The 144,179-nt window shown below is 36.7% G+C and overlaps 1 protein-coding gene and 2 long non-coding RNA genes across 4 annotated transcripts; 2 read left to right on the forward strand and 1 right to left on the reverse strand.

Moving 5' to 3' along the window:
• Positions 1-16,810: 16,810 nt before the first annotated feature.
• On the reverse strand, positions 16,811-21,189 carry LOC308222185. Its single transcript, XR_013957088.1, has 3 exons — positions 21,066-21,189; positions 19,769-19,853; positions 16,811-18,884 (listed from the first exon to the last, which is right to left on the reverse strand). It is a non-coding gene; the product is annotated as an uncharacterized lncRNA (long non-coding RNA).
• Positions 21,190-21,365: 176 nt separating this feature from the next.
• MDFIC (MyoD family inhibitor domain containing) lies at positions 21,366-73,742 on the forward strand. 2 transcript variants are annotated; one of them, XM_080632261.1, is made up of 6 exons: positions 21,438-21,489; positions 21,831-21,948; positions 23,545-23,700; positions 33,999-34,130; positions 57,135-57,410; positions 70,100-73,742. In XM_080632261.1, the coding sequence occupies exons 3-6, from the start codon at positions 23,610-23,612 to the stop codon at positions 70,345-70,347; spliced, it is 747 nt and encodes a 248-aa protein (XP_080488387.1). In that variant the 5' UTR covers positions 21,438-21,489; positions 21,831-21,948; positions 23,545-23,609; the 3' UTR covers positions 70,348-73,742. The 2 variants fall into 2 exon arrangements, with proteins under 2 accessions (XP_080488386.1, XP_080488387.1); XM_080632260.1 differs by lacking the exon at positions 21,831-21,948 and having other exon boundaries at positions 21,366-21,489.
• Positions 73,743-96,905: 23,163 nt separating this feature from the next.
• Positions 96,906-101,317, forward strand: LOC308229919. Its single transcript, XR_013958485.1, has 4 exons — positions 96,906-97,241; positions 99,083-99,224; positions 99,868-99,928; positions 101,061-101,317. It is a non-coding gene; the product is annotated as an uncharacterized lncRNA (long non-coding RNA).
• The last annotated feature ends 42,862 nt before the right edge of the window (positions 101,318-144,179 follow it).

The raw sequence follows: 144,179 nt of genomic DNA on the forward strand, positions 1-144,179 counted from the left end.
AGGACACACAGATACATATGAAGTTCAGGTAGATAGCCTTTCATCTGGCATTCCTTAATATGTGAATGTCTGAAACACTGGCAATTCAACTTTAATGTTCTTTGAACATATTTTAAATAGGCGCAATATAAATGATATTCCCTTCAATTGGCACTTCTCCTGGGACTTGCATGCCTTAGAGCATTTTTAATAACTTACAGACAATATATTTTTACCTTTATAAAAGTACCAGGATGTTTTGTGACTCTTTTTTCCAAAAAGCAGCTCCAGCAGGCTGAGAGTAGAAAGAAAGACTACACTGACCATGGCATTGTTCCTAGGTAATCTGTCAGACAGGGTAAAGACAGTGGGACAACTCATAATATACACATATACGTAGAATAAATGAAAATATCAGTCTGGCTCAAAGTGAGACTCATGTTACTTGGCATGAGATCACTCTGAATCGTTTCAGAACACTTCGGACAAAACAGAGTCAGTTTGTGAACACTGGTGGGAGTGACAAAATTGGCCTTAACATTAACATTGGGAGGTTACTATCAGAACATGGCTGGTAACTTGAAGAGTTGCATCAGGCCTGTATATAAATGTTTTCTCATCTGTTTATCTGGTGTTTTGATAAGTAGCTGAGCACTGCCTTAACAAAAGGGTCCTGGAAGTAGTGCTATGCTGACTCCTCAATTCACATCTTCTCAATATCTATTGCATCCTAAATTTAGAAAGGAATTTTTTTTTTTGTAGTTTATATTTTTTTTTCAGTGGTGGTGGGTGTTGTTTTTATTGATCCTTGTTACTATTTTTTCTTATTTCAATTGAATCACTTGTGGCATTAAGGGTGAGTAAAAGTCTGAGGGTGTTTTTTTTGGCAGCATAGCACAGCACCCATTATAATTAGGTAAAATAAAACAGGGTAGTAACAATAAGTAAATGATTTCATAGTCTTTTTTTTCTTATTGAGTAGATAGTTTTTGAGACTTAGTATTTTAGAAGTTCATTGTGATAATGTAAACAGGAATACAGTATAATACTTATACGTAGGATTAAAAAACAGAAGATGTATAAGAAAAGGAATGCTATGTGAATGGCAAAGAGAAATAAGAGAAACTAAAAGAAAAATGCTTTAGAAGCCTGCAAATTTATTTTACTACAATTTTGTGAAAAGTGTGGATTTTTGTGGGATTAGGTATTTTACAATTGAGATAGAAAGTAAGAGCCTAAATATTTGACAATTAACTTTATTGATTGTATATATTTTTAAGTTTGAAGTGAACTTTTCCTCTTGGAAGTGTTCAACTACAGTAATTCCTAGAAAGAAGTTAGGAAAGAACTTAATGCTCAACTGTACCAGTAAGTTTACATTTTCCATGTTATATGTTTCTTTCTTTTTGTATTAGGTTTGCTGGAGCCCTTCTCCCCCACCCCCTCAGATTAGTTTATTTCTGTTTTTAAAAGAGACTTTAGCAGACAAGACGAAACCAGTTAAGATTCAGTCTCTGTGAAAGCGGTTTCATTCAGTAAGAAGTTATCTTTTAGCTTGCATTTTTGTACTTATGCCAGGAAGGAAGAGGATGTGGTGTTAGGCTTTGAAGATTATTGCTTTCATTTTGTCTGCTCCATGCAATGTTTTGCAGCTATCTTGAGAAATCATATACAAAATAAAATTGGTTTAGCGTTTACTCTGGGTATTATTTTTACATCTAAGAGTGTCTAACAGGCACTCCTCCTGTACCAATGGATTTTTTTCCCCCAGTCTTAAGCTTTAACGTTTCTGGAAGATGCTCTCCAGGTAAGTATTCAGGCCCTGCTTCTGCAATTACACCCACATAGGTGAAATCATGTCAAGGCCCATTCACTTCAAATGACTTGCGAGTTCTTAATGTTTTCAGGTAGATGTTCAAAGCCATTGCTCTGCTGCTGTTGTATGTGTCCGAGTCCCTGTCTATAAAGTACTTGACATATATTTCTGGATATTACAGCCACAGTCCTGGTGGTGTCAAACAGGCCAATGGTTAAAAAACTGAAAATTTCACAAATTCATCCTCTTGCCTCTTACATCTAATCATGTGAAATCACTGAATTGTACTTACCATATAATTCTTTGCATGAAAGAGACCGAAAACAGGTTGCTTTTGTTCCATGTTGCTCTAACCACGGTGCCATGGGGAATGCTCTCCAAAGACCTGAGAGACTAAAGAGTTTAAATCCTCAGACATGGGATCTGAGTGTGGGTCTCCTGCAGGTGGATGCTTTAGTTGGGTCTACCGTGTTACATATACTCACTAACTTACTACTTTCGGCTCTTTGATGTAGTCATGTGTTAAGCACCTAAAACCTGAAGACTGCATACATCTGAGAACCTCAGCAAGGGAAAGAGTCAATCAGTGTCCAGCCAGAAGATGGGTGGCTCCCTGCCTGGGAGAGCTGGTAGATATCTTTATTCACATTTCCTACTTTCAGTCATTTCCCTGCTTTTGGTGGATATTATTCTCACAAACCTTTCTTAGGCAGCTTCAAGGTATTAAGAACCCATGTGTCTGTTGCAGGGTTACAGATTCCAGCAGGGTAATTAGGTTCAACATTGCAACAATTTACTTTGATGCCCATTACATGGCCATAGCCTTGTTAGTTTATCTCTGAAGACTGGAGAATGGAATACAGGGGTAATTATCAAGAATGGTAGAAAAGACAGCCCCAACAAATAATGCCAGGAAAATTAGGAGGTCTCAAAATAAGGAATTGACCTTATTGACTGTATAAATAATGACAAACAGGGGGACAAAGGTTGTGCTTTTATTTTGAGAAATGAGACAAAGGACCTGACAATACCCACAGATAAATAGAAGCGTAACATCCACAGCAACCCCAACTGTCAGAGGTCATTCTGGAGTCACGTTTTACAAGTCACAGGCTTCTAAGCTTTCTTTGGTAATATTTCAGCAAATAAAACAAAACTGAACTTCCAAGATTTCTCACTAACCATAGCAGCTATTCATCATTCTAAACCTCTACTGGCATTTTCAGAGCTTTTCTGTCACAGTCACTGGAGTAGCAGGAAATTCCTGTATGGAGCTTGTCTTTTCACCCAGCAGTTCCAATTACTTCGGTCCTTGACTGCCGTTTTGACAGCATCACTTCTGAGCTATCCAGCAGCGTGATAAAAATTAGGAAACAACAAAAACAATGCGTGGCTTTTGAATAGGCTATTTCTTAAAAACTGCTTGAATATGTTTCAGTTAATTACCATGCTCCGTGATCATAAATGAGAGTGGATTTCACCATTTGTATTTCTTTCATCTGTAGTCAAGCGTTTCTTCTCCAAGACCTGTCACAATAAGTGATACAGTTTCCCTGTGTCTTCGTTATAAGGCAGAGTTGGGTTTTTAACTATTATTGGAATTATCCTATACTTTATAATGAGTATAAATGGTATTTAAAAAATAACCAAGTATTGCAGATATTGGTTGCTGTGTTCATAGACAATACTCTTGTATTTTAAGTGTGAACGACTTCATGTACATGTATAAAACTCTTTTTAATGTATTAAAAATCAGAAATTGAAAATAAAATAGTTTTCATCAGAAAATACTGTTATTGTTTCACCACACCTTGCCATTAGTTAATACTCGGTGTTTTCAGTATAATCATAGTCTTGGTATTTGAAACAATTCTTTGGGAACAGTTTATACAATAATAAAATTTATTAACGTACTTGTGTCCACTGGGCTTGTAAAGACCAATTTCCAGCAGAGTCTGAATAAAACAATGACAGTTCTGCTGAATTCTGTGAAGCCTTACGACTGAGTTTCCCTTTGTTAAAAATCAAAATGTGTCAGAAATCTACTGACTCAGAATAAAATCGCAGGTTACAATTTCACCCTTGGGCTTAATCAAACATGTGGTGTAATCTCAAATTTATTGTGTACTTTTGCTTTAAGCTTTGCTGACATTTCAATGCCATCAGCTGTAGAAATGTCGAAAAATGTGATTGTCTTTTCCTGCATTTGGATATGGTGCCACAGTTCACCTTGGCTTTAACAAGTTTCATGATACTGTCCATTTTTTTAAGCTGATAGAGGCCATTTTAAAGATCATATTTGTGCATATAAAGAACCTCATATCACTGAGGTTATTATCATGAAAAATACTATACTACTTTTCACATGCTTCCATATCGTTGATTTTAAAGTCCACAATTCTTGAGTACCATATTTATAAATGCAAAGTTTATGCAATGGAATATGATAAATATATAAATAATTTACTGGCTATTCCTTCCCTTTCAGATATTTAATTGTTACATTTTAGACCCCAAAGCATGGCGGTTTTTTTATCTTAATCAAACAAAGAAATAAATCTGTACAAAACGTATGCATTCAGTGTCATATTGTGGATTTGCTTTGTTTTTCAAGCAGATAAAAGCTTTCAAGTGATGAGGACACATGCATTAGGCCCATACATGTGTACATTGGTTTAGCGTATATGCATATAAAAAGACATAAAATCATAGAATCATAGAATAGTTAGGGTTGGAAAGGACCTTAAGATCATCCAGTTCCAACCCCCCTGCCATGGGCTAAAACCACACTAAACCATGCCACCCAAGGCCTCATCCAACCTGGCCTTGAACACCGCCAAGGATGGAGCATTCACAACCTCCCTGGGCAACCCATTCCAGTGCCTCACCACCCTCACAGTAAAGAATTTCTTCCTTATATCCAATCTAAACTTCCCCTGTTTAAGTTTGAACCCATTACCCCTTGTCCTGTCACTACAGTCCCTGATGAATAGTCCATCCCCGGCATCCTTGTAGGCCCCCTTCAGATACTGGAAGACTGCTATGAGGTCTCCACGCAGCCTTCTCTTTTCATCAACCAACACCCCCAAGTCCTTCTAAGGCAGAAGTTTTAAATCTTATTTGCTTTTTGTATTAGTTATCTTCATCTGCATTTTGAATTAACTTTGAGTTTTCTGTTATTAATTTCTTGGGTTTTTTTAGGCATCTCAATTTTGTGAAGAAACCTTAATGGTGCTTTGAAGAATGCCATCTTGCATTTGAAACAGAAATACAAAAGCAATTCTTACCCAGCAACCCCCTTTCTTCAAGTACTTCATATACATTTGAAAAGAATGCTTACACACACTGGTGAAGTAGTGTGTAAACATATTATAACTGTATTTTTAAAACATGAAAGGTGAGACATGGGGGCACTACATGGTTAGGTCCACAGATCTAGGTGTCTAACTGCATCTCTATGTTGAAGGCCCTCTCAGCTCACGTGTGGAGGCTGAGGCAATAGCAGCTCTCAGAAGTATGGCAAACCCTGCTAATCCCAGCTGCCACTGGAACAGGTTACACAGGGATGGCAACTCCTTACATTGGTGGTGTCTCTCAAGACTCTTTGTCATGAAACCACCCACTCACCTGCCATCTAATCAGAGTGGTGTTTATGCTCTTTTTAACAGGATTTTATACCAGGTAACTTACCTAGGCACCTGTTTTCAAGTATGTCCAGATATGCTCGTCTCCGTACTGTTGACCTAGAGGACACCCATCTGCTGCAATATTGCAAATGGAGAAAGCGTTCAAGCACAGTGTTACTATAGAACTGATGCAAAATTTGCTTAAGCTTGCACAGGATCTAATGCCATGACTGAGAAAATGCAGCTGTCAGAAAGCCAGTGCTAAAACTTCAAAGCTATGTTTTCTTCATCTTTTGTTTCTAATGCCCTTTAGGAAATAAAATTCTTTATTTTCTCTCTGTTACTATGAAGTCCATATGAAATGCTACTTATTCAGTGCTGTGTGAACATCAGTGATTACCTTTTAACATAAGTGCAACTCAAAAGATTATTACACTCTGATTAGTCCTTGTTATTATTGTTTGTTTCTAGGTTCCTGTTTTTCTGTAGACACTCATCTGCTGCCTACAGAGAATGCTGGATAGCATGCAAAACAGAAATGAGCTTTAAGTGACATTCACACCTCCTAATATGAGCTATTTGCAATTATTTTCTAATCTTACAAGAGAAGCATTAACAGCTGATTGAGACTACACATGCTGCAGGTAACAGACACAAGGATAAGTCCTGGAGAGCCAGTGTTGCAGGTCTGGCTGGGATCCTCCAAATTGTAAGCCAGATATTAAATATCCTCCCTGACTGGCTAAATTCTGAACTGCTTTTTGGTAGTACACCTAAATGCTATAACAAATAAATGACTTTGTAGCAGTGACTACTGAATGCTATCACCTTATCCAACTTCTGTGTTCAAATTCCACCTTACTTATTAAGCAAATAAAATTTAACACACTGTGAGGTACTGATCATACTGTACTTATATTTCTTTAAGCAAATCTTCCTTTTCTTATATATCCCTATAAACAGAAATAACAAGTGCTTAATTCTGCTTCATGTTTTATTTGGTATAGTTTTCTTTGTAGACAAGTTTATTTAAGTTATTTAGATATGCAAATATACCTCAATTTTCATGCTATGGATGGAGCACAGGACATTACTACCATAGACTCAAAGTATAGTGACATTTTGATTTTGAGGTGTTCATTGCAAACATATGTTATTCCTATTAATAGTTTTTGTTGTGCTAAGATTTTTAAGACCATTCACATTTGAGGAAGCAGGGATTTCTAAGCCCTCCTTTGTTTTAAGGAGCCCACTAGCCCCACAAATTAGAATTCAGTGATGAAGTGGAGCATGATATATGGGTTACACCTATGTAGCCAAGCTGATCATCCCGTGTTTTGCTTGAGGGTCAAACTGATTAGCAACTCTGCATATAATAAGCTCCAACCTCAGCTAAAAGCACTTTTGGCTGAGAAACCCAGGTGTGAACGAGAGAGAAGTTTATGCAAGTCCTAACACCTGACCTGCTGTCAGGACATGGAAGCGGTCTGTACTAGCTCTGGCTGAGGGCCACAGAGTCCATGAGACCCCTTCCTTTCTGCCCTGATGTGTTCTGTGAGGAGTGACAGAGCAAGGAGCTTACAGCCAATAGACACAACCAGGTACTTTTTCCTGGACAATGTGTTAGCAGCATTGTAACTGCTCTTTGAACTTCCATGACTGAGATCTGTTTCCCAGCACATTTCATATTTCATATGGCATGCAAATGAATTAATCTTCAGAGTGTTCCTATGCAGTAGGTAAATGTTGCTGTTAAATAAAAATACCCCAACCACCCAACCTGTCAGAAGACAGGAGCCAGGCGGTGACAGGAAGGCTTCTGAAATTACCCTGCGGCTGGGCTCAGGATTCAGGAATTCTTTTCATTCCTGGTATTGGGTTGAGGTCATCTCACTCTTTGATGTAGCCTAGAAAATGAAATGAGCTATTAAAATCTGGCTACATTTCCTCACTAAATTAGAAACATTTACAAGTCCAGCATTGCACGTAAAACATAGATAGCACTTCTCATGATAAAGCCATAACCATTTGTATATTTTGTGTTATGTGGTCTCTCTATTTGGCTTGTGGTTTACTTCATTACATAATTGTTATATTTACTTAAAGGTCAGCCAAAGTAAAATTATATTTTGTTGGAGGTCAGATGTAAACAAATGTTTGATCTTGCCTTGCCATTTTTCTTAGGGTTTCTGCAGAGCTGCGTTACAGTGTGCCAGTACTCATAAAAGGAGATATATTTTAGAAGCTGTATTGTATTATTCATAAATGTTTCAAGGTACCTGAAAACCTAGGTTAAGAGCTATCATATCAGGAAGCTAAAAAGGTAGCTATTTTACACTCATTGAGTTCTGCACAATACAACCATGTTCATGAGCAACTGGACACATTAATATTTATCTACAATGCCATCTTTCATCACTGCTTCCCCATCCTAGCTTGAAACTAATCAACTAAACTAAGAAAAGAAAGCAAGGAATTCTTGCAAACCTTGCTCTATATCTAAAATCTAACCCCCAAATATAAATTATTGAATACTTTGTTTTAAGAACTTAAGCATTTGTTCACTGTATTTTTACTTTAAACAGATGCTGTAGATAGAGATGTAGTCTTTTTGCATTTACATAGTGCTGGTTTTATTAACAATATCCACATGAGAAAAGGTTACAAAGATGATCCTTGTAAGAAGGTGAATCAGATAGCATATATTGTAATATAGAGTACTTTTTGCTGTAGTTGACTGACACGTTTAGAAAAGCTGATACTTTGATGAGAAGATCAACTGCACAATATTCTCCCAGAATCTTCTCCAGAGTCTCAATGCAAACTAACATAAGCATGCAACGTATGTGTCAGGAGAAATAAACACACATTAAGCCAGACATTCATTTTCCTCAAAATAAGCTCTGAAAGCATATGCAACAAAATACTGGGAAAAGGTAGAAATGCCAACTTTACAGCAACAGTCACATTTCAGATAAAGAAAAGCTTTTGTATGAAGTTGTATCCACAGTCCCTGGCATAAAATATTAATAGTTCTAGCTATACCACTTTATAACTGAGGAGGAAGTGTTCCTAGGGGAGAATAATTTGATTAAGAAACCCCTGCTGTTCAACAAGTATATAGTATTTGTAATTAAAAATGTTTATCTGTTGGCTAATATATAGGAACATTGGTGATGTATGTTTGATGATTTTATTCAAGTGTGTGTACACATCTTAATATAAAGAAGCCTCATATAAAATTGCAAAGGGCTACTGTTGAGCTCATATACCAAGGCATTAAATAATCTTATTTTTAATAACTTGATTAACCTAAAATGCTCTTCCTGTTTTTCATGTGAGGAGAACTCTAGTTAATGTTGCATTCTTTGCTCTCTTTTCTTAAATTAGCCTGGGAGGAACTAATAGCATTGTACTTCTCCTCTCTGTATGCTGGAGGTCAGGGATTTTTATTTCGTGCAGGGTTCCTCTGCTCTATTCTGCCTTATCCCCCCTCTACAACATCCAGCAGAGGTGGCAGAGCTGCTTTTGACAATGTGAACCTTGCTACCTTCAATGTGAAAAGGGAGCTGGTTGTGGTCAGATGTGGGCAGCAAGTTGTGATTTAGAAAATAGTTCCCAACTAATGGATAAAGTATTTTTAAACATGCTGGAATGGTTCTACAGCCAAGCTGTTATACATGAATAGGTCTTTTGTTATGAGCCTTGATTTCTTCCCTCCTTCCTCCCTTTCTCCATCACCCTCCCTCCCCCCTTTGTCAGGATGAGTCAATATCCTTCTAATTGGGTGTCCTTTCTGGACTTTTTTTCCAGGTTTTAGGCATTAAGAAGGTTCAACTCCTTAAACACATAGCCCTGGTGCCCAGGAACCATTTTTTTCTTTTACAGATTTATTGCTTCAAGAGGTATTCATTTCAGAAGTCTCAACAGTATTGTTATGGGGTTTTTTACTGCACACAGAAAATTTAAAAGGATCTCAGTTGTACTTCAATGAAATGGCATTATCATCCCAAGAATGAACAAGCTGATTTGTTATGTCCTTAACAAGAAGCCAGTCAACTTCTAAACAGTATTGTGGGATTGTTCTGAAACCGTGGCCCAGTATGCTTTCAGAGATAACTACCCTGCTGTCTCAGTGGTAGCTCTTATTTTGTCATCACATCCTTTCTGGCTGCCTGGGGAAAGCAAAAGTGGGTAAAGACATCTCTGGCAATAATACCATATGCAAGATAGGCCAAACTTGAACACTGATAGCTGGGCAAGACTGAAAATCTGGTATTGGTGCCTCCTAATGGAGCCTTCTGACATGGTCCTATGGTAGACAATTGATAGGTGTATTTGCTGATTTTCCAAATTCTTGTCCTGAGACTATTAACAAATAATCACTGCTTGGAATTCATGGGTAGCTGCCATCCCAGCATCTCAGGTGAATATAAACTTCTTGGGAAGCAAACACTGACATTCTTCTTTCACATATAATGAAAAGAAGCATGCAAAGATGAAGCGTTTTGCCTGTAGACACAGGGAAAGTTTGTGGCAGATTTTAGAAGACAGTTGAGGTTTCCTGCATTAAAAAAAAAAAAAAGGCAATGGTAGATGCAGAAGAAACTGTGGTCAAAGAAACGCAGCTTCGGCTTGAAATTTAGATGCACTGAGACCGTATTCAGTTTGAGGCTAGAGCGAGAGTGAGATTAGACATTTCTTTGTGAAGAACAAACTGTAATGATTGAACTGTATAAAGCATTTATATGTGGGGATGGTCTCTTGTATGAACAAAACCTAGTGTCTGAGTTAAAGAAAAAGCAGTTTTTTGCAAATTAGCATAAGATCTCATCGTTTGTAGATATGAAGGAATTAGTCCATGTTTTTTTACTGACTTTGTGCACTTTTCCCTGATGTTGTCTACTCTCTGAGGCAGACTGCTCTAGGAGAGCCTCCGGAGTGACTCAACACGGCCATTCCCCAGTTCTGCTCTTTCACTGTGTGAGACCATGTGTGTAACGAACAGGAGTTACAGAGCACCTGTGAGCAAAGGGGAGGGAAAATCAATGTCACTTTGCACAACTGTGTTCCTTGGTCTTCCTACATCTTTCCTCTCTCACTTCTGAAGTTGTCCAGGGAGAAGAATCTAGACATTGAAATTAGACATCCAGCAACTGTAAATAAAAATACTTGTGTATTTTATTGTGCAGTAATAGTCCATCTCCAGCCCTTGCCAGTATGCTATTAAAAAAAGACTACTAAGTATGTTCAGCAATTCACATTTCCTTCCTTTCATTTCTGTGAATCATTGCTAGTGGATATGAAGTGAGAACTTCAGAATGCTGAAGACAAAAAACTTCTGGAGCAAATGAGGGCTTCTTTTCTTTTTCTACGTAACAACCACTGAAAAGGAAAACCACGTTATGAACAGGAAAAAGACGTTATATTTCTTTTCTAACAGTTAAGGAAGGGCTAGCTTGGCTGCAGAAGCAAAGTTACCTGCTTTCTGTGTAGTCTACTTGAACAGACTCTCCAAACCTGCCTGCCTAACTCTTCAGCATCTTCCTTCCACCTACCTTCTTAATTTTCACTAAATGAAAAGAGGGTTGAATTTTATGCAGCTTTAGACTGATGCATATGAGTTCAGATGAACAGGATGATCAGAAGTGCCACCGGGGATATATAGATTGGTTTCCCCAGTTCTGGAAGTCACAGATTATAGCCTAACATTCTTGGGTTTAGCAGTTCAGTTGCAGAAGACATTACCTGGGTTTTACATGAGTAGTACTGATGCCTTCTTTGTTGAAAAATAAAATAACCAAACATGGCTGTTATGTGTATGGTAGATTACTGTAGGGATCTGTGAATGATTTGAGTCTCTTGGTATCCACTGTCTAAATAAATATGAAGAAGTATCCCTGCATTGGCCTTTTACATGTGATTCATGGCATTAACTAAAAAAAAACCAATCCCAAACCCTCAACTCCAGTTTCCTCTCCAAGCTCTTATAAGGGTTTTCCAGCAGAACCTCCCTTTTCTAATCCTGAAGTGGCCTCTTCCTAAGACGTCATTCCTTACTTCATTTATATTTTTGGAGGTATAAATTAAACAGGCCTATTCCCATGAGACCAGAGAATTGCAACCACTCTGGACTTGCTTACAACATCTGTTAATGGGCCAGTTTGGAAGATGATAATTGTTACTCATTTACAGTAGCAATATGAAAATTAATCATAAATCCTGACTCAAATCATGTACGTTCACACTCCAGTCTTAGCCCCCTGTTTCTGCACAGGTGACTCCATCATGTAATCATTTGTCCTTAGCCCTGCTTTTAGGGAGAGGATCATCTTCCTTCAGAATTCTATATATCCTTTACCTGCCCTTCATGGGACACAAGCAGGGTGTCTTAACTGCAGTTACATACAGAATTTCAAACCTTCTTTTACCTAGAAAAATCACTATTTTTAATGTTGTTTGTTAAATGTGTTTCTCTTACTGGCTGATGGTAAAAACGTTCATATGGCTGGAATATTCCAGCAATAAATAGCTCTTATGATTATCAAATGCTTTGGCTCCACTTCAGCATTTAATCACCCTCAAAAGCCATAAATTGCCTCATATACTCCTCCACTAAGAACATTGTCTCTTAATCAAACTGGATTAATAAGTTTAAGAGACATTATCCATTTATATGTGAATTTTGGTAGGTCATAAGAATAATGAGCCAGATGTACAGGAGATGTAAAGAGCAATATAAGTTGCAAGTCCATAACTTGAAGCTTATACAACATGCAGAGAACAGAAATATGTGATATTAGCAGAGAAAGTTCATGGTCATTTACATTCAGCATGAAAATGTTTACATTATTTCTTGTTCCTAACAGTGTCAAAGACAAGCTTAGACCTGTTGACAGGGGTAGTTTTCAGTACTGTCTGATACTTCATACTGCCTGTATTTTTACTCAAATTATCCCAAACCTGAGCTAAAGGTTGTCTCCAGAAGCCCTTCAAGTATTGATTTTATAGTACTATGAAAGAGACTGCTTAAGTGGTTTCATTATTTTAATTTCTGAAGTTTAAATTTAGGTATCAATTGCCATCTATACGTAATTTATCCATACTTAAATAGTCCAAATAGTTGCTTATTCTAGGTGCTGTAAGCACCTGATAGCTGATAGCTATCCATAAATGTTTACTGTACACACACCTTACCACTGCTCATTAATTGTATTAGAAGTTTTTAAGTGCTCACATATCCCAAAGTACTAAAATTCAACTATATGGGCTATCACAAAGTACAACAGAAGCAAACCCTGTCTGTGCATGGCAGCGTAGAGTGTGTGTGTTTGTGTTTTGAATCATAAAGTTGTAATGAAAATATTTTATGGTAGGATCCTCTGAATCCCAATTGAAGAGCTTCAGATCTGTGACACTATGATACAGTCTCTGCGAATTTAAATATAACACTGACTCGGTACAGTAGTGTATGTATTCACAACTCGAAGTAAAAGAGAGGTTTTCCTAGGGGATTGAAGGTGCAGCCTGTGATTTGCAAAGATAAGTGAGGTATCATAAACTGAACAAATTTAAATCTGATTTTGCAGTGTACAGCACAGGTGACTAGCATAACTTTTGTGGTCTTAATAAAGCCACATTCCCTTTAATTATTTTAGTTATATTATCAATCTCCCAAATTGTACATGTCATTCAGAAAACTGATTCCCAGCCATGATATTTTATGAGATTGGCTGTGGATTTATAACTAGCCAGAATGCTTTTAAATGAAACCAAAATCCAAAGATGGAAAGGACTTTAGTAGAAAGAACCGAGTCAGAAATTAATGAAATTAAATATTCTTCATATATTAAAAAATACATTGTAGTATTGATTAATGCAGTGAGCAGCACAACTCTATCCCATTGCTACCATACTGTCACTTCAACCTGAACTTACAATTTTCACAAGTTTCAGAATTTATCTTTGGAACTGTCATCTGTCATGCTTAATGAAACTAAGTGGCAACTGTATTTCTGTATTTCTTTAAGTACATTAATATAATTATATTTTTTTTAAACCCACTTCAGGGTTAAAATAAGTCCTAAAACTTCATTAACTATTATAAGCTAAGGACACCAGCTTACTGCTTTGTTTCTATAGTACTGTTGGTTTGCCTTCCTATTACTTTGTCTCCTTTAATAAATATTGATTAGGATTAAATACTCTATAATGTCTCTTTTTCTATTCACGAGTTCTAGGCATCCACCTCCACAAATGAGGATAAATGTATAATCTCATGGTCTACTGTAGCATATCCTGTACGCATGCACATTGTGCATTAACTATGGGTGTCTAGACAGATACTTAGACAAACATTAATGTACATGCACAGCAATCTCTTCTGTATTTATAAAAAGTCACTTTATTTTACCAAATTCCCAAATCATATATTTCCCTGCAAACTACAGAGCAAATAAATGCAACATTTTACAGATTGCTGTACCCATGAGCCAAAATCCTGATTTTGTTTCCATCAATGTGATGGAGGCCAAAATCACCCAATTGTTCACAAGTTCACTCATTTATGTTAAGAAAATGAGATCAAATATTTTTTGCTTTATTTTAGAAAGTATTATACTGTCTCTCTGTCATGGGAGCTTGTTGGTGCTATTTGCCATTCCTCAGTCCATAACAAATCTCATCAAGAAGAATTTAAAGTCTGACAGTATATTAGGAGCTGTCATAAGAGAGTTGTTCTTTGGCTTTAAAAAGAGAAAAGTAGCATACCTTTGTGTTTCATTGTATATTTCCCCGCGAATTACACAGCAAATAAATGCAATATTTTACAGATTGCTGTACCCATGGGCCATGATTCTGATTTAGTTTGTGTCAATGTGCCAAAACCACCCCATTGTTCCCAAGTTCATTCATTTACGTCCAGAAAATGAGATCTTATTTTTGAAAAAAGAGATCTTATTTTTCAAAAATATTTTCTGCTTTATTTTAGAAAGTATTATACTGTCTTCCTTTGCCATGAGAGGTTGTTGAAGTGCTGATAACTTATATGTTTTGTCAGGTTCAGGTTTTCTGTACTAATTCTTCATATACAGCACCAAGCTTTTACAGATTGACTTGCATCATTTTCACGTACTCACAAATTATTTAAGATTTTTTTTTTTCTTTAATTCTTAGCGTCTTTGGTCCCATTACAATGTCAGGCAGAAGCAGATACTTAGTGAATATAGGCCTTGAGTGCTCCTTCACATAAATTTCCAGCTGTAAATTGTATTTTTTTCCTCAAGAAAATAAGACCTCAGTGATGCTATGGTGTTTTGAGAGAGCACTTCAATAACCTTTTTCTAAGTTTTATATGATTCTTTTCAAAATTACCCACAAATGGTAATACAAAAAAGCAAGATACAATTCTGGGGCACAGCATTCATTGTTTTGGGCTGAGAGGGTGGGGTGACCATACTAGCAGCGCTCCTATTCCCAACCTCAGAACAGAGTGATGCTGAAGAGGGGAAAAATGGGGCAGGCTGTGATACCTCCTGTCCCCACTGGAAGTGACAAATACATGAGACATAATGGCAGTAGAATTCTTGCTACTGCCTTGATTTACTCCTTAATTATGTTTATGGTGTAAACAAATAAAAGTATAAGTTTCCTCGTAAAAAATGGGCATCAAATCTTCTTGTCGCCCACAATAAAAGTCTGCTTGAAAGTTTAAGCAGATTATTGGACCAAGCTCAGGATTGGTTTATCAGAATTCCATTTAGAAATATTTTTTTTTAAATTTGTTTTATTAATACAACAAAATACGGCAAAATTCAGGAAACTGGTCAGAGATTCAGGACTGAAAACAACAGATCCTGCAGTGAAAGCACCCATGTCACAGTTGCTTAGATTTCACTTGGCTGTAGATCACTGTTATTAGAACTTGTATTATAATAAAGTGTATTAAATTGAAAATCCAAATAATTTAATGAGAAGATATGAAGCTGACTTTGGAAGACCACAGAAAAGTATTTAATTTGTTTTTGTTGATCACTGGTGATCAAGGTCATTTACAGGCTGGTGGCATTTGTATCGTGAAACAATCTCTGATAAAGAGCAGCTAGTATGTTAGAATTATAAAAGAACTGAGTACAAACTATCTTACTTTTATTTACAATCATAAAAGGAAAAAAAGCTCAGACTTAAAAATAACGGCTTGTATAAGTTTACAAGAGCCTGTTTATAGCCCTTATAATGTAAAACAATGTTAAATAAAATTATACTTTAATATTACGACTTTTACAGTATTTTCATTAATGCTTTAAAATATTTGAAATAAACCACAGAAAAAGGAAAAGAGAAATGAAGGAATTTGTTCACTGTAATAGATTTCCTCACTAAACTAAAATGTAACCATTTCTTTTAAAAGGAGAACACTAAAATTCCAGTCATTTTATGCTCACATACACACACTCTCTCCCTCTGATATGTGGCAGATATTACATGTATTAATGCAGAATGTAACTATGTCCATCACTCAGTGAGCAGGACTGCATCCCCATATATGTGATACAAAAATACCAGCTATATGGGGGATCTTTTGAATGTAATTTTCATTTTCTGATTTTATTAATATTTTAGCTGAGATGTTATTATAGTCATGCATAAATATTTGCTTCTTGTATGGCTGGTAGTTTATACTTGCCATGAATTGCCAGAATGCTTATCTGAATACTTTTTGAAGTTAATGCCTCTGTGGTGATATCAGAACTATAAAATAAATTTCAGTACTAGTTATTAAAATAATACATCTGAAAGTGATTTTAAACTAATAGTCAGTGTGGTCACAAGTAGTCCTTGAAATGGTAGGGTGATTTCCTCTTTTGTCTTTCTAGTTATTTCAGGAAATCTACAGGATGAGCATGGGAACTGGGCAAAAGCCAAGTTGTCCTTTTCTTTTGTTTCCTGGGGAAAAAAAACCCCTATCGCTGGAGCATGGACACAGAATGATACCAGATCTGGACCCAAGATTTGCATTACTTTTATTTAGCTAAACAAGAAACCAAGGCAGAGACTATTCTTAAATTCCCTGCTTTAGACAAGTAAATGTGTCTTTTTCCACCTTTACTTGCATGGGTTGCCAGGATGCTCATCTGTCAATGTAGAAACACAATAACTTCTTGATCCAAATGAAGTTTTGAAATCATGTTATTTGGTAATTGCATTTTGTAATTTTAGTTCTGCCTTATCTAGATGATTGTGTGTCCCTAGCTGGCAACACTCCTCCCTGCCTTCTCCCATCCTTGTGTCCATCTGTTCCCTCCCTGCTCCCCCACCTTATTATTTTAGGCAAATATACAAACAAATAAAATCATCATAGTTAAAAATACTAGTACAACTAACTGAGGGTTTTCCTTATGCTTGTTTTTCCAATGACCTGTATTTTACATGTAATATCCAAATGAGCATTTAATGCTAAGACTTTAGTCCAGTCATTTATACGGATTCCAAAATGAAAAGCCAAGAGAAAACAACCAGCGTTTTCTTTAAATTCAGGTATTTAAAGAAAACATTGATTATGAGATATAACAAAGAAAGGAGAAAAATGTATTTCATATATTCATGAAATACTTCAAGAAAACTGTAATCCACAGGATCGTTGCAGAACTGTGTATTTTTTTTCTTTGTGAGTTGTAAAGATATGGGTGAGAAATGATTGCTCAAGATGGCACAGTTGTGAGTAAGAAGCATGAGAAAATAAATTCTGCTTGTATGTACAGCAATGACTTTTTATCAAAGATTTGATTGTGCATTCAGTATTATGGACTCATAATATGCAAATGCATTTTGCTGTTAATACACATTCACAACACACGTTAGTGGTTCCAAAGGAGCTGTTGCAATATATGCTTTGAATATGTGTTAGGAATAATACACAATATGCAACTAAGAGCATTCTATATTATGTAAATATAACATAGAATGCCCAATATTTTAAATACTCATTCACAGCGTATTCTCTTGCAGCTGTAAAGGAGCAACTACACTGTGTATTATGAACTATATATTGAAGAGGCACAAAATTAGCTAAATTTTTATAGATCTCTGGATGTGATACCATGATATCACACAGCAATATACTAATATATTTACAGTCTTCTGTTCCACTGCGTTATATATTCTATTTGTAAAATATGATTGTTTTAGTAATTTCATTTTCAATTTTTTGGGGAAGGATTCTTCCCATTCCTTTCATATGGAAACATTTTTATTTTTGTAGAATTTTAGATAGAATATTTTTTCAAATGTCATTTGATATTGGCAATTAGTTTGATACTGCTGAGAAAAGGTAATGTAAATTTCATGAATACTTACAACTGTAAGGAATGTGCATAAAATACTAATGCAGAATAATGCCAGATCCAGATACTGCTCAGTTTGCAAAGCAAAAGGCGACTTGTTAGCCTGTAAAGCAGCAGAATTTTTATTTTTTTTCTTTTTTGCTTGCCATAAATACAGCCTTTAGGATTGTTACGGCTAAGGGATTCAGGTAAATTCATTAAGTTATTCTAAATTTACTATGTCTCTGTATAGTTCATGTTACAATGCTCTGAGTTCAGTTAACACTTTTTAGTCAATATTTCCTTAAACTTCCTGTCCAGTTAAATTAAAAGATGCTGTCATCCATCCTTTGCCTTTGCTGAGACGAACTTTAATGTCAAGACAAGTCCCAAATAATTATGAATGCATTAAAAAACAATACGCAGCTTGAAACATTTTTTGCTGAGTATCAAGATTCTTCTAAAGTCCTAAATAAGTCCTTTATTAAGGTGCAATGTTAACTGCAAAGTGAAAAGCTGGATAACTAAAGGGAAAATATGCAAATAAATGAACTGTTGCAATCCAGCACACTTAGTTGTAATTGAATACTGGATGTTTCCTCTTGACTTATTTGTAGGAATATAATGAATTACTAGTTGACATTTTGTTGTGATGAAACGTCAGTTTGCATGCCTCAATATATGATCTGTTACTTTTTCATGTGAGATCCATTACCTGCTTGAGTGAGCTACTTGCTTGAGCTTGCTAAGGAATAGCTGAAACTACCATAAACCATGCCATGTGATGTGTTCTGCACTAAGCAGGATAAAGCTTGTTGAGCTGAATTCATCTTCATGCAACTCCTTGGACTGCATTGGAGTTACATTAAAATTATTCATCTTAGAATATTTTATTTTGTTTTACTTCACAATTTATAAATTTTAATGAAATCTTTGCCATCTGTGCTACAAAATATTTTACAGAAACAAAGTATTTCTTATACTATTGTACTCCCAATAAACAGAAAAATAAAACAGGGAAAAATGCCTTGTCATATTTTAAAACTCATGTTTAGACTGAGTTTAATTCTCAATTGCCACTCAAGCCAGCACAAAGCAGCTATTAAGCCTCTTATTCCCTTTCTCCCCACTGTGGATTCCATCCTGTGGCAAAAAAAAAAATAACAAAAATCAGATCTAGACAACAATCATTTATGGTAGAAAGACTTCTTCTTGTTCCCAGGGCAATATACAGCATTACTAGAAGGAATTGCTGCTCTAAAAGAGTATGTATTTCTTCATTTCATTTCTGGTTATGGGAAGAGTTAAACCTGCATGTCTCTAATTTCATTTTAGGCATCCTACTCTTTGTTACTGTTTGTGCTCTCTGGAGGTAGATTTCCTTGGACTAGAAGGGTTTGGTTGCCCTGTTAGGACCAGCTGGTGCCTTAGGCACCATCAATCCCACAACACTTCAGTGATTATGCTTCCATAGCTGCATTCAGCTCTGTTCTGGCATGACAAAATACATGGCTTGAAACAGGATGTTTGGGAGAGGGTTAATATACAAACTAGGCCATGAATAATACCAGGAATCAAAAGTACTCCAAACCAGGCATGGTAGTTACCATCAAATTCCCTTTTACTGTGTTGTATGCATAGACTGCATGTATTTCTTCTTTTGATTGAAATTTAAAAGAAAACAAACAAATTTGAAAGCTTCACTGCTAATACTGTTATTTTATAATATAATTTGGTTTTAACTCCAAGTCTTTTATTTAGCTCTTTCAACTGTAAGTCTTCCCATTCAGTATTGCTTCACTACAAAATATTTAGGACAGAGATCCTGCCTTGATCCTCATACTGAAAAGAACTATGAAGTTTAGAGTAACACACATATGTTAAAAATCCATATTACAAAGTTGAAAATTGTGTTCTTAGACATAGCAGAAAGATAACTTGAACTCACAGGTACTAAGGTACAAGCAATCAAACACAAACAGATTTACTAAATATTACAATCCATCTTTCAAAACCATTTAAGTTACCCAGGGTGTTATGAAGGATGTAAAATATTTCCAGTTCTATCTGTTCCTGCTGATGGAAGGAAGTCAGCATCAGTTGAAGAGCAGCCTTGAGGAGTGAAAGATAAGTGTTATGGTGGGGAGGAAATCTGGGTACCTGTCCCTGCACTGATGCATACGTAAAAGTTACAATCACTTCACTGTGTAAGCAGAATTTTTTTTTTATAAAATCTTTTTTATTTGAAGAGTTATGCACAACTTTTCTGCAGTGTTGTTGAGATGAGCAACTCTGCTATCCAAAATTTCCTCCACAAGAAACCATCTGATAACCAAATAACCTCAAAGACTAAAAGTTTGCCTTGAAAAATTCAAGCTAGAAATATAGCTTGTGTTTTTAATAATATGACTAAATAACCCTTGCATCAGTTAATTTTGTGATATTGGAGGTTTACTTTAAATAAGTACCTTGTGCCTTTCTAAAACATACTCATGTTCAGTGACAAGTCTATTTTGGTTGGGGGCAATATCTATCATATGGCTTGCATGGGAGTTCAGACTAAAAAATAGCGATGACCAAATCTGTCCAGAAGAATATACGATTATATTCTGCATTTTGTGCACTTTTAATAGGAATCTGTTCTACAGATTTTAAATTTTTCTTTTTTTTTTTTTTTTAATGGGGGAAAAAACCTCAGAAGTGGGTTTTGTTTGTTTGTTTGTTTGTTTGTTTTTTTATGGTGGTTTTGTGTTTTGTTTTGCTTTCTTTCAGAAAATTTCTACCTGCCTACAAACTATATTTATTACCTATTTACCAGTATTTGAGTTTCTATTCACATCTATCCCCAAATCTGCCATTAATTGTCTAGAAGACCATATCTGAATTTTATAATCTAGCAATGAATGAACATATTGGAATACGTATGTGCAACAGCTTGTAACTTGGCTGCTGTAGTAAGATACAGCATATCTCATATTTGTAGCCTGCTTGAAAGGCTGCTGATGTTAACGTCTGTACTACCCACCTCCTAAGAATCTTCAGTAACATTTTAAAATTATATAGATCTTCATGGAAAGTAATAAAACCATTATTTTTGATTAGCTGTGTACTTGTTAAAACTATGTTGTACTGTCAGGAAGTGCTGCATAGTTGGTTTATGTCAATGGACTTTGGTTGTCTGTGGTATCTCATCAATAGTGACCACATCTGGACCTATCTTTTTACAATCATCACAGTCTTTGTTGTGTAAATTTTTTGCATTGCACAATATCTTTAATGTGCGATTTCAGTGAATTGTGCTTTTTGTATATTGAATACTCTTACCTTTTTCTAATCTGATTTTTCTTAAGGTTATCTCCCACTGCATCAGTTGCCATATCAGCTGGATCCTCTTCCATTCACTTAGCTGCTTTAAATGCTATGTAGGTGGCTACGCAGTTGAACTTTGGCAGGGTGAGCTCATTCCATCGTCTTTTTTAAGAAGATAAACTGAATGACATGGAGGCAACCATGTGAGTTTCATAGATAAGGTTAAAAAAACACCAAACACCAACCCTGGATGCTATCTGGTCTCCATAGGCATTGATTATCCAATGAAATATTCTGAAGGCAGGGTGTGGTTGGCTAAATTTTTGCTCCTCCCACTGTCATCTGCTACGCTTCCAGTTTCAGAGGGAAAAATACAAGCTTGTAGACTGAGTATGAGTCACAACCTCACTTCTCCTCCTGACTCACTTGAGAGTTTGAGGTAAGTCATTCTACCTTATGTCTCAATCGCTCTGCCCCAGGACAGCAAGGGGAGGAGAAACTATGGAAAGTTATGCAATGTTTTCGTAGATGAAAAGTGTAGATATTGAGACCAGTATTATTATTATGCAGTACAATAATAATTTTGTGTGCCCAAAATGGATTTTTTGCATGGCTTCTTCCCCAAATAAAACATTTTTTCCCCCTTTTGTAATGAAAAAGTTTAAAGAAAGATTATGTTGTACCAAAGAACATCTTAGGTTACTGAAATACTTAAAAATGATTGTATTTCTCAGAGCAAAGCATATGCATCTTTCATCACCCTGTTCTCTTTTGCACCAGTAACAACCAATAATAAAGCTACAGAGTGGTGCAAGTTGATGACTTCTGAAACGAGGCCCTGACGTGTGTGGAGTTTCACACAGCGCTGGCTCCTACTCAATACTTACACTCTACCCTGGTTGGTTTGCAAGCATTGTGGGGAAATGCTAAACTTTAAGAAATGAACTTTTAATAGCTGAGCATACTCCTTTCCACTTATGATATCAATACATATCCATCAGTTGTAGTCTCATATGTTAGCCTGTAAATTGTCTCTAACTTGGCTATTTTGTTTTCCTACTTTTGTTTATGCAAAAATACCTGGCTGTACACTGTAATGAGACATACTAGTAAAATATATTTGCTAAACCATAATAAAAACATCTGCTTGTTAGTTTTAAAGTGTAAGTTTAAACATGGATGCACTTCGATAGAGAAAGGTGATAGATACTGTGATAGCATAAACAAGGTAAAGCTTGCAGCTCATGGTGGGTGGATACCACCACTCACATGAGCAATGATTGCATTACTCTATGGTGTGGGCAAGAACAGAGCATGATGCTGACACTAAAATTAATCAGTGCCATGGGAAAGAAATGTATTTCCTACATGGAGAAAGCACAGGTACCACCACCACTTGGCAGATGATAGCAGAGGGAGTAGTTCGCACTTTAGGGCTGTACTTTTGGAAAATGCCTGTTCTGTTCTTCGTGTTGAATGTTGCAGTATGCCCACTTTAAAGTCCTTTTTATAGACACACCTGCACGCTAAGGTGCAGGGGAGGGTTAGGTTGTCCTGGATCCGGTCTCAGAAGCCGAGTGTCTGGTCGGGGGCGCTGCTCGTGGCCCTGCGGCGCTCCCCGTGCCCGGTGACCCCGCTGCGGAGGCACAATTGGTTCGCAGCGATCAGTGCCCGCAGCGGGCAACTTATGAGCCCGCGACTGCAGCTTTAAATGCCCCTGCACCGCTGCCAAGCGCTACAGCTGCAAACCCTGTCCAGGCATGAAAGCCTCCCTTTCAGATGTTTTTTTCCCTCTTCCCTGTCTCTGCCTGCCGGGTTTCGGCCTCCTGGGGGAATTTCCGTGGCTGGAGGCCCGGCTGGGGGCGGAGGGCAGCGCGGTGCTCCGCCGGCCGCTCCCCCCCAGGACCCGGCCCGGCCCAGTCCAGCCCAGCCCGTGGGCCCGTCGCTGGCGGGCGGCAGGACCTGCGGGACCGCCGCCCCGAGCAGCGGCCGCGCCAGCGGGAGTGGGATGTTTCATTGTCCGGAAATGATGGAGAAGGAGTGACTGTGGCGGCGGGGGGACAGCGGGTGTGAGTGCAGCGTGTGCGCGCCCCAGCACAGGGGGAAGGCCCGCGGGCGCGGCGGGAGAGGCGGCAGCCGCCGGGGAACCAGAGCGGCGGCGGGAGGCGCGGAGGAGGGCCGGGCGGAGCGGGAGGAAATGCAGAGGTAGGGCGCGCCGCGCTACCGGTCGGCTCCGATCGGGTCGTCCCCCCCGGTCACCACCGGTCACCCCCGGCCGCCCGGCTGACAGCCCTCGGCCGCCCCCGCCCCGCAGCCGCCGCCCCCCAGCCCCGCGGGTGCTCGCAGCGGGGGGCGGGCGGCTCGCTCGCCGCCGCGCCGCAAAGTTGCCGCCGCTTGGTTGCTGTCCCTGCTCAGTGTCAGCCCCCCGCCCCCGAGCCGCGAGTTTTCAGCACGAAATACATTAACGAGTGCTTTCGTTTGCTTGTTCCTTCAGGGTCGCGTGTTAGTTTTGTTGGAGGGGAGTGCAGGCTGTCTGTTACTCGGTGAGAGAGCTGGCAGATGTCCCAAGTGAGAGAACCTCTTCCTCCGGGGCCTGAAGGGCCAGAGCAAGCTCCAACTGAAAACAGCGCTTTGATCTCTCTCCCTCGAGGTAAGTTGCTTTAAAGTTTCTCTGTAATTGTTGCGCCTTTTATTTGAATGATGCATTTACGGATTTGTTTTGTGGGTTTTAACCCCTCTCTTTCCCCTCCTCTCCCTCCCTCCCGTCTTCGGGGTAACTCTGTAACACCTCTTTAGAGTTTTAACCAGAAATTCCTATGTAGAAAAAAAAAAAAAAGAGAGAATAAATGCACTGTTGTCAGCACTGGTTTTCAGTACTTGAAAAACGGCAGTCATTCAGAGGCAGATGCTGCTCCTTAAAAATCACTTTCTTATTTCTCAGCTCTGTGTTTGTGTTTAGAGGCTCTTTCCTCTATAGTTCTTCTCCCAGGTCTTGCAGTAGAATGAGAAAGGTTGTTCTAGGAGCAGGAGCACTGTTCAAGTTGGAGGTCACTTTGCTGTTTTGTTCTTAGATTACTTTGTGATGCTGCAGTTGAAACCAGTTTCTAGGAGTGTAAGCTTGTTTTGTGCCAGCAGTTCAAAAGATTTCTTGAAAGTACATTCATCTTGAAGAGAAGTTCTTTAAGTTATGTCTTGTTTGCATTTTCACAAAATACATTGATATTCTGATCACCTTTATATAGGGAAGCTTGACAAGGTGTAGTATAGGTTATCCGCAAGGTAGGGAAGTATGTTTGCTTCCTGTGTCCTGGTCTTTGAAGATGAGACTTATATTTGGGTTTTTTTCAGTTTACATCTAGAGTTTTGTTTTCTAGAATTCTGACAGGAGTTTAAAAAGTCTCTGAAGAACAGACAAATAAGCTTGTTCAAAAACTGTGACTTTTTATTCATAACTGGTTAACTGGAACAGAGCCTGGTAACACAGTTGTGCAACTGTGGATTAAAGATGCAGTCTTGTTTTTGTAACTTGGAAAGTCAATAGCTATGTGAAATGAAAACTGAAGACTCATTTGAGAAACCAGAAAGTATCCGTAGCTAAATAAAAAATGTTCTGGCAGGGATACATATTAAATTGGCTTACACTTATCTTATTGTTGTTTGTTTTTTGTCCTAGAGAATGACTCATAACTTCTAAACAGTAAAAAAAAAAATAAAAATTATTAGATACTGAAGATCAAGCATACAGAACTGGTCTGTTAGAATCATGTTTTTGTCAGAAACATCAGTATCTGTGATACATGTTTATTTTCAGTGTGGTGTTTTTATTTGACATGTGATCAGGTGGCCACACTGGTTGCATTCTGCGTGTGGGCCATACATCCCAGTTACTGAAGTTGTAAGTGAGCTAACTAGCCTGGAAAGTGGTCTCATTCTTACAGTGTCACTTTAAATTGAGTTTTCACTAGGAAATAGTCTTATTCAGTACTTGCTCTTCTTTTTATGAAAAGTAAGGAAACAAATACTGATCTGTTCAGAGACAAGTTATGTGCAGAAAATCTCAATGACACAATTGCAGCTCACAGCTGTTGAGGTGGAGGAATCTGAAGTTACTTTTTCAGGGATCAGTAAGGTACAAAAAAGTGTAATATATTGATTCAGGTTTGCTCATTGACCACACCTTTCAAGGCACAGGCTCAGTTTTAAACCATGTGTGTAGTTCATAGAAAGACAAGGCTGGTTTTTTTTACAGAATTAATCATTCAAATATGTAATTTTTATTCTAATGAACTTAGACTTAAGGATAGCTGTGGTTATTTGTTGCTTTTTTTCTAGCTTAAGTCTGTTGGGGAAATGGGGGTGGAAAGAGGAAGAGGTGAGTTCATAACATTTCCAGTCTATATTCCAGCATTTCTGTTGTCAGCTTTGCAGTGTGTGGTTACAGGGTAAGGTAGTCCAGATATTCCAGGACTGGAGATCTAAGATACTATGTCTGGCACTTTCAACACGCCCTACTCTTCCTATGCTACCCCCAGAACATCTAAAAGTACCCTGACTTCTCTAGAATTCGGCGATAATTTTAAAAGCTGTGGTTGAAATTCATAGTATTTCTGGAAATAGGCTAGAAGTACTTGGAAAATTCTGCAATAATTTAAAATAATTACTACTTTACTTAGATTCACCTCATTGTATTTATGCGATGACTCCATATATTTACAGTGAGGTACTTCAAATCTGTGACCACCTAGAAATAAAGATTACTTAATCAGAAAAAACTGGCTTATGTTGTATGTGTAATAAAGTATTAAGTGCATTCTAGTGAGAAATAATTTTTGATTGATAACAGCATGCTGTAATATGCTTTCTATATTTGTTTGGCTGGTGTAGATACCTGAGAACAAACTTCTCTTCTGTAGTTCTGTGAGGTATCATCAAAACTTCCAGAACTTCAAAGTGCTTCTTTTGCTCGCTATCCTATAAATTCAGATGCTGAAGCCAAATTGTATTTTTCTATGAAAGGAAAAGAGACTTCAGTTGAATTTTAAATATCCAGTGAATAGCTATCCCACAACCTAATTAAAAAACAGACAAAAGTAGTAAAACTTAGGCAGATTGCAGGGGTATGCATCAGTTGTGGACATGGTGGAAACTCTGGGTTGAGACATAGTTTGGCCTACAGATGTGGTGTGCTCTGGCTTTCGCAACTTAAAAGACTTTGTCTTACTTTAACCAGCATGCTCTCTCAACATATGCCCTGTTACTGTTCTTCTTTGTTAGTTCATTATTGAATTAATGCATAAATATTCCTGAGGTTATTGGGCTTTGCCCCACCATAATTATGTGTGCTATGAGAGAGATCAAATGAAATTGTAGCGTCTTCTTTTGTGGCAATATCAATACTTAATTTCAGTGTTTAAACCATTATCTGTGCCAATGGAGACTGTTGCTCTAAGGTGCAGGCTACAGGTTTAGCCTAAAGTTTAACCTAATTTCTGCAAACATTTAGTTATTTTTTCCACATCCTTCCAAAAGTGTAGCTCTACTTGTGCACCCTTGTTCAAGACTCTGGTCATGTCGTTTCTCTTCTATAGCTCCACAGGCCTTGAAATCAAATTGTGACTAGCTTATTGCACGCCTGTGTGCTGTGCAATGTAGTCAGTGAATAGTGTCATCTCTACACTCAGACCACTTCAGTTTGGCTGTAATCAAGCGTTTTCTTCACTGGTAGGTACCAAAAAAATGTCTCTAAGCAAGGAATGTGACAATTAGTGACCATTAGCCTCTCTGCTTTAAGGAAAATGTTTCATATGTTAGAGGTCGTACAATGATTATTGCCTGGACTATGGGTAGACTTTTTTCATTAAGTCCTCTGCATTTGAATAATCCATGGAATACAAGAGAGAAGTTCAATAAACATGAACTGTTTAGAGAATCGGGCCATGTTTTTGGCAATGGAGGACTGTCATCTCTAAAGTATTTGGAATGCTTTTACCTTTACTTGTATGTAACTAAGTGTAACCTAGAATAACAAGTGAATAATATTTAGGTTTCTCACTACTACTCCTACTACTGCTACTACAACTGCTACTACCCTCTATTAATGAAATTGAGCCTGATAATTGCACTTTAACTGTAAGAACTTCCTGATAACTCTTTAAATTATGGAAATCCACTAGATTTTTTTTTATTTTATTTTTTTAATGGTGTGAGGAGGAGGATGGAGAAGTCCAGTAGAAATATTAAGGGTCAAGTTCTGTAAGTGCCAGTTCTCTTTGGTACAAATCATGTCACTGATGCTGGAGGGAGATGCAGTTCAGATTTGATGCCTGAAGAAACCGTATTCAGCAACTAATACTTCCATTCAGAAAAGTACAAAAAAGCATGTACTCCTCTTCAAGAATGTGATTCAGACCTCTTCATGTTTTCTGTGCTTAGCTGTTTTCAAGATGAGGAGCACTAAAGGAGCATACTGACTAGATGAGGTGAGGTGACAGAGGACTTACTGCAATGCATGTTTGGACGTTCTTGAGGCAATGATTACTATCACCATAATTATTGCACTTTACCAGCAGTGCCTCAGTGTTATGAGTAATGAATTTTTATCTTAACGGTTAACCAGTGCACTCAGATTGCCCAAACTTACCGAATACTTCCTCTATATTTGTCTAACTACTTGCAATCTGACAAGAGTTGAGTGAATCCGTGTTAATTTGTTTCATCGCTGTCTCAGTACTGAGAGGTTTATTGAACGTTACTGACTAAAATACCTAAAACTTTCATAAGCGTCTAACTCTGGTTTGTCATAAAAATACACTTCTGCTTTCAGTTTCACGTTCATGCTGTTCCAGTTAAGTGATTCATGTCCACATGGGTGTGATAGACTTGTATTTCATCGAGTTGACTGTAAAGGTCTTGCATCAAATTTGAAATATTTCTGTTCCATCTCATAGGCTAATTCTATACCAGAATAATTCTTCTCAATTTCCATTCCAGGCCTTCAGATGTTAGATTTCTTTTTGTTTTAAACACTTTTTTTTACCTAGTAAGTTGCATCCAGCAACGAGTGTGTTATGCTAGTGTTTTCATTTGGACCAGCAATGCAGTTTTGAAATTAATCTCCTGTTTGCCCCTGGTTTGGTTTGCATTGTGGAGTGATCCTGGGGGGTGACCTGGACTGGATTCCTTTTGGACAATATAATCTGAAAGATGCACTGCAGGAATGTGCCTAATGCACTCCAGCCACTAATAAACCTGCAGCCTTTGAGATTAAATCTGAGAGCTAGTCCAAAGAAGAAAATCCCCTGTATAATATGGAATGTGTCCTTAAAATCAGCTCGTACTGTACTGGCCCACTTTTACTGGGCCATGCTATTGCTAATACCAAGTATTAGCATGCTAATGTTGAGCCAAGTATTGCTTAGCATTTAATGAGCAACTAGTTTTGTACACGTGTGAAACATTTTGGATGATTAACATAAATTTATAACTGACCACATGACAATTAGTGTGATTATTTGTGAAGTTTTTGCTTAATTTGACTTTCTTAATGCTTTTAATTAATTAATGCAGAGTACCTGTGTGCATATTGCTAGTAATTTTTAATTTATCATGAGTGAAATTTGTCTAGGGCTGTCAAACCTGTAGTACATTCATAGTTGTTGCATAGCTTGCTCCTGGAAAATTCTGTGTAAGGGCTTTTCAAGAAGTTCAGTTGAATTGCTCTAATTTTAAGAGACTGATTTTTTCAGTGGCATTTTGAGGCCACTGAAAGTTGCAGTAAGACATTTAAGTGAAAGTCATTGAAATAAAATAAAACCAAATTAGTTTTAAAATAAGCAAGCATCTAAATGGATGCTTTCAACTCCATAATTTATGGACTATTAGTATTAATTAGATTGTACAATCAGTCATTAATGAAATGAGGTCATTTCAAGCAGATCATGAACTGCAATAGTTACTGTGTTACATGAACAGCGCAGTTGAACCTGTTACGTGAAATGCCTGAAAGTTTTAGGTTGCTGGTGGGTGTTGCTGTTAATGGTTGCATTGTGAAACCTGGTATTATTGCGCTTCCTTTGTGCTACTGTTGTGAACAGTGGAATTTTCAGTAGGAAAGAGCATCCTCAGTGGTTCCTTGCCAGCAAAGATATTAATGAGCAAAGGAAGTGTTAGAAATGCAGTGTTTGTCACATACTCTTCAGTCCCTCCCAACCGCTGTATGCTTGAGACAGAGAACCATACTGTTTCCTTTTGGAAATGTTCCTCAACTTCGTGCCTCATAGGTCTACTTTCATGTTTGTCTGGTGTTTTTTGTGTGTAGTTTTTTGTTGTTGTTGTTTGGTTTGGTTTGGTTTTTTCTTCCTGGGTTTTGTGGGGTTTTTGGGTTTGTTTGGTTGGTTGGGTTTTGGGTTTTTTTTTTTGTGATTTCTGTGCTTTGAAGGACAAAATTCCATTTGGGATGGTTTGAACTTTGCCCATGTATATTTAAATCTGCCTCTGCTTGTTCAGGGACAACTCAGGCCTTCTGAGGATTCTTGTTTACATTCTAGCAGCTGGATCAAATTTAGGTGCATGAATAAGCTTTGCCCTGTGCCTCAGCCATTCCTCCACCCTTAAACAGTAAAACTCTTGGGCTGTTTCTGACTCTGCGTGTTTGCAGGTCACAATGACTACACTGTGCCAGCCCATTCTTCTTGTTCCTGTCTCCTTGATGAGAATGGTGCGCTCAGGTTTCCAGAAGCCTTTCCCAGCAGTTACTTTTGTTTTTCTTGTTTTGTACTGTCCACCACATTTTTGGTGAACAGAAGATGAATGTGTCATAACAACAGAGCTTTCTTGTTGCAGTGACAGGATTTTTAACCCATTTTACATTCACAGTTGCCCTGTGTCAATAGACAAACTCTAAACCTGTTTCTCAAGTCCAGTTTACCATGTTGCTAGTCAAGCAATCTTACAGTTCACATGTTTGGAAGAGATTGCTGAGTCAGTACATAGGCTTATGTGTCATGTAATGAATAGAAATCAGCTGCCAATCATACTCTGAGGATGTGCAGCCCACTTATTGTGGGCGCTTGTTTCCATTTTTTTTGCGTGTTCAGAGATTGAATATTACATAATTACTGATGCATTATGGTATGTTTCAACACTGAGACCCATTTCTGAGTCAGCTCAAGAGACATAGTGGGGTGTTTGAGGGAAGTTGAAGTGTGAATGGACAAGCACTTGGAGAGACAAAGACCTGAGCTCTTCCAGGTGTGTCATATTTTGTATTTTATATCAATTTTGTATATTAATTTGACGTCCATTCAATACTCTCTACATTATCATAGAGGAAGAAAGAATAAATATAGCTCTGAAAAGAGGGATATTGCACTGGGGTGTTGTAAGAAAATTTCAAAAATTAGTTTGAACTGTATCCCAGCAACTTTATAAAAGCATAGAAGAAAGGATTGGAAAGGATCTAGAGAGATTGCCTTGTATACCCTTCTTGCCTAACTATATCTAAGTCTTTCTTAACAATTCTGGCTGTTTGCTAAATTTTCTTTTTGAGAGGGCTATTGTAATAGTAGCCTTGTTGCTGACCCAGACTACCCACAATGTTCTGTTAGTCAAGTCTTGTAAAATGTATCTGTCATGATGCAAAGACTTGTACGTAACAAGAAGCATATGCTCTAAGCTAAAATGGGAGCTAACAATCAATGCTACAATAGTCTCAACAGTGAAAACAAGTTTTGATTCTATAAAATACATGTATTGCTGTGTAACTTTAGAAACAAATATAACAAGATTATTGTAAAATGAATGCGTGTACTATCGAAGTGATTTATATATACTTTAGTAATTCCAAATGAAAAGTTCACTTACTTAATGAAATAGTAATTTTGAGATGTGATTAAAATTTTATTTTTTTTTTTTAACAAGTGGCTTACCAATTGTCTGTAAATGATTTGGGCTGTTAAGCATCTCAGTTCTATACTTTGCCACCATGTTGTATCTCTTCCTTATTGAAACCTTAAACTTGCATTAATCTGTATACAAGCAGAGTCTATGCCCCTGCTTACCTTCAGGATAAGTACTCTGCGTGGGTGTACACCACTCCTGTGGGGTTTTTGGCTAGAAGTTCTTCAGCCTGTTAGTTTAGGAGTGGTATGTAGCCACATGGGTTACTGGTCTGGGGGTGGTACCGTGGTAGGTAAAAAGACTATGTTGCTTTTGTGACATGACTTGCGGTTTTGAAGAGAGATTGTATTTCTGCTTCAGCACTGCCAGACTCAGAACATAATGAGTCTTTTCTTTCCATTATTTGAACTGCTAGGAAGAGCATCTCTTTTTCTTCTTGGCTCTCAGTTTTGGAGGTTAATCACATGAGAGTGGAGGGGTATATTAAAGGAAGCAGAAGCTAAAATACTAAGGAAGTATTATCCTTAAGGTTAAGGATAATAAATCCATAAGGTTAAGCTTGATTAAAACAGAGAAGTGGTGTAGGTTTCTGTTATGCACATTCATGGGGAAATCTTCATGTGAATTACATAGAACAAAGAATAGGTATTCAATTAATGTTGATTGTTATAAGCTTCCTATCAAAATGGGTTGGTGTTCAATTGAAGCATTGGGTTTTTTTACTTTTTAATGGTGCCATTTACTACTTTCTTGCTAACTGTTAATATAATTTACAATTACATGTAAACTAATTATACCTGGGTGCTTACAATATCTGGCTAGAATAATAACCTTTAAAAAAAAAAAAAAAAGATACTGAACCAAAACCAAGTAACCAAAGAGAGGAATAAAAAGCAAATCCCTATGAATAATGATGACTGTATTCTGCATTCCTTTAGATTTCTTGGATAAAAATGTAATCTAGAACACTGAAGGACCCATAATATTAACATTAACATTAATGTTTCCTCAGGGCTTTTCATTGTTTACTACATGAAATAGTAAGGCTCTGCAAAGTCATATCCAAACTGTGTCCAGTAACTCTGCAGTTTTATACTACCACTGTCTAGAAGATATTGTGCTAATCTTGGTGGTGTTACTGCAGTAAAGTAATTTGAGAGCAAAATCTCTTAAAACAGCTCATTTAAGTTTTCTCTATGTGGAAAACAGAGAGGTTTTACACTAGCTCTCTCCAGGACACTACTTATTTTCATTCAGTCTATTTCAGCACACTTTTCAGACGTTTTTAAATCTCATTTGCACCTAGTACGTAACTGCACAGGCAGAATCATCGTACTTCACTGCAGTTGGATTTGTATCTGATGCCTGTCAAAGGGCTTGAAAACATCTCTTAGGTTTTTTGTTTGTTTTTTGGTTTGGTTTTTTTTTTGTTTGTTTCAGTTTTTTTGGCTGGTTGGTTTGTGGTTTGTTTTTTTTTTTGTAGGATGAGTATCTAGGTATCATCAGGGCAAGATGCAAAACTCACTGAAGTCAATGAGTATCTTCCCAATTGCTTTAGTAACTACGCCAATTCCGGTGAAACCGTTCATTTCAGGATGGGCTTGAGGAAATATTGACATGTTGCTGAAGGAATGGTGAGGGAAGGGAGGGCTGAGATAGAAGTACCACAGAGGTAGCTGGGTTAGACATTTCAGAAGTGGAAATTAATAGAAGGGGAGCAGCAGTGCTTGAAGGCACATGCTACTATACATACAATATGGCATATATTATTTTGAGTGATGTTCAGTGCTTCAGTTTAATAGGGTGGATAACAAAGGCAGAAAGTTAGGATTTAAAATCAAACTGCTGTTGGCTACATAAAGAAACTAACCTTCAGTATGTCACAGTAGCAATAAGTGTTTTTCCTGGGTCTCAGGACTGGAATCATTGCTTTATTACAGGATACGGTATCATTACGTTGTGATAAGTGATTTATAAACACATTTCTCTTTTGAAACAAATAAATAGACCTGACAGACTTTCTCAACAGTTGCTTATTTAAATATACTGTAACTATCAAATGTTGCAAGTATGTTAGAAAAAAAGCTTAAGACAAAATGTGCAGTGTTTTACAGATCCCTCGAGTAAGTGATATAAACTGATAATCTGTCACTGTGAAAAATGAACAAAGTAATTCCAGGTTTGGAAGTGTTTCTTTGAATGCCTATAGGAAAAACCTGTAGCAATCAAGATCAGAAAGATTTGTGTATGTGAATTTGATTATTAAAACATTAATGACAGAATGAAAGCTGTCACCTTGGTTTGAGAAAATGCAGGTCTGTGTTTGTTAACTGGTGAAATCATCAAAACAACAAGATCTGCTATCTTGTGAAAAAAGTTGAAGAATCCCTCAAATAACCTAACCATGGAAATTTCCCTTCATCTTGTATATACTTGGATAGAAGAAATAATTTTTCCTTTCATCATAGGCTAAATGTTGACTTTTATTCAGAAATGGTTTTTAAAGGCTATTTTTTCAACAAAAAATAGGTGATTGTGTTATAATAAATTTTCTGAATATTTGTACTTAGCAATTTTGAAGTTTCAACAATATTTGTCTTTAATTCTATTTCCAATTTTAAATAATAGAGAACAGACGTTTGTGGAATTCTTGTAGCTTTTATATGCCAGAGCCACGTGTATGTGGGCAAAAAAATAATGTTTTTTTTATGTGACAAAGCAATTCAAATTTTTATCCGAAAATTTTGTGGAAGGTAACTCAACATAAACAAACTGAGCCGTCTCATGTGGTGACAAAAGCTGGTGAGTATTATTTTGCATGATTAAACATAATATGACTAAAAGACTTTCTTAAAGAAAATTTGTTTTGATCTAGACAAGAAAACAAATGGAAAATAAGCTTTATTAGGAATTATTTCTAAGGAAGCTGCATGAGGGGCTGAGATGAGTTGTATTTTATTCTTTCTTGGTTTAAATTTCCAAAGATGAGTTTTGTTCACATAGAGGAAAAATACCATAGAAACTAATGCCTTAAAATTTCTTTTGACTTAGAAAAAGCAGACCAAGAGAATACTGCGGCAGGAGATAAAGACGTAAACCAGCCTTCCAGTAACCAAAGTATACAGCCAGAGATACAAGACCAGTCCATCTGGGGAAATCGAACTGATGGTGACCTCATCAGAAGTAAGTATTTCCAGAGCAAATTGCTGCCACTTAGGCTTGCCTTTGCAGTGTAACGGGATACTGCCTCTTGACTCTGTTAAATGTGTGTCAAATGCAATTGTGTTGCAACTATAATGCATGCCTCCTGCATTTATTTCCCAGAATGACTCCTGTCAGCATGCATAAACAGTGAGTTAAAAGAAAGGTGTGATTGGAGCGGTACAGTAGAATGTAGGCCTCTGTAGCATCTACATTTTAAAGCCTTATTGTTATATTCTTCTCTTATCATTCATCATGGGATCTGTATATTTAGTAGGCACATGAGCTGCAGAATGCAGCTGTGCTGGGTGTCACCGCCCTTGATTTCTCAGGTTATACATTTAAGTGGCAGAGTAAACTATGCTGAGAGCAGTTGCTTCCAGATGCCCTCAGTACTGGTCAGGTGTAAGTTTATGAAGAGTTTTTAATCCTAAGGTAGTTATTCTTTTCAAAACTAAAAGAATGCTGCAAGACAAGGTTTAGGCCTAAGATACGGAACTGATTTTTTTCATTAGCTATTAAAAATCCGTGTTCCTAGTGTATGTCCTAAATGCTTTAAAACATTAAAAGAGATGCAAGATTATTCCCACTTTTCTGTCTTGAATTGAAGATCTTATGTTGTCTAAAAGATCATCCACAATTGCACCCTCCTGAGGCAAAAATATTTCTGTCAACTGCGAGAGCTAATGCTACTTTAAAATTCTGTGAATGCTTGAACATTAGTTGCTCAAGGGAGGAGCCGCATGAGAAATTGTTCTCTAATTATATGGTGTATTCAGAAAGCAAATGGACTAAATGCTGAGCAGTGAGCCAGCTCTTGGAGATCGTTGTCTGACCACACACTTTGGGGTCAGTATGGCTTTACACTGCACATGTACTACACTGTACACAGTGGGGTAAATTCGTATTTCTGAACCTGCTGTTGTCAGTACTGGTGATTTTCTATGGAGTTACCTTTTTCTTTTTAGGTTTGTTTTGTTTGTTCATTTTTCAGTCTTTACCTACGCATTCAACATGTGAACTTTGTGTTAGCATTTGGAGCATTCTTTTCAAACCTTAGTTAATCCTTTTTTCTGAATAATCCTCGTAAATACCTATACCCTTGATGTATTGAATAGTTATCTAGATCCTCTACAGGAAATTAATTTAGCATGTCAGATATTTATCTCACAATTTAATAATAATTCTTAAAGGACTCCAAAGAGGGAGAATTGTCCTGAACAGCTTCAGAGTTTACTTAATCCCAAAAGATTATTGTTTTAAACCTAACTGCCCCTGAACAGGCAATTGATTTGTGCTTGTGTTGAGGACATGGGAAGGTGCATATATAGAATCTGCTGCTTTTGGAGTAGCCTCTTTCTCCTTCCCTCATCCTAGAGCCTTCCTTATTCCCAGAACAATGGGAAAGCAGATTTATTTTGTAACAGCTAACAGCATACCTGAACTATGGAGGAAAGAACCAAGGATAGTAGGATGGTGCTGTGCTTCTGTTCACCACAATGACATATTGCAGTGGCTCTACTGGGAAAGAGGGAGAGGAAAAGATCATGTTTTTCAAGGTGTAGTAGAAATTGCAGCAGACTGTGCAAGTCTCTGGTAAAGTGACTTGACAGTTCTATGCAGTTGTATGTGTCTGTGGTGTCTGTGATGGGAGGCTTATCTGCTGCTGTATTAAAAAAAATATCAGGAACAAGGGCAAAGGCAGGATAAAATCGAAGTGTAATGTACTGCTTCAGTGCGTACAGCTATGCTTCTCCTGGAGTCACTAGTAATTTTACCTTTGATTTTATGAAAAGCAGGTTTAAGTGAAAGCTGGAAGTTTCTAAACCTCCTGGTCTTAATAACTAAATTTGGTGTAGTAGTGGCTTTATTATGAGGTATGTTTGAGTAGCTGCCATGATGCCATCCTGTCTTTGTTTCAAATTAATAATTTCTTTTAACCTTTAATGTTAATGTTTTTTAGATGGAAGAAACAAAAATGATGAACTTAAAACAGCTTCTTTTCTTTTTTTGGAGGCTGTGGCTATGAGGAGGGAAGTCTGTTCTGCTTAAAAAAATTGAGGAACACTGGCTCAATTACAAGTACTTCTTGTAGTCTGCAGGAGTTTTACAACTCAATCTACTTCATAACTCATGTTTGAAAAAAATAGAACAAGTAGAGCAAAGAGAAGCTTGTTTGTCACAATATTACTTGGGTATTTAATCTAAAATAACAAGTATCGTAGCTCAGAATGGCTGTGATTCAAGCAGATCTATTACCCCACTAGAGTAAAGTTTGCAGAATGCTGCATATTGAAAGAAGCTTGAGGTTAGAAATAAAATGTTTTGATCATTATGGTCTATTTAAAAACTCTTAAAAATTGTTTTAGACAAGGCATACTTCAATTTTGTCAGGTATTAACAGCCATTCACTATCCTAATGAGTCAGTTTCTTTTTTTCCCATACAGATTGTTTTCCACCCCCACAGTTGATACATACTTCATTTGTTAGCCTTATTTTTCACTTTATAAATATTTCCAGTATTTAATTTCCAAGGTTTTCCTTGTTTGCAGCTGTTTTATCCTGCTGTTATATGGAAGTAGATTAATCAGTCAGTTTTATTGGCACACCAACAACGAAGTCCAGTGTTAGAGGCTCTGTAATGACTTCATTATGTATGATTTCTCATTTGCACTTGTGAACTCAGTTTACCAGGCAACATCAATAAAATAAAATGCTGCTCCCGTTTTCCACGGTAAGACGTTTTCAGTTCACCTTGCCCTGCCCTTGCAGTCCTTTTCTCAACCCTCGTTTTGTAATTTCTAGATTGTGAGATTTCTCCAGATTAGCCCTTTCTCACCTCCTTTAGAGCATCCCTTCTCTCCCCCCAAATGGAAATGCTCGTAATACCCTGGGTAAATAGGTAATCTTATGGGAAGCTTCAACCAAGGAATTAATTGTTTTTGAAGAGAGCTTGAGAGTCAAAAGGTTACAGTATACTGATATATAAGCAGGGAATAGCTAAATGAGAAGAAACGGTTATATTACCTTTCTGTATTAATTGTTATGCGCTTGCATGACTGTTACTGGAATACTGTGTTCAGTTGGAGAAGGGTCAGGGGAGAACCGCAAATATCTCAGGAATGACTGGAGTAGTTGAAAACATGCCTTATTGTGGAAAACCTCCTAGAATTAAATCTGTTTAGTGTTAACAAGGGCGTAAAGAGGCCCTTGCCTAGTCCCTAAGAAGCATGATACCACAAAACACAGAAATATGTTAAAGACAACTCATCAACTGAAGCAGACAAAGGGAGAACTAGATGTAATGCCTGGAAGTTCAGTCAGACTAGAAATCAGGTGTACATTTTTTAACAGACAATTTAAGAACAGGAAGACCTGCCAAATATTTGGTGGTCTTCGATGTGTTAAATTGGCTTTATTCTTCACAAGGTGGACATTGCTATCCATATCCTTCAATTTTAGAACCTGAGTAAGGGATAGTCTCTTTCTCATAGTGATTCCTCCAGACTGGTGTAACCTCTATATTTTTCAGCTCAGGTATTCAAGGCAACATTGAGACCTATTCCTTTCAACTCACAGATGCACACATATTTTGGATTATATTGCAGGCTGTAAAGGTTCTGCTTTTCAAAAGAGCTTAGCCTTAGAATCACTCCATCTGCTTTTCCTTCTTTGTCAATGCATTTTAAATATCTGCAAACACCTTCTGCTTATTTTCGTTGTATGATCTGGTGGCTTGTAGTGAAGATGTTCTGCTTCTGTTATCACTGAAATTTGGCAAATGAGGCAGTGTGGATGTTAAAACATGCAGTTGAGTAACTAGTGGCTATAGGAATGAAGCCATAGGTGGTTTTGCGTCTCCATGTTACTAGAATGCCCTGCTTTGTTCTTTGGGAAAGGTTGGGGATCATTTTTTCTTTTTTTTTTTTTTTTAAAAAAAAAGCTATAAAGGTGGGTTTCAGAATACTTAGGCAGAATTTTTACAGAGAGTACTAGGTTATCATCAGTGTGTGCTGTTATGCAGGGGAGGAAATGTTTAGGAGGGAAGAAAGCGCCAGTCTTGAACACTATTTGCTTGTGAGGATTTAATCTCCTTTCTGGTTCTCAAGCAGGACCTTAGCTATGTGATATTTAAGAAAACAAAAAACATCTACCATAGATTCAAATTGTCATGAATAATTGATTAATAATAATCCAATTCTCAAGATTAAATACCTAAAATATGCCCATGTTTTATGGATAGAAAGGTCATTGCTATCCATCATTTCCTAGCTTCAATTGCCTCTCTCTCCTTCATGAAACACCTGCCTGATAAGAGTGGTTCTTCAGAGAAAGGGATGCTTCATTCAGATCAGTGGGGATTAAACAATTTTACATGTTCTTGTGCCCACTATTTTATTGCATTCTTTCTTGTGTTTTATTTAAATGTAAACCTAGATATTTTAATATTTTTGTTTGCTATATTTTTATGTTTACATTTTTACTTTTAATTTACTGTTAAATAAATAATGACTTTATTTAATTTTAACATCTGGAGATTCCCTTTTCCCTTTGGCTAAGTGACTGATTTCTGTAGCTTAAATTACGTAGTTTGGGTTTGGGACTTTTTTTCCAAGAAAATGAAGATAATCTACTGTTAGAACTGTTCTTTTTGTTTGATATTAATCCATATTTACCTTCTTGACTAATTTATGGTGCAGAGTCATCTTACAGTTATTGTGATTTCAGTTGCCTTTTTTAATTCTATCTATAGAATATTGCACAGAGCTTGAAGTAACTTAAATGGTTCTCTTGAAAGCTAGAAAATATGATAGTCTTCTTGCAGTGTAACTGAGTGTGTGAGTACAGAAATTGTGCAGAATAGATTAATGGAAAATATTCAAAATATATTGCTAAATCTGAAAGGTGTATTCTTTTAGTTAAAAAAGTGATTTATGTACAATGTTCCAAATATGCCCAGGTATAAAAACCTGCAAACCTATGAATGAAGAAAAACTTTAATCAGTTCAATACTTAACTACAAGAATGCAGTATTTGATATTTAGATCCTTCTTTAAAAAGGATAAATCTTTGAGGAATCTGGCCAGTAGAAGAAAGAGAGGTGTGAAGGTCTTTCCTAAGAACTCTTTCCAGAGAGATTTTCTAATCCTCTTCCAAGCATAGAACTAGGCTGTGTTACTTCTCTTTCTCCCTCTGACCTGGCAGATCTCATACTACTACTGTTCCAAAAGTCCTTAGATAACTCTGCTCATGTCTCTCGAGAAGCCTGATGTTTTTAGCTTCTTCCCAACCAGCTGTAAGTGACTGACAACACAAGCATTTTTGCAAACATTCTTTGAAAATACTGTGCATGAGCTAGTCCCTTAGAATCATAGAATAGTTAGGGTTGGAAAGGACCTTGAGATCATCTGGTTCCAACCCCCCTGCCATGGGCAGGGGCACCTCACACTAGACCATGCCACCCAAGGCCTCATCCAACCTGGCCTTGAACACCGCCAAGGATGGAGCATTCACAACCTCCCTGGGCAACCCATTCCAGTGCCTCACCACCCTCACAGTAAAGAATTTCTTCCTTAGATCCAATCTAAACTTCCCCTGTTTAAGTTTGAACCTGTTACCCCTTGTCCTGTCACTCCAGTCCCTGATCCCCAGCATCCTTGTAGGCCCCCTTCAGATACTGGAAGGCTGCTATGAGGTCTCCACGCAGCTTCTCTTCTCCAGGCTGAACAGTCCCAACTTTTTCAGCCTATCTTCATACGGGAGGTGCTCCAGTCCCCTGATCATCCTCATGGCCCTCCTCTGGACTTGTTCCAACAGTTCCATGTCCTTTTTATGTTGAGGAGGACACCAGAACTGCACACAATACTCCAAGTGAGGTCTCACGAGAGCAGAGTAGAGGGGCAGGATCACCTCCTTCAACCTGCTGGTCACACTCCTCTTGATGCAGCCCAGGATATGGTTGGCTTTCTTAGCACAATACAGGGGGTAGAATGTGATTTATTATAATAGTTTTGTTGCTGGTTTTGCTAGGAAAGAGTTAATTTTCTTCATAGCTGCCTACCAGGGTTATGCTGTGGCAAGTTTTCAGCCATTAAATAGTGAACTATGACTTTGATTATATAAACTGGAAGAAAGTTACCTGTGTTGTAGAGCATATTCGGAGTACTCATGCAAGTCAAGATAAAGCATCTCATAAAGGTGGTAAGGAAAATTATGCTGTTTAACAACATTTTGGAATTCAGTTGGCTTACAGGCTGGTCAGTGTGTTGTGCATCAGAAGTACTAAGGCCTGTGAAAGACTGATGGATTTACTCCTACTGATGATACACCAGTTGAAGCTGAGGAGAAGAAGGAACAACAGTACTTTGGCAGTGGGCTGAGAAATACAATTGAAAAATCAGAAGCCAGTGCTATCAGAATACCAAGAGACCAAACATTTTCAGTATTCCAGATAGACTAATCAGGGTTTGCAGCTGGTGCACACATACTCAACTGGAGCTCATGTTTGCTACTGTTCATCTGAGTCTTGATGATTCAGCTGGGCTTGTTTAGATTTTCCTCCTCTTTTTTTTAATGGGTAAAGATGACACACTCTTACCAGTGTCTGCTTGTAAGACTTCTGCAGAAAGGTAGGCCTTTTCTTGTTGAAAGTGTATCCATCTCACCACTTTCATTTCCCCTGGGAATTTCTGGGATCAAACCTCTCAGCTGAGAGGGAATTTCACACCTCATTGTTGCAATACCATAGCATTTTAATTAATTTTCATTTCACCATCTCCTGGGCAAAGAGGCATTTTCACAGATAGCTGTATCCTTACAGATAGTCTTCAAAGACTTGGTCTTCGATGTTTGCAGAAGATGTCTGTGGAAAGAGCCACGTATCGCTGAATTAGTAGCTGCTTACTTATAAACAAGAGCTGCTGTGGGATGCAGATGTTTTCTGTGTAGCCTCTTCAACTCTGGGTTGAATGTTTTGAAGCAATACAGTTAATGATGGACTGCAGAGGGTGAGGAATTTGTACGCTCTGTGGTGACTCCATGTGGAGAAATAAACTTACTGTTGTTGATCCATTTACAGAACAGTAGTCAAACTTCACTGAGAACTGTAAACTGCACCAGATGACCGTAAGATAGGTGCATGTGTTCTGCATATCACTAGTAGCCAGAATTACCTGAAGCCTTTCATTTTCTGTGTTACCTTACTTCTGACTTTCAGAACATCATCTGAATTTATGGTCTGAGGCTGGGGAAGTTTGAATGGCAATAATCGTCGGTAGCAGAAAAAGGTGAAATTCTTCAAGTAGTGTGAAGATTACTGTGCTTGCTGTGTTTGAGCCTGAAGTAAACTGTATCTTAATTTCAGAATATTTTCCTTTGTTGTATTGGTACTGTCTCAGAATTAATGTGCTGTTTTGCCTAGATTGGAAAGAATATTTATGTTCTTTTCCTGATTAGTTCCTCTAACAGGGGAAAAAGTACAATACATTTGTAGTAGTTCCTTAAAGAGGAAGAGTAATAAAATTCTGAGTGTGTTCTACGTGAAATATCACCCTACAAAACCAATGAGTCAGAGTGGTTTCAGTCTGCTATTTTCTGTGCTAACGGTATTCAGTAAGCCATTTTTAGCAAAGAAAACACCAAATTACAAAGTGTGCAGAAGTATCATCATGCAACTTGTACTTTTAGGAGCCTGCGTCTGGCGAGGATGTCTTAAACTTATAACATGACAAAAACTCTCTTAGTTTTTCTGTTTAAAATTTTATTTTACATTTGCTGTTGTGTGTGTGGAACACCTGGAATAGGTTTATACAGCTGAAAAGTAGTACTGTATATTCTGTGTACATCAAAATGATTAATTCTTCAAAATTTAGAGAGTCAAAATAGTTTTTAATCTTTCAAATATTGTATTTGCTGGTAAAAATGTGAAAGATGAAGAGGGGCTTATGGTCACAGCAGAAGGCTTAGCCGAGTAATTATGGTTAAATATTTTTCTTCTTTAAATAGCTATCCAGAGGAAAGGTAGGTCTGAATACTACTTGTTCTGCATTCTGGTAATATCTGCAGTGCAAAAGTACCTACAAGTACCTTTCTTTGAAGGTATTTTTGTAAAGGACAGACAGTAGCCTATGACCTGTTTGTGTGTTGTTGTGGTGCTAGTGCTGGTGGTTTTTTGTTTTCCCTAAAAAAATAATTATTCATGATCCAAACCCAAAGAATCCCTTTGAAAAACATTCAAATGTCAAACAGCTGTGGTCACTTGGGCTATTTCTAATACTGGTTTTGTTAACTCATTATACTGATGAGGTAGGCCTCCAAAAATAGAGGCCTGATTTAAGAGAATAATGAATTATTTGCCACCTGAGTCTTAACTATTTTTAATTAAACAGTAGTGTTCTGGCATGTGAGAAACCGGTTTGTGCATGGAAATTATGCTTGTAATTTTTGATCATGAAATGCAAACCCATGGCATTCTGACATGAGAGGTTTCAAATTCGGAGGTTTATGTCTGGACCCGTGAAATTTAGAGGCTTAAATTTTTCCTTTTAAACCTGTTTCCCTCAAATTCTATGCAGTATCTCAACTATCATGTTATTACTTTAATCTGAAGCTATAAATATTATGATACTTGTTTAGAGAAAATTGTAAGATTTAGCAACGCTAATGTTAATTAGAGCAGAATTCCAACTAAGAGGCTATTTCCTCTTGCAGAAGTTCCTCAAGCTTAAGTGAGTTTTATTGATTTGTAGCTCAGACTTAAGGTTGTATAATGTTTGCATAAAATGCTATGAAGTTTACTTTTGAGACAAATCAAGTAGAGCAAGTTGTTAGGCAAGCCTATACAATATGTGGCCTATGAGTCAGATTTAATCTTCAGGACAAGATTTTGCCCCTGAGAGACAGCATAAGCTGTTTGCCCATTCCTCAGCAGAGCAAGAGCAAGTCTGCCTTCAAGTATGGGTAGCTCTGAGATAAATCTTTCTTCAGAAGTTAAAGCTCTTAGCCAAGTAGAAGGCATGTACTCTTTCCTTTTTTCTTTATTAGGACAAATTCATAGTTTAACTGCATTCTGCCAAGTTAAAATAAAACGTTTTAACAGAAAAGCAATGAAAGATTATTATGTTTATCAAAATTGGCCATAAGAGCAGTGTCAAACCAGACTGAACATCTTTTTGGTCTGCACAACTCGGACATGCAGGGAGGTGAGTGAAGAATACTCTTTTTGCTTGAATTTCGAAATAAAGGAAGCAGTAAGCTTTGGTGAGAAGATTTGGGATCATCCTGCTTGGGAAGGATTGTCTGGGTGGTTAAACTGAGTTTTTCACAAGGTGATATAAAAATAAATATATATTTGGATGGCGCAGCGGGATATGGAGCTAACTTTGGGGTAATGCACGTGTCCTTGTCATATATGTGATTTTACTAAATTACACCAGCTCATCTAACAATTTACTATTTCCTAGCTCACTTTGTAACTATAACTTTATAAAGTATTTCCCTGTCTTGGTATATATTCTTTTTATTGTGTGCAGACTTTTTAGTGATAATAGTCCATAGCATATTTATGATGTAAAATCAGTATTGAGAAATATTTTTATATGGGAATAGATCTTTCAGTGAGGCTATGCACTAATCATTCTATAAAGTATCTAGCAGAGTACGTTCATGCATCTGAATAAGTTAGAAAGATCTACGTGTTTCAAAGCAGTCCTCATCACAGCCATTTTGTAAACTGTTCTGTCCTGGATCAAAGACTTGGAAATTTGAAACTAGTACGAGTTTTGTATTTACAACAAATAAGACAGTGTTTGCCTTTGGAAAGGTATTGAAGGGAACAACCAACACACAACACCATTTTAAAGGAGGAATTCTAATAAAGGTTACCTTGTTCTTTTTTTCGCCTTCCCTTCCTCTTCTTGTTCCTTCCCTTTGCCTGTTACTTCTTCTATTTCTCTATCCACTTGATTTTCTGATTCCCATCAGTAGGGTAGCGTTATACCTGAGGAATCTTTTCCCTACAATTTAATCAATAAATTCAATCTCAATTTGAAATAATTTACTGTTTGTTTTTGTCCATTTGTGTATTGCATAGTATCCACTACTCTAGCCCTGTGAGAAGAGCAGCATAATGGAGAGACCTCACTTGCTGTGCTGTGCTCCCTCCTTGAACCTGGCAAAATAACCTCCTTGAAAATAACCTGGCAAAAGCTCTCTTTTGTTATAAGGTCTGCATCCACACCAGGGATTCTGCTGGGATAGCTGGAATAGGACAAGAAATTTAAGTCTCATTATCAATAGTTTGTTGGGTATTTGTGGAACAGGTCCTTATGGAAAAGGTGAGAAAAGTTGTTTGATAGCACAGGCAAGGTTCCTATAGAATAATCCACTTTGCTCTGAAAACCTGAAGGCAGAGTTAGATATCCATTTCACAATAACTATAACATAATGGCACATGAAGGTTTTGATCAGTAAAAAAAAGAATCCTTTAGAAATTATGGTAATTTTGGTATAAGTATATTGATTGCTGATACAATAGAAAGAGAAGTGGTGGTTATCTTGGTAGAGTCAAACTTGGAAGAGTGTTTAAGATTTGATCCCATTCACAATAAATGGTTCTACATCCCTTTCCACATATTTATTTTATAAAGTAAAAAAAGACTGACCCATCCCTATTATAATTACCATCTTTAAGCCATCTTTCTCTTTTCTGTTTGCATGATTTTCTCTAGTCTCCCTTTCCCTCTTTTTTTGTTTGTTTGAACAGCCCTTTTTCCTGTTTCCCCACTTCTTACTCTATTACAGTTATGTACTTGTAAGCAATGACAGCAGGGTTGTTCTTAGAGGCTGAGTGGAAATGTTTTTAAAGTGCCTCAGTATAAAGGACTGTTCAGCTTCTGTGTGTTAACATCAACATTTAAGCTGTTTTGTAAGTAGCAGTGAACCTTCTTATTAGAATGATTATTTTGACTACTGGAAAATTAACAGTAAATTAAACATTATGAAAAGAAACTGTGTATTCAGGGAAAACAAAACAACTGTTAAATATTGCAGCACACTATGAAAATCTTAGCTTCATGATAATGTGAGATTTTAATTTTTATAAAATAAAAAAGAAATTAACCTGGTCTTAGTCTGTAAGTACTGACAAAAGTTGACATTTAAAGACTTGAAGTTGACAATGCCAATAAAAAGGATGTATTTAAAAAGAAACTTTTGAAGATTTTTGAGTAGTTTGGCTTGGCAGTACCGTACAAATCAGAAAGAAGGAATTTTGTCATAATTAATATATTACTAATTAAATATAAGGTGGTAGGGGATGTTTCCATTGTGAGCTGTTAATTTCAGCAGCCTGAGAAAATGGCATGGCCTAATAAAATATAGCTGCTTATGCTAAAGGAACAGTAAAGAAAAGGGTGCTGAAATTAACTGCAAGTGGCAGGGCTATCATAGCAGTGCAAATAAAATGGCAGATGGCATGAATCTTTAGTAGAGTGGATAAGGGTGTATAAAAACCAGTGCAGTTCTGTCCTTTTGGCAGTTGTTTGAATGATTTTCTAAGGGCTTTTTTGTTCAGGGCCAAGAAATGCAAGAAGTGAGGCTGAGATGTTTCCCAAGCATGGAACAGCTGCACAGCACAAAGGGATGGAGGCAGCAGTTTGGCTCACCCATAGCCAGCCTGTTGAGCTGCTGTTGCTCATGGTGACATGAATGCTTTTGTGGGGCTGAATGCTTGTGTAAGCAGTGACGAAAGGTTTTTTGCATGTGCAGTTGTTGCTGTCTTTGCTATAAGACAAGGTTTGCTCGGCACTTTGGATCTTTTTGAGTAAGAGGAGCTTGCTGCCTCAGCTGTGACTTTTTAAAGCTTTTGAATTGTAAAAGGACAAAAAAAGTAACTGTAAATTCTAAATGTTGTTTCTTCCCTGTAAAATCCTTCAGCTTATTTGCAAAATGGTTTTAGATTCGAAATTGATACTTTTCAGTATTATGAATAACATTAACATAGCACAGATTTCACTGCTGTGTCTGTACTCCATTTCAAAAAATAAGTAATGGTGATTAGTGGAGAAGGATTGTCTTTACCTCTGCAAATAAAGGGAAGTATGTCTTCTAAATAACACAAAACAAGATTTTCAGAAAAAAAGATCCCTGTTGCAAGAAGCACTGATTCAAAGCATGGGCCTTGTCCAAATTTAAATGCTACTCAGAAGTATTTTCAACAGAGGGTGAACTAAATAAAATTCAGTGGGCCAAATTGCATAGTTTTATAAGTTGGAAGAAATATTTTTTTTTATTTTTAGTAAAGAATTAAAATGGTTCCATATGTAATGTTGAACGCCTTTAAGCATGTTGAAATAAGAATACTCCCTTTCTGTATGTTAGAGATAAAAACCAGTTTTCTGCTGCTATTCAGTCAGTTCTGCAGTATAAGAACTTGCAGGTGCTACTCGCCTCTACTATATTGAAACAGTTTGGGCATAGTAATTTCATAGAGATTTTTATCTTGTTTCATGAGTGGAGTGGAGAATCAGAATTTTAACTCAGTTGTGGATGAAAGAAAAAGGTTTTACAGGTAATTTCATCCCGTTAAGACAATTTACCTGTTTCTTCAGATAATCTGGTGCTTTCCCCTTTGCATTAATGCATTTGTTTCTCTGAATTTTCATGCTTGTAGCTGTTGGTCACTGATGTGACACTGTATTTTTGTAGCAGGGCAGATTTGTAACTGCGTAGCTCAGATATCAGAGCTTTCTTGTGAATTGTTTGAGCAGCTTATGCTTTGCTTCCTTTCAGGAAACTAAGTGCATCATTTTTACAGGAAGTTCGGTCTTCACCAGGCACGGCCAGCAGTCTGACTTTTGCCCTGCTCTAAGGGATGTGTGCGTGAGCAGCAGGCGAAAACTCATTTAGCATCTTTTGGGTTTTTTTACTATATTGAATTCATGTAATGGAGGTCATGTATGAAAGCTTGGCCAGGATGGGTGGGTTTGTCCAGCTGAGTCAGAAAGAGGACTTCCTGTATCGTTTTGGTAGAATACAGTAAATAAGAAGTAAGTAAAAAACATTTTCCTGTGTGCTAAGTCTTGGTGACAATGATTAGGTGTTAAGCACATTCAGCTTTGAACTGAGCACACTAATCCCTTAGTTGATAAATTTTTGCACTCTGAAATACAGCATTCCCTTTCTCTTCAGCATATGCAGCTACTGTTTCAGTGTAAAACTGCCTGTGGGGTGGGGAAGGGAAAGGGCAGTGAGCTCTGATGCAGAGATGCAGCCTTCAGTCCATGGTTGCTTGCAATTTTGAATCTAAGCAAGGAAATAAGAGAATTTAGGTTTATTAAGGACTCTGATAAGAAGACTTTGAAGGTGTATTCTCAAGAATCTGCTTTGTACAGCTTGCCCAAAAACATTTGGGGTGAGATTGTAACATATCTCTTCAAGGCACTCCAAAACAGGTTGAAAAAAGGAAAAAGAGCTCTAATTTGATCTTAATGCCAAACTGGTGCATTAGTGGCATAAAGCAGCCCAAGACCCAGCTTATGGTAGCTTTGTTTGGACTTCCTGTGTGTGCTCAAAGTCCTTCGGTTACCTGGGGTCCCTGCAGTGCTTTGGGATGGGAAAGCCCCATTCATCCCACTCGTGGGCATAGCAGCCAGGTGGATCATTGACAGAACTCCTGCACCCATCTTCTAGACCCTGTTTGCTATGAGGGAATTCCCTTAGCTGAAGGACATCCATAGTAGAGACTAGCCCTTCTCTATGTGTTTAATGTTACTGGTGCAGATGCATGTTGCTTCTCATTGTGATAATCCTTTGCTTTTTCAGGATGGGGAAATAGCTGGACACTTGCTGCACTCTCTGCTACATTTCCACATCTTTTTTCTCCTACTGACAATCACTCTATGAGCTATCCCGTCTCTAGTAATGACAAGCTGGGTCATGAAGAGTTATTGTTATGGACCTGAAGTCCTCGCCCTATTTTCTGACACAGAGTTTCCATTTTCCATCATGCTGCTATTGCTGAATGTGGCTGATTTTTGGCTTAGGCTTCAGGAGCCTCTCTGACCTCAAGCAGAAGGGGAACTATTGCTTCAGTGCTAGATCACTGTATGAATACAATGTGTTTATTTTATTTCATTGCTTATCAACTAATGATTTCTTATTTAATCCTGTTCTTTTGTAAAAAACAAGAAAATACTGCTTGAATGGGATTTTACTTGTTATTTTTTTGTTTCTTCTTCTCTACTCTTTTCTGCCCTCACAGAGTGAAAGTGGCTCAGCTCGCTGTGGGGATTTTTTTTTTCCCTTTCTGTCTCCTTCCCCTCCAGTGCTGTCTTCTTCTGGGTGGTTGCTATCTGCTCTTTTTTCTTTTGATGTTTTTGCCCTACTCTTGTTTTAATAATGTAAAATCCCAAGTTTTAGCCTGTTCCTCATGGTTACTGCCCATTTGCTTCTCTTGTTCAGTTTTCCTTGCAGCTGTGCTTTCTGTCTTTCTTTCTTTGGTTTTCCGATACCTGATGTCAGTGGATGCCAAGCTTAGCATCAGCTCTAGGTTGCGAGAAAGAATACTAGAGAGAAAACAAGTGCAGCAAAGGGATCAGAAACTCAGTTATCAATGTATGTATTATTATTTTTGTACTGATACTCTGTATTTTCCTGCTACCTTTTTATATTACCCACTCTTTGTTGCTGTCATTCTCGTTTTACTCCTTTTGTTTTAATTTATTTTATTTCTGCATCTTGTTAGTTTTGTTAATAGTAGCTATTGGTTATTACTTAGAATTATAGAGATGACAAAAGACAGAGCACTGAGAGCAGGTGGTCAGATTCACACTTGAGGTTGAACGCTTTTTGTAATCTTCTGTGAGTGGAGGACTAGCAATCAAGGGAGCGGTGAACCTGAAGGGAAATGCTTGTTCCAGCATTTCCTTTTATGTTCTTTTAAAAACCAAGTAGAGCCACTGTTTATGTATATTTGTATGAGTTTAACTGAACACTGTAATCTCATCATCTGAAAACTCAGTGTATATGGTCAGTGGAGAATGAATCTGACCTTTGAGTATTTTCTGACTCAGGCAAGCAGTGAACTGGTTAGGCTGAGAAGCTATTTGAATCACCATCCGATGTTCTTTACTGCAGTGAAACAGTGTCCGTTTTGTTAGTGGTGGCTGGGGTTTTGAGGAAGGGAGCAGGAGGTGCTGGGGCTAAGAGGACATGTTTGTGCACTTGCCCACGTTAAGGCTGTTAATGACATTGAGGTTATCTCTCCTGCCTGGTACATCCTGCTGTGCTGCTTATGAGGCAGTACCCAGCAAGTGATATCCTGTTGTTTGTAGCTTCTCTTTGATGTTTGTTATTTGATTTGGGAACCAGTAACACAATGGTGGGGGGCATCAAAACTGTTCCAAATATCTAACTTAATGTCTTAAATTCCATGGGACACCAGTGTGTCTTTATGCAGTAGTATAACCATATGTTGTAATAGGTACTAATTGCATAACTGCTGTAATTGTCATGCCAACAGCTTGGATTACCTTTTCTACATCTAGTGGTTAATTAACCTTCCTTTGAAAATCAGAGCTCCAGAAGCAAAGCATTCTGTTACTCAGTGAGATATGATTGTATTGGTTTTGCACCCCTTTGTATCCTTTACTGTTTGGGGGACTGTCTTCACATTTATTAAATTACTGATTGTATGTATTAAAGAAATAGATCAAATTCAGCACTTTAGAAATTAACAAAGAATTCTCTGATTCTTAATGTCTTTGTTATTTTGTTCTCAGATCAAACTTCTACAAGCCACTGCATACTATAAAGCAAGATTTAACAAAAAAATCAAGTAGATTAAGATGCCTCCTAATAAGCTACCTATGTAGAAAACATAGGAGGAAATACCTAGGCATTTCACCTTAAATAAAACAAATTCAGCTTCGGTAGTAATTAATGGTGTAAACCAACATAAATATGCCAGTGGAATGTTGGAATGGTGACCGTGAGTTAATCTGTTGTTGCACATCTCTGTGCAATGATCACCACTGCTGTAGTTAGTTGTAATGCTATAAGAGATAAGGGCAAATATACTGCAATTTTTTTTTCCAGTCGTCTAGCAGAATGTATGAGGAGAAAAAAGGATAGATAAATTTGCAAGTGGAAAGCTTGTGGTAAAATTTCCGGCTTCTGACTGCAGCTTTATATAGAAATTTATTTCCCAGGTGTCTGGGTGCCTGTTACCCATAATGTTCTATTTTGGGTTTGTCTCCTGGATTTTTCATAGCGAGCTACTACTGTTTGTTCTCAAGAATTGAAAACGGTATCCTAGAGTAAGAGCTATATTCAACTTTATGTAGATGTGGCTTAAAAATCATTGCATTATGTGAAACGTCTTTATTTCTAATTATGTTGTGATCTAGCAAGAATTTTCAAATTATCTGCAAAGTTTATCATAGATGCCAATATTTGCAGTCTCACAAAAAACATTGCTAATGATGGGAAGATTTGTGTATGATAAAGAGGGAGAATTCGCTGATAATCTAATGGTAATTAGAAGACAAAAGGATATTTGGATTTTGAGATAATTGTTAAAAGATAGGTAATTAAAAATGTTAGGCAGTTATTCAATTCAGCAATGATTAAAAATTTGCTGTTGATAATCATAAAGAAAAATCGGCAGGCATCTCTTCCTTTCGCAAAAGCATGTCAGGAAAGAGGATTTGTAAATAAGAGAAATTCGCTCCACATTTTCAATAGGAATGCCTATCAACTTTGTAAACCTCTGGCTACCAGCGCTTTTCATGCTTCACTGTGGTAGCTGCTTCTTTCTGGGTATGTCAATGACATCTTTATACAATCCGTGCAACCCTTCAAACAGCATGTAAGGTCCTGCCGTGCTTCCAAAGGAAGGCACTGCAGGTGTCTTTGCACAGATTTAAGAGTAGTCTTGGCACCTTCTTGTGCACTTGCATTGCCTTCTCAACCCATAAACACACACGAACACAGGCGTTTGCCACCCGCGTCAGCCCTTCACCAACTGAGAGCTGACGGGATAAAATGTCTTTTCCCTTTGTCCCCTGCCAGCCCCCTGTCTGTTATAGCCAGTGTTCTCTGGATGTGTTCTCAGACATATTTTAACAAAGCGTTCTCAGTGTGGGTCCTGTAAAACTTGTACCAGCAATTTTACTACAGTATTTTCATTACAAAGGACATCCTGTTTCATAATAATATATTGTATTCATTTTGAAGGTGTCCTCATGTCTTACAAGAAGCAATTCTAAAAAGGTGGTTGATGCTGTTAGTTGGTACTTTGTTTTCCTTGTAAAGTCAGCATGGTATAAAAAATTCAGTGTAAAAAATTGATTTTAAAAGATAGATTGTGCCTTGATGGTACCTTGTTATTTAGTTAATGTATGCCTTCTGTGATATAGAAGCTGCAGTATATGCTATTTATGTCCTAGAAAATATTCAAAAATAATTGCTGACAAAAGCCACTTCACAGGTTGACTCAGAGGTACATCTTGTAATCTGAATGTTAATATTCTGGATAGCTAGGCAGAGAAAACCATTGATGTAGTTTGAAGATCATGTAGAGACTAGTCAGGATTTTGGTTAGAAAAGTGGGGAGGGAGAGAGACTGAGATATTTGAGTTCTCCCAGCTTCACTGAAATTTTGTGGTTACTGAGTGTATGAATGCATACAATTTGTAGTATTTTTGAAAAGGTAAGATTTTTTGCTAGTCAGGTGGAAATGTTGCCTTTTATATCTCAGAAATTGATATCATTTCCAGAAGCAATTTGGAATCACCTTAATTTTACTCTAGAATCCATTCAGCCCCTGGTTTTCCTGTGCAATCTATGACTATCTGTCATTTGCGTTCTTTTTCCCCTCAAGCTTAGGTTGGTGTTATGAAGAAGCACTGATAAAAAACAGAGGCCTGATTGCTACTTCCCTTGCACGTGGTCTCCTCTGTGTGATCCATGCGCAGAGAGTAGAAGCAGCTACCAGTGAGATCAAACAATTTCACCAGGTCAAATTAGCGTGGAGATCTTGGCTTTCAACATTAATGTACCCAAACAGGACCTCTGTATTTCCTAAAAAGAGCTCACCCCCTTATTGTGGTTTCAGGTGTTTTGGGAGGCAGAGAAGGTTTGAGGGTATTTTCAAATTAAATGATACTTTGTATTTTCTCAATATTTGAAAATACCGAAGCTTGTCGTTTGTTGTTTTTTTTTTTTTTTTTACACCCAGGAGTTGTACATTTTATTCCTCCCTAGTCCACCTGCAAAAACATTGCTTCTGTGGCCTGATCTGATGTCGTAAACTATTGTGTCATAGGCGAAGAAAAACAGTGTTTTTACCTCTCTGGGTGTACAGTCGGATGACTCAGGTTGAAAACTGGGAAATATTTTTTCCACCAGTGGCATTGGCCTGCTTAGCAAGCTCCATGGGCATCTGTTTAAGCTGCCTTGGATTTGCTTTTAATGTGATTAGGCTACTAATTAGCTGTCTCAATTCTTCTCTCCCTCCTGATGTTTTCTTTTGATTCAGTTTGACTCCAAGGAGTCTGTATTGCATGTATGTTTGTTTTTGTGTTTTGTATAGAATCACTAATGATAGCTTAGACTGTCCTCTTTTGGTTGAGACTTTCCATGTGTTGACATACATTTTTCTATTAAATGCCTGCATCAGGATTTTCCTCCTAAGAATAGCTTTTGCAAGGTGTAAATAATGTATTGTCAATGTGGATACGTATGTGCATATTCATTTAAAGTGTGCTAAGAATTTTGCAGTTTGACTGGGAATGTGCAGTATTACTTCAAAGCCATCAAGTAAATATTTGGTACTTGAATATTTTTTCACCAGATAGTAACCTCACAATTAAATTATTATGTAAAGTTAGTTAAATAACAGCAAAAGTTATTGTATTAAGGCCCACTTTGCAAGGAAACCAATGACAGGGAAGCAGTGAAACACGCTAATAGATTATATGCTATAGCAATATATTGCCTTTTTATTGCTTTTCCACAGGCAGCAGATTCATGTACAGTTATTACTAGCTACATTATCTGCTAGTTTTCTATCAAAAAAGATTCAGTCTATTGAATCATTAATCCAATATTTATCATTCTTATTGAAAATCCACTAGTGTTAGCACTGTATAAAATATTGACTTAAATCTACTGGTTTTGCTAAAGATTAAAAACATATTAACCTAAAAAGCACAGTATTTCTTAGGACATTTGAAACTATTCATTGTGGATGTTTGAAATGGCAATTTTTCTGTGTTGCATGAGGAATGATTTTTTTTTTTTAAATCTCTAACATATAGTAAGTGACCAGTGCCATCCTGATTTGAAGATGCTGAATGTTCATCCAACTCATATTTTAAATTTTGATGTGTATTGCATTAGTTACTGAATATCAAGAATAAATTTTTTGCTCATACATAGAGTATAAAATGGGATCTTTTGTAGCAGCACACGGCCTGTTTAGAATGATATAACAGGCGCTGAATGTTCACATATCAAACAAAATGCCATCTTTCTGTAGAAAAGAGGTGTCAAAAAGTTTCTTTGTACCTTTAACGCATGTGATTATGTAGTACAAAATGCAGAGTTTGTAAAATTTCTTGAATATACAGGCAAAAAATGAATAATTCAAAACAACTCATAAGTTCTACATTCTATTGTATCTTTTATAACGCAGGCAGAAGATAGCATTGTGTTCCCAGTAGAGCTGAATTTGCACAAGTTACACCTCGGAAAATGCCAGATGGTCTATGGTCTACTTTTGAGAGCTGTCACATATGTAAAGATTTGAAAAAAGAAAGACAGCTGAATGAGAGCAGTGGATCATTAAAGAGAGAGTGAGAGTCCCTGGGTATCACTGTGTTTTAAGAATCATTGTGTCGTTCCCCATATTACACCTTTTTTTTTTTTAAGATATACACAACCTTTAAAAAATAAGGTAAAAATATTTCTGTTTTAAACTGAGTGGTTGTGGCTTAATCTTGGAACTGTCAATTGCTTTTGTTCTTTATGCTAGAATACAGTCATATGGTTCCTAATTGGTTTCAAGTGTGTTTTAACCATAAGATTCAAGTCTCCCTAGTGCAAAATTATCAATAAAGTTAAAATAAATTTAAATTGAGATAACTAATCCATTTGGGGTTTTATTCCATTTTGATTTGACCTGCATATCACATGTGAATACTGTAAAGCCAGTCAGCTAAAAAGTTGTATGTTAATGCTAAAAGACTGAAGTAGGAGTACTTTGGGAACAGGATTATTTAATAAAAGGATTAAAAAAAAATCCTCACCAAAACCCCAAAAATATCCCCCAAACCTTTAGTAAAAATAATAAAATCAAAAACGTACATCTGTTTAGGTTCCCCAAGACTTCCCATTCACCCATAATTTGACAGAAACACACCTAATTTTGGAGACTGTATTTTGGATAATTTGTCAAGTAACTGTATTGTAGCAAAGCACCAAAAATACACAAACAATTGTAAGCTGTCACCACCAATTTAGCTGGCTTGGAAAAGGTCATAACTGTCTGGTTTAGAAACTTACGTCCAGACATGCAGAATTTTTCGTATGAGCTGTTGTTTTTATTTATTGAGGAAGGTTAATCCCTCCCCAGTAATGCCAGGTTATCGGTGTAACTGCACCACCCCACAGCTGGGAATCAGACAGTGCAGTGTGAGGAAACATCATTTCATGGAATGTGAGAAAAAATGTTCTAAATAGTACATGTTACATTTGAGTGGGGTAATGAAGAAAAAAGCTCTGAATTTCAGAGAGCAAAATTTTTATTCCTGATGTTGCCGAAGAATTAATTTTTGACTGTGGTTAAGTCTACATTATTTTCAAAATGGAATGAAAACCTTTTTAATTTTAACAAAATTGGTTGTGCACATATGTGGAAAGAACCTACACAAAGGGTTCCTGATAGTATTCTTTTAATGGATCCTATTCAGGTAGGTGAAAACTCGCTAAAAATCTGCTTTGGGGCCTTTACAAAAGTCTGGAAAAGTGAACAGAATATATACTACAAATCAAATTCCAGAGTGAAGAAAGTGCCTTGCTTATGCTTCCCTTTGTGAGTTCTGCAAACACTAATGCAAAAGTGGAAGGAGAAGCAGTTTCAGTTTTGGCAATGAAAAACTTTTTGGACAACAGTTAGTTGTTCAGGTGTCAGATAGCGTTGTGCTCCTCCTCAGTTAGATTGGAGGTTCATGAGCAATTACATCTGGTAATGGGTGGGAATAATCTTTGTCTTCTCTGAAACATCTTTGAAAAGATTAAACCAAAACTGTTTTTCCCAGCCCTTCCTTCCTTTCCTGCAACACAAAATTATCACTTTTATAAAGTTCTATCAGCATTACTCTTAGATAGTTGTGGTCAGTCTAGAGTATCTTCTTAAAATCCCAGTTCATATTTAAACTATTATGAAAAGTATCTCTTTTTTCTGTCAATGCGACCAGGACTTAAAGTTTAAGATTCACATGAAGATTAATCTAGACAAGTTTATGATGGAGGAAGCAGTCTGAGAATGGTGTCAGTATCCTTAATAAAAGGGAAGCATTTAGAGTTTGGAGGCAAAATCAGAACTTGGAATCTTTTTTAAAGATCATGTTGGCATACATGTCCCAGTAGTATTTGTTCAAAAGTTTTGTAACTTCTACCTGAAGTGATCAGCGGAGATGTTTCTTTTAGAGGAAGGCAAGTATAGTTATCTGTACATATTGTTATCTTGGACACTGTGTAATATACATTCAAAGTGAAACCATCTGAAAATGGATGCGAATCATTTGAAAAGAGAATGAACTGCAGCATTATTTTTCTTTACTGCTGACACTGTTCAATCTCTCTTCATCTGGGTGGTCAGTAGTATCTGTACTTCTTCCTTGACATTAGATTTATAAATAGTTGAAGATTGGACTGTCTGAAAAAACTATGTCCAAGCATGATGCAGTGGTGTTTGATTAAGAGAGGTGATTGGGCTGAGCCTTTGATGATGAAATATTATTGTATTACTATGTGTATAGTTTAATTAATTTTCAAAGTCTGTTTTTTTTTCCTAAATATGAATCTTCAAGTTGAATCCTGCATCTTTTCTTCAGATATAGACTTTAAATATATAAACAATGTATTTTTCCATTCTCCTTTATGATACAGTACCGCAACAAAGAATGGTTAAGTTTCATGCCCTCTCTTTAAAATGGGGTTATATACTCTTGGAGTCTTAAGCAGGCCGCTGCAGATTCCTGCTTTGACTGGTTTTGTACTTTTTTCCTTTGACCATTTCAGTTTGTTGCCATTAAGATCCCTAACTGGCCCATTAGTGCAATTTTAAAAATTGTCATTCTGAATTGAGCTCTGGCTTGCCACAGCTGTGTGGTGTTTGAATGCGTGTTTCCTCTGGTTAATGGTTCACCTCTTCACTAAACCAGATTTTGATTTGTTCTGTTGTCCCCAGCAATCCATGAGAGGCTTTTTAGCAGGCCCTGTTGCAATAGGACAAGGAGTGATGGTTTTAAGCTAAAAGGGAGAGATTCATGCTGGATGTGAGGAGTAAAATTCTTTAAAATGAGGGTGGTAAAATACTGGAACAGGTTGCCCAGAGAGGTGGTGGATGCACCATACCTGGAGACATTCAAGGCCAGGCTGGGTGTAGTTCTGAGCAATCTGATCTATTGAAGATGTCCCTGCTCACTGCAGGGGGGTTGGACTAGATGACCTTTGAAGGTCCCTTCCAACTGAAACTATTCTATGATTCAGCGCCTTTTTCTCTCGTTCTGTTGCATTTCCCCCATTTTTCATTTGTCTTCCCTAAAGCAGATTTATCTCAGTTTTGCTATTTTTTCTCCTATTCTTGATTTTTTCCTTCTTCAGATTCCTTGCCTTGTTCTCCCTGTGTAATTCACAGTCTTGCAAACCTTCTGTGTGGTGCTGAATTTAAATTAACCCTTCCTTTCTTTTATTTTAAGCACAACCTCAACGCTTGCCTCAGCCGAAAACTTCAGCACTGGAAAGGGGTGAGGAAGAAAGTGGCAAAATCCAGAATGGCCACGCGGGTCTGAGTAATGGAAGTGGAATTCACAATGGGATCAAGCACATGCCTGCAGACAACAGAAAACATTCGGCTCCTGTTTCAGAAAAAATGCACAGAAAAATTCAGTCCACCTTGTCTGTCAACAGCAGTGGCAGCAAAAAAAGTAAAATAAGCTCTGCGTTTTCTCAGAAGCCAGGTACTTCACCTGAAGGTAAGCAGAAATTCTTATTAAAAAACCCCAAACTGAATAAAAACTAGCCAAACCCTGTTCTTACTAATAGTTACACAATCAACCGAAAATAATTGAAGAGCGTGACTTATGCTCCAGAAGCAAATAGAAATCATTATGATAAAATGCAAGTTACTTCCCCAAAGGAAAATATTAAGTATTTGAAGGAATTTGAAGCAATGAGAGATTTCTTGCTTTCAAACATTTGGCCAACATCGTCTGATAATGTTTTGATCACTGTAGTTACTGTCCTGAACTGATAGAAACTCTTGTCAACATTGTCACTACACACCAGAAAATCAGGTTAAAGCACTAGTTCAAAGCATAGGAAATGTTTAAATCCAGTGATGGCAGGCTCCATGAGGGCAGAGTTTGCTTTTGAAAATGTTATGTTGACAGATACTCTGGCTATCCATGGGGTTTGAACACTAGATTTGGACCTGTGCTTCAGTGTTTTACATGCCTTATGCTGTATTTGGGCAGTAAATAATTTGCATGAAAAAGCTTTTTACTCCATATGCACAACTTAAATAAGCAAAACTAAATAATTTCCCTTCATGTTTTATCTGTGTGTGTGTGTTTTCACTGCTTGCAGTTCCTATAATGGTCTCAGAGTTACTGAGCCTCCCCTCAATCTTCCCATTAGCACTAATACACTGAATGGGCTTTGCTCCTGCATGTCACAAGAAATGTGCAGAGGCTTTATAAATTTTATTGGTTTGAGGCAGGCATAGATGCAACTGCTTAAAAAAAACCTCTGCGAGGTGGGTACTGACACAGTTTCTTAGAGAACTGGGAGAAGGTATTGTTCTGTGAAATGGGGAGGATTCTTTGCCTAGATGAAAAGGAAGAAGGGTCAGGACTGCACATAGTGGCCTGAATGAAGCCTACTGATGTCAGTGGAGTGACTTATCTTGACTTCAACTACTTCAGTCAAACCTACTCAGTGAATTTATGTAGTAATATCAAGAACAGCTTCACTCAGACTGTGCCATGGGCTGGTCCTCCTTGCTGTGGTTTATTTTTGTATCTTCAAGAACCTACTGTTATTTTTCTGTTGCACTTGGAGTCCTCTAACATTTCTGTCCAAAATCAAAACTTCATACATCCTATATTCCCCTTATCTCTTTGTTATGTGAAAACCAGTTCGCCCTCCAGCCTCCAGACATTTTTGTTATATATTGCTCCTTCATGCAGTATCAAAAAACTGTAAGTGAAGAGACCTAGATCTGCTCACAGGACTGGTACAAAGTGCAGGCCTGTGAATTTAAGAAATTCAGCCTCTGAAAAAAATATTACAGAGTTCTAAAGAGATGGTGCCTGCCCTGTTCATGCCGCTATACAGTTATGTATAAGAAACACTTCTTTTTTTCTTCTAAAATTGTAGTGGAATAAATACAGTCAGTGAGGTTTTTTGTTTGCTTGCTTGTTTTACAACCTTGGCAATGATTATGTCAACTTACTAAATGATTGAGGGGAAAATTAAGAAGATACCTTCATTTTAGCTCTAAATTCTAATGTCTTATTTTAATAGCCAACACGATTGTGTTAGTTGCCTGAAACTGTTAATATATAATTTTTCTATATACAAGAAGAAGTTATGATATTTTTAAAGGCATATCTGATTACAGTATAGATAATTAAATTGTGTTGTCACACTAACTTATACTTTCAAAGTACAGAAATGTAAGGTAATCTTACTGTAACAGGTAGTTTCTTGAGTCACTTAATGGCTAAAATGAAATATATTCAGCGTTATACATCTAACTTTGCAATGTTCTCATTTTTGAATGTGGGAACTTGGATATATACTCTGAATAGCTTGGCTGATAATGTCTGCTGCTCTGAGTTTTCTGTTAACCAATGTAGTGAAGCACAAATTCTATCATGCAACGATTAAAGTAAATTTAAGATATTTTGATATGCCTGTAAGGGAATTTTTTTTTTTTTAAATATCTATTTCTGACACTTATTTTTACTTTACAGTTCTCTTGAAGTCATATATATGTGTCTGCACATCTGCATGCAAACATGTACATGCCACCTGACAGTTTCTTTAGCTTTTCAGTAATTTACCCTGTTGGGCTGCATGGGGGAACTGTAGGCTATAAGTAGTGTTCTTATCAAATCATTACCTTGCAGGAAGTATCAATATATATTTAATTTGTTCTGTCATCCCTCAGTTTTTGTAAGATGCACTACCAGTGACTCTTGCAATGGTCAGTTGAAACATGTAAAATAACACGAAGAGCACTAAGGAAAAAATAATGTAGATTTATCTGTAACTTAAAAATAATTTGTTTATTAATCTAAGAAATGTTAAACTTTTATGACTACTTCTGGATGGCTACACTTTAAAAACTTGTTATAATTAGCCAGGTTATTTGTTCAGAGGAGCTCATTTGCATTTAAACCAGCTATATATATATACTTGATGAATGCATCGAACTATGCTAAGCCAGAAGAGTACCTTAGTAAGTCCCGTCATAATTTTGTGGGCAAAGAGGCATTTTTGTGAGCAGTTCTCTCTTCTGATCCAATGACATTTCTGTAGAAACTAGCAAACAGTTTTGCAGGAGGATAGAAAAGATAAGAAATTGTTGGAAGTTCTTTGCAGTGTTGCTTTACTTAGCTTTGCTGGAACTTGTACCATGTTAACCTCAGAAGCTGAAGAGTTTCTGGGTTAAAGTTTACTTGAAGGCATGCATTTCTGTGCACATCTCTACAGTATAATGATATAACTTCTGTGCAGGTTCGTATGTAATCTTATGCAGAAAGAGAAAAGTTATGTTAATTTTTATACTGTGAGTATTGAATAATCAATCACCTGAATTAACTCAGCTGCTTCCATTTACTCTAGTGTCCAAATGATTTTAGTAGAAACAAATACAGATAAACCTCAACCCTTGCAGTTATTCTGGTTCACATGTAATTCTGCTGTTCCTTATGTATGACCTTAGATTTTACGGTCTAATTTTTTTGGGGGGGGTGGTGGTGGTGGTGGTGGTTGGTTTGTTTGAGGTGGGTTTTTGTGGGGTGTTTGTTTGTTTGTTTTTTTGTTTTTAATAACCAAACCTGAAAACACATGCCATATATTTTTAATTCGTTTGCCTTCTCTTCCACCATGAGTGCTGTGCACTCTTGCCAGTCAGGAGAATAACTGGTTTTAAGTGAAGCAAAGTGGACAGAAAAAGAAATAGATTATGTCCTCAGAAGGAAGAAAAGTGAAAATTATGGTTGTCAAGCTGACTATAGAAAAGATAAAGTATTTTTCACTTTCTTATTCCCTCCCAACAGCTGCATTTTTCTTTTTTCTTCTTAAAAGACAAGATTTCTGGAGCTCCACACCTATTTGTAATGCAAAGTAAGACCAGGTTTCGTAGCTCATGTTTGTTTAAAAGGTTAGCAAATAGAATCATAGAATGGTTAGGATTGAAAAGGAACTTAAAATCATCAAGTTCCAACCCCCCTGCCATGGGCAGGGATGCCTCACCCTAGATCATATCGCCCAAGGCTCTGTCCAACCTGGCCTTGAACACTGCCAGGGATGGAGCATTTACCACTTCTTTGGGCACTTTCCCAGTGCCTCACCACCCTCACAGTAAAGAACTTCTTCCTTGTATCTAACCTGAACTTCCTCCGTAGAAGTTTAAATCCATTACCCCTTGTCCTACTGCTACAGTCCCTGATGAAGAGTCCTTCTTTGACATGCAAAAGCATATTGTTTATACTGCAGTCTTGAGGATATATACCAGAAAGCTAAATGAAGTTCAGTATTTTACCCAGGATAGCACATCTTCTCATGAAGGTTAGTACTTCTCGTGTTGGTTTCCAGAGTACTAGACAGCCCTAATGCAAGCTATAAAATCTCCCAGTACTCCACCCCATCAAAATCCCCCACCACAGTTAACAACTCTTGTACTAATTGTTCCAGCTGCAAACTCTTCTTGTGCTGGAAATCAAGTGTTGTGAGCTTTTGGAATTGAAGTTGCGTTGGAAGTGCTTAAAATGTAACAGGGATTTTGATACCAGTAGTATTGAAGCTTTGAAAAATTCCCTTTTTAAATGAGCCTGTAGTGTATGGAGTTGTGTCAGCATTCCAGAATATGCTGTTTAGAAACACTTTCGCATCCAGTGAAGCTTAGGAGGGTGTGAATGTACTCGCCAACTCTTCTCTTCCTCTGCATCTGTTCTTAATCCATATTGTCCCTGAAGAACTCTTAACTCTGCTCCATAACTTACATTACAAAATTCCAAAGGAATTATGAAATAGTAGGAGTGTCTCTCCTGAAAAAGCAGTTTTTAAACACTGTTTCAGTTCTAACGATTTTTCAGAGGGACTGGATAGACTTTAGTGCATATTGGGAATAAAATGTTTTTTTTAATTCAAAGAAATTTTAATAATATTGTAACTATTTATGTTGGAGGTGTCACAGTTCTTCCAAAACTCTGGCTGGTAAGACCTCTAGCAGAGAATTGTCACTCTTTTGCACCTGTTGTGTGCAGTGTAGAGAAACACCTTGAAACCTGCAAAAGCAATTGTAAACAAGTTAAAAGGCAGCAGTCTAGCTGCCGTGTTTGGAAGCAGTGGAACCTCTCTGATGCGACTTTAACAGGGGAGGAGTTCTAAAGGAGATAGCAGCGTAGCAGCTAATAGTAAATCTACATGTTAGGAAATTAAGAAAAACAGCTGAATTGCATACATGTATGTGTTAGAGTAGTGGAAGGTATAAGTAGTAACGACATGCAGAGTTGGAGGAGGAAAAAGAAGAAACTGGAAGTGGACAGATGGAAGAGGAATTTAATTAAGTGGGTGGAAGGGACAAAATGAAGTAGGCACTAATAGTATTATAAAAATGAAAAAAGAAGTTTTCCTAACAAAACCTTTTGAAGCTTGATGTTACGCATTTTTATAACTGAAGCAATCATTTATTAAATTTAGTGATGGAGAGAGGGAGCACAGGTTTTAATACAGTTTTGCAACAGAGCTCTTGCTTCTGGTCAAGTTGCTGTGACCTCACAAGTTTATTTATCAGGATAATTCCCACCGCTCCAGTAATTTGTGATAATTTGAGTTTAGCGTGGTACTTCACATATTCAAAAGGCTGAGAACATACACAATGCTGTATTCATCTGGAAATGGTAGCTTGTTAAACTACTATAAGCAGCTCATGAGCCTGCCTCCTGTATGTACAGAGAGTTCTTCACTTTATTCCTTCCCAGACTTTCTAAACCAGACAGACGTTAGAAGGCATCTTTGTTCCAAGGATTTTTTTTTCCAAGATAGGTCTTAGGAAGTGTACTTAAGGCTAGATGCAGGATGTGTGAGGTAGATAAAGAAAGCCTGCAGCATAGGGGTGAGGCTCTGGGGAAGGACAGGCAGTGAAGGTTTGCAGCCGGATTGAAGTTGCTGCTTGTGCTTTTCGAGGAGCAAGTCCTGAAGCAACTTTCCTCAACCTGCTGGACTGTGTATCTTGTGCTGCTGAACTTAGAGATGCAGTGAACAATCTCACCCAACTTGTAGGGTTTTTTTAAATCCATTGTTTAAACTTCAACTTTTCAGGGTGCATTTGAATAAGACATTTTTTCCCCTTTTTAATATAATGCAACTTCATCGGTTCTAAGTGTTGAATCCAAGCATGGGGTTGGTCAGTGCTATTTAACTCATGGTGCTGACTACATTAATTTATTAGAATATCCCAAGTGATACTGATGGCTTAACTGAAGATGAAGCAAGTCCACCAAACAGACTTTGTGTTAAGCCACAGTCTTAAGAACCACTAGGTGCATATACATGGCAAGTAGTGGGTAGTTATCTTGGCAAGGTAGCAGACCTCTGTTTGAAACAGGAGCATCTTCTTTTGATTTATGTAACTTTGTATAAACTGAAAAATAGTTTTCAGTCAACTTTACTTTCCTTTTAGACCTATTATTTTATTTTTTTTAATTACTTTTTTCCCTTCTTGAGTGCCACAAGAGCAGCAGTAGGTTTTCTTTTATATACAGCAGGTTTTCTTTTATATACTATTCTGTCATTGGATTGGTATTATTTACTGAAATTTGGTATAACTGCATTATGCCACGCGTTGCCTAACGTTGCAGAAGTATCTGCTGGTCATTTCTCTGTTTTTTTAAACATACATAAACTTCTGAAATCTATCCCATAGCATGAAGTGGCATTTAGGCAGCTACCTAGTATCCTGCAAATCTCTCTATTTGGGCCAAAATTTCCATTGTTATCGTTTAGAAATTGATTCAAAGTGGATTTGTGTCTAAGCATGAGTTGCTACACAGCTTTTATTGTGGGACAAGGTTGTATCAGAACACAGCTGTCAATTGGGCAGTGGGCAGATAACATTATAATATGGTCAGACTTGTGATTTTTAAGAAGGTGTTTTGAAGAGTTGTATGTTTTAAGCCTGGCTAATATTTTTGTTTGCACAGAGGTCTTGGGAGGTGATTTTCATGTTGTGTAACAAGAGTGAGTGGAAAACAGGGCTTGTAACATATAAAGGTCTTCTCACAGTATCCAGTCTATAAGGTCATGGTCTAGCTAGCACCTAAGTAGTTTCAGTATTTGCAGTGATGAGCAATGACAAAGAAAGCTTTTAAGGAAGCCTTAGATGCTGGAAATTGTCCCATTTTTTAGTATATTTGTATGTTTGATCTGAATCATTTTACTCCTGAAGTTATAGCTGCATTGAGAATTTGATGAAAGTTTCCATGTGTTTTGCAGTGTAATTTGCCTGTTCAGGCAACATTCTAATGTTCATGATCAGTAGAGGTAGTCTATTTTAAAATGCCAAAATGTCACATACACTATGCTTTGTAAGTATATTTTCCTCTGTCTAAATAGATGTAGCTCTGTTATCTAGAGATAACTATACTCCATTATGACATGTCAGCATCTTCCTGCATTTCTTACTTTTCCTTGAGCATTTTCCTGGGTGGGAATGGGTAGCAGATGCTGCCCATGAACCCTGTACATTACAGGAACAGTGGTGTGATGGTGTGTGGACCACTGCTTGGGAAGTTTAGGCCTCACCTCAGTGCAATGCACACCTTTAAGACACTTGTGGGGTTCTTCCTCGCACACTGGCTGTGCCACGCTAGCTGTGGACTTTCTCCACTGTCGGCGCAGTGTGTTCATCCCTGCTGCTGCCGCCTGTAGCACCTGCTGGGGCTTCTGTTCTGGGCTCTGCAGGGGCCTGCAGTAAACTGCCGCTGAGGACCTCAGGTGCCACTTTGATTGTGGTTCTGCCCTTCTTGATTCTTGCTGTGAGACAGCAGAGTGCCTGGAGATTTGTTTTGAGTTGTCTGAACTCGGTGAATACAGTTAGTGAGGAGCTGACCAGGGTCACCATCCTGTAAGTGAGCTTATTTACTGTTGCAGACATAAAAACCTGTTATCGTATGTGACCTGCCTGCTTGATATGAAAGCTTGTTGGGTCAGTTTGTGACAGTTTGGTGTCAAACATAACAAAAGCAGCACAAATCAGCTTGTGTGTGTGTGTTGCTCTGTACATTTTTCAGTTTAACTTCCTTGTCCCTTGTACAGTTTCGATGGTCAATAGTTCTCTTAAAAGTCTGTTTCTTAAGTGGAGCTACGCCTTTTCATAAAAATGAAGAGGAGGTGATGAAAGGGAAGTTGAAATAAAAGAAATGTGTACCTTGGTATTTAAAAGGAATTAGAGATTGGAGTAATGTCTGTTTGCAAAAATTTTGGAACTAAAGAGTGGTGTGCACAAGCAAATATTTAAAGACGTGGACAAAAATTAAAGTTAATTGTTTATATTGTTTCTTTTGCGTAAATGAGCATAGCTGTTACAACTGAGTGTCCTGGGTTCAGCTGTAACAGTTATTTTTCTCCTTCGTAGTAGCCAGTGCAGTGCTCTGTTTTCAACTTAAGTCTTAGAGCCATGACACTGGAATAGACTGGGGCCCTCTGGACTTTGATTAAATGTGTGAAAACAGTTTTAAGGGATTTTAGGCTATTTCTTGTCTGGATGTTGTGTGTCGTAATATTTATAATCCGAAGTAGATGTTACATGTACTGCATATATACTCTTTGGCTAAATCAGCACAAAGTAGCAGGATATGTGTACAATATAAGCAGCAAAACCGTGGACAAGTTGGTTGGGTTTCTGTTTGCCTTGGCATTGTTTAACAGTTTTGATGAAGTTCCATAACAAACCTATAACTTTTGGAAATGTGCCAGAGGACTAAAGAAACATCTTTACTTACATCGGTATTTAAAAATGCTGCTTGGAATGACCCTTTTAACTTCAGGTCTAGCTTTCATCCCAGGCTAAATGAAAGGATAATTGAATATAAGCTTGCATGTCTGAAAGTTCATCTTTTTTTTTTCCCCAACTGTAAGTTGGTCTAATAAATTATACTATCACTTCCTACAAACCAAGCCTTTTGTAATTTATGCCATTCAACATAGTTTTTGGTCACAGTCAACAAATGCAGTAGTGTGCTTTGATGAAATTAAATGCATTTGATAAGAGAACTAAAGCAGGTGTACCATTTTAGGGTTATAAAATTTACCTCTGTACAGTGTTTGACACCACATATCTTTACTTTTGTATAGTGCTAATCTGTAGTGCAGCATTCCTCCATTCAGTAAAGTGTAATAATAGAAGAATTGAAAGACAATGGAAATTTGAGACTCATGGTGTAGTATGGAAGTCCTAAGGAAAAGCTTATCTTCATGAATGCTAGGCTTATAGAGTAGACATAGACTAAGTTCTTTCTCTGTGGAAGTATTTAATGTTATCAACAGTACTGCATCATGAACATCAAGGCAGATGGAGTTTGGTCCTTGATAAAGGCACACCTGTAATTCTTAATTACATTGTTATATCTAATGGGAAAAGAAGTGTGATTCTTCTAACTCTAATTAAAAAAAAAAAAAAGAATGCAAAGAAATAAATCATTTTAAGCTGGCATCTCTTTATAGTTTCTTTATCAGAAAATATTAAAATACACTCAGAGTTTACAGGAAACATGTTGTCAGACATTAAGATCACCCAATTTACTTTTTCTTCCCAAATACAGAAATTAAGTTTAGTTCCAGTTGGGTTAATGTGTTCCACCACTCACTTATGTGCAAAAACTATTAGAATTTTGATATGGAAAGGTCAAAGAGTGGAAGTATAGTCTTTACTTTTAATATGTTAAAATAGTTGAAATTTAATCTGTAATTTAAAATAGACTCTGTGGTCTTAGAAGCAGGAAAGAATTATTAGAAAGTCTTGTAAAAGCCGTGAAATATATTTTAGGGATCTCCAACATGGTAATGCAAAACCTGAGATGATCTTTTTTGGAGTGAGGTTTATAAAGCATCTTCTATGTGGCTGGATTCCACTGATCATGACACCCTGCAACAGCAATGAGAGCAAGTGGAGTTTAGCTGTATAATTTTTCCTGTGGAACTGACAGGTGTCTGTAGGAATACAGGTACTAGAGAAGGATGTGAGTTTTGTGTAGCATGTAGATTGGTTATTATTACAAAAAGAAAAAACCAAAAAAGCAGTGACTATCCTTTTGCTTATAATTGCTGCTGTAGATAAGAAGCTAAGAAGTAGGAGTCATACGTGGAAGAAATTATTCTTCCACCTATTTTATCCAAATATTTAGACCTTTAGAGTCACGATTCTAAATTCAGCAAATTAGGCAGGACTAGGTAACAGTATGCTTTGTCATGGGTTAAATAATGACTACCTGGATAGCTGTTAAAAGTCAATAACATGAAGAACATAAAAGCAAGATTATTTCAGGTTTGTCCTTGAAATGTGGATCAAAGTTTATGCTCATTGTAGAAATGAGTCATTGCAAGAATGAAGAAAGCAGTGAATAGCATCTTTACTTTCTGTTGAGTGTTTGTGTGGGTTAAGTGAAGTATTGTTATATAAAGATTTTCTGAATGTAAAATTAGTTTTGCCATCTGGGGAGAAGGAAATAAAATAAACAGTCGGTAAATAAATCCTTTTAGTGTTTCAGTCAGTGAAGAAGAGATGGAAAGAAAGACCTACCACAGAGTTTTCATCACAGCACTAATGGCCAAAATTTCTTTCTGTGTCTTGGGCCAGTTTTCATTGGTTTTACCTTTGAAATACCTTTATTTAAATCAGCAGAACCTCTTCTTGTAAGGATTGATTTTGTGGGTTTTTTAGATTAGGAAGGTAAAGTTTTTTTGTGGGTCCAGAAAGTGCTTTGTGAGTGCAGTCCCATTCATTTAACCTATAATTCTCTCTCTTGCCCAATAATAAATATGTGCATTATAATTTTTGTGGCCGTTTATTTCTCTCCCTGCAATTTTACATATCCCTGCATGAAGCAGTCAATGTTTGCTGAACATGATTTTCAGTACTGATACACGTGAAGTTTCTTTATAGTCATTTGTTTAAAAACAATATTTGTAGAACAAAATTTATTGTGGCATTGTCTTCTTTTAGCTGTATTTTAAAGATGCAAAATAGTAAAAATCTCAGTTCCTCAAATATGAAGGCTTCTTACGTAGAACCCTGGGCTTCTTTATCTTTTTCCTTCATATTAAAAGAAAATCTGAAAGGAGATTGTACCTGAACAAATTTAACACCATCTCCATGACAACCAGCTAATTAATCGCTATCACTCTGGCTTTGGTCCTCTTCAGTGAACTGATACTCCTCAGCTTTATTTCATATCTTCTGCATTTGCTGTGAAGGTCATTTATTTAGTCACAGTATTTCTTTGGGAAAAGCAGCCTTTTAATGCAGGCAACAACTTTCTTTAAAAACAACTCAGTCTTACCTGTAGTTTCCTCTCAGTTTTGATGCTGCACAGTAGTGGGGAGTTTCTGAGGTTTGGTTGGTTGGTTGTAGTTTGTTTTTTTGATTGTTGTGGGTTTTTTTGGGTTTTGGGGGATTTTTTGTAGTTTTGTTGTTGTTGTGGCTTTTTTTTTTCTTGCTTTTCCTGACATTTCCATTTTTTTTCATTTGGACATAAGTGCTCATTTTGCATATTATGACTGTGAGCACATTGCAGTACAGGTGTTCCCAGGCTAACCTGTGATCTAAGTGGTCTACGTAGTGTAGGAAGTAAAGAAATGAATCCCCAGTAGTGTGATATTTAGAGTGGGCTAAGAGCTCAGGTAGTTATTTTGCTGTTTAGGACACGTTTTGCATGTCTGAGACTATCACTGCATTGCTTTAGTACTTGTGCTTGCTCATGTAAAGTCATCACTACGCTATCCTACAGTGAGAGTTTCTGTAATGTTAGAGGTACTTTGAATCAATCAACTTACTTGCCACAGCTACTGCATCCTTTTTGACATTTATAAATCTGTTTAGGAGTCCTGGTAATTGTATTACTGTTGCAAGTGATTGCAGCCCTTCCCCTATGATAAGAGTCTCCAGCCTGTGAACTGTAATGTCTGTAGATAGTCAGACCAATTACCCATATAGCTCAATATGCTCTTTCCTACAGGCCTCTCATAGCAGATACTTTTGACAGACTGTAGGGACAGGGAAAGGATGAGCCTTGTGCAGAATATTTTCCCCTGCACCTTTTCCCAATCTTCAACTGTCTGTGGCTAAAAGAGTTCAAGGCTAGTAAGCAGTAAAAAGAAGGAAAGCTGATGCTAGGAAAGAACAGTACTTCTCTATCCTGAACATTTCTTGTATTTTTAAGTTTTTATTTTCTTTCTGGAGGAGTGTTCACTGCCTCTTACAGATTAAATATGTTTATACATACAAATTTATACATATTATGTGCTTACTAGTGAAGGAGAGTGAAAATAACTGAGTATATCACTCCTGCAGTCTCCTTTTCAGTGGCATACGTTTAGTTGCAATCTTTCTGTTTTCTTGTCTTGTGGATGTATTAATTATTTGAAGTTATTTTATATATTTACTCTTTGGGTGCAGACAGTTTGTGGGTCACCTCAATTATCCCATGTAATTTAACAGTACTTATGACAGATGGATATTGATGTTCAAGTGTAGTTATTGAAGATTTTAGTACATTAAAAGGATTGCTAAGAGATGTATGTCAAAAAGCAATAGAAAAATCTGCTTTGATTGAATGTTTTACATATTGTTGAAAGTACAGAAATACATATAGCAAGTTGTTATGCTGGTTAAGGTGTGCAAAAATGTGGCAGCTCCCCTTATTTTCTTCATAAGTAGCAAAAGAGAATCAGAAGGGCGAGATGTACTTGGAGAGGCTGGAAATAATTTTAGATAGATTCCTTCATAAGCTGATTTTTTTTTTTAATCACTTTGTGGGCCTGCAGAAGTTACAACTGAAGATAATAGATATGGGTATTTTACATAATAAATGGCTGGAGAAACAGATCTAAGCTGATGCTTAGTACTTGAGATTTGCATGAAGTGAAGTGGCAAAAGGAAACTTGCACCAAAACTGAACTGGGAGATGACTTAGGCTGCAACAGTGACCTTGAAGATGAGAAACATCTTCTTTGTGGTGCTAGATTATTGTCTGTTCTGAATCATTGTCTTTCAGCTACTTATTTTGTATATTGTGCTGTATCTGGATTTAGAATAACATGTTAATGATGTCTTCTTTTTTTTTTCTCCTTTTTTTTATTTGTTTTTTTTTTGTTCTGTTTGTTTGCTTTGTTTGTTTGTACATGACATCCTGCTGAACTGGTACGTATGAAGATTGCTGTGTTCACTGTATCCTGGCTTGCTTGTTCTGTGAATTTCTCACCCTCTGTAACATTGTTCTCGGACAAGCATCCTGTGGCATCTGCACATCGGAGGCCTGCTGCTGCTGCTGTGGGGACGAGATGGGAGATGACTGTAACTGCCCATGTGATATGGACTGTGGCATAATGGACGCATGTTGTGAATCTTCAGATTGCTTAGAGATCTGCATGGAATGCTGTGGGATCTGCTTCCCATCATGAAATATTTATCCCTTTTTATTTTATTCTCTATAAAACTGGAGAGCTTTTCTTTAAGTACATTTGAAGAAAGACAAGGTAAGATTTTCACACAACCAACTGGTATTGCACTGTTAATTCCCTATATATAATTATTTTTTTTAAAAAAACCAGTCCTCAAATCTGTATTCTAACACAAATTGTATACTTTTGTATGTGAAACTCAAGCTACATTCCAGCTTCCTTTTGGCTTTGCAAATGGAAGACTTTATTGAAACCGAATTATAGGCCTGATACCACAGGCTGCATGAGGGCAAAATTGCCATTTGAATAAAATGACAGATTTTAGTCAGAGAAGAGATTACAAGGCAAAGACTTAAGTATTTGCCTTTACCTAGTTTAATGTTTAAACGCTCAAATGCCTCCATGCATAACATGCCTTTACGGGCATTCTGAAAAGCAAAATAACTTTAGTTCAGTCTCTTTGAGTTGAAATCAACTTTGCTCTCTTGTTTTAAACTTAATCCAGAAGTCAGCAACAGAAAGCTGCTGTTGGTTTTGCTACAGTGGTCACGTTGACAGTATTTCTTTTGTTTTGAATATCTCAGTATTGATACTATGGGAAGATTTGGCAAACTAAAGTCAATGTAAGTTTTGCCATGGGATAGAGTAACAAGATTTCATTGTTATAAATCAAGACAGAACAGAGAACTTGTATTTTTCTTCACTACTAATATTACTTGAAATGCTTCTTTTTAGAAAGAGACTTCGTTAATATGTATAGACATGAAATATATCCTTAGACTAACAGACTAACTAACAGACTAACAAATCTTCAAGTTTTGGCTATTAAAAGGAAATTATATGAGGTCCTTTCCAACCCTAACTATTCTATGATTCTATGATTATCAGAATTTAACTCAAGAATCTAAGCCTGACGTTAAGTGGCCCTGTCAGTGTTTGAGGTATTAGAGCCAGTCACATAATGTAGTATTTATTTCTTCACTGTTTGAGAAAGATCTACAGAGGATGGCAGAATTTAAATGGGGTATAAAGACCAAATTAAAACTGACTTGATCAAGAAATTCTGTCATTGAACATGAAAAGCAAATGCAAAAATGCTTATTCTCAGATATGTTTTAAGTGTTATTTTAAAATAACTGTAGAAAGAATGAAATCTAAAAAAATGTATAGCCTTTAAAAATAAAAGGATTGGGATTTAAAATGTTTGAAAAATACAGTTAGGATCTGATGGCAACTTTTTCCCTATATATGATTAAGGTTTTCTGTGAAAAATCTCTCCTTGTCATTGTAATTGTGAAAAGAACTTAGTCCAACACAGAAAGAGGTTTATGTCAGTCCCAGATTTAGGGAATAATGGTACCATTTTCTGTATCACTTGCTAGTTTCTTACATCTATGTCTGTTGCTCGTCAACTTTTCAGTGTAAACCACCTACACATCTTGATCTCACATACTTAAACTTTCCTTGCTACATTCCAGATGTCCCATTTGTAGATTGTTGGATCTCATAAATTTAGGCCTTGTTACAAGAGTCATCTAGAGCCAATAGCATATTTCTGTAGAGTGAATTGACCATAAATGTCTCTTTTCGCTGTAGTGAATTCAGTTTATGCAAATGTGACAAGCTAAAGATCACAGGAGTGTGAAGCTAAGTCAACAGATGGTCTGGTATGAACCAAAGCTTCTCTCCTTGTGAACACTGACTAGTAGTGCCTACTACTGCAAGTTATCACTGAAGGTAACATAGCCGAATCCTCAACTATACTAGGGAGCTGGGAGGTGTTACGTTTTGCCTTATCATCTGCGATATTGTGGTGTATTCTCATACAATGCAGACTTAGAGGGTTTCTTACCTGTTTTTTCATAGTTACTACAAGAGTTGATTCTTACCATGGTGTTCTGGTTCAGGTTTTTTGTTTGTTTGTTTGTTTGTTTTTTTCATATATTGGGCCAGATTCAGATCTGTATTGCATAAACTAAGTGCATTTTCATTAATGTCAGAATTTTCCATTGGTTTAGTTCCAGCTAGAGACCACAAAGATATTATGGTAATAGGCAGGCTAATAAGGAATCATATAGTTAAATTGATAAATTCCCTGAGCTCAGAATCAGGCCCACAGGGCTCAATTATGACTCCTAAAAGTCTGAACCACACTGGGAAAGTGGAAGAGGTGCCTTGGTTGAGTGGCAGTGCCTGGAGGCATTTTGCCTTTGTAAGGCATAATGCCTCTGGGGAAATTGGGGGCATCACAGTGAGCACTGGGACTTGATGCACCTTGGAAAAAGTGTAGACAGTGCTTCACCCAGTGTAGTTCTGTGGTTGACACCGTGGTGGTGGGGACATGCTCTCTGGGGCTAGGCAGCAGCATAAACTGTCCTTCCTCATGTCCTTCTGGTCATGGAGAAATGAATTATGGCTGTCCAATTGTACTTTTGAGGACGGGGAAGAAGATTTCCAGTCTCCTGTCCTGCCCCAATGTCTGTGCCCTGCTAGAGCAGTTCCAGTTTTGTGCTTGGAAAACTGCACAGTTGCATCAAGTTTTTAATGAACACCAGATGCTAATAAAAAATACTTTTGCCACAGAAAGATAGAGTTAAGAAAAAATGAAAATGCCAGTTTGTGTAAAAGTTTATCTATGCAATTTGCCCTGCACAAACACTTGTTTCTACTTACAGGAATTCAGAGGGTTTTTTGATCTGTTGAAATTATGAAAACCTTGGAAATGTCTTTGTTATTATGCGTTTACTTACAGTACTGTTAAAATACAAATAATAATTACAAGAACTTTATTGATGCCTATATGTGTATGTGTACAGCCTCTCTCTCACACACATGCACACACACATATGCAGATATATTACTTCTTTTACCACTTCATTTGTGAAATACTAGGAAGTGAAAATAGTGTTGTTTAACCCTCATAGTGAATAGAAGTATCAAAATATTACAGACAATTGAAAAAAACTTAAAAAGTGTGATTTCTTTGGCATTTAAATGTAGTCTGCTACTGTTCGTCATAGAGATATTAGCAGTTTTGTAAAATGTATCTTTGTAGCAGAGAATATTAGTATGTAGTTTAAGTAATTCCTTTCTATATTTATATTCTTAAATGCTGTTTTGTGATTTTCACTCTATAGGCAATCTTGTAAGCACCTTGTGTAATTAAATCAAGCAGAATTAGGAGGAGTCAAATGTGAAAATATAGTTTAAAATTAAAACATCAGAACTTAACTATTTTATAATAGTTCTTGTGAACTTGTACAGTGTTTCAGTAAATAGTTCTGCAAACTGGCCCATTTGAAAAAATGGTAACTTGCTATTTGTATTTTATATCAACTGGATGTGCTATTCTCAAACACTATTTTGAAATAAAGATCTTTATTTTGAAACTTTGAGAGATCTTCTTCTAGTCTTGCCCTGGTACTCTTCTGAATTATAATTTCATGTCTTATTTGTGATTTTTTTCTTTTCCTGTTACATTTCCTGGGGGCTTTGGCCTTTGAGTGGTTTGCACAGAGGATGAGCCAGTGTACGTGAGTTGTCTTACAGGTGGAGCCAACTCAGGCACTAGAAGCTGTGTGCTGCCATGAATCTCCAATAGTAAAATACTTTGTCAGTAAAAGGGCAGAGTCATTCCTTAGTGAAGTTGTGTTAGTGAGGTGAAATTCCGGCAATGATTACATTTTATCAAAATTAATAGTATTTTAATGCATCTGCAGCAACAGTATTCAGTTTACTAAGAACAAGCTGAACAGCATTGTAGTCGGTATTGCAGTAGACCTATTAAGGTCTAATGGCCTATGTGGCCTATGAAATGAAGACTTACACACAGTACCACTGTTTTAAAGTAAGGTTTGTTTTTAAAATTGGCTCGTTTAAACACAGAGTAGACTGTTTCAACTGTGATTTAAGAAAAGGCTGGTTTTGGGGGGTTTTTCCATGTTGGTTTAAGCCATGTGTGAATATTCTTATGCTACTTTAAAGCTGCAGAAACTGGACGTCTACAGTCTTTTGCACTAATTTTTCTGTGTCTTTTAAAAAAAGTTATTGACTGTTCTACCATGACTGTATATACATGGGTGCTTATGGGATCTAAAACCATTCCGATATGTCTCCTCTGGGCATTACAGAGGTAAGATGTTAAAACTGACTAAACTTTTGCTTGAGTGCATACCATGAAGTCTTGCCATTGAGATTGTGTGCCAAAATTATTGTATAAGAGAACTAACAATAACACCATTTGAGACTTATTATAGGTGTCCTAGCCAGTATCAATAATACATAATATTTCTAGAAAAAAATGGCATCTGTGAAGAAGGATCAGGAACATTTGGGAGCTTTTGGAATAAATAATGACTCTATTTCAGCCATAATACTCGTGTAAAGAACTGTTTGTTGAATTTGGTGAATCACTGCTTTTCTAATCTTCTAAGTGAGAAGCTTTTTTGAACTTTTTTTCCACACCTTTTTTTTTTTTTAAATTGTCTTAGTGATTGCAATAGTTGATGCATGTTCTGTGAAAGTAATGCCAACTGTATTGATGTTTTTCCACAGTAAAGTGCCTTTTGTTACCTGTCTTGTAACTTTCTGAAAGACAGCACATGTATCATAGAATGAATCATACACTGAAGTCTTACTCTTGGTCCCAAACTTAGATTAGAGAAATATCTCCCTGGTATCTTCTGTCTGTCCTTCTTTTTGTCTATATATGAGCGTATACACCATGTGTTGAAAGACTTAAGGTAGTGAAAATGTTGACAGTAGTAACTCTAGAGTCCTGCTGACATTAATCTTTATTTCCAGTCTCATAACCCTTCTGCCAGTTCTTACCACTTCCAAAGAGAGCAGGGGGAACCTAACTCAATTTTAACATCAGGATATTGAAAGAAGTTCAATCAAAATAATACACTGCACCCACTTCCGTGATGCACTTGTTCACTGTGCTCAGTACACTTGAATGCAAAGTTGATTGATTGTACAAAATTCAGCCTCCTCATAAGCACTTGTTTATGCTATTTACCAGTGATTTGGTGCTAGTGACATAAAAGGATGGCCTTTCTCTTCTTTACAAGTCTTTGATATGATGGGATATTTCTACAATAATTGGAAAGAGAACTTTCTCTGAATTTACATTCTGCAAAACAGGCAGATGTTGAGTTTGATTAGGTGACCTTAATCTCTATATGGTTTTAGTATATCAGTTCACCTCACTTAAAACTTAATTTAATAAAACCCTGCATACAATTCTGTTTGTCTCCTTTATGTATGTATATTATAGCAATTGTTAATACATTACTATTTGCTACTCATAAAAATGGGATGCTAGATGAAAAAAATGTATATCTTTTATACCTGTAATAGTATCTTGCTAATTTTTATTCTGATATGCATATGCTACTTTAACTGGCAAAATACTCCACTATAATTGAGGTAATTGAGGCTCTTTATATCATCTCAGTAGGCTATGTAATTGGTGCCCAAGCACTATACAATTCCTCTTCAATCAGTGGTGTAGGCTTCTGCAATTTGTCTCATCTCCAAGTTGCTCGAAGTGACCACACTGTGAATGCGCTGCACTCCAACTTGTGTTTCAAGTGGAACACAAACTCCAAAGTGTTTCACATTATAGTATTTTTCCACAGTGCCTACCTTTGTTTCTTTAGCTTTATCACAAGGTGGTTTGTTTGTTTGTTTAGTTGAGGTTTTTTTAAATCTTTGGTGTTCAAAGGGCTTTCATTATGGACATCTAGAACAATACTAAGATACACTGCAAGTTATTTCTCTATCTTTTCTGTGTTTACTGCTATATGCAACTCCTAGTCAAACAGACTTGTGAAAGTGATACCTTTGGAACTTTAGAATATATCTAAGAAACTGTAGCTCAACAGTGGTTTATATTTTAATAGATGCAGTTCAAAATACAGTAATTCTGTCTTGCTCATTCAAATAAAAACCTCAAAATTTCTGCTGAAATGAACTCTGCAGAGTCTTGGAAAGCGGCAGTCTTCAAAATAGTTCTACTCACATGAATAAGACTGGTACATTAGTTTAATACGTTTTACAGTGGCATATATATTGCTAGTTCTACATTCTCTGCTACTGATAAAAACAAGCTGGGAAAAAGAAATGTATTACACAACATGAATTTGCTTTCTTCCCTAGGAAACACAACTCCATTTGTCTGTTTCCTCATGTGAGGAGGAGACACCTTGATTACATATTTAATGTAGACTAACAGCAGTGGTTCAGAATCCACAATAACTTCAAGGTCATTACAAGTAGCGTGTGAAGGATAAAGGGAAATACAGTGCAAGGATTCTGTTACTGTTGACAACTGCTGTCTCTGCATCACTAATCTGCTTCGCAGCTACCAAGCTTTCATGGGGTTAAGTTTAAGAAAATTAAGGTGTCCATGACTGAAATTTTATATTCAGTCTTGTTTCTTCAGAAAGCGTAATTAGACATATTTACACAATTACATTTTAGTAAACTATTATACCAGTTTAATTGTAACACATATTCTGGTAAAAGTACATTAAACAGCAATCCAAAAGCAATTTAGCTGCTGAAAGCATTATTTTCTATCTAATTATTCACAAATTAATGAATAAAATTAAATTCCAATCACTGAAAAAATGAAGCAATGGTGAGAATCAGAACTACAGATTAGTTAAAGCTATGCAATGCATAACAGAATTAAAGCTTTCTTTTATTCAAATTCAATGCTTAAAAAAGAACAAATCCATCATCTTGAAATTTGACTTGTAGCTTGACATTAAAAATAATATGAGTAGAATTTTCAGTGGGGTAAGCACAAAACTAGTTCAAGTAGTGTCACTCTCAATTAATGTACTCAGGTGGTGTGCCCATTAAAATTCCCACTTGTGGGTTCAGCTCTCTATGCAAATGGGGTCATTACCTGGAGAATTTAATTGGGTATGACACTGGGAGTAGGAATTTTCCTTTCAAAATAAACCTACTTGCACACATTTTCACTAGAAATTTGATTGTTACATATACTTCATATTGTTTGGCTCTATAAATATTTACCAAAATTGAGAATGTCTTCACTTACTTATTTTTTTACAGATGATTCATAATGCATCAAAATGACTTTTAAATTGTTCCATGTATTGCGTATGCAAGTCTTGTTACAAAAACCTGTGGTGAAAATGTATGTTTTGGTGTTAGAATTATATTTTCACGTTTCAATTCCTTTTTGAGCTGATATTTTTATAGTATCTGAAACCAAGACTGTAGTATTTTTGTAGTTAATATACGTGTAAATGAAAAAAATGGCTATATTACACTGAACTTGTATCTCACATTCTGTTTGGAAAGGACAAAAACATACTGTGTTTCTGATTAATACTAACTTCTAAATTTTTCTGGAAATTATTTGCAGAATCATTTGTATAAAGAAGTCTTATCCTGAAAGATATTAATTCCAAAATGCATACACAAATATTCTGGCAACACAAGTACATTGTTGGAAGGAACTTCTAGAGGACTTCTAGTTCAGCAGTCTAAGCTCCAGTGGTGTCTAAAAGCATATTCTTGAAAGCCTACAATGAAGGGGATTTGGAACCCTACCTAGAGACAGTCTAGTGCTATAGTAGTCTTACAGATAGATTTTTTTTTTTTTCTTAACATCCCATTTCATCTTATTTTCATTTCTACAAGTAAGACTGGTGTATTCCCAGTGGATTTGTAGGACAGTCACCATTCCCTTGTCACGACTTTTCATTACATAACCTTTCATGCAGATTGTGTAGTCCTGCCTAGTTTTGTCTTACTTAGTCCAAAGAAATCCAGCCCAGTTTCAACTTGGGTTGAAAACCTGTCTTCTTCAGTATGACATTCATTTCAGCCATTATAGACTGTGTGAGCCATGCTTCTCATTTTAAAGTATCACAACACTGAGGAAATAACTTGTGAAGCAACTTTTTCTGCTAATGGGAAACGTAGGTGTTGGACTTTTGTAAAGGAAACAGTCCAAAGAATCAACATTATGATCTCCTACATAAACACTTGAAAGATTTTAATGGGATTTGTACAACACTTTTTAAAATTTCCAGGGTGGAGAACCACAAGTGTTGTCTTGACAAACAAACACACAAGATAAATCTACCATGTCATTAACACTTATCTCCATTTGTTACTTCTGTATTTTCATTCTGTCTCAGCTTTTGGCTTCTTGCCACTTTTGTTCAGAGCTCTGTTTACTAATCCAGTGTCCTTTGTGTTTTCACTAAAACTTCCTGTCCAGTTATATTCTTTCTTATTGCTTCTTTGATGCCTATGTTGATAAATATATATTAATAAATATGTTTTTCTCTCTGGTGAGAAAATCCCCCCAAAAACAACAACAAAAAAACCCTAAAACCCAAGGCCCTGCACAACAGTGGGGCATTTTGCTTATTGAACTTCCCTGAAATTTGTGGTAGCCTTATAATATGGTTTTAAGACCTTGGCCTAGAGGAGATTTTAACTGTATTTCCAAAGGTTGATGCTACCTTATTACTCTTTGATTTAGAAGTATTTCTGGCAGAATTTTTAGATTAATCAGTAGTTGATGGAACAGTAAATGTCCCTTGTTAATAGGAGCTTATTTAGAGCAATCTGGATCTTGTAGGATGGACCTCTTCTAAGGAAATATTTTTCCATTCTATGAAATGGAAAGGAAACACTTAGAGTTTACTTCATAGAAAAAGGATTAATTTTAAACACTTTGAAAAGACTTGAGAATTATGATGTAGAACATACTGAACAATAGTTTTCAGCAGAAATGCTGGGGCCTTTCATGGTGACCTACTGATTTTTAAATAGATATGCAGTGAGTGGAAGGAGGAAGAGTGTACTTAGGAAACCAGTTTCAGAAGACTGCTTACAGAATTTCTTGTTTTGAAAAACAGAAATAGTCCAAAACAGAGCCACAGAAGTTACTTAGAGACATAAAATTGCTTTTAAAAGTGAGAATTGCAGAGCTTATTCTACTCAAGTATATCCAGCAGAAGACTGAGTTGTGACCAGTAATTTCACAAGCACAAATTATAGTGTTCTGAAGCTCCAGACAGATGCAGAAAGAGCTAAAATCTAAAGCTGAACAAAAATTGATTTCTAGTTTCTTACCCAAATGTAACTGTGAGGATTGCAATGAGTAGGGCAAAGTACCAGACCCAGCATTTGATTACTGATCTCCTGATAGTCTTAGCTCACAACTGAATGCTTTTCTGCTTGCCTTTCAAAGGCTGTGGCTATATGCATACATACATATATAGCATGCATACAAAAAATTAATAAATATATCCAAAATATATGTAATCAATAAGCATTGAACTGGATGGGATTTTATTTCCTTTCATATTAGTAAGGTTAGATGAGATGGTGAAGTAATACCTCGTGGTTTTGTTGTCTGACAGCAGTAATAAACAATTTTTATTGTTTGAGTGAGGTTTGTAAAATTCTTATTTCTGTCAAACATTAAAAAAAAATAGAAGGAAATGTTTTTCCATAAAATTTTCATTGGCAGAGTATCTCTATATATTCTAGGTATATAAGAAAAGTAACACCATTCTGTACTGTTTTTATCACCTGTGTTTAGGGAGATTATCTAATGAGGACGTGACGTTTTCTGATCTGTGCTCTGCAAGTAGGATGCATACGTCAGATATTGCAGGGACAGGTCTCCTGGGTCTACAAGGTGGATTGCTCCTGTAGCAGATTCTACAACATCTCTGTGGGTTGGGGCTTTATTTGGTGGGGTTTTTTTCTTCTTTCTTTCCTTCCCCTTACTGGTGGGAACATGAGAAGTATCACTATATGTGTCTAATCCATTGAAGCAGACTTAGAATCATAGACTCATAGAATAGTTAGGGGTTAGAAGATCATCCAGTTCTAACTCCCCTGCCATGGGCAGGGACACCTCACCCTAGACCATGTCAGACGTGACTGAAATGGTGCTTTTCCTTTGCTAGTGCAGGTTCTCGACAACACAAAGATGTATGTCCTCTCTCATGATAGCTCTCTGGATTAATGTGACAGTCATGGATGTTTCCCATACCAACATTCAGATATGGTGAACGTAGGTTGTAGTTCTGGACTAATAATTCAAATAAAGATTAATTTCTATTGTAAAAATGTAAAAACCATTAAATGTTAATTTCAAGGGCAAAGCTAAATAAAGGTTCTTAAGAAAATACTTTAAATTACATGAATTACCTGTAAAACAAACATCATACATAAAAAGTGAATTTACTTAGTATAAAAAAGTTAATAAAATGGGCTGTGAAAGCAAGATGAGCAGCAGTGTTATGATAAATAGTCCACTCACAGTGTAATAAAGCAGGAAAGTTCATCTATGATACAGAATTTTATGGAAAATTTACAAGACAAAATGCGTTCCAGTGTATTAAACAAAGGGCCACTGGGGCTTGTGTATTGTGAGCTATCAGTAGGCTCATCATAACCATTACGGATCTACTCTGAAATATTAAAAGATCAAAAATATAGAGCTACAAGGTCCAGTTCCCCTGGGCTGGGGGAAAGAAGTGGATACTGACTTTTTTTGTATGCTATCCTTTCCCATGCTGCAATGCAGGAAATTATAGAGCGGGTAGAAAGGTCAGGCGTGTGTAGCGCCTTTACTGCATATTTCTCTTCCCCACTCTTTAGTTAGAGGCTAATGCAATGCTGTGTTACCTAGATTCAGCAATAGTTTTGCATTCCCCTACTCCAGGAGAAACTTAACTCACTAACTGTACCATTTGGTTTGTTTTCCTGTTTGTTTGTTTCCCTCAGGCTACTCCCTCATGTGCTTCTGTGATGTACTTGAGGGAGTCAAATGATAAAATGAAAAGTGACCCCTGTAAAAATCATAAGTAGTTTGTTAGACTGTATTGTGAGACATATGTGGATGTGTCCAATGACAGAAATGAATTTTCCCCTTCTTAGCCTGTTTTCCAGAGAGAAAAGGGCTTAATAATCCACTGTGATGTATATACTTGCATGTGTGCTTATCCATTTTCTTATTCCCTGCTAATAACTTTTAGACCTGTTGTTCCCATTTATGCCATGAGAAAAATGAGAACAATGAAAGAAAACCTAACAAAGGAGAATGAGGCTGTTCTTACCTCACTGAGGGGGCACTTGCAGAATTTTCTCAGGTCTTATCAGCTGTCAGAGAATCCACAGAAGGGAGACTTACTGAAAATGTTTAATTGTGGAAAAACCTATAGCTGAAGTTCACGTTTTATTAAATGCAAGGGAATCAAGCTGAGAGACTGAAATCACACAAAAATTAATTTTGCTCATGAAACAACTTGGTTTGTGTGATATAAGCTTGACTTCTGTAAATAGGAATAGTTTAAGTTGCTGTCAAAATAATTGCTACTTCTTTGTCTCCTGTTTTCTAATGTTTGCTTTCAAAAAAGTGATGGTATTCCCTTTAATGATTATGGGTTTTCCCCACCAAGTAGCTTTCTAAATCCATTGTTCCAGGGTGTAGCCTTCAGGAAGAAAACTAAAAATGACTGAAAAAGATGATTTGATATTGGCTAAGAAAAAAGTTTGAGGGCTTGAGAAAGAAAACATGGTTTTATTAGCAAACACATTTGTTTATTTTCTTTTTAACAATAGCAACTTTTGACTCAAGACTAAATTTTTAGTTTTAATTCCATATAATATACTGAAACAACTTCTTGCAATAAAAAATTTCTAATAATAATAATAAAAAAAGATATACTGCATAATTACACTCCCGGTTAGCATTAATAAATATTATATATGTAATTTTTACAAGCAGAAGTAGCACTGTGGTTGTCACATTTTACTGTACACATAGCTTGATTGTTGCAGAGTAGACATCTGACAGAAACATTTCAGTTTAACATGATGAATTTACTATATCCCCATCAGAAATCACTTAACAATGCCAAAGTATCTCTTTGAATATAGGTTGAAAACCAGAAATAAGTGTTTGATGAAAGTTTTCAAATTCTCTCAAAATCCAGTCATTACTGGTTTTACAGCTGGGCACATGGGAATGCTGCTGCTCTGTGGGGGATTCTTGGAAAGTGAACATTACTTACTTAATCAGGGTAGTGAAAAGCAGATCCTGTTGACTGTAGGTGCCCTGAGTAGCCTATCAGTACCCCAGTGAGGATGCTGGCGAACAAAGGGCAAGCAATTTGCACAGAAGTGTAAAGCCTTTTTGAAGCCTTTTGTTTAAATTAAAATGGGAAGGGCACAATTTGTTTGCAGTGTCTATGCTGACCCGTGTCAGATGCTTGATGTTTTGCTAATGATGTATAAAACACTGTATGTGGCACTGCTTGGGTTAATGTGCTTGTTGAAGCCTTGTGTCTGAATTATTTGGGCCCAATTCTGAGCTCAGATAAACAATAGAGCAGAAAATCAGAGAAAGCACATTCTGTCTGGACGTTTAATGGTAATTCTCTAGGATCCTAACATTTCAAGAAATAGTGTATCAGGAAAGGTAAGTACTCCTGCATCTTTGGTAAAAGATTCTTCAGTGTTGTATGTGGTTTAAATAAATGTAGGATATCTCACTTTTTTCTCAGGTTAGATCTTTTTGTATTTTCAATAGAGGGCAAAGGTGTTTAAGCATATTTCAAATAAAAGATAAGATATGATCCTGGGATATAATTCAAACACCTAATTTGTATATTTTATAAAGCTATTATTTATGGAAGGGAATTACAAATGTGCATCTGCATCTGCATAGGCCCACTGTCTGCCTACGTGTATGTATATTACCATAGCCTTCAAGTAAATCCTGGAATTAAGGAGGTTGTATCATTACATAGTCTTCCTTAATGAATTTTTTAACCATGAACAATGGAACTGATTGCTCACATGTAGATACAATTAGTGTGAATGGCTACTTCCTGACATTAATATGTTAAACAACAGACATGCATTGTTTGTTCTATTATCATTTTCTATTGCTAAGCTTATTTCAAACACTGAATATAAAGGTCTGACAGTAGAGTAGCAGTCTGCTATGGCATGGGAACTTCTGCCTTTGCTGATTTGTATAAAGAACTTCAGAGTTGAAACCAATGTCAAGGGCTTTTTTTTTAGTAAGGTTTTTTTTTCCCCTCCCATTGCAGGAGGAACCTGCAACTCCCTCTTCCTTTCCTGGTTCAGAAACATGCCTCTGAGTGCTGGGACAGATGGTGTCAGGCAGTTGAAGAGAAAAAAAACCAAATTAAACCAAACCAACCAACCAAAAAACAAAAACAAAAGCAAAAAAAAAAAACCTCCACCAAAAATAAAGCAAACCGGAAACCAAAACCAAAAGAAAACCCTCAAAACCTCCTGAGAGGTGGTAGCCTAGAAAACCAGAAACCATGTTCAAAAACAGCCACAGGGAGAATTTTTTTATTCCTTCAGTGAGGTACGTGGAAAAGCGCCTGTCCCATGAACTTTCAATATCTACAACTACTGAATTCATCTCCAGAAAATGTATTGCTATGTGTCTGTAAATGTTAATATTTGTACATGCATATGCCTTCTTCTCTAACTAAATATTCTTGCTTGGAGTGCTTATGGTTCATGTTCTACACTGTCCTGCCCCTGTGAATAACCCGATGTGCTGACAGACTGACAAGACACCCTATTCTGCTAGAGCTGAATTAGGGCCGATACACACAGTGCTGCCTGACAAATTGAGTCAGCTACTGTAAGTGATTTTGCCTGTTTCAGAGTACTGGGAAACTCAAAGGGCATCAAGTCAAATTACACATTGATCGCAGTTTGCCCTGTAGCTTTTGCACACAGAAGGAATCACACACAACATTTAGAAGATTAATGGAAGAGACTGCATCAGGGGAATATCACATGTAAGCATGGAGATGTTGGACATCTCTGGATCATAGTAACATTGCAACTCTAACTATTCAGGAAAAAGCAAAATTTATTTTAATTTATGCTTCCTAAATGAAAGACATAGACTTCATCTTCCATTCTGTAGACTTTGTAATTCCCGACTTAGGCATACCATAATTCACATTTGGTTTGGGGTTATTTTTTCTTCTTCAAATAAACAAAATGTCAGAATATCACAAATTAGAGTGGTCTAGAATTTTTAGATACGGAAATATATAATATATATATGATATATAATATAATCTATACGTACTAATGTTAATGAACTGTCATATATTAGAATATCTTGAATCACGGATGTCGTGGTTTAAGCCCAGGCCGTAAATCAGAACCACGAAGTCCACTTCCCCCCCCCACCTTTCTTCCCTCCGCTTCTGGAGGGACGGGAAGGAGAATCAAAAGAATGCAACTCCCACGGGTTGAGATAAGAACAGTTTAATAACTAAGGTATAACACAAATCACTACTGCTACCACCAATAATAATAATGATAAAGGAAATAACAAGGAAAAGAATACAACCGCTCACCAACCGGTACCTCACCCCCACCCTGCAGTGCTCCAGCCCTTCTGGGCCCTCTCAATTCTACATCCTGGGCATGACGTGCTGTGGTATGGAATACCTCTTTGGCTAGTTTGGGTCAGGTGTCCTGTCCCTGCTTCCTCACGGCTTCTCCTCCTCCCTGGCAGAGCATGAGACTCACAAAGTCCTTGGTCAGTCTAAACATCGGTGTTATCAGCTTTGTTCCCAGGCCGAAAGTCAAAAACACAGTGCTGCAACAGCTACTAAGAAGGAGAAAAACTGACTGCTACTGCTGAACCCAGGACAATGGAGATCACTGATTTATTATTTTATGATCTACAACTATGTAGAGTTTGGATAACAGAGCACTAGCTGGATACCTGAAAACACAGCTTTTATTTTCATGCTTCAGAATCACAGAGGCTGTTTCCTTAAAAAGCAGTAGCAAAAAATAACTTAAAAGTCAAAAAACAGATTCTTATATGCACTGTTCCAATATCTGACATTTAAAAGACAATACAAGGTACTGTGCAACTTACAATGATATGCCATTATTTCATTTGCAATGCTTGCCCTAGCTGAAGCCTCCTCCTTCTACCTGTTATGCTGATCAGCAAATTTTGCACCAACTTGCACTGTGTTTCTCAGATGTGTGCCATAAACATCACTAAAATAATTGTAAAAAGCCTCTGTGTACTGAATCTCAGTTTATTGATCAGTAACTTATATAGAAAGTGATCAGGTTCAGCACAAATTGTTTCAGCTTTTCTGAATGGTCTCCCTAGCCATTTAGTCCACTAAATGATCCTGATGATTTCTGATTTCTGTCTGTTGCCAGGTAGATTCCTTACTTGTTCCACCTTTTCTTCTGATTAGTTATTAAATGCACTAACAGCATTTTTCTCAATTTCATTTCTATTTCTGAAAAAACAGCCACTTGGTTTCTGTTCTTGGTGTTCTCTAACACCTGGTAAACATACCAATGAAACAGAGAAGGGCCACAAGGATGATCAGGGGACTGGAGCACCTCCCATATGGAGAGAGGCTGAGAAAGTTGGGGCTGTTCAGCCTGGAGGAGAGAAGGCTGCGTGGAGACCTCATAGCAGCCTTCCAGTATCTGAAGGGGGCCTACAAGGATGCTGGGGAGGGACTCTTCATCAGGGACTGTAGTGACAGGACAAGGGGTAATGGGTTCAAACTGAAACAGGGGAAGTTTAGATTGGATCTAAGGAAGAAATTCTTTACTGAGAGGGTGGTGAGGCACTGGAATGGGTTGCCAGGGGAGGTTGTGAGTGCTCCATCCCTGGCGGTGTTCAAGGCCAGGTTGCATGAGGCCTTGGGTGGCATGGTTTAGTGTGAGGTGTCCCTGCCCATGGCAGGGGAGTTGGAACTGGATGATCTTAAGGTCCTTTCCAACCCTAACTGTTCTATGATTCTATGTTCTATCACTTTTGCAACAAGAGGTGACAACAAATGAGACTGAGGGATTTCTTTGTTGTGTATATACAAACTTAAGGGTTGTTTCCTTAACACAGCAGTGTTTTGGACACATTCTTTCTCTCTCTCACCAAATGCTTACAACTCTTCACAATAAACATTTCTGGAAGAATATTCTTCTCTAAACTCTTTCTAAAGCAATTTCTGTTTATTTTCTTAGGCTGAAAGATTTTTTTGGTTGGTTGGTTGTTTCAGTGAATTCCTTTCACAGTAGGAAACAAAAATATCCAATTTTTAGTAGCTTTCTTCACAAGATACGGAGGTGGTTTGGATTCAAGGACTGATAGTCTTTTCTCTGGACTTAAAAATCTAATGTATCCATTGTTTAAGGTCAAATGTCTCAATAAAATCTTTCTGTTGAAGTGACTCGTTAGATTTTACTTTTATCAGGTCCCTTCTGCAATTTTTTTTCCCCAGCTTTCTTGATATCAAAAGTCACAATGATGGTATTTGAGTTTTCTGGGAATTTCTGCACTGTGATGCATGTTGTGAACAGAGATTTATTTCTAGTTCTGCTTCTGGTCTCCCTCTGAACTCTCTAATGTACAGTGCAGCACTGTCTTCGCTAGTCACTTCTCTTACCATTTTCTTAGCTTGTCCTTCTGTTCCTTGTACAAGAGTAGCTTGTGGAGCTATGCAAGGGAATCATTCACAATAGTAGCTAAAGTGCAGAAAAACATTTCTAAGGATTCCACAGAAATGAAAGATTATGAACATCTGTCCTTTTAAAGCTCAAAATGAGGAAAAATGAAGACCCCACCAAGCCTCCAAAAAAGCCTTCCACCTTGACCTGCCAAGCCAACACATAAATACAGAAGTTTGACCCATCATAAATGCAACATTCTTCTGTAGGAACTGCTTTACTTAAGAATTTATTAAGGTCACAGTGTGTAAACAAAAGGACTATTGGACCAAAGCCAAGCATTTGTCGATATGTATTTTAAAACTTGAACACTTTTTCTTTCCTTACCCTCCCTCCACGCACCAGCAAATCACTATCTTTCATACAAAGCAAATACACAGCAGAAGTAAATTGCCGTTTTTCCTAGGAAAAAACATATCTTATTTTTGAATAAACATCCAATTGAATTGCTGAATTTGATCCTTTTGTTCAAAGTTTTTTGAAGTTTTGCTTTCTGCCTCCAATCACAGTTGTGGATGCTGAAGCTTCTGTGAGCCAGGCGATCTGTCTCCTCATGGGCCTTACAGCATGCATCCTACCAGCTGGCACCCAGAGAAAACCTATTTCTTATCCTTCTTCTCCCCCTTTGGTTTCCTTGGTACATGTGCTTCCAAATATTTGCTTTATATGTTGCTTTGATTTCTTGTTGTGGCTGCTTTGGGCTTGAGCCAGTGTTTACTTGCAAGGCAAGAAAGAGATATTCAAAGAGATTATAAAAGAGATAATATTTCATCTTGAAAAGTAACCAATGCACCTCTTCAAGTATTTGAATCATGCTTGCAGACACAAGAAGCAGCTTATATTCCTGCATATGTCTGTCTGCAGGTCTGTCTCCATAAGCTTGATCATAAAAAGAGAATTCACTTTGTTTTCTGTTTAATATCAAACATTTGTTTCTTACCACAAAATTAGTACAACCTAATACTGAACCTGCAATTTTGTTTTGCTAGATGATGTTAAGGTCCTTTCCAACCCTAACTATTCTATGATTCTATAATGTTGTATTTATATATTAAACTGTCTTAACTTGGTAGGACCAAATCAGCTGATACTTAGAGATGAAATTTTAACCTGCTACCTGGTGTCTCAAGATAGAGATTTAAATTACGGAAGTGCTGTCAGAGGTAGCCAAAATAAGAATCCATCAAAACCTGCGAAATTGTCCCAATTCTTTGATTTTACAGGTGATTTTAACAGGAATATTTGTACTATTTTGAAACCAGAGAAATTACAACATGTATGAGGCAGCCACATCCATCTTTTCACAGCACATGAAAAATACCTTTCCCACAGATAGTTTAATAGTGATTTTGGTTTTGCTTTTTCCAATGTAACGCGGCTGTGTCTCTTTCTCTAATTTGTCTATGTATTTAGTTTTCAATCCCCTTTACCACACTGTGAAGTGTTTTCGCCTGTCTTTTTCATGGCTGTTTATGACAATCTCTTGTTGAATTGGATACCACTTCTGTCCTTGTTCTTTTCAGCATAGCACAGCCAGTCAGCCAGTCTTGCCAGCAGGAGTTAACTGGAACTTGGGTACTTTTCCAGTTGAACAAAAAAACCCTGTTCTTCCTGCAGCCTTTATTTCAACAATGAGTAAAGAGAAGCTTCATAGTCAACATTAAATAAAAACACATGGTTTCCTGCAGCTGGAGTCTTAATCTTGCATTAGGCTTCCCACAGCCAATGCTGCAAGGGGCAGCTTTTAGAAAGCTAGTGGCACTGCAATTGCAAAACTCTCAGTTAAACCTGAGTTTATGGCTGCTCATCACAAAACTACTGAAAGAGAAAGAGCTTTTGCATCTTCTTGCTTTTGGAATGCTGCTGGGAATCAGAGGAGCACAGTCCTGTTATTTTATAGGAGACTGCAGTTTCTTTACTGAAGGTAGAAAACCACTCTAGACTTTATTTAGCAGCATTGCTCTCCATTTAACTAGCTCTTCCATCTGTCTGTCCTTGGATATCTTCCTTTCTGGAATTAGCAGAGTTCTCTAATAGTGGAGTTATAGCTTGTAAAAATTATGCTAATCTTGTTGTATTAACAGCTGCATGTTTTGGTGTTCACTTCCTATGTTGTTCTTGCGGAAGGTGCCATAATCTTAAATTCTCATCTGAAAATGTTATGATCCTGTCACTTTTTTTTCTCGACTCACATTTCAAAGAGATCTGCTTCTTTTTATCATCCTGTCTGCCTTCCTCTTACAATTTTACATTATGATATTGAGGCAGTCTTTGATTGTTTTGTAGTTTGCATAGGTCCTTGTGTAAGATGTTCACTTGCTTGTCTAGTAGCATGTTCACTTGCTTGTCTAGAATGCTGCATGTCAGTGAGACAACCTGCACAAGCCTAATCTCATCTGCCTCATTTTTTTTTAAATAGCTGGCATATTTTGTCTGATGTGCTTATAAATTGTCTGAGTGTTTGGCTGAGCCCTTTCTGATAATTAATATATTATTCACCAGGGATTTTTATAAATACATTTCCTCTTTCTCTTCTTTCTTTTTCTGAAGAATAATAATTGTATAGGGTACTGTCACTACATCTTCCCAGTTGCTCCCTAGCCCCTCCACTGACATGATTTTACCACAGTGATAGAAGATTTGGTGTTTGTTACACTACTGACAGTTAGCATACGATAGCGAAAATTATTTTACTGTCATCAACAATGTACGCTCTCTTTAAGCACTTGTGTTAAGTTTCAGCACCTCTGTGCAATGATTTATAGATCTTTTGAAAATGAAAGTGTGCTTGTTATATTGGCAGAGATGAATTAACCTTTTTTTTTCAGTTTTGCTGAAATGAAGAAAGCTAAAACCTGAGGAACAAGCGTGAGTGGCAGAATCTGTTTCACTGTTTTTATGGGCAAATACCAAGGATTGTCTCTTCGTTGAACCCATTAAACTGACTTTTGGGGATTGAAGACTGGTAAAGTTTATTTCTGATCACACAGTCTGATGATTTTGAGACTTGTTCTTTATCAGGAACATGAGTAAAGTGAATTTATGTGTATTTCCATGAGTATTCAGAAGGAATTTATGAATTATATGAATAAGAAACAACAGGACAGGCTTCCAAGAAAACATTATTTTATTTTATTATTTTATTTTAATTTTCCTCTATTTTCCTTTTTTTTTTTGTTTTATGGTATTGCCTTTCAAAAGAAAGGGCAGGATTTCTGGTTGCTGTGTTATACTTGGGGCTACTGATGGGAAACAGGTAACAGTCAGCAAAGTTCCTGTAAGGAGAGGAAGGAGAGGAAAGAGACCTAAACTTTCATTTTTGGCTGCATTCTGCGTAGTCTGAAAGCCTCAGGGAAACTTGCAAGTGTTACGGTAGGTAGGCTACAATATACTGATCCAGTCTGAAGATAACCAAAGCACAGCTGAGGGTGGGGAGTCTTGAAACTGATTAAAAGTAATCACAGCCCTGTGGCCCGAGGCATGCAGAAAACAGAACCATTAATGCTATCCGGGAATCCATATAATGTCCTACATAGCAATTGCCAGTAAAGAGAAGAATAAATTTCTCTAGTCTTCTTATTGAAGCCAGGGAATTTCTTATTTCTGCTGGTGTGGCGAATGAGAATGCTACTCTGAAGTGTCTCAAGTGTCAGCCCTGATGCTGATGGGGAAGTGAGGTCTCCGCTACACAGAGAGAGCTTTCTATATCCAGTAGGTGCCTTGACTTTCATGTTGCTTAATTTACAATCCAATGTATATCCATCTTAATTCATAATCCAATAGAAGCTATACTGAGAGATACCAACACCTTATTTTTTGTCCAATATATTGTAATATATAGAATAACAGTGGGAAGATATTGCTGAAAAGTAATTGCAGTAAGATATCTCAATAATGGCTATACAGCGCCTGCTGAGAATAGCTCATATGCTACTGATTTCAGTAAGAATATTTACTGTAATAAACACAGTAGAGCTCTATTTTTAGTTTAATGTAAAGATTTGTAAAAAAAAAAAGAAAGATGAATTACGTTATTCAGTTGTATCTCTTGAATTATCTTAACCATGTGTGGTTGCTCTAAAATTAACCAATTCAGTATTTTCTAAAGAGCATCTGAGGAACTGTTTAATATATACAACTGAAAGCAATGTAATTACAAACAGAGAGGCAGAAGTAATATTATGTAGTCACAGTTTAGAAACTGAGCCTTGAGTATCTTAATATATGCCTACATAAATTACTAGTATTAGTTTGCTTCAGCACTTATCTCAATGGGATGTTTTTGCTTCAGCACTTTTATCCCACCTGTTGGTAAACCTGTAAACCACCTCATTCACATTTCCTCTGTGATTTTGTTTCCTTCTCATTTACACCAGTTTCAGCTTGGTTTTAATAAATTCCCTAATTTCATGCACACATAAAAATGGACCAAATCACAAAGGAAGATGAGAGCATTTGGAATAGAATTTAAGAAATGTAATATTAGAAAAAAAACCAAGAAAGATATTTCAGGAATTTTAAAAGTAAGCATGTTTATGCATGCATTTAAAATTATAAAGCTCAGTCCTTGTGAAAGATGTTTCAACACTGAAAGATATATATGTGTACCCTTTACCTAAGTCTATGCATTGTGCTTGGTACACAACATAATTCTGTGTGTGCTGGGTAACGATGCAACCATTTCCACTGGCTCTAACTGACTTTCATAGATGCTGTAGGTAGTATTTACCCACTTATTTTTAAGGGTTAAAATTATAGAGAATGATATTTTTTCAACATAGGTGACCACTGGTTTTAAAATAATGGTCATAATTATAGAAATCAGGGTTTATTCACACTTAGCAGTCACAATTCCTATACAATTCTCATAAATTGTTACTTTCTTACATTATTTGGGATAGCTCAGATAAGGGGTTTCAAACTAGAGGATTTTTTTTCTCACTTTATTAACAATACTGAATTTTCCTTCTTTTTTCAGTGTCATACATTTTATAGTGCTTCCTTATTAATGCCTTTGTTTTAAAAATGGGGCAGAGAGACTCCTGATCTCAGCAAATATCTTAGTGAGTATACTTTTGCTTTGGGGCAAGCACAACTTAATATTCATAAATCTTGGAATGCAGAGGTGGAACGTGAAGAGAATCAATGTAGATTCTGAGGCATTAGGTATTGGGGCTAAATATCTGATGTGAACAACTTATCAGAGGATTGGCAACATTATTAAAGTATCATGTAAGAGCCAAGCTGTTTCTAAGTTTCAAAAAAACATAGAAAGATCTCTAGTACTAGTTGACATTTCAATAAAATATAGCTAAGAAGAAAATACCTCACATAAAGAGATCTCAACAGACTAGCGTAAAACGAAACAATAAAGTTGAAACCATTGCAATAAAATAAAATAAAAACAGGTCTTCATAATGATGCTTGAAATCCGAAAATCAATTAAAGCTAGTTTTTAAAATGACAAGCAATAGTTCATGTAATAGTAAATTGAGTGTTGCATGTGGGGTTTAAAATATATTTATTTTTGATTGATGAAAAAGTCTCAGTAGATGCCCATTCCATGCACTTCTTGCTCCATAGCGATATTAACAGGCATTGTCTCAATTTGTAACATGGATAAAACTTGAAGATAAATATAGTAGAAAATAGCCCATAAAAAATATACATCCCTTTAACTGAAGCTCTGAGTTGTACTAAAGATGACTCAAGAGGAAAACAGGCTTTGTTGCATATCAAAGATTAGAAAGTCAACACCGTGGCAGATCAACGGCAAAAGCCAGTTCCTGTGTCAATAGACCTTTGTAAAAAGCATTCTGCCAGCAGTTCTCTCTCTTCGATGATAAGGGGAGTCTGTGTTCAGCATTGTGGATGATAAGGATGTGGGATAGTATGGACATGGTGTGGGGCAGCCTGGATACCAGAGCCTGGTCTAGAGTTGTGCACAGGACACTTGATTATGAGTTTGCCTCAGCTGCCTCAGAGCCACTGGGATTTTGGCTGGAAAAGGCTGATGATTGCATTTCAGTGACTTTGGGAATGTAAGCTGGTTTTTAGTGCATGATGTGTGTCCCGTACGATGTTTGATTCAGAGAAGATATGTATTGCTTCCAAGTCATTTATGGGGCACCTGCCCTGCAAGCCTATATGCAGGCACAGCTATTCTTTAGCACAGTTCATGCCTGGGAACTTCTGCATTTAATGACCTATGACAACTAGGCATTTTTTTCATTGGCTTTTTAAAGAATTCCATTGAAGATGAACAAGAAGGAACAGAATCCATCTTAGCTGTGCTCATTTTGCAGGTCTAGATGCAATAAAAAGCATTAAAACTTTTTATTTTCTCCTTACTGAAGTCAGCAGATACTGCTCCGAATGCTCAAAAGGACTTGCTCTGTGGAATAAAACTGTGCTATTATTACTCAGACATGGTTAGACTTCAGGGGAGGGGTAAAGAAAGAGACTTTTGAGAAGTGCAGGACTACTGTATTTTACCTGTGGCTCACTGATGTTAGCTAGTGTAAAGTTTGTCAAATTCCTATTCTTTTGGTCATCACTGGCGACCTTTTTCTAGAAATATCAGGCTTTAATTTCTTTTCTTTGTGCAGATATCTCCTCTCTTTAATTTGCTTGAACTTTATAAAATAATGTTTGACGACATGTATACCAAATAAAGGATATTTTTTCATGTTACCTACTTCTCAGAGATTTACACTTTTAAGATGATAAACTGTAATTACTCTAGTGAAAGCTGTAAATCACTGAAAATAGGTAGGTGAAACATGACACTTAAATGTGTATAGAGAGCTGTTTCACAACATCAGTAAAGATCTTTATGTATTTGTCTCAAACAGGGAAAGTAAAACTACAAAGTCTGTGTTCTCATTGGATTTGTTCTCATAGGGCACAGCTAGTGATACTGGAACTATGACTTCATCATGGTTTTGCAGCATTCTAGGAGTATGCCTGTCCTGAACACCTCGAAAAATAAAAGTGTTGGTAGATTATGTATGTATAATTTGTATTTAAAAAATACTGTCTAATGGAGTGATTACTATAAAATTTGTGAAGCAAGTTGAGAGTGGTTGAAGACCTCTGCTTTAAACAATTGACTGATAACTAAGGTGAAATTTTGTGCTGTGTCTTTAAGGTGCAACCTTCAAACCAAAATGTGAGAAAAAATCTTTACATCGACATTGTGCTCTACTGAGCTAAGAGTATGGACACAGAAACTGAAAGCTTTGGAGTTACAGTAGCAACGTATTGGCTCTCAGCTAAGCAATGGTCATTGGGCCATAGGTATGATCTTTGTCCCACCTCAGCTACAACTGAAAACTAGGTCATATTAAATCTATTACTGTTGATCATATACTATTTTGTAAGTGATTTAAGAGCAGGTATGACCTTTAAAGACTGTCCCCACTTCCCTGAGAAGTAATTATAGCTGAAATCCCTCATGGATTTTGTTCCTGCCCCTTCATAAGAGGCCTCCATCTTTGAGTCCTCCACCAGCATTTACATACTACAGTAGCAGTTGTCTTACACAGTCTGCATCACAGGCTTTGCCTTGTAGACTTATCTAAGGCTAAAAAGCTCTTTCATGCTGTCACAACAGCATTAAAAAAAAAAAGAGAATAGTCTGTGCACACTGAAATTTCCACAGGTGTATTTTAAAGAGAGAATAGAACATACTAAAGTTGTCCTCAGTCTATAATTTTTAAACCTCCTTAAAGCGAGTATAATTACATTAGAGCACTCTGGAAGAAACAATTTGTTTCTTTGTGAGATGAATTATATGTAATTTTTATAAATGTATTCCATATTCTCACTGTGGGCAGAATCTCACAAGAATTATAACATGAGATTTCACAAAAGTTAGAATTATGTGAAGAAGGATTTAGAAAAAGTGTATGAGGAACATAGGCTAAAATTCTTGGTATATTCACTGCAACCATATGAATGTATGTGTGATAGAAGAATAGTAAACTTCTTCAGTACTCTGGTTAAGGTGATAACCACAGGCTTTCTGCTTTTTTTGCATGTGATTTGAACAGTGCTTTAGTTGTTTGTTGATGAATACTTGTTAGAATAATAGCTGCTTACTGAATTTAACCTTTGAAAATATAGCAGAATTAATAATTCAATAAACATGGTCACACCTCTCCAAACCAGTCAAACTTCTTTGACAAAAAATAACAAACAAACAAACCACCACACAAATTTCAGTAGCTTCACTTTCATGTATACTGTCACACGTTATAAATTCATATATTTTTATGTTTTCAGCAATGTTTGGTAACAAAAATTCTTATTAAAATGCAGTCTTCTCAGCTTCAGAAGTAGTTCAGGTATCCTCTGAAGAAGATGCAAGAAAGTCCCTTAGTGGTTCCATAAAGATGAGGACAGGGAGCACTCATTGTGCAGTTCAAATAACCAATTACCAAAATGGACAAATGAAAAATAGATTACTTAAAATATTATTTTCATTGGTCCTTTTGTTACCAACTTGAGCTACCTGCATATGTAAACAGAATTTTGCAAGGTGGAAAGAATGACTCCTTGGTGTAGCAGAAAAGCTCATGTCGGTAAGAATGACTTGCATGTTTATATAGATAGAATTTAGCAGTAAATTTCCAGCGAAACATTTCTATTTGTTAATAAAACTTGCTTTTCTGATATTACAAAGATGATTTTCACTATGTGGGAGGTTATAAGATTTTTACTGTTCCTTTCATTTTTTTGTTGTTTTCAGCTGCATTGTTAACAAAATTCAATCATTAAATGGATCACCAGACTAATCAAAATGATGCAATGATGAGTTTACAAAGTAGGGTAGTATCCATAGATGTCTGAGAAATTTGGTGTACATCTTAATATAATTTTTGCTTTTATATATAACAAAACATATTTTTCTTCTAGAGGTTAGCAAGAAAAGATATATAAAATCAGTTCAACTTGTCAGATTGTAAGGTGTAATAGCTTACATAGCCAAAACATGACTTTTTGAACCATCAAATTTCCTGACAAAGATACTGGTTTTACACTTGTTCAACCTGTCTTATACGTATGTGTATTGTGTTGCAATGTGTGCATAGCTCTTATGCAGTATTTTTTTAAGTGTTAATTTGGAGCTGTGAAGATTTTATGTGTTTGTGGGGGTTTTTTGTTTCATTTTGGGTTTTTTTGGAGTAACAGACTTTTCAACCAATCTTTGTTATGTGTGCTGTGAAAAACATCATGACCTAGTAAATAAAAGATTTATATGCCTCATATTTCCTGTACATGCTTTTGTAGGTTATTTAAACTTTTGGGTCATGCTAGTACGGTCTGGTCTACCAGCAAAATTCAGAGCTTAGTTTGTAAAAACATGAATTGTATGAGGGAAATTCTGGGGCATTTTACCATCACTGAGGTGTTAAGTGTGTTTATGAAAAACACTAATCTTATTCTCTGCAAAAAGTATCAGTCCCCAGGATAAATATATTTATTTGGCAGATAGAAAAGTGTAGAAGACTTTCAGAACAGGGCTAGTGAGACGAGTACTGTGACAAGGGAAGCTTTTGGTCTGTGGAGTGCAGGAGGAAATGAAGACCTGTCAGTCAACGCCGGACTGCCACCTGGTGCTCACAGGGGTAGGAGCTGCCTGCCTGGGCTCTTATCCCTCACCTTCCAAATTAATTGAAGTCAGCATGAGAATTTACCCATTTACTTAATTGTTTCTAACTTTAGGACTGTGTGATCCAAATTATTACATTTCTTAGCAGTGTAATAATGTAAAATGACAAACTTTGTTAAGGTTAAATTATATATTTAAATTATTTAGAGGTCTCAACTGTTGTTTAAAGAAGTCACATTCATAAAGCATGTAATTGTGTTTTTAGACAAGAAAATATGGACAGTTTGACTGTGGCAACACTGTAGAAGCTAATTAACTGTTTCTGGACAATTTCTTGGAAGAAATATGTGTGGGCATGATTTTACTTGGTATTAGCTGTCTCAAATTGTTTTCTACAAGAAGTATAAACTAATAGACTAAATCCTGTACATATTTAAGATGTTTTTTTTGTTTCTGCCAGAATCCCATGGGTCAGATGGATACATCAAATCTTACTCTTTTCACATAAGCTGGGGTTCATATTGTTTAACTTCAGCCACTCTGGTAAGGCAGAAGGGATACTTCTGTGGTCTTCAGAAGCAGCGGGACACTTCCAGAGGGAAATGTATCCTACACAAGACTGGCCTTCTAAGACAGAGGAAAGATGAAATGAACTCTAGAAATGTCCATTTCTCCTCATTGATTATAGTCTGAGAAATCAGATTAGGCAAGTAAAGTTAATGAGAAGAATTTCACTTGAACTTTCTTATTTGGCAAATTCTACTTTTATGACACAAAGAACATATCTCATCTTTGAGCCATGACTGGCTGATGCTGCATATTAATTTTCAATGGATTTCCCTCCATGCTGTGAAATAATCATTTAATAAAGCTTTCAGGGGCAGTGTGAACCTTAGTAATATAGCTTTAATAGATCTGTTGCCTGGGAACTTAAATCAAGGCTTAGGCCCAATGCCAGTATTAAGGTAAAGACCCCCATAGGCAGCCTTGTCCCCTGTGTAGGTCTTAGACAATCCAAATCTGTTTTGGTAGTATTCTTCTTAGTGGGAATGTTGACAGTAGTGCTCAGTGCAGATCTCTGCCAGAGACAAAAAACAACATCCCAGTTTGGAAGATATGCTAAATGATAATATTTTCCACTGCTGAAATCTTTCTTGTATGATCTGGTCCCAGATCTTGAAAGAACTTATGGAAACCTACTCTATTAATTGCTTGCAATATTTTTTAAAGAATACATTATTATTTTTTTTTAAGTACTGTCACCATTATATTATGTAAAATTTGCATATATATATTTTAAAAATCCAAAATTGGTTCATAATAGTTCACTCTATAAAAAAGAATTCGGTAATCATATGCTGGACAGAATGAATAGTTATTACATTCTTCCCTACAAAACATGAGAGAGGCACAATAGGGTTCTGTCCTTTACTTGTAACTAATCTTCTAGCTCTGCTCTTGTTGTTGCTTAATAATTTTGAAAATGTTAATGTAAATTCAAGTAATATATAGTATGCTTTAACCTAGTGAATACTAAAGTGATTTTCTAAGTTATGACCTTGGTACAGCTTTTAGCCAAGGAACCAGCCTTTGCTATCTAAAAGACCTGGAAATAGGTCACTCTGAGATTTGGAGAATATAATGTGAAAACAGCTGTAGTACCACACTAGGAGTTGATACTTTTTGCTTCCCTAGCGCCAAGGCATATGCTGGAGAGAACTTTAACTTCACTTCTCCATTTTAAAACAAGAAAAATAGTTGAATCTTTGGGCTCCATGAATATCAGCAGTTCCTCTGTGATGAGATTTTGCTCAGGGGCTGCAAATAGAGTAGAAAGTTGTATTAAAAACTTATTATATGCTTTCCAGCATTTCTGCAATGTAAAGAGGTAGCCAAAAAGTTCATCACAAGTTCTTGATGGAATAGATTCCCTAATAGTGAGGCTATGATTCAGTGACTAAGTCCACCTTTGCTTAAAAATAATTTTGCACCTGTATTGCAAGGTGGTAATCATCTTTAAAGTCTTTATGTAAGATTTAATTTAGTCATTATAGTACATATGAAAGTACAAAAACATAGAAAGAAAAGCCATTGTTATTGTTATTTTTAGCACTATATTTTAAAATATTTGGATAAAACATTTCCTGGTCATATGCATCTCTAATAACAACTGATTTGAGCAGCATGTAAACAATTAAAAGTTCACTACTGTGTCTAGAATGCCCAGTCTAACATAATTAACTAACATAATTAGTCTTTATTTCTTGTAGCAACACAAATTCAATTGCAGTGATTAGAAGAGTGTAAACCTTGGAAGCAGTTTCCAATAGGAGAAATTTAAGATCTAATGATGGCATGTTGAAAGACTGTACAATTAGAAGATTTGAGGTGTAGGACTGTCCTACTGTTGACAGTCCACCAATTACGAAATACTTTAGTGACACTTTAATCAATGACAGATAAATTTATCCCCATGACCTTGCTGGTCTTTCAGATCTTGGGGAAAGAAAAGGAGCTAATCTTAATCCTTGATTTCCCTTTTGGCAGCTTCTTCAAGTGAGCTGGAAAGTGTCTTTTAAAAAGGAATAGCTCAACTGAAACAAATTCCTCTTGCTTTTGTCTCCAAGTGAACTGCACTGTGGAAGGACATGAAATGTAAATTCACTGCCTAAGAGGTTTACAGTAAAAGGTAAGGTACAGTCTGAGGGTGACTTAACATCTCCATTGTGTAGCAAATACTCAGAATGGTAAAAGGCTGTTGTTCAAGAAACAAGTAAAACAAAGCTTTAGTGTTTTTTAAAGATTCTCTATAGAGATCTCTAAATTTTTCATGTGAGTTGTCCTTGTAGCCTTGTTAAGAGCTGTTGTTAGAACTGCATGAAGAAACTGCTAGTTATTCAGGTGTATGAAGTTATATGCAACAAAAGTATGCAAGAAGAGGGGGAAACATCCTTATATTCTATAGTGCAATATATAGAATATAATTAATATGTTCTGATCTTCAGAATAATGCTTCAATTTAGCTGGAGAAATTTTCTTCAGACATTTATGCTGATTTGTGCCCATTTATGGATCAAAATTTCAAGTGAATGAGCTTTATGTAGTCATGTTTGTATGAAACATTGTATGTTTACAATTTTGCAAATAAATATTCCACATAGGGGGTTTGATAGGGGATCCCTCTAAAGCCCATGTAAGTTAATGGTAAAGTAATCCATATTGATTTTAGTGGATGTTAGGTGAGGCCTTATGTGCAAATATAAATAATTTCCAGCTGAAGTTGAGCATACAAACATTTAGGTAACTCATTTCATTTGTCTTTATATATCTAGGCTCCTGGACTGGACTTCCAAAAATATTGCAGATGGGACATTCTGAATACTTCTTATTGTGGTAGGTAAAACCAAAGCTATATTGTGTATTGTAGTTAATCTCTCAAGTGCTGACACCTTTACCTTTGGGGTAAAGGGTAAACTAGATGATCTCTCCAGATCTTTGCAGCCTTTTTCTATTCTTTTTTAATTGTATAGGTGTAAGAATAGCTGATTCGTGACATTGAAAGGTTTTAAAATATAATTGCTGACTTACACTTGTGAAGTTTGATTCATTCATCTCTTTTATGCATGTTTTGATGGGAAAATATGACAAAATTCTCTCACTAAGGTTGCAATTTAAAGAAAACGTAAAGTTCAAAAGTGGGTTTCTGCAAGAAATTTGTATGCCTACACTGTAATGTGATTTAAAGAACAATTACAGATGGAGTCCTTCTACTAGGAGAATTTTAGGGTCATAAAGTAGACTTTGTTGTCATTTACACTGAACTGATTTCATTAACTTCAAAGAAGTCAGTATAAATTTAAAGTGTTTTATTTGAGATGTGAATACAGACCACAGGCTGAAATTTCTTGAAATTTCACATATGATTTCAGTTAAATTAATTAAAAGTGAAGGAATACATCAAAAAGTACATACATAATTTTGTTATTTGCTTCAGTGAGCTGAACATGGAAATTGAATTAAAACCCCTATTCGGAACAAGATTGTTGTGTTGTTTTCTTTAAAAAAATATAAGTTTAGCTTTGATAGCTGAAATTCTGTGGGAGCTGCATGAAAGTACAGAGAATAGGACAGAAAATTTCCATTTCATCACTCTTCAGAAAATGGTGTGAAATTCTCCTAAATGAGATCCAACAATCAGTCTGTGAAATAGCATGGAGGCATGGAGAAGAGAGAAAAAGCAACTTCCTAGCCCAAGGGAAGACTTTCTTTCCTTTCTTTTCTTTCCTTCTACTAGAACAGTGTGTGGCTGAAGACCAGAGTTGGCATTGATCTCACCTAGTATTGGAGAGCTATATCAGAATGAGCTACCCCAACATATTTGGGAGTCCGTGGAGATAAATATGTGCTTTTGGGTGCAGTATATGCAATCTGTTTTAGAGGATGGGACCACTGCTCTCACTATGAAGAGTGTCTTGGGTCAGAGGAGTGTGAGAAGTTATGTTTCACTATTCTTTTTTGTTTTCAGTGGCCAGCTGAGTTTGTGACCTAAAGCCATTTCTTTATTCGTGGAAGAGATCTGCTTTTCCTATTACAACCAGTGTTTGAACCACATGCCAGAAAGCTGGAATGCTGCCACTTTGGTGCTTTTAGTGTGGAAATTAGAAGAGCAGTAGGTCATCTTTCCTGTCTCTGTAGTATCACAGTATCACAGTATCACAGTATGTTAGAGATTGGAAGGGACCTCAAAAGATCATCTAGTCCAATCCCCCTGCCAGAGCAGGAACACCTAGATAAGGTTACACAGGAATGTGTCCAGGCGGGTTTTGAATGTCTCCAGAGAAGGAGACTCCACAACCTCCCTGGGCAGCCTGTTCCAATGTTCTGTCACTCTCACTGAGAAGAAGTTTCTTCTCAAGTTTAAGTGGAACCTCTTGTGTTCCAGTTTATACCCATTACCCCTTGTCCTATCATTGTTTGCCACTGAGAAGAGCCTGGCTCCATCCTCGTGACACTCCCCATTTATATATTTATATACACTAATAAGGTCCCCCCGCAGTCTCCTCTTCTCCTGGTTGGCTGATCCACCATTTGGATGAGGAAGTTATCATCCATACACTGGAGGAACCTCCTGGACTGTGGCTGGGTTGCTGAGTAGTCCTTCCAGCAAACATCAGGGAAATTAAAATCCCCCACGACGACCACGTCCTGTGACTGTGAGGCTGCTCTCAGCTGCCTGTAAGAAATGGATAGCTGGATTGCCCAGATACATTGCATCTTCTGGGGATTTTCTTTACCCAGATTAACTAAGAAAGGCTACTATTTTGTGTATAGTATCTTGATCATGCAAACCCGCACTCCTGGTGAAGGAGACTTGGAACACAGCTCTTGTCAGACGTTATGACAGGATTTCCAAATAAAAATATTTCCATTCCTTACATTTTACTTCCTATTTGAAATTTTCCATGGGAGAAATTTTCCGACTAATTCTGACCACAAATATATTTCAATGATTTTGTTACAATACCCTGATACAGTATTGTATCTTAATTCGAAGAGTAAAAGCGGTATGTGTTTTAATCTAGCCCAAAATAAATGAGAATGAAACTTCAAGCCTAATTCATATATTAAAAAATGCTAAATTCAACCAACATGAATGATTTTATTGTAAACATTGATTGTTTTGTACAAATGTTTTGTTCCAGAAAAGCAACTCTTAAAATAAAGTTTAATATACTTAAAGTTCTTTTGATGGAAAAAGCAACACATTGTTTAAATAACTGTTTCATGCTTGCTCGGCAAAGTTTTGTATTTTCAACAGAAACTCAAGAGTATTTTAATGAAAATTATTCTCCCAAGGGATGAGAAACACTTTCCACTTGTATGTAAATTTCTATTTTCTAAATAAAAAGTGCAGCCATTGTACAGTTTATAAGAAGTGTGAAACAGTTTTCTTCTTTTCTAACCCACTCAAACTTCACTGCTGGAAAAGTAAGTAGTTTATTAGGCTATGTTAATTTAGATTAATCAGACTATTTTACAGTTAGAGCTGTTTAACACATCACAGGTCTTAATTACCCCTCCTGGTTATCACAGAATTTTAACAAATTTGCAGTTATTATCTCTTCCAGAAAGTCTGGTCTACCTATCTTCTCAGCTCAGAAGAACAGAAGGTTGTGGATACTACATACCTGTTCATGACTGGGTGATGCTTTTGGTTTGTGTTGCCTCCCTGCTACTGATTGCTGCCATTTACATTCTTCCTGGCACATCAATCTGGCCATGTTTTGCCACAAACATGTTGCAGACTGGAAGTTTATAGAGGCCCTGTGCTATTCAAGTCAACAGGTCTCTTTCTGTAGGAGAAACACTGCACTTTCTGTTCATTAATAAAGTGCCTACCACACATTGGCACTGAACAAGTGGGTGATGATAAAACCACAAATTTCACTAGGCTGAGCGAGGAAGGAAAAGACATACTCCAAGAAATATGGAGACCAATGAGAAGATCGTTATGGGTTTCAATTTCTTTTAGATATGGCTCAGGCAGAAAACATAATATTGTACAGTGTGTGTTTTATTGTGCTAAACATGGATTTTCATATAGATGACACCAAAGTAAAAATGTATATCATTGCCTGACTTTGCTAGGATTTCTTTTTTTCGCTTTGGGGTGGCTGCAGTATTGCCCTCTTCCTTTAAAGCTAGGATGGCTTATAATCACTAATGCACATATATCTTTAACAGAACTGAAGCATATATCAAATGTGGTTATACATGAAATCTAAAAGCCCAACTAGTACTTTGACCATGAAGGGAGGGTTTGTGGGGAAATTTGTATTGTCAAAGAAGTGTGCAACCAAACACAATTGTTCCAAAAAGCCTTTGAATAAAAATGCTAGAGATAATGTTTTAAATTTTTAAATAGTTTGGGGTGTCTTTTCTGTGATAGATCTATTCTTTTTGATGTTAGTGATAACATACATTCCATCCATCAGTCTCCCCAGTGACCTGCTGAAGTTTGGTAGTATATCTATTAAAACATTGCTTAAGTTCATCCACCTTGTTTTTTTCTAGACCAGTTTCCCCTTCACAAATTATACCTTGTTGAGAGACAGGGGAAAAAAAACCCCACTGTGTGTGTGAGGAATATTTTCCACTGGTCTTGAAAAAGCAATTAAGGAATGTTCCATTTATTCTCCCAAAGACAATGTTTACCTTTTTGAATACTTTTGATTATTTTTCCCTCTCAACTTATGGTATTTTTCAAATTTTATTTATTGCTTTTAAAGTAATTCTGTGCCTGCTTGTGTTAGATATTTATCACTTGCAGTGAATGCTAAATTACTCATGAGATTGGGGAAAATCACTGGAAAACAGAGAGGAAAAATCAGAATCCTTGCAATATCTTTCACATTTTTGTACTCTGACATGTAGTGTTTTAAAGAATACTAATAAGAGAATACACCTTTAAACTATACTATTGTTTTAAATACTAATGTAATGTGAACCAATTTTTACTGCAACCAACTATAGAGTCCTGAACAATTTTTTATAATTATCAAACAAAAATGAGCCCAATGTTTGTTACATTTTTATCGTACATTTAATTGTGCTGTGGTAGACCAAAAATATCCAAATCTCTTAGAATAAAAATGTTTTCAAATTCAAAAGACATACAAAGTATTTCATTTTGCATTGTTTACTCTGATTACACATCCACTTAACTCTCACTATGTAAAATTCAGACAGATTTCTGCTTTCTGTACTCATATCTATAGGAGGTGAGCATATTTATCATATTGCAAAAGAAAAATCCCATTGCAGGGTAATCAACACTGGAAATATTTTACAGATTTGTTGCATGAAAAATTAATTTCCACTGTAATTTATGCAATGAACATTTGTATTTTAAATTATATTTATGTAGGTGTGAACAACATCTAGAAAACATTTTCGTGCAGCTGTATTGCACTATAAAATATTATAAAGCTTTAGTGACAGACTATGTACAGTAGATATTTTTTAGGAATTCACTATGAATAAGAAAAAATCCCAAACATAAAATGCATATGTAAGAAACCTTTAGTATTATAAGCATTGTAATAAGTAAATTCTGCAAATTCAAAGTCTCCAACAGTTCTATAACTCATCCTATTCAAACCTAATACAGCACAACGCAATTTTTACAGTGCCCTTTGTGCTAGTATCCTCGAGCACTTTAAAATGAATAAAGTTAAAATTAGCAATGTAGCACTCAATTTCCTAAAGGAGTTACTTTAGAAAAACTAAGTAAAATCAATGCCTTAAATGTTTGGATTTAAAACCCTGCCAATTGTAGCTCTTTTTATTTCAAGTAGCAAAATATTCCAAATCTCCTGAACAAAATGTCTGAAGGCTCTATAGGTTTAGGATATCAAAAAAGTATTTAAGAATTATAAAACCATCATCTATCAATCTCTGAGTGCATACTGATAGGCATGCAAAGTAAATGTAATGGCAGGGTATAGCTATACAGCAGCCTTTGCATGAAATAATAAGCTAGTAGTTTATTTGCATTTCTATAGTATGTTTCACCTGAAGATCTCAAAGTGGTCCCCCTGTTAATTCCAGAGAGCAATATAAGCCACTTACAAAATACAACAGTGAACTGCAGTAGTGTGCTGAAAAAAAAGGAGTTTTGTTTGAGCAGCAGGAGTTGCAAGCCTCCAATAGATCATGGGGTCAATTGCACATCAGGAGGCATCACTTGTGTAACTGGGCTGTTTGAAAGTGATTTTATTGAACACTATTCCAAAGTTGATTACTGCAGGTCTTGTATTTACATATACAGCCATCATTTGTGAGAAATAGAGTTTTGTAGGAAGTCAGCAACTGCAAGTATAGCAGAAAGCACTATAGAAGCAATGGCTGTGTTCTCTCCTCTCTCCTGCAAATGCACATACATGTATACCAGAATCTATAGACGAAAAATACCAGGAAATCCACACGGTATTGAACTTTTGTTATTTCTGCTAACCAGCTTGATGATATCAAAAGAAAAGAATAAACTTGTTTTCAAAGTCTGGATAAAATTGGAGAGTCACCTTTTGAATTACAGAAAAATAGTTATAATTCATTTTGTTAGTGTTAGGGGGTCATAAAACAGGAACATAAGAGTCATATACATGTGACAGGCACTTATGAGCAGCTCATAGTCTCAGGATGAAGAACCTGGTCATGAGTGAGTCCTGGAAGTGGAGTTGTGGATATTCTTAGTCTTGATTGACCACAGGCAAGAAGGAAAGTGAAGATCTGTAGCAGGTGTTCCTTAGCACAACTCCTCCAGTCACCTGTGTTGTAAGACAACATGGGAGCAACAAACATGGTGTATAGTCACCTGCAACTTCTATTTGTAGCCATAGTCTGACTCTTTTAGCAGTTTTTCAGTTTCCTTTCCCTTTTCTTCCCTATTACTACAATTGACTCTATAACAAACTAGTAACCTCTTTCCTTGTCTAGCTATCTCTAATTTCCATTATGCCCCAGTAAGCTAATCATTCACCACTCGGGCAGCCTGATCCAACAGACCCACTTTGAGCAGAAGGTCAAACTAGATGACTTCTGAAGATCCTTTCCAACCTCTGTGGTTTATGTCATTCTATGATTAATGGAGAGTTGGGTCACCTTTTTCTTTATATGATTTCTGCTTTAATTTAGTGTTGTAATTGAGGCCAAGGTGCTGCTTAGTTATCATTTTAAAGTCTTGCTATCATTGCCCTCCATTTCTTTAAATAATCTGTTTCTGAATGTAGTGAGTAAATGAATGCTATTTGTATAAGCTTGCAGTTTTATGAATGCATCTATATCTTTCACTTTAGTGATACCTGCACTGATCTTGCCCATGATAATATGAACTGTCAGAAGGATGTTTCTGCTGGCTCTGCATCTGGCTGTGGCTATGAAGAATGCAGCTATTTTGAACAGCATTGAAATGGTTCTGAAACCATTGAGACCAGGATTGGTTTGTATATCTCTATACTCTGTAAAACCTTTCTCTGTTTCCTCTGAGAGAAGAAAGAAGATGCTGCTTTCAGTGGGGAGCTTAAACCCCATGGTCTTGCTTTTGGTTTTTAATTTGGTAATTTTTTAATTATTTTTTTTAATATCTTTTATGGTCTGACAAAGGTGGCCTATTGGCATGGCAGGACAGATTTTGTATGGCAAGAAACACTGCATTACAGAAATTACTAATGATTACACAAAAAATCTGCATTGTGGAGGTGATCTTAAATAGATATTTCAGCTTTCATGAAAAGCTTTTCTTCATTCGTTGAGCGATGAAAGACCACTAAAGTCTCATCAGTCTGAAAAGAGAGATATGAAACCCTTTGCTGGTGGATCTTTGCCACGGAGCTGGTGGGAGGGCATGGGATGGGAAAGAAGCAAGATAAAGGTTTTCCAGGTGTAGAGAAAGGAGTTGTCTTTGTGTTAGAAAGAAATGGTGTATCAGAACATGTCAACTGTCAGGAAGAATAACAACATACATTGGAACTGGGAAAGCTACGCATCCAGAACTTATCGTCTTCAGGTGTTTATTGTAACAAAAGACTACTGATGAACTCTTGGGTTGTTGAAGTTCGTAGCAGTCTTGCTACTTGCTGCTGTGTGTCTCAGGATTTCCATACTTTTCTGTGGTACAAGGTGTTTGAAACTTGATTTCTTTTGTCATATTCTGAATGTCCATAAGAGGAACAAATGAAATAACCAGCAGAAAAGCAGCTGCCTCCATGGAAAGAAGAGGATTTTAAACCAAGGCATTTATTAGATGGCACAACCAGAGGGAAGTACTGGGAAATTACAAAACCTATTCCCTCCTACCCTCCTTGTGAAGCTGGGTTCTGCAGGAGAGTGGCTTGGAAGGAAGGAGCAAACATCAACAAAGCTGTTACAAATGGAGTCTCTAATAAATATCTAATTCCTTATTGCCAGCCTACCCTCTCCAAGGGTGTTTTGGTATTTTTAAAGTTTCTATATTAGGTTAAAGTAATACAAAAGTTACCTTATAAGTTTCTGCTACATCTAGCAGAAGAAAACATATTAGCTTAACAAGAGAGTAAACATGGGCCCTTTAAAACATTCATTCCAACTAGGGATTCCAGATGTTGTTTTAAATTTCAGGCTTTTTCTTACCTTTTATATCCATAGTGTGTCATCTTTACAATGCAAACACTCTGTCACCTGTTCCATATGATTAGTGTTTTAGAGGACTTTCATTTTTGTGCAGGTTTTGACTCAGGAGGAGAGGCTATTTAAACTTCTCCATATAGACAATGAGGCACACTACTCAGGAAAAAAGGATTGAGAGATAGAAAAAGTTATGAATATTTTCAGGCAAGTGGGCTTTCAGAACTGATGCATTTGCTACCAGGAAGAATTTTCTGTGATTGTCCTAAGGTCTTTTCTTCCTGATTCTTGGGTTTTCTTTGTTGATTATTACTGTTTTTTATAATTCACACCATTTTCTGAACCATTCATAAAACAAGGTGTTCCCACCCTTGGAAGGGGTGCCTATATTCTGCCCCTTGTCCAGAATGTCCAGGTAATGCAGCCTGGAAATAAAGCTGCTAGTTAAGGGTAAAACTCGGTCATTATCCCTGTTGTCTTTGATGGGATTCAAGGCAGGTATAATATTGAGGGTAGGCTTTATGTTTTCCAGAGTGGAGAAATCAAGGAAGAAAAATGAAGACAACAATTTCAAATTCTAAATGCCATTAAACAACTGTTTTCTAAGAAACAAGGACCGGACAACTAGTTCTTTGTTGAATTTTTAAATGTTTGCTTGGAATTAACAGATTGAGAAACAATGGTAGAAAACTATGAAGTACTTGATAGATGCTTTTTAAGTGATAATAATAGCTTCAGTAAGTGTAAGATAGTATATTGCTCAGAAACGTTTACTGAACTATCAGGTATTCATTTGGCTATAGGCAAACAGATCAATGGCAACTAACTGAAAAGGAGTAGGGATTTATTTTTTTTTCATCAGTTCTTCTAAAATAAGTCTATTTAAATTTGTGACATAGTCGGTCATGTGCATCATATTATGGCAGGTTACATCACATGATTTTATGTAGCCTGCTGGTACCGTCACTTTGCATTATACATTTAAAGAAATATCACTTCTTTCCACGTAGGATAGAAGACAATAATCGACTGACAAGTATTCTCCCCCTACCCATGAGAAGAAGCCAAGTATCAGATCTAATACTTTCCACCCCCAACAAATAATTTTCTGTAAATGCTTGTGCATGACAGAATGCTAGCAGATAGTGGGTATTTCACAGCTGGTGACTCTTATTGTTTAACTGTGATGTCTGCATCTTATCACTCTGTGCAAATTATTTAGCAACTGCCATATTATTTATAGGTATGAATTGCACAAATTAATCTCATAAATAATTCATTTTTTGCTGTGAATTAACATTCTGCCACAGTTAAAAATCTATTTTTGGGAAGGAGTATCAATTGCTATGGGCACATTGTGCTTGATTTTTCAAGCCAGCGGGTTTTGAAAAATATAGGTTTCAGTGAAAAGAATGGGAAAGGTTTTTTTCTTGAACTTTACACACACTTGGCAGAAGCTTTCAGGTTGTGAAAAGTACCGCCATGGTCTTTAATAAGACTTATGTCATGTTTGGGCATTTACGCGAAGAAGAAAAACATTGGGTCTCATCCTAACCGTATGGCAGTCTGTCATGACATGACATCAGTTTGTAAACAAAAAACTAACTTACATGAATAACGATCCATTTTCATAACTGAAACCAGGAAATAATAAATTCGTTTTCTTCCCACAGTAAGACATAAGAATGTCATTGTGGACCGAACAGAAAGACAGTCGCAAGTTTGTTTGCTAGTAGACTCCTAGGGAGCTGAACACAAAAATCCAATAAATAATTAGCTCTCCTGTGACAGGCTTCTGAATTACTGTGATACATTAATTGGACAAAATTAGCATGAATTAAGGCAAATAAGTATAACATGTAATTTATTACTTACTAAGCACGGTGCTGCAGTGGAAGCCTCAGATTTCCCTTAAGATTGCTTTAACAGCTATAATGCATTCCTTAATTTACTCTGTGGAAAATCAATTTTTTCAGAGTTCATTAAGCACCAATATGTTACAATGCAAGTCCCTAGAGCATAGAACCACAATACGTTATGCAAATTCATACCAGCATGTTACCAATATGTAAATAGCAATAATACTATTGTCAGCTTCCTATTGATAGCCATGCTGAAAAAGATAATACTTAAAACTTCTTTAACTCTTTTGACTTGTTTCTGATATTAATCAGTCCTCCTTTTAAATGTCATTTCTTAGGAGAGCTGTTATTTTAAAAAATCTTTCTCCCTTTTTCCTTTGCGGTTCGTTAATGAGACTGTTCTGAAGTCTCTGTTTGCAGAGAAGTGGCACATAAAGCTTTCTTACATGTTCATAAGCATCAGCCTTTTCACAATGAAAACTCAATATTTCCAGTAGATGCATAAATGGAAAATGCAGTCTGATTGTTATGGATATACCGTACAGTAAATGAAAGGGAAGGCATTCCCAAACTCAAAGCCCTATGCGTAAATTTGTTTCAGCCTTTTTCTTCCCTTTCTTAGCACAAACAAAACAAAACAAAACAAAATCCCAACACCCCTTCCCCCTCATTAAATAAATAAATAAATGATACATTGCATTAATTCCAGCTGTCGTGTTTTAACCCAGCAGGTAGCTAAACACCCTGCAGTCATCCCCTTGATTCCTTCTTCCCATACTGAGCACAATGTTATATGGAATATCCCTTAGGTAAGTTGGGGTCAGCTGTCCTGGCTGTGTCCTTTCTCAATTTCTCATGCACCCCCAGCCTGCTTGCTGATGGGGTGGGGTGAGCAGCAGAAGAGGCCTTAACCTATTGTAAGCACTGCTCGGCAACAACTAAAACATCGGTGTGTTATCAACATTATTCTCATCCTAAAACCAAAACACAACACTGCAACAGCTACTAGGAAGAAAATTATATCCATCCCAGCCAAAACCAGGACAGTAGCCAATCAAATGCGAGTCACAGGAACTAGCATTAAGAGAATGAAGTCCCAGACTGTTCGATATTCACCTAATCATATGACAGATTCCAAAGCTATCACAAGTAACTGCCTCTGGAGCTCTTTGGGGAGACAGATGTCACCAGGGGAAGGATGATTTGCACGTCTTGCACTCTGCAGTTGTCAAACTGAGGGAGAGAGAAGGAGAGGAGGATTCTGCTAGCAAGGAAGCATCCTTTGTGGAAGGAGGAGGTGCCATGTCTCACTCCTGTCATTCTCCCTTTTATTAGGTTTGCTTTGAATAAAACCTTTTCTGGCTAAAACACACTCTGAGAAGCAGTGAATGGCATTGCCTTAAACTATAAATGCCTGCACTTATGTCCACAATTTGGCCCTGATCTGTAACTATCATTAAAAGCAGCAGGTTCGAAGAGTTGACTTGAAGGGTTTGGACCTGTGAGGGCAGGGTTTTTTTGGATCTATTACGACTGGTTTATTGTTTGAGCTATGGTGAGACTGGCAGAAGAGCAAGGGATTTGGTCATTATCTTTTCAGCCACAGATGTAACAGCAATTGATAAACCTATTTGACCTTTAACAGTTGCTGAATTTAGCCCTCAGAATAGCATTTGTTTGAAGATTTGATGTTTTGTTTGAAATAAAGCATTAAAGATTAAGTTTGTTAGGGCATCCTCGTGTATGTAAGCAGCAAAGTCCATGTAAAGTGAGGCTTCTATGTAATTTTGTTTACCACCTAGTTTGTAGTGCTTCTTAGTATAAATACAAGTACTGCGGTAGAGAGAAGTAATATTGTGCAATAAATGCCCACTAGTGCGCAGCAGTAAAATATATTCAGGGCTTTACTCAGTCCAGCATTTCCTAGCCATGCCTTGCAACTATAATCAAAATGGTGACTGATGGCCTCCAAGCTCCCTCCAGCTGAAGAGCACTATCAAAGTCTTCAGAAGACAACTAATGCAAAACCCATGCATTCTAAATTTTTTCAGTGTTTACGTACTCTGGAACCATTTTTACAATAAATATATATTTGAACCTGAGCATAAGTTAGAGCTGAACTAACTTAGAGCCTGCAAATTCAGAATCCCTGCAGACTTAAAGCTCACCCCTTGATATCCTCAATCATTCAATATATTGCAGTGCCTGAACTTGATGCTGTAGCTGTGTGCTAGTGGAGAATGGATCTAAATCAGGTGCTTATGGACTCTGGCCCTCTAAGGACAGAAGGGATACCTAGTAATTTGAAAATATTTACCTTTTGTATATGTTAATGGTAACTTTAAATAGGGAACAGGGAACGATATCAGGCTCCATCTATGCAGGGGTTGTATACAACAGGCATTTTGAATTTGTGTTTTCAAATTCCCTGTGGCCATTTGCAGTATTACCGTACATATTCTGGTGAAAAATACTTCTCAAATAACTTCATGTGCCCAGGTGAGTGGGCATTTTTAAAATTAGATTAGTGGATTTGTATTTTCTACAGGCCATTAAATAGCATGCTTAAAACCAGTCCCTCAGAGACCCTTAAAGAATCCGGAATAGGTATGTAAAGTGAAAAAGCTGTGGAAATTCTATTATCCTTACTGCCCATGTAATCTGAGCAGCAGAGAGCACATGCAGAGAGACTTTGTGGTCCATATAAGCCACGTGTATATATTGATTTCACTTGGGTTTAACATGAGATGGTGTACAATATTGTAAGACAGTGAAAAAAGAAGGTTGTTGAAGTAAAATCTGTGATTAGAAAAGAATACAAGAAACATATTGTTTTCTAATACAAAAAAATGTTTGGGTTTCTTCTTGTTTGTTTGTCTGTTTTTTAAACAAGGACCTGCGAGATGCACAGGGCACATTTATTTACAGATAGTGTGAGAAAGAGCAGCAGCTGCAGCTTTTGCTGGCTCTGGGTCAGACCAAGTTATAGTGACAGAAGTCAGAGAGCTGGAACCTCTGAGGGCTTCTCTTGCCTTGCTGCTGTACTCCACCACTCATTTAAAGTCTCCCGGAGGCCCGCTCCGACTAACGACTGTGTGTTACGGAGTGCAGCGGTAATGTTTGTGACATCTTCTGATTGGACTTGGAAGTTCATTGTCTTAACACATTGCATAGGCGCACCAATGGCTTAAAAATAATGCGTGTCAAGCATTATTACTGCTGTACTGACTATGAATCTGTGCAAAGTCTTCCACATTTTACTTACAACACCACTATTCATGCTGGGAATCTTTCTGTCAAAACCAGCCCTGAGATGTCACAGCATTTTCCTCTTCTGTTCATTCTTCTCCATTACCTCCACATTTTTGCCTGAAGTTGAGAGTGAAGGCATTTCTGTTGCCTTCCCATTGTTTATCAATTGAAAATTATAATAAAAAATAATGTACTGAGAGCATACTGCAATTTTATCTAATTTTATATAATTTAAAATCTTTTAGTTACAAAGTATGATGGACTTGTAGTGCAATCAAGTTAATTTTTCAGAAGAGTTTGTCCAAAACCCTGGGTATTAACATGTCAGGTGTTGGTTTTTATCATCACTTAGGACTGAAAATAATAATAAAAAAATATCAGTTTGGGTAATTTCCTGGTCGTATATCTTTTTTTCTGTCATCTTCCATCTTGCAGAATATTGAAAGATACAAGAATGGTCATTAATTGGTAAAAGGAGGCTTCCAAGATGCTTCTATCTTTATCCACTACATGTTTCATAAATAATTCTTTTAAATGCTATGAATGGCTAAGGAATGGACTCCACCTATCTATCCATGGGTGGACTCTGCCTATCTCCATCTGTTCACAGACCTCAAAGTTAGACTTTCAGTTCTGTGTTGTCTTTTGACTTCAAGATTTTTGCACTTTTGGCACACATTAAAAATTAATCTTTGACAAGATTTTTGCACAGTAGTCAAGCCTGGAAAGAAGATTAGAGAGCATCTTCTCACTAGCCTCCTTTGCTCTTGCAACTAGCTCTAGTTTTATGGCAGGGCACTCTTGTTGGGTCTGGCATTTTGTGGATCAAATCTCCTTAAGGTGAGGAGAATCTGTAACACAGGTATGTCTTCTCTAAGTGCTCTGGTCACCAGGATATTTTGCAAAAAGCCATGCTTAATTATGCATCAGGCCTTAGGTGACAGCTCTGGGGCTGGAACCCAAAGGCAGTGCTGTACCTGAGCTTTTAAGAAGGACCAAGGTTCAGACACAGCTCTGTTCCTGTCCAACTCTAGTCAGCCTTGGGCTTTTTTGAGCTCTCTTCAAAGCAGCTTCACTCTGTTGACTGTAGAGCGTGCTGGTGCCAGGGAAACATATTCTGCATCTCATGACTGGGGTCAGGTGCCTGCCAGGTAACACTTTAAATGGTGTAGCCTTAGCCTTAAGTCTTTGCCATCTGAATGAATCCAGCTCTTATTGTTGTTACATGGCATCTGTGTCAATAAACTACCAAAATACTTGCTTCTCACATGACACTTATTTGTCACTTCTCTTGTCAAACCTAGATATTTAATAACTGGCTACAGTGATAGGAAATTTAACAGAACTGTGACAGGAATTTATTCGGTGTATGGTTTCATGTAGAAATCAAAAGAGGAGTATGGGGTGAAATTCTATTGTCTGTAGAAGGTGTGATTCTTTGCTCCCTTTTGGAATTACAGGTCATTATTTTGCTGTTTTCTTTTAGCATTGAGAGAATAATGACATGTACCAGAATTTATCCCTTAAGTTTCAATCACATTCTCTCCAAATGTAACAATTCTCTTCTAGTCTTTGTTGTTACTAAAATTGCTATAATGTTTTTGCCCATATGTGTGCCTTATGGTCCCTCACTTAACCTGCATCTCTAAAAATGGCTTACTAATACATGTTTATGTTAGGAGACAAACGTCACTTCCATTCTTCTCAACAAAGTCAAAGCCAGTGAGAGATAAGGCAAACAATTCAAATTCTACTGAACAGTGGGGGAAGTTGTCTACCCACAGGTATGACAGGGTATTTCAGGTGGAAAATCTTGTTTGTTTTTCGTTAAAAAAGGAACTATTTATCCACATATTAATCAGTACCTATGCTTTAAATATCATGCATGGAATACTTTTGGCTTGGCAATACACTTACCATCTTTGCACGTAGAGAAATCTTCGTGGGGAGAGGTAGCTGGCAGTTATTTCTACACAAGTCTAACATTTGAACTTTGTGTATTTGCGTCTCTGCAAAAATTGGTACTGTTTTGATACACAGATGGTTTCTAAGTTTTAAGGAAGAAAACAAGATGCACAACAATGCACAGTCAGATCCAAACATGTATTTTAAATATGTAAAACACACACTTATGTTTCAGTTTTATTGTTAAACTTTCAATTATTACAAGGACTTTGTTTCTGAACAAATTTCATTCTGTCATTTGCTTCTGCCTTTGGCCAATCTCATTTTGATGTCCATCCCTGTTTGTAACCAATATTTGCCTTTGCTTGCCTACCCTGCCCGAAGGCTGTTAGGCAGATGGTGACAAGCTCTAAGGAGGCAGAGAGAACGTTATCTGCTCAACCCTATCAATCTGTTTACTCTTTTGTCTTTCAGATCTTGTTCACCTTGTCTCCACTCATTGCCTTTGAGTTCTTCTTTTTGTTGACTGCTTGTGCTCATGTTTCTTCTCTCAGATTGTAAATATTTGTGAGCAAAGATTTAGGGTTTTGGTGTTCTTCCACTTTTAGGTACTACTGTAAAACGAAGCACATCTGTAAGGCTGACAGCAAGGTTTGTAAGTTCTGATTCTCAGCTGCTTTCGTTCCTTTTTTAAAATGGGGCATTTCAGTTCCAGATAGAGTATCATTACAAAAGTCATTTTAATGCTTCATAAAGTGCAAATCCTCTTCTTTGCCTTCTCTGCATGGTCTCCAATATCAAACGCTTTCTTTCTTGTATTTTTGTCCCAAAAAAGCCTTTAAGAATGAGGCCTGTCTGGATTCCACATGAATTTCCTTTTTAACCAACATCCAGAGTTGGTTAACAATCTGATGAAGTCTTTCTTTTGTGGCTACTGTTTACTTGCTCCCACATATTCTATATATTGATGGGAACCTCAATATAATTCAGGCTGTGCAGCATCTGATTGTAACGGATTGGTTTTCACTCCCAGAAAGCAGCACATCAAAGCAAACACAGATCAATAATACTTTCCCCTTCCTGTCTGTGGATAGTATTGCAGGTTTCTGTTCAACAGCCATGAGAAAATGCCTACAAAAATCCAAATAGAGATCACTAAGTAGCAAATACAGAATCAAACAACTGGCACTGTACCTGGCTCACTAAGTATCACTTTTAGAGCAAGTTGTTGGTTCTTAGCAAAAGAAACTTGAAGTGCGCATCCTTAAGAGCTCCCCCCCCCCCAACTTCTCATTTCTTCCATTTTACTTGGGCTCCTTCACATGATGCTATTCTCCCTTTTTATACTGTAAGTCTGATAGTGAATGCTTCCAGTCCCAGCTATGCAAATGTTAAATGAAAACTTTTTCAATTAAATTTTAGGTTGGTTGATCAGTCAGAAGCAGGAAATATTTAGGTGAAAGTGAGTAGTAGGTATCTGGATGGCAATTACTGCCTACTTCCAATACCCTGAGGCAGGGACTCAAATATTTCACCTATGGAGGAGGGGGTCAGGGTTTTTTCATCCATTCTTTTCTTTTCCTTTTAATTCCCTAACTCCCATAATCTGGTAATGTATTATGCAGCACAGACCAGGAAGGTGGGCTGCAGTAAATGCTGCTTTATGGATCAAGCAGTAGGAAGTGCTATACTCTTTCCCCTCGAGACTGAAAGCTTTACATCAATCAGCATACTGACAATGACTGCTTTTGAACTTACCTATAGTATAGCAGTGTAGAAAATCATTATCCGGCATTCAATTTTTTTTTAAAGAACACACATAACTTGAACACTGAAGCACCACACAGCCATTTTGTTTGACTCTGAGCACCTTTTTGATTGACCACCTCTCTCTGTGCCACAAGGAGGAGACAGGATATATTATTTGCCTTTCGAGTATGGTGCCCAAATAATCTCACATTAATGAAGTGCATGAATTTTTGTGCCATCAGTATTTGTGTAAATTTAAATACAGCATGAGATGTTCCAGTTCTCCTTAAACACAAAACACGGAAGTTGAGTACTCTCTACCAGACAAACTCAAACTGTAGTGCTGTGGTATTCAGATACTAGCCTTGTTTTGCTGTAGATGATGTGGCGGGATATGGTCTTGGAAATGATGCAAGGGAACAGATATGGGACCTAGTTCTTATTAATCAGGAGATTTTATACCAGATAGTTGCAGATCCAAGAATGTGCTCTGTCTGTGTCTGAACTCATTTCACTATGGGATCGAGACTGTTGTAAATAGGATCAGCAACATAGAGAGCTATGTTTATCTTCAGTTCCTTCATGTGAAATAACTACTGCATGGACTGAAAACAATGGCAAGAATCCAAAGGCAATTACACACTGTTCTGATTAAGGAAAATCCGGCTTCAGTCTTCATAGCAAGTAGGCAGAATTTCATGATCTTTGAAAGACAGATTATTTCATTTAAAGTAGGCTATCTCTTGCTGGTCACCTGGATCTGTATTCTAGATAACAGAAGTGCTGTCAGTAATCACTTTTCATCCTCTTCTGGCTCCCAAATGAAAAGCTCTTAATTTCGTATCTTCCTTTCAAGGATAGTTGCTGCATTTCCTCTTCTGTTTTTGTTTGAAAGAACCTGTTAACATAGCTCTATGTTGTTTAATGTCTATATTTCTCTACTTAATCCAGTACTCAGGTCTTTCTAAGTTTGACTTTTCTTCTTGAATGTATAGGTGGATTTAAATGTGAAATGAGGAGAAAAGCTTAGATTTGGGAAATAAAAGACACACCAGAAGTACATTTTCTTTATTAATTTAGTTTGTGTGGTTGGAATTAATTGCTTTTTGAAATTATCTCGCTCTGATAGTCCAAGACTATGACTTTCTCTAGTCATAAAGTACTCTGTATTTTTAACAAGTCATTATTTATGAGACAAATCTTCCAGTGGCAAGCCTTCCAGTGGTTTGCATTGTTCTTTGAATTTCATTTAGGCAAGTGTTCAGATCAAACTGCAAAGCCTACCTTATTACTGATACTTGCCCCACTCATCCCGTAATTGTTTATTTGTTCTTCTAAAAATAGGAAGGCCAAGGGAAAAAAAGTAAAAGGAAGAATGAGTGAAATATTACAGGGTAGTGAGTTGTGAGCTGTTTGCTTGTGTCTTAGAAGGTGCTTTCTGGAAGTGTTTGCCTCATGCTTCAATACTATAGAAGTGATAGAAAGCAAGCTTTACAAGCTAAGATTTCCCCAGTATAAATGAGGCACCTGGAAGAACCAGTTCCACACAGTCCTGCAAAGGTCTGCATCTCAGAGTCCCTCCACTGACTGAGGGCACCTGGAAATGACTACCTTTGCAGTTGTCTGTCAACACTGTTCTGTATTCCAGCCAGAAGTGATCATCTCAGAGTCATGAAAGACATCGTCTATTTGACATCTTTTCGTCTCCTTTGAAGTCAGTGGTAGCAATGTTCACCTAAGGATTGAAAGATTTTCCATTCCCAAAGTCTGTGAGTGTTATGGAGTTTTAACTATCTTCATTACAATAAACTGAACATCTGATCAAATGTAAAGTACCAGAAAATACCAGGTAAAAATTTTTTACATATGATAGAAGAATGTTGGTTGACATGTAAAAGTTAGGTCTTTTGTTTTTTACCACAGAATGTGTGTACAGCTGATATTAGCATGTATTCTCTGTCTTTACCTAGTGGAATGACAACAGGTTTGCTTAGTGCTTTTCACTTTGTATGCAGTGAAGCAGAGAAACTAAATGACAAAAATCTGTTAGCAAATGCCTTTCCGTGAAATGACAAACATGACTCTTCCTGCCCCATTTTGCTGGATAGGAATAATACCAACTTTTTATAAAACATATGTGTTCTGTGTGTGTTGCTCTGTGGCTTAATATTGTTTGCCTTCCTTTGAATGTGTGAGCTCCGAATCAGCACTGAAGCCACAGGAAATAGAAGAAAGCCTATTCTCTCTCGGCCTTCTTTCTTTTTAGTATAGATAGCAGGGCATCTAATTGCTTCTTGAATGACCTCCAAGGTCTTCGTGGAATGAGATTGTTGTCTTCTGTGTAGAGGAGAGCATCCACATTCTATTCAGTCATTGTAACTTAATTATAGGATGCATGTAATAATTTTGAGACAGTCAGTGAATTTGCCTCTTATGCAAGTCATCATGAGACTCTGGGAAATAGATGCACATGTTCATTTATTGTAAAATACTCAGATTAATTATTTCACCTGATATCTGTACTTGTAAGTTGCCAGCTGCAGCTGAAGATGACAGAGAATGAGATTCAGAGATACTGAAGGCATTAAGATGTTATGTGAGTGGAAGCTGTGTAGAACAGTTAGAATTAAGATCCATTTTATAGTCGCCAGTTATTCTGTTCCTCTTTTCCATGATATATAAAACTGTTCTTTAAAGATGCTTTTGGTCAGAAGTGACAACGTACACCCTACAGTATTTCTTTGTTGCTCCTTCCTGTAATTATAGTAGGTGAGATACAAGAGACATGTTGGTGTCTTTACAACAGTTGCATTTCATTTCAGAAGTACGTATTCTGTCACTTGTTATTTTCTCTAAAGAACATGATTCTCTCCACATTTTTATGAGCTATTAGTAATGCAATCCCACTCCACTGGAAGTGGCAAGGAGTGTGTTGCTGCTTTCAACAGGTGCAATTTTGCCTTCGTGTAAAACGACCACATGCTAAGGAGTAGTGCAGGGTCTGCTCAAGAGCTTTTTGTTTCTGAGTATTTGTAGTGCTTGAAATTACTGAAGGCTGGGCTTCTTGTTAGTTTTTAGTGATTGTTTTATTTGCAAATTGTATAAGAGTTGTACATGGTTTATATATTATTTAGTCTGTAAAGAATATTAAATTTAAGTATTCCTTTAGTGCCTCTTTAAATGCCATTTGATTAGTTTTTGAAATCCAAAGTAATTTTTAATAACTGTTAGTTTTCTTTTAGAGAGTTCTTACCAAAGAAACAGGAGTTCTTACAGCTATATGGATAATTAACTTGAAGCTTGTCTGTCTCTTGGGGAACATCACATATGTAAATGAGGAACTTAAGTCTGAACAAGACATGGCAGGGAATCACTAAAAGTTTTATTACACTAAAGCACTGGTATTAAAATTTGAAATGTTATAATATATTATTATAAACCACTGTATTTTAAAGAGCAAATATGTGTGTTTTTTGGTTTTGTTTTTTTTTTTGTTTGCTATATAAAATCTTAAAAATAAATAGCTTTCATTTTCTTAAGAGATATGGTAAAGGTTTGAAACCATCAGTAGAAGGGTGCTTTCCAACCCTAACCATTCTATGATTCTATGAGTCTAAGTATTGGAAAAACTATAGATGGTAATAATGCTCTACTTTCAGTATCAAAACTTTAAAGAAATAAATATATACAACAAGCAATGCTTCCCTTCCCCAATTTCAGATCTGAAGACAATTGTACTTCAAGAGATCACATGTCATGCCATACTGAGAGCTATCCCTGGTAAGCAAACTTTCCCTACTATCGTATTGCTGAGGACAGAATTAAGTATAATGTTAATCAAAAAAGTTGTTTGATGCCCTTTCAAAAATTGATTATTTATTACCAAACCGAATCAACAGCCATCCAACCTAATCATAAGGAACTTAATGACTAGACTTTTGCAAAACAAAAGCTTATATAGATCCTGCTAGTGTTGCTTAGTGTTGGCAGAATCAGTGGCTAAGCAGTAAGTGAATATAAAGATCACCTGACCTTCGACTCTTGAGTGGTGGTCTCATTTTTGGAGTAAAGACAATGGCAGGCATGGAGAACTGAGTATTATCACTACAATATGCTTTTTAGATACACGGAGCATCCACTCTGAATTACTTGTGTGTAGTGTCTCTTGTACATGCAATTCGTAAAAAAATACCGAACTAAAACAAAACATATTCCAGACCTTAAGTAGATCCTTGCATACCAATATGTTATTTTCTTTTTGCTGATCTGGTTGACCTATGCACTTGCAATGCAAGTGTGTAATTCAAGTATACAAATAGTATTATTTCTTTAGCGAGGCTATGTATGTGTTTAAAATCATGTGCTGCAATTCTTCATTTAACTAAGCCTAGTGCAGAAAGAAAGCAAATGTTCTAGGAGCAAAGTCATCACTCTCATTTACTGATGTACCACCACTGTTTAAGTCAGCAGTGGATGTAAGTTTAAACAACAAATCAAATGAAAGAAGTGCTTCCCATTTCACATGTGTTGTATTTGGTTTTATATCATCCTGTTTTAGTGTCAGGTTCGATGTGCATTCAAGTCAAAGTGACCACATCTGCTTTCTGCAGACATCATGGTATCCTAATTCAGCCTACCTCTACTCTAAACACAGTTTAAATTTCCTTAAAAATTGGTGAAAATTCTGCTTAATGTGTTACTTTTCACATTTGTACGAAGTGGCACCTCATTTTTTTTCCTGTTTGTTAGTATTTCTTGAGAGTAATGCAGTTTGATAAGATTACTTTTGTGAACAAGAGGCCTTTTTGCCCAGGAACTGTTTGTGTTCAGCTGCATTTAAATTCCGTAGGAAAAAAGAAAAAATGATAACATGTTTGACCGTTATAGTTTGGACTAAGATTTGGATGAGGTTTGCGAATAAAACATAAGACATATGACTAATTTGAGGATGATATGCCAATTTATGACTAACTCCCTAGCAGTTTAATCTAGATTTTTTTTTTGTTCAACACTTGAGATCCATTTATGATATTTATGCACACTGGGTTTGGGAATCCTTGAAGTGAAACATACAATAGTAGCTTATAAATTGTTTTCAGTACTGTAATTTCCAGGCATGCTCTGTGTAAAATGTGAACAAATTTCTTTACATGATATGGGAATTGTGCCGGTGGAATTCAAGAATGAAACATTATTTGTTGCATGATAATGTACATACTAAAAATAGATTTGTATGTGGTTGAAATGTAAGATATAAGAGTCATAATCTGTATAATTCATTTAATTTTGTATTAAATTTTCATCAACTTCCCCCAAATATGAAAAAGATCATGACAAATAAGATAGAAATGAGCTCAAGCAACTGATTTCTTTTTGATGCGTCGTTAGTAAAGCTGTCAATGAAAAATATTAATGAAAGTAAAATATTAATATTAGTGTTAATTTCACTAATAATAAACTAAGAAAAAATCAAGTGCAGGACCATATATTATTTTTTATGCTTTCTGCTATTTTGTAAAATACATATACGATAAGTATTTTTCAATCCTGTAAGCTGTTCTAATGTAGTGTGACTTAATTCTATGTTCTTTAAATTTGGTTTAAAGCTTGTTATTTTTTTGTAAGAACACACTACCTTTGATTTAATTTTTTCTGACACTGTGCCCACTGCACAGTAGAAAAAAAAGTGTAATTGTAGTTTTGTCCTTTACAGTACAGGACAAATAAATGTCAAAATCAAATGGTGGTGTCCCTCAAGGGAAAATATACTTCAGTTATGACATATTCTTCCCCAGTTCCCATTGCTATTCCTGTGAACACCTAGGTGAAGCTGCCTCAGGACCTAATCAGATGCTGCTCATTTGCATATAATAAAAAATAGTGCAATGAGGTTTTAGCCCATTCGGAGGAAAAGTGCATAATGTCTCTTTAAAATGTTCTGGTGTAAAACTAATGCAGCTCTGGCTCTGGATGAATAGTTTGAATGGCATAGACCTGGTGAGAAATGAACATCTGCTTATACTGTTGGTATCTTGTCAGCTTACCACTGCATTTAACAAATGTGTTCAGAGGTAGTGTGGTGCTATTTCTTGATATGTTTCTTGAAAAGGCGGGGATATCGATAAACTGTCAGACTGTCTCAGGAATGATAATAATAATCAAATATACAAAAGAATCATGAAGAAAGCTTGAAGACAAGATGGTTTCAGAGAAAAGACTCTCCTTGGGCATTATTAGCACTCTTAATTACATTATTACTCAGAGCAAGTGAAACCCGCCACTGTTGCTTTATAAATATGTTGTGCTCTTTTGTGATATAAAATCCCAAACAGTTTGAGATTGCAAATTGTCCTCAGCTATTTTATATTCAAGGACTTGGAAATCCCTAGAGTTGAGCTAAATCTTTTTAGTTTATCCTAAAACTAGTGGTGTGCTGTACAGACTGTTACAATTTCAGTTCACACTTAGTTTTTTAGAAAAGTAAATGATGAGAGAGTTTGTCAGCCAAACAAAAACATAGCTGGATAGATAGATAAACAGACAGACATATATATAGACAGAAAGACAACTGCTTTCATGTTGTCAGAATAATTTTTAGATAGTTTTGTTATGAGAAGAGAGGCTGACAGGGAAGGAAATTAAAATATTTTGAAATGGTGGAGATCCTGTTTTTTTTCTTTTTCAAATAATAAATTCTTTATTTCAAAAAAATTTTGGTTTTGAATTAGATTTGGCTTTCTATAAAAATAGATACAAATTTAAATAAGATGTTTCAAATTATTTCAAAATGTTGCAACACATTATTTTTAATAATACTTGGTGAGAAAATTGAAAACTCTTCCTTTTGACTCAGTTTTAGTTTTTATTGTGTGTTTTTGTTTTGTTTTGTTGAGTTTTTTTTCCAAAATGTCTCAAATGCCATAATTTTCCTGATATGTGATGTCTGTTTTCTGGCCAGCTCTGATTCTGAAATTAATTTATTCTCAATATTGCATCTGCCTGTATATTTTGCCCTTATGAATATTGTGTGTGAGTGGTTTGAGTAAACAGAACCTGAGTAAATGTGCAGGAGAAGAGGTTAATTCTCCTCCTGCAAAACCACATGCTGTGTATGGTGAGACTTCTAGAGAGGGATGGGAGAATGCTCTACTGAGAGGAAGAGCTGAGACTGTAATTTTTCAGCTCTTTTGGGAATCTAATTGTACTCTCTCTCCCAGACTTCTCTAATTTAGCCCATGTGCTGTCTTTGGGTGAGCAGATCATACGTCTTTGCACAGGAAGCTGCTGAGGAAGTCCAAAAGGCAGATAAACCTGACAGTCAAACATACCTGTCAAGAATTTTGCATTGCATTTATATACCTACCACTCATTCTTACCCCTCTGCTTCCAGACATTACCTATCTGTAATATAGATACAGAAACATATGGGCACTTGAATGCAATGTTTTACCATATTTTCTCCTACCTACCAGAGACTACTTTCAGTGCTAATTGAAAGGAAACTGTTGTTTCTCTCCCTTGCCCATCACTATACTGACTTGCTCCCTAGGTGGTGCATCCAGCAGCCAACGAGAAAGTTGTGAGAAGAAAAGAGGTGGGAGAAGGTCCAGTATCAGCAGCTCTAGTTCTGTGTTCCCTAGTGGCTTTTATGAAAGCGCAAACACTAGCATAGTTGTAGTCATATGTCAGCAGGCATCAGTGCAGGAAAGGAGTGAAAGAGGATGTTGAATCAAGTGTAAAAACCTGGTATGTTAAGTGAAAGAAGAGGGCATGCACTGAATAAACATGTGCTTTTTATTTCAGGGCTACACAGCTATGCCCAGCCAAGTTGCAGCAAGGCAATGAACATCTGCATCCAGTTGTACCCTTCAGTTTTGCCCCAGGAAGATCTAAGAAAAGTGATTAGGCACCCTTCTTATGGTTCTTCCAGTAGTTTCACAGCTGGAAAGAGCAGATGAGAAGAGCTGTCTGATAGCAACACAGCAGGGAAGCACACATCATATGCAGCAACCACTATTTCCCACCCAGCTTTTGGTGCAGTTATGCAAGTATTATGCAACCAAACCAAAGATGTGCCTGCTCTGGTGTTTTAGTTGAGTTCAAGGACAAATTTCCTGTAATCCTCTCTTAACTGAGCTTTCATTCACTTTGTAGAGAGTCTTGGGGATCTCAGTCTCTGTTCCTTTGAGAAAACTGTTGGAATTGTTGTTCTCCACCTGCCAGTGGGCATTCTTACTCTGGGACCCCATTGCAATCAGTCAGAGTGAAAAAAAAATAAGCCACACAATTTGATGTTGAATCCTCAGCATCAGTGGTGTAGTCTGCAAACCCGCTCTTACCAAGTTGTGCAGCTCCTTTTACAGATATGTCTGAAGTTATCTTTACAGTTTATTAGAAATTTTTGGGTAAATTTAATCACTGTACACTTTCAAGTGCCCATTTACTGAAAATGTTTATCAGAAGCAGCTGATTTCAACACCATTAAAAACAAACAAAAAAAAGGATAGGTTAGATAACATTCATAAAAGAAGCTACAATTAAAATTAGACCTTTCGGAATAATGTGCTTACCAAAGCCATTTTAATTTTCTTATTTTGATATATAAATTGACAGCTTCAATTTCCCCTCATTGTAGTATTTCTAGTCCTGTCACTCTTTTAACTTTTGTTTTTATGTATAATTCATTTCTTATTTGCTCCTTTTGCATTTCATAAACAACATTGTTTCTGCAATGTTAGTTTTTTCTGTTTTTCCAGCCTGTATCTCTTGTGTTTCCTCTTATGAATTATGAGGGCTTAATTCTTACTGTCTTCCTTGCCTGTTTGAATGTTCACCAAAGTACATAATGTTAAGTTTTAAAGAGACATCATTAGGTTTTAACACCAACATCAAGGCAGCTTAATAAGAGAAGTAGAGCTGTCTTCCTGAGCCCAGTTTTCCATCTGTTTCCAGCCTTAGGCATTGCATCCATTTGCAGCCTGTTAGCAATTGCAGGTTTTCTTCACAACTATGAAAATGATGAACGATATTTTTCTTTTCATGGAATAGATTTTATATGAAAGTTTAAAATATGCAAAATCTTAGTGTAACCTAAGGGTTATACAAGTATCTGAAGCAGGTCAATTTGGCCCATTGCCTTAAAGCACAACTGTGTGTTTGACACCACTGCACCACAAGTCTCAGGCAAGCGAACCATAGATACAGCAGCTGAACCTTTCAACCATCCATGTTCCAGCTCCTGTATTATCACTGGGGGAAAGGTAGATATATTAGGCCTGTTTTACAATACAGACAGGACTATGAAAACAGATGTGTCCCTCTGCCTCAGGTCTGATAGGCACAGCTGAACTGAGTATGGACCATCTTGGTTCATGGTAACAGTGCATGAAGGGGGCACACGCTACTTTCCTGACTACCTACCCAGCTTGCACAGACTGCTCGCTCATTGTAGAATATGAAGTCATAGCTGTAGCCCAGAAAAGATCTAGTACTGAAGTGGATTTCCTCAAATCCAAGATGAATTCAGCTCTGTGGGGTGACTTCTTTTTCCTGAAGGGTATTTGTCTGCTACATAACTATTTACATTAATTCTATTTTTAATGAGAGGAACATTGGAGGGACAGCTTTTCATCAAGTTTTCACTGTTACTGGTCCACAGAGTCCAAAGGAAGAAGACCATCTGCAACAACTGAAAATATGTTTAATGAGTGCATAGTCTTGGTTGTGGCGATGCCAACTCTCAAGTCCCCTGCATGGTAGGATTTATTTCAGAGCAGATCTTTGCACCTGTGTGGGCCAGCAGCTTTATGTGCTCATTAGTTCCAGTATGGGCAGGGCTGCCCCAGCTCTGGAGAAGGGTCAGGACTTTTCCCTGCAAGCTTAGTGCTCTTTTCTTTCAGTGAGTCATCACAGAGCATTTTGGTCACATCTGTTATGTTTTGGCAACAATTATCCTTGCTGCTACCTCTTTGTATTTAAGAGTCAAATAAAATCATGCCTCTGTTTTACTTCATAATGTTTAGAAAACAGTGTATTGGAAAAACAAGTGCATGTTAGCTGACTGTGTCACGTGCAGGCTCATTTCTCAAAGGTTTACTATAATGGTGAGGAGCTGACGAAGGTAAATTTATTGAAAGTTATAGGTGTAAATTTTAGGTCAGTTATTTTAATGAATAGAGACTATGTGGTCCTCTTCATCCTGGAAAATCCTTTTTTTTTCTGAAAGCCTCCACTGTACTAGATGCAGTAGAGATTAAAAACACTAGCTGCTTTATTCAAAACATGTTTGTCTTAAATTACAGCAGGTTACTTTGCAGCCAGACATCTAAAAGCCATGTGCTAAATAAACTGTACATTATGCAGAAAAGGGTGTTAAAAATCCCCTGATGTTGTAGAAATATGAGAAGCAAAGGGGAAGAATATGATTTTGGCAGTTATAGTCAATAAATTGAGGCTAAACTGAGATTTGCCTCTGTGGTTCTTCTAGCAAGGAAGACATATGTCTTGAATGTGGTTCAAGTATGTTGCAAACACAAGCTGTTTAAGGAGGTCATTGGTGATGGCAGGCAGTTCTGCAGAACTAGACATAAGTTCCAGATAGGGAGTTAGAATCTGCATACCATATATGCATGTATATTCTGGTACATTTTAAAACTGTTTAACTGCCAAACCTTAGTGTTTTCTCTGGTTACTCCATAGAAATAGATTGGAAATAGCAATGACAGTCACGGTACCTGTTTTGCTCTAGTGAATTCTGTTAAAAACACTTTATAGGAACCTGCACAACTATAGGGCAAGGCTGCTGCGGCTGGAACAACAAGCTGGCATTAGCAAATTAACAATTTCCTAACTCTTTATATTAATTAATATGCCTGATGTTTGCAGCTCTATTATTTATCCAAGAAAAAGCTCCACCATCAGCCTGAGTGAAATGATTTACCACAAAATATAATGCTGCAAGGTGGTGCATATGTTTGGAGAAACAGTGTGCCATGGCTACTTCTGCACAGAGTACTCTAAAATTTCTAAAAGGGGTCTCGGTTTTCAAGCACTTTACTTGAACAAGAAGATTTAATTTATTTGTTATTTTATGAAGCATTTTTATGTGTAGAAAAAGTGCTACTTGTTTGCACATGCTGGTTATGTGGCATTCTTACATGATTACATGCTTTGCTGATGGAAAATTAGACCCTTGTGTATTATAAAAGAATAGAAGATAGCTATAGAATCAGGATGCGATTGCCTCAGGACATTCTGTTGACAGCTAGAAATATATACAGACAAAGCAATGTCACTGGATGCTAATGTGAACTATACAAGTTGATGAGTACTGTAAATCCCTGTAAAAAGAGAAATCTATACCGTTTTATTTTGCAGGGTTTTGCCTTTAAAATCACCACTAATAACACTTCTGTAATTCTGTTATATATAGTCATTATGAAGATTTTGTAATTATGGACATGCTAAAGCACAGATCTATGTTTTTGCTTATATATATATTCAGAAAACAAAATAAACTTCCCTTGTTAACTGAACTTTTGCTTCACATTTAGGTGAAGCTGTTATTAGTTTAAGGGGGCAATTTTGACTACATAAGGTATACCAGGCCAAACCACTATTAAAGTACAGAAATAGGGCTCAGTTTTTGAAACTAAAGCAAGATACATCAAATTGGCCCTGACATTACAGGATCTTTCATGGCCTGTATATATGTTTTCCACATCATTCCTTATAATCAGCCTAGATGTTTTAAATAGATCAGATCTCAGTAAAAATGTAAGAATTCGTTTCTACTGAGTCTAATTCCATCATTACCAATAGATTGCAATACTATATCATTCCTGAGGTGTAACTATTTATTTGCTTTATTGCTTCCATTTTCTGAAAGGCTCTCTTGACAACTCAGCTCAAGTAAAGCTGTTTTGGTATTCTCTGCTTCAGTTCATCTTCCTTATTTGTTTAATCCTTAAAAATACAGCAGAAGATGACTTCAACAATAAGACACTACCTATGTACAAATCTCTGTCTTCTCCTTCTATATTAGCATGATAGCACTTTGGACATCAAATATTTATCCTAATTACAATTCTGCTCCAATCGGAATATATTTTGTATGTCAGCAACTCTGTCTGAGAGAAGGAAATCATTTAGCTCTCAGACATGTTGCTGTTGAGGCAGAGTGACTCCGGACCTGGGAGCAATAGGGAGCAACAGCAGGCTCAAGCCATACAGTTTTAACTCAAAACAGTGAAACAAATTTATTTATAGGATTATTTTTTAATTGTTCCCTAGTTCACAAATCCTGTATCTGTTTACTAGATAAGTATTTACTCAGTCTAGCTGGTTTATTCCAACTACTTTTATTCCTCATGTGGAATCTCTCCTTACAGAAAGCGTGACACCTGTCAATATCTTGCAGACCTGAAGTTGGCCCAGAATGTGTGAGAATGCCATGCGCCATATTTGGAGGACTCCTTTAAAGCTGGAAAGAGTTGAACTGGTCAAATGTCTAGCAAATATATCGTCCCCTATTCTTATTAGGCAACAATTATGGGACTAAAATTTGAAAAGCATCAAATGTTATGTTTATGGGTAGAAAGAGAATTAAAGGCCAGTAAAAGTTTAATAAATCTATTTGGTTGACATGATTTAGAAAAGAGAAACAAAATAAATAATTGGAATACAGTAAAAAGGTTCTAGTAGGGCAACTTTTACAAAGCAAAAGTATTTCTCTAATCTGTTAGAATTACTTGAATAAATTTCAGAAGGAGACAAAAAATTTCATATTCTAAATTCTGTATTTTAAAAGACTTTTACAAGCCTTCCTTGTGGTATGCTATTAAAGTCTCTACATAGCTGTTGGATGACAGACAGGAATTGCTTTAGCAAAAATGTATACAACACAAGGAAAAAGAATAGGAAGAAATTCTTTTTCCCATAATAAAGGCTAGCAATGGCTTAATGGATTAATCTGTGGTCCTGTATTATGTAATATAGTTATTAATAAATGAAATTTGAAAATATGTTCTAGATTAACAGAAAATTGCTATAGAATCAGGATTTGATTGCCTCAGGGGTAGTGTAAAGCAAGGAAGTAAACTTTGCAGAAAATTAGTAAAGCTTGTGAGGAATTTCAAGAGGTCCTGTTTAAAGTAGATGATAGGAAAGAGCATGGCAGGTAAAACTCTATAAACATTATTATTTCAGAAACCTTGAAAACTTTATGGACAACTCAGGGAAGTTAGCTGCTCAGCGTATGATTTTTGATAAAAATGGAGGAAAATCTTCATATACTAACAAGATGGAGGAGGAATAGAATACTTCCGAGTGCCATGACATAAAGTTGTGACTTCATCCAAAATATTGTGTGGGATCATTGTTGACATTTGATATGGGAAAAGGCACAAACAAGAAGGGTATCTTAAAACTGTGTAATAGGAATCTAGTCTTACTTCAGAGAAGAGGAAAAGGAAACAAAAAATAGAATCAGATAAAACAACAAAGGTAGATGGGAATGGTCTATCCTTGTCTTGCAAAGCAGAAGTATAGTCAAAACTGAAGGGTGGTGAATTCAAATCCAGCAAAGAGATGCATGTCTTAACACACAGATTGAGTTGACGAACTGATTTCCCCCTTCCTGTCAGGGAAGCCATAAGCTTAACAGAGTTCCAGTAGCGGATTGAAAGTTATCTGAATAAAGGATATAGTTTGGATTAATTTAGACCAGTTAATCCTAAAAAAAGAAAAAAAGACCCAAACAAACCCAAAACTGCACTAATCAGAAAAAAACCCGTCTTGGAAAGGATATAAACCCTTCAGATGCAGACTTTCTACTGGTCTTTATTAGGAATACAGACTATTTTCTTGGGGATAAATTGTCTGCTTTCTGACTAAACTGGAGTTTCTTGCTCGACTTTCTGAGGAAGCATGTAGTGTTGGCTAGTATCAGGTAGTCATTGTTGCAGTAAATGAAGGGAATTGTTCAGCAAACTATTATCTAGTAAGACATTTCCTGTGTTCCTGCTAAATTCTTTCTAGCTGACAAGCCTTCCCTAGACTCCTTGGAGTAAGGCTGCCCTGGCTAGCCATTACTAGCCACTTTCAAGCCTACTTACCCCTGCTGTTCTGGGCTCCAACTGCAGAGGAGGAGAGAAAATCTGGGCAAGCGTAGCCATGGTTACCAGTCCAGGGAATGAACAGATTTTAAATATGCTAATACCCACTGATGTTTTTATGCAGGAAGTACTGGAAATCTTTCAGGCAAATGCATCCTAAAGCCCAGTTTTTCCAAGCTAGGAGTCACCTATCAACTGAGAGTTACTCACATGTACCTCCATGTACCACACATGTACCTTATGCTATGTAGTACCAGTATTTTCATCTTTCTATGGAAAATCTTTACTGCAGATCAGGACTTGAACAAATTGAATATGTAGAAGTCCATTAATAAATAAAATCCGCTGGTACTGGTATTTTATGTAGTACTTCATTAACACAAACCATATTTCTTCCAAATTCCCACTTCCTGATTTTCCTCCTCCATTCCATTATTTCTATCCTGTAATTCATCAACAAGCGCTTCATGATACTGTCATGAATAATTAACTGTGGTGTGAAACCAAGATATTTTATGCCATACACAATAGCTTTATATTAAAAGAATGATAAGCCATAAGTAAAATACTCTTAAATTAGACCGTGGCAGAATCAAGGTTGCCTCTGCATACATAAGCATCATATCATGTTTTCTATAGCTTCAAATACCCCTAAAAAAACCCCAAACCCTAAATGTTGTTGCTCCAAATTAGTCTGGTTCAGGTTGGTATTCCATACATACTCAGGCTGGCATTTAATTAATGAAAGATTCATCTAAAATGTGGAGTATGAGTTTGGGAGCACAATTTTATTTTCTGAACACATATATTGGCATAAGTCTGTACCTACATATTAGTACCTCTAGAGTTATAAAATACCAGGAACGCTTTTAAGAACTATCAGATAGCAATTTTACTAAAAGCAGTTTTTCATATAAAAGCTTTCAGAACAAAGCAGCCAAAGTGTGCTTCTCCTTTACTGTTTTAATGTCTGCTAGTTTCATTTAATTGTAAAGAAGTAACCAGAGCTCTCACTTTCAACCCATCTCTTCCAGGTAAGGAATTTATTTCCTAAGTTATTTGTGAATCTTTTCAAATAACAAATTTATTATATAAAAATGTGTCATATGAAGAAATAGTAAAATTGGTCCAACAATTACCGGTTTAATATTCTTTTGTTATTTCTTACTTGTTATTTCTCAATTACTGTGTTATAATTATTAAATTAGATTGCAGTTAATGTAATTGTTATCTGAAAGGCCGGATTCTTTGTTATAAATATATAGACTTCTAAGGGAATGCATTAGAAATATGTCTTTTAATATAATTTTGTTTTAGGGGTATAATTTTAATATATGTTACACAGGAATATTTATATAATATATTTTTACATCTTATAATAATTTTAAAATTATTAAGAATTTGAAAGATAAACTGGCAACATTTTATAGAAAAATAATCAAAAGTGTATATAAAAATCATGTACCTCTATATTATTGAAATGTAAAGACAAAAGGATAAAGTTCAAATTGTTGTTGGAAGAAGTAAAATTTTACGCATCTTCATGTAGCGAGAGCACTGTGTCAAACCAAATGTTGGAAGATAGAAGGCTAGTGGAATTTTTCCTTTTCATCCAGGGTAGTGACAACATTTCTAACCCTGCGTCTTAAATCTCGAAGATATAGTGACAAGAACCTATTTAAATTAAACAGTTGAATTTGTGACTTGCTCATGTTAGGTGAAAAGTGTTACCTACATTCATAAATGGCCCAGGGCCAAATTCAGCCCATACATATGCCCCTTTCCAGACCATTGAGTGCCTCTGAAATCAGAACATGGCCATCACACTTGATAAATTGTAAATGGATGCAAACCTTCATATCCTGTGTGCAGTTATGCATTCTTAAAGCACAAAATGAGCCGAGTACTGGACAGAGCATACACCCCTGGAGCCACTAAGAAGACATATGGCATAATCCAAGGCAGGTGTTTGTAAATCCAAAAGATCACATTAGACCCCTTAGGCTACAATCTGAATGACAGCAGTGGGATTTTGTAGTTTATCTAGGACCTTAAATTAAGTTGTCACCCTTAATTTGTGGGAGAACATCTACCAGGGGCAAAAGCAAGTTAGAAACTTTTTCTTGTTTTGCAGGGTGACTTCTTTTCCAGTTACTTAAGCCTACCTTTCACTTGAAATGTATGTGTTTAAAGCATCATTTAACTTCTAGTGAAGCAACTTATTTTGTTGTCTTCTTTTTTCGTTTGTTTGTTTATTTTCTGGTTTATTTTTTGGGAAAAGAAATTGATGTCCAGTGAGCAGTCAATGGCTATGGGGCTGCCTGGGACATGCACAGGTTCTCTCTCAGCTGGATCATTCAAACACATGCTGAATTATGGAAACCCCCTTTGATTGATGAGTTCGGATCAGCTTTGGCAGATGCGTATTCTAAAGGAGTAGATTAACGCATATAAACCATCAAGTTTAGCAGAAAGTACTGCTCAACACTGTAAACTGCCAACTTTATCATCTTTAAGTAAAAAATACAGTTTTTCTTCCCAACAAAGACTTTATAAAAGCAATAAGGTAACTGCATGAAGTGTGCTTATCATGATATAATCACACCCCAGGGGGAATGAGAGGTGCTCGGCTGCACCTCATGCTTTGTAATGACCCAGGGGTGTGATTATCTTATGATAACCACACTCCCTGTCATGCCTTATTGCTTATATATTCCACATGTCATAATGAATCCTGAAGCACTTTCTAGGTCTCGTAGCAAAGGCAATGACTTTGAAGTATAGGAAGTAGTCAGATTTTCTAGGTACATACAGATTAATATTGTATACATTAGGAGGAATTATGAATGACTACTTAACTGTACTAGCCAGGCCATAGTTTTTTAACTGTTTCTGTAGGTTTCATGTGATATTTTACAGGAATGTGCTTAAATTGTTCTCTGGAAGTGCAGCACAACTGTGAAATCTTGACCACCATACTTCAGGACTGTGGGGAAGATAGCAGCTTTGCCACCTTGCACTTTTCTGTTCGGTTGGTTCTATAAAATCATTCAGAGCTATAATAATCTTGATTTACCACAGAAATCTTTGTATGTTTGCATGCTTTAGCTGAATATTAAGGTAACTCTGGGCAAAAAGAAATCAGAATCTTGATATGCCAAATTTTGTCAGAGGATGGAAAAGGAGTATGAGACCTGTATTTACAATATTGACTAAATATCAAATCAATCTCTCTTTTACTGAAGCCACATGAAGGAATTGTGGGCTATTTGGAGGCACCTATTTTAAAAATTCTGCCCTTTAATAGTAAAAATAGTAATAAATCCTAATTAAAATGAATGGGGTTAATAACAGGTCCATAAGGAACTGGGAGATCAAGAGGCTTCTGAATTCACAATTAAGGGCTGACATAAAAGACAACAGGATAATAAACTAAGCAATTATCTTTGATATACCTTATGGTATAATAGCACCACAGGGTGAATCTACACCTCAGGGAACGGGATTCTCGATAACTTTGCAACCTTGTTAATCTGATGTATGTAGCAGTCAACATTTAAATACTACTCCACTTGTCAGGAAAACCTACAGTACTGTTTTCTGCCTGTCATCATAAACTGGTTGATAAAGATGATGGCCTATCATTATGACCACTGATGGGTTGATTCATTGTAAGCATCAGCTCTGAGATTAACTAAGTTAACTGCAGGTCACTGCAAAGAATTCTGTGTGTCTAAAATAAAGCTTATTTAGCTCTATAGTGCACAAGTGGAGTACTACTGATTACCATAAAGGTCAGACGTGCACATTTTAACTGGTGGTAATGAGTAGTTTTAAAGATGTTTGAGTCTTTTCTTAATCTTGCCGTGTCACAAGGCTTCTATTGTTATGCACCAAAGAATGTGCCTTTAATTGTACCATTTGCCCTATTGTATCTTGATCATAGAGTAGGTTGTGTGATGTTAGTGGTGATAAACGCCTACCACATGTCCTAATAATTACTAGCCTTCAGTAAATTGCAGAGTGAAGTAACACAGAAGTCTGGTAAAACAAAAGGCTCCAAAAAGTTGAAAGCAGTATTTAAATAGTTTCGTGTGCTGTGCAAAATTGCACTAAATGTGAGCTGTCTGAAAGCAGAGTAAAAAATAAATAACTTTCAATTCTGATTAATAAAAATTTATTGACATTATAGAGCATTTTTTAAAAAAAATCTTTCAATATTGTCCAAATAACTTAGAGTAGATGTTCAGGCAGATTTGAAAAGGAATATTGAAAAGACAGTGGAAACTTCTTATCAAGAAATTAATGTTTGTAGCAAATTATCATTAGAATTAAAGATATTAATTTGGACTTTCACGAAGAATGCAGTTTTCAAGCAATGAAATGCTAACCAAACATATTTTGTAAAGGATGTGCTATCTTACAGTTTCACATGTAAAAGCTCTGAGCAAGTGGTTCCTCTAATACTGCCTAAGAGTGAGCTGTGTTAAAAAATGGTGAGGTCAAATAATTAAGAATGGTGATAACCACAAATATTAAAACAGTTATGTAAAATACTATTACCATCTGTGTATTTAGAAGCAAATGAGATCTACTAGTTTTCAAAGTCTGAGATTTTCCAAGTCAATACCACTGTGAACTTTAAAAAGAAAAATACTATTATGCAGTGATTTCAATTAAATATTTATAATTTAAAATGTTGTGGGTTGAACTTTTCCCTCTACACGTTCATAGAGTTGATTCGAAGATTTGAAGATTCATTTTCTGAAACTGGAAAACTTGATTATGAGGGTGAAAGTACTGGAACATTCATCAGTTTACTGCCAGGAGTAATGTTTAGGAAAACTAATAGTCTTAAAGAATCTGATATTATAAAATGCTGAGTAATTTTAATAAGGTAATGAAATTCCTTGATTATCAGCTTGAAATCAATACTCTTCAGAATTTTTTGCTTTTCCTAAGCTTACCAAAAATTCAGATTCCTGCATTTTAGAAGAGACATGTCTACCTAGGACTTAACAGTGAGTTATCAGATATTTTCCAGGGTGAATGAGTATGTTCATCAGTGAGGATAGTTAATTAGTGAGGAAGGTGGAAGACAGTAGGTTTGCTTGTCTTGTCTGTAAAACAAATCAGTAATATCCACTGTTAAAAGTACCTTTCTGGCATACTAGCAAACATTTGGTGGTCCTGAGCTCTCTATGGTTACTGAAGAACAGAAGTTACATTAGGAGGGTCTCATTAGGCACTCGGCAGTAAAAACTGCTCTCACATTTTTGCTTCTTTTTTGCTCTCACATTTTGGGCCTTTACCCTTAATCTCCACATTTGATCAAACAATTCTTCAAAAAGCAATACTTGGGGAAAAAAAACCAACAAACCCTGCATTTTGTACAAAATAATGTGAAATTCTTTCTGAGAGGTTTCAAAGTGTTGATCATTATTTCTTGCTTTCATAAACAAAGGCCAATTTCTCACCTCTATAAACATGTAAGTTTTTATATAAGTACACCCACTGGTGAAACTTTTAAATCAAGCACAATGTCCAGTCTGCTTATCCAAGATTTAACTTGACTGTAACTGACCAGCAGAGATGTTGTTTCCAAAAGATCACTTAACTTTTTGTATTTTTCTTTTTAAATGTGATTTTTTTGTTGCATTTCTCATTCTAGGGTGAAGTTCCCCAGGTTAGTGGCATTAAATGTCAGACAAACACAGGACTTCCATACCAACAGTGTTGTAGGACCAAATGACACAGATTAACTGACAGATACATTGTGTTTATTGCAACCTAAAAATTCTTTAACTACAAAAAATTAAAACCTGCTGGCTTCCTAAAAAAAAAAAAAGAAAGTGAGAACAGTTTTTCAAGGCTATGGGTCTTTAATGTAGGTATTTATAATCTGATAATCTGAAATAATACATTCCCAATTCCCCTTCACTCCCTATCAGATGAAAACCAAACAATGCCATCAGTGGTTCCACAGAGGTGAGAAATTTTACAAGCTAATATGTTTGATCAGAGTGTGGTGTGCTGCGGTATCATGTCTGAGTTGTTCAGTTTCAAATACCAATGAAGGACTCCCTTACAAAGTAGAAAGCTCCCTTGTCTTTGCATTTTTTATGTTAAAAAGGTTCCAAAATATTGATGTTGCCACCATGGGGGTTATCTAAATTTTTTGTTATCATTATTCTCAGCATTTTCTATTTATTTCTTTTCTTTTTTTTTTTTTTTTTTTTTTCAGAAAGGAGTCTTATGTTTGTCAAATTTAAGTTTTCTTTAACTCCTTGTAAGTCTTTTGTAGCATTCCAGTCAAACAATAGGCAAAAATGCAAACCTAAGTAGAACAAACTTTTCTGAATTCTTTCACAAGCAAAAATTCTCTTAGATGAAACCATCTGGGTTCATATACTTCTACCTGATATATAAATGTCCTGAAACCAAAAAAGAAAAAAGGAAAAATGAGTTGACTTGTTTTCTGTTGGATTGCGTTTTTTATGCATATCAAAGTCAAATCAATAGCAAAGTGGGAAGAATTCACTTATGGTTAGAAATGCAGTGATACTCATAACTACATAATTGTGTAGATCTGTCCTTATTTATGTGAACTTCTTGTAAGGTTTACTTCAGGGTATAACCTGTGAAGTGTTAATGATCTTACACTTGCAGTCCTGACTGTCATATCAAATTATAGTAATGTAGGGTTTATTTTTCAAGCAGTTGCAACATGGATTAAACTTCTGTTAGATCTACTGTTAAGCAATTCATTAAATGGGTTAGAATCATCACGGAGTATTAAAATTAGTAATCTGCGATCAATTGCTGATGTATATGATGCTGATGCCAATATGTAATTAGGTGCTTTTTAATAGCGGTATGGATATTTTATTTTTTTCTTATTAAGTTATACTGGAATTCAAGGAATTATGACAGTAACCTTAATTTAACAAACAAATCTGTATACTGAAATCAGTAGTAAATTTAACAACCTATCAGCTATTTATCTTCCTCAGGAATGAGCCATTACCTTTTTTTTTCAAAGAGCAGGTGTCACTGCCTACAAGTGCTTCCAAACCAGCACTCTTTGACTTTCTAAGAGGTTTGCTGGAGGATGAAGGCAACAGAACAGTCTTCCTCTCTTGTATCCTCGCTTTTTCGCATTTTTCAGATATCTGCCTGGAAAAGTCTCTGCAGGATATAGCATTGCTAGAAGAAACCTTCACTGCATTGTCACTTCTTTGAGAAAAGGAAACAGCTTCTGATTTGTAAGTAGAAATTATTTGCTTGATTACCAATAAATTTTTAGTTTTCTAATACAGAAATTCATATTTGTTTAAGGAAAACCACCCTAAAGAATGGCCTCAGATCTCTCATGCAGTTTCATTTTGCTTGTTTCTTCAGTGTTTGGGATGTTCTTTGCTGTCCATCTCAGCCTTTTCAAATGGTTCTACAGCTTCTCCTTTCAAAACCAGAGCAGTTTAGTGAGTGAATGTCATGAAGCTCTTACTGTACTGTGTTTCTTACACTTCTGTGTGGAAACAGAACAGCTTAAGTCTGCATAACTGTTATCTCAGCTGAACAAGATCTTCTAGAGATGATTTCATGAAGATGAAGAGGTTGCTGCTGATTTTTGAGTTAGATTCATAGCTTTCAGGCTACTCCTCTTTTACTGCTTTACCAGATATTAAGAGCCATTCGAAGGCCTGAAGATCAAGGTATAATGGAAGTTGGTGACTGCTATACAGAGGCATTTTAATGATTTTTAGATATTGTAATGAAAATTTATCTCTATCTTTTATATGTCGTTATTTACTGTTGGGCCATACTCAGCAGCTCAGGATGTATGGGCATCCTATTTGCTAGGAAGGACAAAAGAACAGATAAGAAAGATTTATTCTTCTTTACCTCAAGTAGTAGTATCTATATGCTCTCATAGCCAAGTAACTTGGAATTTATTCCCATCAAGGACTCATGTGTGCATATATGTACATACCAATTGGCAGCTGACCTTTGGATAAGAACTTTTGTGAAACTTAGGTGCCAGCGGGAAGGGAGTTTCTGGTTCCCTGTGTGTGCACTTGCATTGCCCCAGGTGACTGAGCATCCACAGAGAAGGCAAGTGATTATTGATGGTAGGAAAATCTTCCTTAGTTTTAATGGTGTGCATTAATTGCCATTTTAGTTTCCATTCAAACAGAAATGAAAATGGTGTATATCTGCCTTTTTATGTGCAATTTTTTTAACCTTATAGTGTATGCCCATCACATAGCTGATAATCAAATGCCTCTGTTCATGCTGCTCAGATGGCTTTTGCAGGACACTTTTAAAAAGTGAAATTACTATGAATTTATGTGTAAGAGGCGTCCAACTCCTTTTTTGTCACAACATAGGCAGGAGGTACCGTAAAACTGAACTTTTACTAGAGACGTCAGGAAATCTGTCTCATGAGGTTGCCATCCTGTTGAATATGTAAGATCTATTTAGGTGTTTGATGATGAAGTCACAGAAATTAAATTTAATAGAAATGTGTGTCTACAGATGAGTCACCCTAAAGTACAAAGCTTACTTCTTTTACTGATTTCTGGGATACCTGGAAGAGAGAGAAATATGCAGTTACAGACTAAGAGTTGTTGTGATTTTGCAGTACAGCTATGTGCAGTCCTTTGGGCTGAGCTGACCCACAGCACAGATGACAAGCCCAAAAACCTCTGCCTTGCATAGAGGGTGTACAAGGGGTCCAGGAAGCCATGGGTGGAGTGGTGGCTGGTGGGTCTTCAACTCTAACCCACACACCTTGTATAATGACAATGCAATTATTATTGCAATTCCTATAGGAACCCTGGAATAAGAGGTTTGGGGTTTTTTTGTGTTTATGCAGAAGTGTATTTCCAGCATCCTTCTGCTTCCATGAGCACTGGACACAGGTAATGCTCTCTTGCAACACCTTGCAGAATTTGCCAAGTTTCATTGGACAGTGTTTTTAATTCTTTTGGGGTCTTTTATGGTACGGTGACAATTACTACTGCTTCAAAGTGAATGGTGAATGTATTCTTTGCTGTTCACTTGTTATAATTCATTATTTTAATATATTTTGTTAAATGTGGTGAGATCTAAGTCTACAGTGTTAAAAATATTTTACTGCTGTTTATGCTTGAGGCATATCTAGCAAGGTAGGAGAGCTTTACAGGCATTGACAAGTTATACTGTGTCTGTGGAGAAATGGTTTAGATAAAGAAAATATACTTTCAATATACCATAATAAACAAAGATTTTTGCTGTGAATTAATAGAATTAATATTTAATAAAACCTCTGTCTTATTTTGTTTATGCAGCTTCTCTGTCTTTCTGTCAGTTTTGTCCATTGCTTAGTGCTATTGCTAGTCAAAGAGCATAAAAGTGATTTTTTTTCTTAGAAACCCTGCAATTGATCAAAGTGAACATCTTTTACAAACCTCTCAAAATTCATAATACTGGTGGAAAGATGTGGTGCGTGGGGTTTTTTAAAGCCAATTTTAATTTTAATGTTTTATCAGTCCTTTTGTGGCACTGTACAAAATGATACAGGGTATCTGACATCAAAATCAGCAATACGGGTTGCCTTTAAAAATAAAGAATATGTTGCCTGTGTCTGGGAGCTAGTTATGTCTCACATATAACAGAAGGCACCTTTTGTTCTTTAGTTAATTAGCTCATTATACTGTAGGCACATAATTCTTTCTAAAGAAGCAAACTCATTTGAAGAGGAATCACAAAAAAGTTATGGATGATAAATTCAGACAGTGCAAAAAAATGTTAAAGATGTTGACTTTCCATGAAAAATGCATGTGATAGCATGAAAGAATTTAAGCTTGTGGAACCAATGCTTCTGTAATGTTTTAATTCCTATCAGCAGAAAGACTTTCTATTGTTTGTAAATAAAAAGGAAATATTTCACTGTGGCACTTCCATCTGTTACCTTAACAATAAGTGAAGTCATGCAGTTAATCACAGCATTTTCTAAAAAAGGATTTAAACTCAAAGCTCTGCTCTTATATCCCCATGCAGTTATAAAACACTTACCCACCAAGAACAACTGATTCTGGCTGTTAGTGTTGTGTTTTAATTCCAGTATGGGCTAGTTCAGAACTCAAAGACATGGGTTTCCTACTGAGTGCTGAGATCTGCTGCCAGGAATGGCTGCTGTCCAAGGAAATGTGCTACCTTTTCAAGATAAATGTTCTCGGGTGAAAGAACGGCTTGACTGCAGAATCTGTTTGCTCTCAACATATTTAGCAAAATGTAATCTTCCAAGTATTTAATTTAAGCGTGCTATCAAACATCAAAATAATGGGGAAAGAAAAACCTTGAAGCTAGCTTGATGGCTCAGACCTCTAATCCTTTCTAGCACTCGTGGTTTGCTCTTCTGAGGGCTGTGATTCACATCAGCATGCGGCTCTCAGAGCTGAGAATCAGGCTAACAGGGCCAGCACTGCGAGGCAAATTTCATCTTAGCCTGCTAAATAAAAGCTGCTTTTACAAATTTCAACTTAGAATGCCTTTTTTTTTTTTTTTTTTTTTTTTAATAAATGATATTGATTTTCCCTATGGAAGGAATTCTGGGGTAATATACCGGGAACTCTAAGGTCACTGTATTTATCTATGCCACTCCATAGACTAGACAATAGTCTATTTTGGAAACCTAATCATTATGGGGATTCTTTGCTGGTGGGTTTACTAAGTCACCTGGCCTAAGCATCCCTAGTGGTGATGTAGAGTCAGTAAAATGTTACATTCATTATAAAGAATTCCTGAGGAAATCTGAAAAAAAACTGTTCAAAGGCAAACAGCAGTTTAAAGGATGTCAGCGACACTTCATACTGCTTCACAGAGTGGGAGCTGCCGCAGTGAAAACATTGCCTAGATGAAGTCTACCTGGAATTAAGTGAGGGAAATGGTTTCCTTTAAAAAAGAAGAAAAGTTATATGCAAACTATGCAACCTACCTTATGACCAACAAACACTGATTTGGGAAAGATGTATTTTAAGCTAAGCATATGATTTATTACTCTGAAACTATGTCATGTTTGAACCCCCCTGCTTTTCACAAATCAATGTGGTAGATCTGAAGCAAGGGTAAATATTTTAGCAAATGAGAGATGTGAAGGCTTTTTTACTCTCACTCCTGAGATTCACTCCTGTTCCAACCCTAAAAAGGAAGCACCCTCTGCTGGCTCCTGCAGTATATGACTTTATGCCTTTAAATTGTGGTACCTCAAGGTGCTGGTTAAATTGTTCTGACTTAAGTTCCTGCTGTTCGCTTCTGATCCGCAGGGATCAGTTTGCTACTCTGAGTAGTACCTATACCAGCTAATTGAACAGAAATTGCTTCTCTTTCTTATGCTTTAAGGTAATGATGCCGCTGCTAAGCCAGAACTGAAAACTTGATGAATTATCTTTAAATTAGTCATGGGAGTCCATAAAAGCATATGAAGCAACTTATACACAGATAAGGTTTTTTTGTTGATCTGTAAAACATCTTACTTGAGCAGAAATATGGGAGTGTTTTGGAAATTTCTTTAAACATTAAGATACAACAAATGAGGAAGCAAAAATACTGTTTCAGCAGATCAGAGTCCAAGTGGATCATTTCGCTGGTTTCTGAGAGTGAACAAGTTCATTTTTACATTCCACAGTTCACATGCACTGACTTTTCTGCTGTTACTGAAAGCAAAACATGACTGCCCCATATGTTTTTACCAGGTTCTGTTATCAGCATATTATTCTTTTCACACATTCTTCCGTGATTTTTTAAAATAAAAAAAATAAATACAGATCAAGTGATTTTCATATGTATTCCATATGAATTGCTGCATCAGATTGTACCACTCATATCAAAGGACACCAAGGGAATGCGCTGGAATATATTGTAGGAACAAGAATATTTCAGTCTAAAATGTGAAATGGACAAGACAGAATAATACAAAGGCTGCTCTATTTCTTTCTAGTTTTACTGGCAATGACCTTCTCTTGGCTTATCCTTCTCAAATAGAGCTGAATTATATAACACCACATGGTGGCATATATTTTCAAATTGTGTCCTAAATGAGGAATAAAAGGGCTTGATCCAGGACAGCACTGGACCACATGCCTAAGAGCTGAATGTGAGTGCATGCCTATGTGCTCTGATGGATTGAGCTCTTAAGCTCAAGCAGGTTTCCAAAGAGATTTCATCTGTTCTAGATAGTTTTGCTGAATATTGTAAAGTACATTTTAAAATAATGGTAGCAGGACTTTTTGAGTTCCTCCTGTCACTGAGAGAATCTATCAAACAGATTTGCTATGGCAGACAGGAAGTCTAAGCTTGTTTTTGTCTTTTTTAGAGATTAATTTGAAGTTCAAAGTGAATGAGGGAGCTCTCCCAGGCTATCAGCTATATGGCAGCCAAAGGAGTACTGCTGCAGTCACTGGCTGGGCTAAGGGGCAAGATGGGGTGCAACAGTCTCCTTGTCCACAGCCCCAGCTTCCCATGGTGGAAATCACTGCCAGGTGGAAGATGAAGCCACCAGCATCTGCATCTCATCCTGCACTGTGGTCAGAGCTCCCAGCTGGACCACAAGATTGAACATATTGCCATGCACCCTTTTTTTCCCCCATGTGGAGTACTTAGTGCCTAAACTCCATCCTTAGAACACCAGAAGATGAAACGCAGTTAAGTGAAAAGTGGGCTATAATGTTTAACATCAATTTAAATATTACCTTAATAATGAGAAATGATGTTCAGTACTGAAATATCATCTCTTTTAAAATAATGTAAGTTATCCCTAGATAAAAAAGTGGAATATGCTTAAACATATTTAATACAGTAGCTATGAATACAAGTGAAGGAAAACTCAGGAAGTTTATATTGTACGAGAAACGCACATTGCAATTCACAATTCCAGTTGACAGTGGAATAGAGCTCGATCTGAAAAGGTGGAATGTATATCTTAATGCAAGATTTGATAATGCATAGTTAGCATAAACATTAAAAGCCTGAATTTAATGTACAGAAGTCACCAATTTGACATATAGCCGAATGGAAAAATATTGCAGTATTTTAATTTTGTGTTAAGCTTTTTCTTAAATGCATCATTCCAAGACAAGCTTCACAATTTTGGTAAGTTAGAATTTTCAGAATCACTGTCCTTTGATTGCATGATGAGTTTACCTCCCTAAAATCTTATAAAGGTAGTAATGCAGTTTACTTATATGAAGATAAGCTTAGGAAGAGCAACATTCAGAGGGAAAAGAGAAATATTTTTAAGACAAGACAATAATTAAGAGAAAGAGAGAGACAAGGACTGCAGAGAAGAGGATCCTTTCTTCAAACGTGACAGAAATTGCTTAGGTGCATGCACATTTAAGAATTACAGCTGTTTGTTTACTGAAGGACATTTAAATCTCTTTTCTTGCTCCTGCAATCCACTTCACTTTACAAGGTGCTCTACTACGACTCCAGAGGATTGTGCCTGCACCTTGGTTTGCATCGTCTGATGCTGGAGAGTTATTTTTTTTAATTACATCTCATGGCCTGGCACTTCTCTGAGATGATCTAACACAACCGACTAATGTGTCTAACCAG

This window comes from Psittacula echo (genome assembly GCF_963264785.1).
Source record: "Psittacula echo genome assembly, chromosome: 1".
Lineage (NCBI taxonomy): Eukaryota > Metazoa > Chordata > Aves > Psittaciformes > Psittacidae > Psittacula > Psittacula echo.

What these genes read in the sequence shown, in the direction of transcription:
- MDFIC (XM_080632260.1), top strand. Translation starts at nt 23,610, where the DNA reads ATGTCCCAAGTGAGAGAACCTCTTCCTCCGGGGCCTGAAGGGCCAGAG. An exon ending in TTTGATCTCTCTCCCTCGAG is followed by an intron (nt 23,701 to 33,998) that starts GTAAGTTGCTTT and finishes CTTTTGACTTAG; the next exon opens with AAAAAGCAGACCAAGAGAAT. An exon ending in GCCAGGTACTTCACCTGAAG is followed by an intron (nt 57,411 to 70,099) that starts GTAAGCAGAAAT and finishes GTACGTATGAAG; the next exon opens with ATTGCTGTGTTCACTGTATC.